This window comes from Ursus arctos, unplaced genomic scaffold (genome assembly GCF_023065955.2).
Source record: "Ursus arctos isolate Adak ecotype North America unplaced genomic scaffold, UrsArc2.0 scaffold_4, whole genome shotgun sequence".
NCBI classification, from domain to species: Eukaryota; Metazoa; Chordata; class Mammalia; order Carnivora; family Ursidae; genus Ursus; species Ursus arctos.
In genome coordinates, this window is record NW_026623056.1 from 13703740 (window position 1) to 13847918 (window position 144179).

Sequence of the window (144179 nt, forward strand, 5' to 3'; positions counted from 1 at the left end):
CAAATAAATAAATAACTAAATAAAATGTTAAAAAAAAAAAAAAAAAGAAAGAAACATCAGGGCCGAAACCATATCTAAATGGCCAATTTGCAGCAAAAACATGATCCCAGAAACCAGTTTTGCAGTATGCGGTCTCACATCAAATCTGCTTTATGTTTAGGTTGACTATCGCAGGTGCCTTATTCCACAATACTTTACCAAGTATTTTTGAGTCATCCATGTGAACACAGGTCAAATTATCTTCCCCTGGCTCCTCCTCGCTGATCCCGTATCTCAAATGTCTCAAAGGAGCCACTTTTCCTATGTCTCCAGCTCTGCTCTGATTTCATTTAATGCCACTTTATTTTCCTTGCTCCTGGGGACAATGGTTTTTTTCACCATTTCTGTTCCCACAGTTCTCTTCTTAACTTTGCCTAGTTCACACTTAGGGCCCTGGATTATTCTCTCCAGAAACCTATAGCTTTATCAACTTTATTATTGTCAAATAATTTCTACCTCCTATAAAGTGATTGCTTTTGAGTAGTCATTTTATGTATTTGCCCTTAACTTTTGTAGCTCCAGAAAGTGAAAGTACAGAAAGCATGTTATCATAGATAAATGAAAAAGTATTATTAGTAATCTAACAAGCTCAATGTTTTCCAAATTATAGGCCACGATCCGTTATAGGTCATAAGCTAAGTTTAGTTGGCAGACCCTAGAACTGTTTTAATTAAACAAAATACAATGAGATAGGATGGGATTTAAAAAAATAGAATGAGGCCATAAAATAAGACTATACATTGTCTCATGAAACTTTGTTTTAGTTATTTATGTGTATTTAGGCTTGGTCACCACGTAAAATGTATTTCTTACTCTGGCTCAAGACACAAAAACTTCCAAAGTCACTCTACTATATCTCATTACCTGTTTGTTGCCTTAAAAAATGCTCTTAGTCCTTTCTATAAGAACATTATTATGTTTTCAATTAGATTGGAAGCTGTTTGAGGGAAAAGACTCATTTCATTTACCTTTTGTACAACAGCTCCACCATTCAACTGACCAACATTACTGAAAGCCTTAACACATACAATGCACTAAGTATCCAATAAACATTAGCCATTTTGACATTTATATAAACTAAAGAAAAATGAAGGCTGTGCTAGCTGAAAATAAATCTATAAATGAAATATCCAATTATAATAGGTCTCCAGTTTGTCTTATTTGTTAAATACCATTAAATTAAATGAAAAAATTCTCTCAATACTATATGCCAGACCAGGCATTTTGCTAGGTGTTTAAGGGAGATACATGATTAATATATGGTCCCTGCTCCAAAAGAGTTCATGATCGATAAGAGATATGTGTTGAGAACTGAATTATAAGTATTAAATATTTGGTGTGTTCCTCTCACAACATTCTACTAAAGTGGGAATCATATTCCCACTTTAAAGAAGTGGAAACATGTTTAGAAATGTTAAGGTATTATTGGGATTTTAAACCCTCTAAATTCAAAACTCATGACTTTCTACCTTATCCACTACATTAGACCTAAAATTTGTATGTGAGTTACTTTGTCAAATCCCAGAATATGGAGAGGTATACAACTGTAACATTCACATTTATTAACTAATCAATACATTTTTTTGAGTGCCTACTATGTGCTCGTGTTCTAGAAAGAAGATAAACATGTGAAAACTTAGGATAGAAATTAACTACCGAATTTAAGGAATCCCACAAGATAGATAAAATCGATTGCCAGAGGGATAGACTTTATGAGAACTGCTATAAAAGTAGAATCGTAGAAAACTGTTACCCAAGGCAAATAATTCCAGTTAGGTCTGGTTACACACAGCATTGCAAAGCATTTCAAAGAAGTCATAGCTCCCATATCACAAAATTGGAATAGCCCTGAGAAACACTGCTTGTATGCCTCCCCCAAACCCATTCACTCTAAAATATGTAAATCTGGACCAAAATTGCTGAGACTGCCAGCATCAAGTAACTATGGTTTACTGTAGTAGTTTTCCATAATTTTATAAAACTCACAGTTTCCTCTGTGGCCAACTTACAATGAAGTCTAAAATGGAGAAGAGATAGAAGCAGAGCTAATGAGGTAGCAACGAATGGTCACACAGAGCAACACCGTTCCCCACCAGTGTTTCATTTTCTCAAAATAATCCTGTATGATAGGTTCTGGCACAGATTTTAGACAAATTGGTGAAGATTGTGAATTTTTTAAAAATTGTTTTTCCTTCAGGGGTATTCGTACAAGTGGCTTTATAAATATGTTCTTAAAATAATGTTGAAATCGAGAAACTATTTTGAAACACAGGATTCCTTGGTAAGACCAAAAATCCTTTGCATTTTATATCAGAATAATAATGTATTGATGATTAGTGATGGTGAAAAGAGTCTAAACTTTTTCATTGTCTTATTCAATATGCTTGAGACTTCCTGAATAACTGAACACTTTACATTCTTGGTTCTCTTGATTCTAAATTGCCAAGCAAGAAAGGCTTAAACTTTTTTTATGTCAACTTTATATATATTCATACCTTTTTTGAAATATACTTAAGCTCCATATACATTGATTCAAGGGATTAGAATCCCGATTATACTTTACCATGTTTCCCATTCTTTAAAGTGGGGATAGAGTTGATGACCTAAGGATAATCTATTTGTAAAACTTAATTACCTGTCAAATGTCAAGTTTGTGAAGGTTTATGGATGTGTCTTTAAGTATTTTCATTAAACTGCTTAACCTTGAATGACGTGGGTTTGAATTGCACTGGTCCACCCATATGCGGGTTTTTTTCAATAAATATAGCATAGCACTATAAATGAAATTTTCTCTTTCTGATGATTTTTTTTTAAAGGTTCTATTTATTTATTTAACAGAGATAGAGACAGCCAGCGAGAGAGGGAACACAAGCAGGGAGAGTGGGAGAGGAAGAAGCAGGCTCCTAGCAGAGGAGCCTGATGTGGGGCTCGATCCCATAACGCCGGGATCACGCCCTGAGCCGAAGGCAGACGCTTAACCGCTGTGCCACCCAGGCGCCCCTCTTTCTGATGATTTTCTAAATAAAATTTTATTTTTTTCTAGCTTACTTTATTGTAAGAATACAGTATGTAATACATTTACAAAATATGTGTTAACTGACTGTCCTAGGTGTACCTAGCACAACATACAACAGAGTAAAAGTCTAAAAAATACTTGAAAGGTGAATGAAAAATCAAAGTTGGAGCTCTTTCTCCTTTTCATAAACTTGTATTTTCATTTTTGAAGATTATTATTTTAAAAAATAATTTTATTAGTAATGCAATCCCCTAAGATTTTGATCGCTTTACTCTTCCTCTAACGCATTAATATTAACATTTTTGCATGGAAAATGGAATCATAATAACAAAATAGTATTAAAATGCCTTCACAACATATTTGCCTAGAAAACTGGTGTCTTTGAATGAGGAGTCATTAGGATGAAATTCAGAGTTATCACACTTGTTGAGTTGCTATGAGTTAATTACACATCGTTCTCTAAAAATGTCATCTTACCAAGGACATCCTTTCCCTAAGAAGATAATACTTAATAGAGAAGAAAAAATGTTTCTATTTTCTAGCCAAAGCAAGATCACAAAAAGAAATAAACCTATAAGCAACTTTCAGAAAACAAAATTGTAATAAAATAACAAGACTGCATTGGTGCTTTAACAATTTTTTTAGGTTCTCAAGCCATTTCTTAAGTGAACTGTATAAATTTTGTTCTTTCTTATGATGAAAGCAAATCTATCTTAGTTTAAAAATACAATATGACCTATGAATAAGAGTATGATAGTTTCTATTTTGATATTAAAGTTTATGTACAATATAATTAGTAAATTGGAGAATTCAAAGGAAATTGGAGATCCAAACGTTATCTCCTTTTTTCCTCTTTTCTCCCACCGTTTACTCCCTGGGGAGGGGAAGGGTAAGTCACATAAAAAAATTTATTCAGCATATATCCATCAAAAGAATATGAGAGTTAAAGAAATTAACACATATATGTATATTTTTACTGTATATATATTTGGCAATTAGCAAATGCTTAACATGTTGTATATATCCCAGAAATGTTTAATCGATGGATGAAAGAAAAACAGTTTTTATAAGAATTAGTTATTCTTAAGATCACATTAGAATTCTCAGAAATTCTACCTTAGTCTCCATACAAATGTGGATTTGCCTATATTATTTATGTTAACTAATACATCTAATAATACTTGGCAGAGGAAAAAAACTTATTTATGGACAAGAACCTAGCTTTATTTAGTGGACTGAATCCAATACAACTTCTACATCCCCTGCTTTTATGGTTTCTTAAAAGCAGTGTGTCATTAGAAGAATTACTGCAACTTTTTTTTTCTTAAATCATTAGCTTATTCACAGGGAGCAGAATGAAAAACTTACAAAAGAAAAACAAACAAACAAAATAGTTAAACCAGGTCGAAAGAGTCATCAAATCTAAGACAATCAAAAAATTTTTTGTCTACCCTCAATTAGAGCAGATGTCTTCTTTCCCATTTTGCCTACCTGAATCTACCTGATTTAATGTTCTTTATATAGAAGTATCTTCCTCTCAACATCACCAAGTATAGATTTAAAGCAAAACAATTTTAATCAAATTTACATGCAGATTATATGGGCTCCAGCCAATTCCTCTTATCATAATTGACCAGAACTGTGGTACTGCCGTGCTTTATAGAGTTTTAGAATAATTTTCTTTGATGCACATTTCTATCATTATAAATGATATGGCCTGTTTAAAAATATATCTTATAAAATTGTTTCCCTCTCCTGTCTTATTAACTCTTGAGAGTACTGTACAGTAAAATTTTGGAAGTTATTTATTTCCATCTTTTTGGTTTTGAAAATTCCTTTATATTGGAAATTGGAGAAAACACTATTAAATTTCAGCTGTGTTTCAAAGTAGTTTTAGTTATCTGAAATATTTATATATTTTAATAGACATATTTATATGTATAAACATATATATATATATATATATATTTTTTTTTAAGTAAGCTCTAGGCCCAGTATGGGGCTTGAATTTATGACCCTGAGATTAAGAGTCACATGCTCTACTGACTGAGCCAGCCAGGCACTCCCCCAAATGTATTTTCAAAGTGTTATGAAGTATGTGTTATCTGCAGTTATGTCTCATAGAAATGGCATAGTCAAAATTAGCCAAAGAAGTCCAAAAGACAAGGAATTGTATAGTAAAATTGGAAATGCCTATCAATTTTATAGTTTGTAAATCATCTTTAAAACATTTTTATATAGATCATCCATTCATAAAAACATATAAAAAGCAGACTGTCTAGAGAATAAAATATCAGAATGAACACCCACAAACCCAGTAGCCTAATAAATAAAACATTACCGGTATTTTAGAAACTCTTTTTGTCAGTCTCAGATTGGGACTCCCACGTGGCTCAGTACGCTAAGTGTCTGATTCTTGGTCTTAGCTTAGGTGTTGACATCAGGGTCATGAATTCAAGCCCCACCTTGGGCTCCGCTCTGGGCATGGAGCCTACTTAAAAAAAAAAATCTTCTTTCTCCTATCTCAAGAGGTTAACCGCTATCCTGATTTCTCTGTTAATCAGTCTCTGAGTTTTCTTTATAGTTTATATCACCTATCCCTAAGCAATTTCCTGTTTATTGTTTAATTTTAAAAACCTCAGGAACAAACCCAAATCTAGATGTATATAGAAAGGGCTATATTGCTACTGTTAACACATACCTTCCAAGGAGAACAGAGTTTGTATGTTATAGTCTTGTTTCAGCTTCCCTGAGAATTTAAATTTAAATGAGCCCCTTTTAAAGAATTCAATGAGCAAGGCCACAAGTGAATAGTCTGGATAGTAATGTGGGTCAACTGGAAAGAAACAGAGACAATGAAAGGAGGACAAACTTACACAGGATCATTACTCAATAATATCATTAATATAGCCAAAATGTAATAAGAATGTATATATTTACCTATGTGTGTATATGTATGTGTGCGTGTATTTCTCTGAAGTATATAAATTACATATATAAAACCTACATACATGCATTAACTGTATACGTGCAATAGACTGAATGGTTATGTTCCTCTAGATTCCTACACTGACATCCTAACCCTCAAGGTAATGGTATTAGGCATTGGGACCTTTGGGAAGTCATTAGCTCCTGAGGGTAGAGCCTTCATGAATGGGATTAGTGCCCTTACAGAGGTCCCAGTGAGATCCTGTGCCCCTTCTACCATGTGAGATGATAGTGAAAAGACAACTATCTATGAGGAAATGGGCCTTCACCAGACACCAAAATTGCCAGCACCATTATCTTGGACTCCCTACCCTCCAGAACTATGAGAAATAACTTTATGTTGTTATAAACCACACAATCTGTGACATTTTGTTATAATAGTCCAAATGAATAAAGACAATTATATATTTATTTATTTGGGAAAATTAGAAAGAGCCTCTGGATATTAAAAATATGATAGTAATATGGGGTGCCTGGGTGGCTCAGTAGGTTGAGTGTCCGACTCTTGATTTCGGCTCAGGTCATGATCTCAGGGTCATGAGATCAAGCCCTGCATCAGGCTCTGTGTTCTCTCTTGCTCTCTCTTGCTCTCTCTCCCTCAAATAAATAAATAAATAAATCTTTTATAAAAATACTGATTCTGACAGTAATAATGATTCTAACAGTCCAATCAGTGCTTCTAGAGTTTAATAATAATAACTGAGCATTCATTCCATGCCAGACGCTGTACTCAGCACCTTTACATATATTGCGTCACTTAATTTTCTCATTAGTCCTTAGAGGTGGCCATTAGCATTCCTCATTTCACAGAAGACAAAACCAAAGCTCAGAGGTGTTAACTAACTTGCCAAAGATCATATAACAAATAAAAACTCAGGTCAGACTTCAAATTCAGTCTTTTTAACTCTAAAGTTCATATACTGAACTGCTACATTATAATATCCTGTACCATTAGCAAGCTGATTAAGGTGGAATGCGCACAACGGTTAGATGGTAAGAATTTCCTCAAAGGATGGTGGAGGAAGTCAGCTTGAGAGTGGCCAAATGGAGCACCTGGCTGGCTCAGTTAGTAGAGTGTGTAGCTATTGACCTCAGGGTTGTGGCTTTGAGCCTCATGTTGGGTGTAGAGATTACTTAAAAATAAAATCTTAAAAAAAAAAAAAAAAAGAATGGACATATGATGTGATAATGTGAGCCAGGAACAGGAATCTGAATTTGAGAACCAAATCTTGTCTATTGACCTTCTGAACATGCTTCCAGTTTTCTTAGTCACCACTGGTGTTACCAGACCTCAAACTTTTCAGTCCTGGATTGTCTGCAGACAAACACAGGATTTTCTCTTTCTTTCTTTCTTTCTTTCTTTCTTTCTTTCTTTCTTTCTTTCTTTCTTTCTTTCTTTCTAGATTTTATTCATTTATTTGACAGACAGAGAGACAGCCAGTGAGAGAGGGAACACAAGCAGGGGGAGTGGGAGAGGAAGAAGCAGGCTCCCAGCAGAGGAGCCTGATGTGGAGCTCGATCCCAGAACGCTGGGATCACACCCTGAGCCGAAGGCAGACGCTTAACCACTGAGCCACCCAGGCGCCCCTCTTTCTCTCTTTTGAAACATTATATATCTCCTCTTAAGTTTTTCTTTTTGTCAAAAATTATACCTAATTTAAAGAATCGGTTGGTGTTCAAGGAATTTAGAAACTTCCCATCTATAATCATTTTCCCTTTCCCAGAGACAACCACTTTTAACTTTTTAGCTTATTATTTTGCTATCTTCTATATCTCTAAATAACATGTGGGCATTATCTACTGACTTCCCACTGTGGAAGAGGAGACCTCAGCTCTCTTCTTTTTACTGCCTCTTCTACACACACTTTCTGTTGTTCTGTTGTTCTTCCTCTTATTTAGTCTTATTGGAATTTATGTTGGATCAATATACTGTATTATATTATATTGTGTTATATTATATTATATTAGATATTATACTTATATAATATATATTCAGAGCTGAGCCATAAGATAAATAAGAATTACTTTTCTAGGATGACTTTATATTTTCCCTAGAGTTTTAGTATTTTTTTTACCTCACTTAATGTTTTAATTACTTATCAACAATTAAATCCCAAACTGTTCACTAGTTGTTTAAACATAATTTCAAGGGGCACCTGGGTGGCTCAATTTGTTAAGTATCTGCCTTGGGCTCAGGTCATCATCAAGGCGTTCTGGGATCGCCCTGCAACAGGCTCCCTGCTCAGCAGGAGGTCTGCTTCTCCTTCTGCCCCTCCCCACTGCTAGTGCTCTCTCACCCTCTCACTCTCAGAAATAAATAAAATCTTTAAAATAAATAAATAAATAAATATCATTTCAAGAAGCTCATTCACAACAACCATTCTAACAGGTTTATCTTGAAAAAGTCTCTCCAATTAATTAATTAATTAATTAACTTACTTTTTATAAACTGAACTGTTTATACTCTTTACTGGATACACAGCTATCATCCTGAGATCTCACTTCACCAGCATCCTTGGGGGTTCACTTCACCCTCTCTTACATTAGAGTCCCTTGTTTATCTCCTCAATTTTGTTATTTTTTTATTTATTTATTTTTTTTATTTTTATTTATTTATTTTTTTTAAGATTTTATTTATTTGACAGAGATAGAGACAGCCAGCGAGAGAGGGAACACAAGCAGGGGGAGTGGGAGAGGAAGAAGCAGGCTTCTGGCGGAGGAGCCTGATGTGGGGCTCGATCCCAGAACGCCGGGATCACGCCCTGAGCCGAAGGCAGGGCTTAACCGCTGTGCCACCCAGGAGCCCCTCTCCTCAATTTTTTTAAAGATAATATTCTTCCTTGCTTCCTCAGAAAGAACATGGGGAAGTAGCATTTTTTATATTTTTCTGTATCTTAAGTATTTTTATTCTACTTCATAGGTGATGATAGTTTGGCTGGCTATGGAGTTCTAAGGAAATCATATTCCTTCAGACATTTAAAATGCACTTCTCAAGTATTTTCTTGTTTCTAATATTACTTTTAAAAAGCCTAAAGCAATCCTAATCTTCTCTCTTTTGTACGGGATCATTCTTATAGTTATGGAAGCTTGTAGTATCTTACTTTTGTCTCGAGTGTTCTGGAATGTCTTGATGTTGTGCTTTAGTGTGAGTCTATTTACATCTATGTTTGGGCAATAGGTAAGGTCTTTCAGTCTGACACTGCATGTCTTCCTTTTGGGGCCACGCTCCAGAATTATTTCACTGATGATTTCTCCCGTTCCTTTTTCTTTTCTTGCTTTTTAAAGGGACTACTATTTAGTCATTACCAGTCATTCTGGTTTTCTTTTCTTTCTATCTTAGTGTTCATTTCTTAATCTTTTTGTTCTATTTCCCTCAACTTTTCTACTGAGTTTATCATTTTTGCAATCATATATATTTTTAAAAGATTTCTGTATTTATTTGAGAGAGAGAGAGAGAGAGAGAAAGCACAAACACACAAGTGGGGTAGGGGGAGGGGATGAGGAAGAGGGAGAGAGAGAGAGAATCCCAGCAGGCTCCATGCTCAGTGTAGAACTCAATGCTGGACTGATCTCAAGACCCTGAGATCATGGAGTGCCTGGGTGGCTCAGTTGGTTAAGCATCTGCCTTTGGCTCAGGTCATGATTCTGGGGTCCTGGGATCAAGTCCCATGTCTGGCTCCCTGCTCAGTGGGGAGTCTGCTTCTCCCTCTTACCTCCCTACCTTGTATTCTCTCTGTCTCTTTCCCTCTCAGATAAATAAAATCTTTAAAAAAAAAAAAAAAGACCCTGAGATCATGACCTGACCAAAACCAAAAGTTAGTCCCTCAACTGTCTGTGCCACCCAGGTACCCCTAGAATCAGTATTTTAATTTAAGCATGAGACTAATTTATGTGAAATCACTATGGGCTCTTTGTGTTTTTTAAAACTGATTCATTATTGGATTATGGAATCAATTCGGTGAATCATTATCAACATTTAAAAACAAAAACAAAGTAGTAATTCATAAACCAGAGTACTTTGCACTAATAGGGTTTATTTAAATGTTTCAGAAACATGGGGTGTTGATGGGAGTGAAGCATGCTATTTGAAGGTAGTGGCGGTTCTCTCCTTTCAGGTAAAAGCACAGTCACAGAAAAATAGGTTAAAGGTGTTACAAATAATTGTGTTTTTTAAAGTTTTTGCTGCAATAGTAAGTTATAATAAAATCTAAAGTCAAGTCCAAAAGCTAACTCCTAGTTTTCAAAACTACCAAAGTCCAAAAAGGTGCTTTTTGGAGTCCATTGCATCCTAATTCATCTTGCATGCCTAAGAATAAAATTCTGACGTCTTATAAATAAATTTAGTTTATACAAGTGTCTTTGATAAAATTTCATATTTTAAAAGAAGCAGGTATATATTTATCATCCAGACCTTGGTTTCCAGATCCAATTCCACGATAAAAGAATCAGGGCTCTCTAGAGAAACGGCTATTTCCATACCAGAGGGTAGAAAAGTATAAAATGAACTTGGAACATACTGTTGTTCAAGAAAGTACATATTGTTTAAATAGTGATGAGCCATGTTAAAAGAACTTGCTAGCCAATTTGAAGAGATTCCTGCTGGCCAAATCTTTGACAAATTGTGAATCAAAAGAAATGTTTAGAAAAATATTGGGCTGAGGTAGGGAAAATACAAAATGAACCTGGGTCATCTTATAGTAACAGAAAACAAGTAAATACACACAAAAAATGAAACAATGGAAGTTTATCAAAAGACATAGAAGCTAACCTAAAGAGCTTCTAATGGCCAAAGCTGGAACAATTTGAACAAAATAAAGTAGTATTGGATTATATCCAAAGTATAAAATAAATAACCATGATTCCATACCTATATAATTAAGTGATTGAACAAATAAATAAATGAGAGTGAAGGAACAAATTTCCCTTACTAAAGGATTTCAAAAAACATAAGTAGATACTCTTTCCTTCTAGAAATGGCGCTTAATCCCATTTCCCCTCTCCATTCCCCACTACTCCTTGCCTTGAGTGTGGTTTGGATTTTTTTTTTAAAAGAGAGTGAGAGAGAGTGCCCATGCTTGCATGCACACACGTGGGGGTGGAGTGGTGGGCAGAGGGAGAGAGAGAATCTTAAGCTGGGCATGGAGCCCCATGTGGGGCTTGATCTCACAACCCTAAGATAATGACCTGAGCTGAAATCAAGAGTTGGACACTTAACCAATTGAGCCACCCAGGCACCGCAGTTTGGATTTGTCGACTTCCAAAGAATACAGTATAGGTAAGGAAAAATTGCAGTGGAAAGATCTGAAAGACACTAGCTTAACAAAGTGATCGAGGTTAATATCATTAATAACAAGTCATATCACCTCTGTGATATGATGTGATGAAGACACTTCACCTCTGTGGTATTCTTTTCCCAAATTCATAACTCCAGTCTAATCATGAGAAAACCATCAGATAACACAAAACTGAGGGACATTGTAAGAAATATCTGACCAGTATGTCCTAAAACCATCAAGGTCTTGAAAAACAAAGACTAAGAAACTGTCACAGACCAGAGGAAACAAGGAGACATGACAACTATATGCAGTCTGGTATCCAGAATTGGATCCTAGAACAGTGAAAGAGTATTAGTGGAAAAACTGTTGAAATTTAAGTAAAGTCTGGAGTTTAGTTAATACCAATATTCCAATGTCAGTCTTTTGGTTTTAACAAATCTATGATGATAACGTAAGATATTAACACTAGGGGGAAATCGATGAGGGATATACGGGAACTCTCTGTACTAACCTTGTCATTTATCTGTAAATTTAAAATTATTCCAGGGACACCTGGCTGTCTCAGTCAGTAGAGCATGCAACTCTTGATCTCAGGGTTGTAAGTTCAAGACCCACATTGGGTGTGGAGCCTACTGTAAAACAAACAAACAAAAAAATCACTCTAAAATAAAATGTTTTTAAAGAGAAGCAAATATAATTTAACAACAAATGTTAACAAAGAACTGAAAGCAAAGAACGCTAGTATAAGGAGGCACATAATGTTTCATGCAAGTTCATGTAAAATATGCATAGAAAGGTGGAGGTGAGCAAGTTTTAAGAAGGTGATCACAGCCCCCAGATGATAAGAATTTGAAATCACCTATTTTCAGTCTTTCATATTTAGAGAGTTTGAGAATTTTCCTAAGGTTACCTGGCCCAGCAAGTCATGTGAAGAGCCATTTTGTGATAGTCTCTGCTCTAAGCTCCACGTTTTGATGAAACCATATTCTTTCTTGCATGAGCTTTCTGGCCTGGTAGAGCCACATCTTTGCTTTCTTTTACCTTTAGTGGGTTCCTGTTGTTCTCAGTATAAAATTTAAACCACTGGGTGCCTGGGTGGCTCAGTCAGTTAAGCATCTGCCTTGGGCTCAGGTCATGATCCTGGGGTCCTAGGATCACCCTGCATCAGGCTCCCTGCTCAGTGGGGAGTCTGCCTCTCCCTCTGCCTCTCCACCAGCTTGTGCTCTCTCTCTCTCTCTCCCTCTCTCTCAATCTCAAATAAATAAATATAATTTAAAAAATTTAAACCCCTTAATTGTTTGCCAAGAATCTCTAGTTAGGTTCATCTCTTGTCATATCTCCCCCATACTCTATGCTCCAGCCATTCTACCCTTTGGGAGCCTTCACGAAATCTTTTTCCTCTGACTAGAATATTGTGCCCTTTACTACTGTCCCCATTCTACATGGCTAAATCAGGAGTCATCTTTCTCACGTTTCTGCATAAAGGCGCTCCTTCAGAGAGGTGAACTGACTGCCCTAAGGTAACCACAATGGAATTGGGCCTGCCAAAGAAAGCAGTTCTCTCACCTTCTGGTCAAATATGCTTGAACATTAAATTACATTATGAATGGAACTCCAAATAAATGTGGGAAAAAAGCAGCATTCTAATCATACTAACAAATCAAATTTTTTTCAGTTGTCCAAGTGCTTATTCTTATCTATTTGCGGATGTAAATTTTACATAGTTATAATCATTATGCAGATTGACTTTCATATTCTGCTTTATTTTTTATTCACGTATTGTTAAGCATTTGCCATATTATTACATAGATTAGGTGGTTATTTTTATTATTCCTAGCTCATACATTCATTCATATTTAGAACTTACAATATTTGGAGTTCTAGGCAAGATAATGTTGTACAGAAGAAGAAATAAATCTTGGCTCTAGAGGAGTTTATATCTAGGTTACATTAGTCAACACTTTGTTTTCTATCTTTAATATTGTTATTATTAAATGCTATAGCCTATATTAATAAGATAATATTATCTTGTGTTCTGTAAGTTATACTATGTACCCTCTTTTTCCAAATAGTCCCATCTATAAATTGCATTTGCTCTTATTTTAGTTTCTCCTCATAAGCTTTCCCCAGAAAATCTCGTCTGCTTTCTGGATCTTTTTTTTTAAAGATTTATTTATTTATTTATTTATTTGAGAGAGAGAGAACAGCAGGAAGGGCAAGGAGAGGAAGAAAGAATCCCAAGCAGACTCCACACTGAGTGCAGAACCCAATGGAGGGACCTGAGTTGAAACCAAGAGTCCGACGCTTAACCAACTGAGCCACCAGGTGCCCGTTTTCCTGATCTTAAATGCTAAATATTCACCATAGACTCCCAAAACTTCATCTCTACCCTATACCTCTACTAAAACTTCACAGAATGTTTTGAAAATATCTCAAAGGTAATATTCCCCAAATAGAACTTCTTATCTGCCCCCACTAATCTTCCTTTATGTTCTAAACTTACAGCGTCATTATGTGCCCAATTGCTCAAATAAAAGCTAACACTTATCCTTGAGTCTCTCATTTCTCATCATATCTCTAGCTATTAGATCCCATTGCCTCATCATTTTAAATATCTCAATTTTATCTCTTTTTCTTCATTCTTATTGCTTTTATTTGGGTTCTACTCATCTCTTATCTAGCTTGCAATAGACTTTTAACTGGTTTCTGTCTTCACTACTGTGATTTTAAAATCGTTCTTCCTCTCTACTGATAAAAATTCTCTTCCTTAAGACCCAAACGCAGTTGGGGTGCTGGGTGGCTCAGTCGTTAAGCATCTGCCTTCGGCTCAGGGTGTGATCCTGGAGTTCTGGGATCGAGCCCCACATCAGGCTCTTCCACTGGGAGCCTGCTTCTTTCTCTCCCACTCCTCCTGCTTGTGTTCCCTCTCTCACTGGCTGTCTCTCTCTCTGTCAAATGAATAAATAAAATCTTAAAAAAAAAAAAAAAGACCCAAACGCAGTTAAGTGATGTCCTTACTTCTGAACTGGTGATGGCTTGTTCATTATCTAACTCCATCCCCACCATTTATTGAACATCTAATTTATACCAGCCATTCTTCTAAGTTCTTTATACATATTATTTCATATAATCCTTACTCAAGGTTGCAGCTAGCAAGTGGCAGAGCCAGCACTTTGACTGTAGTGTTACTCTTGTATTACATTACAACTGCCTTTCAGAAATATAATAATTCTAAACCTCTTAACATGGCTTATAGTATTCATCCCAATTGGGTCCAAATTCCATCCATCCATTTACCAAATATTTACTAAATACCAAGTACAGTTGAGTACAAACAGAAACTTCTGGGGCACCTGGGTGGCTCAGTAGGTTAAGCATTTGCCTTCGGCTCAGGTCATGATCCCAGGGTCTTGGGATCAAGCCCCACTCCAGGTTCTCTGCTCTGCGGGTAGTCTTCTTTTCCCTCTCACTCCCCCTCTGTGCTCCCTCTCTCTCTCAAACAAATAAATAAAAATCTTAAAAAACAAGAACAACAACAACCAGAAACTTCCTTCAAAGTGCTTATAGTTTGGTAGAAAATAATATGAGTGCAATATGTTTCAATTAAGTGGCATAATACAATAAGATAGAAATATTCCCAAATTCTATGTGAACAGACTAAAAAGCTTCAGCTGGACTGAATTTTCCTATTTCATACATTTGGTCATTTTTCATGCTGTTCTGGGGTTTGGAATGTCTCCTTCCTTGACTACATGACAACTACAGTGTCTGCAAGGTGCCACTAAATAGTCTTTTGCTTTGTGGAGGCACACTGACTTCTCAGCACAGAATTGACATTTCTCCTTGGAATATCCATTTTACATGGAGCAAAGTTCTAATACAGTATGTTCTATTGAATTGTACTGCTTATTTATGGAGCTATCCTTTACTCGGCCCTAAACTATAAACAGAGATCCGACTGATTTTTCTTTATTTTTTTAAAAGATTTTATTAATTTGAGAAAGAGAGAGAGAGCATGAGCTGGGAGAGAGGGAGAGGAGAGGGAGAGGGAGATGGAGAGGCAGACTTCCCTGCTGAGCAGGGAGCCCAATGCAGGGCTTGATCCCAGGACCTGGGATCATGCCCTGAGCTGAAGGCAGACACTTAATTGACTGAGGCACCCAAGAGCCCCAGTCTGATTTTTCTGTATATTCCCTTCTATCACACACTTTGGTCATACACTATCAATAAGTGCTTAAAACTAAAAAATGTCACCACTTTACTGTTTACTATGTATTTGGCTTCCCTTTAAGTGTTTTAGATAAATCAGATGAATAAATTGATAAATGAACGAATGAATAAATAAGAGTCTAGAGAGAGGTTGGCTGGTTGAGGCTGTGCTTCACAGATTCTCAGAGTCACTGGTAAGTTCTGCTCTCTTTATACTGTGGTAGGTAGAATTCTAATATAGCTCTCCTGATGCTTGCTCCCTAGGTACCCATGTTTTTGTGTGGGAAGAATATGGAACTTGGTTCCAACCAATAGAATAGGGGAAGGTGAAGAAGTTTTAGTTCCTAATAAATTGATTCCAAGTTACTTAAAAAGGAGATGATCCTGGGTGGCACTGACCTAATCAGGTGAGACTTTAGAAGAGCGTCTAGAAGTCAGAGACCATGATGGTTAGTTTTGTCAGCTTGGCTAGGCTATTGTGCCCAGTTGTTTGGTCAGACACTACTGTAGATGTTGCTGTGAAGGTATTTTGAAGATGTATTAACTTTTACATCAGCAGCGTTTGTTTTGAGTAAAGTAGATTGCTCTCCCTTTTGTGTTTTTTCCAATACCACCCAACAATTCTCTAATTCTCAGCAGACACTAACTGGGTGTTCTACAAATTTAACTCAAATTTGACATTGTCTACCTAGAGATAGCATCAGATCCCACAATTTAAGGGACCAGTCCCATAAGACTTCACCTACTGCAGAGGCCAATAGCCAAGTCCAGGTTGTCCTGTGCTTCTGACTAGGCTACAAATTGGAGTTTTCCATGACCTCTCCCTTGGGTTTAACTAATTTGCTAGAGTAGTTCACAGAAACATTTACTTATGCTTACCGGTTAGTTATAACGAAATTATAAATGATACAGATGAAGTGGTGCATAGTGTGAGGTCAGGAAAGATAGTGAGCATAGGAGTTTCTGTCCCTAGAGAACTAGGCTGCATCACCCTCCCAATGTGTGGACATGTCATCTTATCTCCTGGTTCAAGAGTTTTTACAGAGCTTTAATTTCCAGCCACTCACCCGTTTTCATTACTAGAGGTCAGGAGTGGGGCTGAAAGTTCCAACTCTCTAATCCCTTGGTTTTTCTGGTGACCAGCCCAATCCTGGCCCCACCCTAAAACACCTCATTAGCATAAACTCAAGAGTGTTCAAAAAGCCTCCATATGATTAACAAAAGACACTTCTATCACTTAGGAAATTCCAAGGGTGAGAGAGCCTAAAGGAATTGCCTCTTACAACTGTGAGGGCTGGCAAATCTGAAATCTTCAGAGTACGCCAACAGGGTGGAAGTTCTGCAACAGTTGTTGTAGTCTTGAGTCTAAAGTCCTTATCCCACTCCTTTCAGTGGGTATATATTATTCAATTTTATGGATAAGTTTGCGCTAATTACTGCTCCCTGAAGGGTTAAGTTAGGCTCTGATTTTTATTTTCTTTCCTCTTTTATTTTTTGTTCTTAATTGTGACTGTGAGTTCCTTCCACCAATAAAAAATCCTTATGAACAACCTTGGAAATTTCTTCAGTAGATCTGTAAAATAAAGTCCTACAATTTGAATTGCTGGCTTAAATAGTATGGTTAATGTAAACATTGATACCATTTAAAAATGTCTCCACGGAGGTTGAACCAATTTACACATTTGTGTACCAATATGACACTTTTCCAAATTTTTTCTAACACTTGTTTCATCAAACTTCATATATTTCTATATATTTATTATTTTTATATATCTATATTATTTATAAATCTTTATTTTTCAGAGAGGGAAAAAGGGGTATCTAGATGTATTTCTTTTGTTGAGACACATTTTAGTTGTGTTTTTAATATGTTTATTGACCACTTACATTTAGTATTATGTCAACTGTCCATGTTCTTTATCCATTTTTCTTTAGGATTATTTGTGTTTCCTTGTGATTTGCAAGAGATCTTTGTTTGGTAAAGAATATAGTAACCCCCACCCCCCGGGGGCTATCTTTTGAATTTCTTTATGGTAATTTTTTTCCTTTGAGAAGTTTTAAATGTTCATGTATTCAAATTTACAAGTCTTTCCCCATTGGCTTCTAGGTATTGTGTTTTGGCAGAATCAACGAAACATAATTTGAAAGGTATCCATACTTACCTGTATTATTTTCATGGTTATTTTTACACTTGGTTTTGTTTCAATAGGAATTTATTTTGAAGCAAGTAGTAAAAATTTTAGTAGCCTAAAATCATTGTCGTCACACTAATAAAATTTTCTTTCTCATTTACACATCATTCAAACTAGAAAATGACAGAGCTGAACTTGAAAAGGGCAATCCACGTTCAGAGCCCATGCTCTTAATTCTATTAATTATTCTCCAAGTGGACATATGATCTAGTCCTTTTTGCTTTAAGTTCAACTTCACATTTGGTTAGGGCCTTGGGGAGGAAGGAGATTCAATTTCTGGCTTGCAAAATAAAACGAATACGACTTCTTTATTCTTTCACCTTGATTTTCTGATGGCATAAGAAATAGATTGAGGGACTTACTATGATATGAAGATGACTAAACAGAATAGTTAGGTTTAATGTAGTTTTCTTTAATATTAATTCTTATACTCCATGTTTGATAATATCTAGTTATAAAAAAATATCAAAGATGCCTGTAGAACAAAAGCTGAAACATTTTAAACTATGACTCCTGAGTGTTTCATTAGCTGTTTAAAAAATAGGGTACAATTTGTTTTGGAAACTGTTGGTTGAAATATTAAAAGTTAGTTCACACTTTTTTTAAAGTTTATTATTCCTTTTAGTAATTCTACACCCAACATGGGGCTCACACTCACAACCTCAAGATCAAGAGTTACATGCTCTTCCAACTGAGCCAGCCAGTCATCCATATTTCACACTTTTTAAATCTTTGTTTCTTCAGGAAGGAAACTCATAGTCTCAATTTTGTCAAGTTAAATTTATTTTCTAAGGCAGTACTTTGAGAAGATTTAAAATGATGATAGCATGTTTTCATATCACATTTCATTAATAGGACTCAAACTAAATATAGTGCCACAAAATTGATAAAAATCTTGAATTCTTAGTGTTTCAGTAGCTGTGTATACAGTTTCATTAGGCACATGTTTAATTCCATCTTTAAAGAACACTTCCTTTTTTTCTAAAGATTTATTTAGTTATTTTAGGAGGTAGGGAGGGGCAAAGAGAGAGGCAGTAAGAGAATCTCAAGCAGACTTCCCCTGAGCACCAAGCCCAATGTGGGGGCTTGATCTCATGACCCTGAGATCATGACCCCAGCTGAAATCAAATCAAGAGTCAGACACTTAACCAACAGAGCCACCCAGGCCCCCCAAGAACACTTTCTTATTTAATTTATAATTTTTAAAAATTAGAAATAGTACTATTTATCAAGGCAGAAAACTTAGAAAACAGAAAACAGGGAGAAAACTGATCATTCATAATGCTACTGCCTTAAGATAACCATTGTTAATATTTTGGTAGAAGTCTTTACAATGTATTTTCATGCAATATATGTATATATTTTCTGTACAAAATTGATTCCACATATAGTATTTAACCATCTTCTTTCTTTTTTTTTTTTTTTTTTTAAAGATTTCATTTATTTGACAGAGACAGAGAAAGAGAGAGCGAGGGCATGCACAAGCAGGGGAATGGCAGGCAGAGGGAGAAGCAGGCTCCCCCATAGAGCAAGGAGCCCGGACTTGATCCCAGGACCCTGGGATCATGACCTAAGCCCACGGCAGATGCTTAACCAACTGAGCCACGCAGGCATCACAAACCATCTTCTTTTTATAGGTATATTATAAACATTTTCTCATATCAATAAATATTATTCTAAAACTTCATCTCTAATGACTGCAGAATAGTCCATGGCATAGCGTTTAAAACATGATAATACTTTTTAATGTGAGAATCAAGAGATTTGCTCATTCCAAAAAATCCAAACAGTGCAAAAAATGTAACAATTATAAAATTTATGTCAACCATAAGTCCCCCTTCTGGAACTATACACTATTAATACACACACTATTTTAAATGTGATTATGCATGCTGTTTTGTGCCTTTCTTTTCCTTTACAATTTTTTTTTACTTTTACTGTTTTCTAATTTTATTGAGATATAATTGACATTTTTTCTTTTTAATAACAAACATCTTTTCAAGATGATGAAAATAGATCTACATCAAAATTTTAAACTTTGTGTAATATTCCATTATGAATATAACAGGGTCATTGATGGGGGTTTTAGAAATGGAAAGGGGAGGTTCCAAAGGTGGCTCAGTTGGTTAAGTGTCCAACTTTTGATTTTGGCTCAGGTCATGATCTCTGGGTTGTGAGATCGAGCTGTATGGGTGGGGGGTGGGTGTCTGTGCTCAGCAGGGACCCTGTTGGCTGGAGATCCTCTCTCTCTCCTGCTCCCTCTGCCCCTCCTCCTGCTGGCGTATGCTCTTTATCTCTCTCTCAAATAAATAAATCTTAAAAAAAAAAAAGAAATGGAAAGGGGAAGACTTAAATCCTAGTCTGCTACTTAGAACTTGTGTGATCTTTGATAAATGACTGGTTGCTGTGACTCTCAATTGTTTAATGGAAATCATGAGGTCTACCTAGCAGTAGTAGTAAAGTGTTAGTGGGAACGGGTGGGGATGGGGGCAAACTCAAATGTTTTTAGCATGCAAGTCCTGAAGAGGACCAACTTTAATTCTTCGAAGTTTAGATAATATGGAATGCTTAAGTTTGTGTCCAAATGGATTTTTTGCAGCCCTACCCAAAGTCACTCACATTGGGAAGCAGAAGAAAACAATACACTGAAGGCCAAAACAACAAGACAGAAAGAAGGGAAGGAAGGAAGAAACAAAGAAGATGAGAGAAAGAGAGAAAGAGAGGGAAAGCAAGAGAGAGAGAAAGAAAAACCCATGAAGCAAACTAGACCCTTCATCCATTGCTGATGGAAATGCAAATGGTGCAGCCACTTTGGAAAAGAGTCTAGCAATTTCTCAAAAGATTAAATGGAGTTATTACCATATTGAGACAGGGAAACTGAAGGACTCCATAAAAATCTGTTTTTGCTCCTTTTTCCTGCTTCTTTTCTTGCTAGTACCTTCACCTCCACTCCATTTTACACATGCCTTGTAAATAGTGTCTATCCTCCTTGTAAGGGACAAGGAGTTAATGGTTCTCTAGAATAAATAACATCTAAAGAAGAACCAGGTGAGAATGACCAGGGAAGCTATCCTAATGCACATTCCAGACCACTGGAGCTAGATATCTGAATGCAAGATCCCCTGGTTCCAAGGAATGACACCTGGGCCCTTGTCTTTGTTCTGTTTCCTGGATGCCTGAGAGGACCATACACCAGAACTCCGCCCTCATTAAAAACCCCCAGACCCTGAAAAAAGATGAGGCTCCCTCCTTTCCTTTCTGAGTCTCATGGACACTCACTCTGTTAGTTGCTTTCTCTTTATCTTCAATAAATTCTGCTTTCATCTCTTGCTGGCTCACGTTTGATTTCCATCCTGTGTGAAGCCAAGGACCCTCTTGGCTGGTCCCAGCCTGCTGGCACCAATATGAGCCAACAATTTCAATTTTAGGTATATACCTAAGAGAAATGAAAACATACATCTGTCTATACAATAACTTATACAGGAATCTTCATTGCAGCATTATTCCTAATAGGCAAAAAAAGTGTAAGCAACTCAAATGTCTATCAAAGGGTGAATGAATTAATACAATGATGTTATATATCCATGCAATGGTATATTTGACAATAAAAAGGAATGAGTAGTGATACATGCTACAACATGGATGAATCTTGAAAACACTATGCTAACTGAAAGAACTGTCATAAAAGACCACATACTGTATGATTTATTCACGTATATGGAATGTCTGGACTAAGCAAATCTATAGACAGAAAGTAGGTTAGTGATTGCATAGCGCTTAGGGCTTGGGTGAAATGGGGGGACTGCCCACAGATACAGGAATTCTTTTTGGGCTGATGAAAATGTTCTAAAATTGATTTTGATGGTAATTGCACAACTCTGTGAATGTACTAAAACCCATTGAATTAGACACTTTAAATGGATGAAATGCTTGGTATGTGAATTATATCTCAATAAAGCTGTTGGAATAAAAAGCAAACGAGGGCGTTGTAATTCTGAAGGATCACAATAAGATGGTATATAAAGTGTTGGACAGATTAAGCCCTTAATAAATGGTGGCCATAACTCATTGAAGGAATTTAGTTTGTTTACATTTTCCTCACCATAATCAACATTTTAAAAAGATCATTTTGTATATAGCAAAACAATAAGGAACACTGTTGCAGACTGTTTTCCTTCTGAACCTTTGGAGACGTAGCTGTGCTGATGAGACGTTATGTACACTATTTTTAGGACCCCCTGTCCTCAGAAGGGCTTGGGCCATGGGCATTTCTCTGAGAGTACAGAGTGCCAGCAAAGCATCCTTTTTAAAGCGTTTTTCTGTCAAAATGCTAATAAAACATACGCATAAAAGAGTCCTAGCATTTTTTCCAAGGGCCTTGCTTTGGGAAAAGGTTTGGTATTGTTAAAATAGATACTCGAACTATCTCCGACATAATGCTTGGTAGAAAGCCATACAAGATGACTCTGCTTTGATCCTTTTTGTGGAAGTTTGCAGGCATTGCCAAAGGGGAAAACGTGGTGTCCCGCTCAGTACCAAGTTTCCCTGACTACTTCTAACAATGGGTATTAACGTAAAGTCTCATGCAGGTTGTAAACACGTCCGACTCAAAATTAACTTCAATACTTAGCCTGACTTTTAACCAGTTGAAATGTTAACAGGTGGGGAGAAGGCTCCAGCGAACTGTGTGAGGAGGCGTGGGACTGTGAATTTGAAGAGAAGGCCACCGATTTAAATAAAAAAGAGCGAGGTAAAAGAATTTGGAGGACATAATATGTACATTTTTAGGCTCCCTCCCCCGCCCAAAGGTTGTGCCAGTGGGAAACTGGAGCCCCCCAAACTTGCTCTTCCCTAGATGAGGAAGCTAGTCCACGGTTACCAGCACTTGCAAGAAGTTTACGGGCTGAATGCCCGAGCCCCGCGGAAAGCAGATCCGTGGGGCAGGCGGCATCCGCGCAGGCAGTTCACGCCGGGGCGGCTGGAGGTACCCACCCGCTGGAGCGGGGAAGCTGTGGGCACTGGAGGGCGGGGACGTAGGGGAGGGTCAGCAAAGGTCTGACAATTGTGTCGGGAGGCGAACGGGGCGTTGGCAGCGGCGGGCGGAGCCCAGGACCAGTGATGTAAGGAGCGGAGGGATCCCGCTGGGAGAGTCAGGGTTGCGCTGTGAGACCCCAGGGGTGTGGGGCGGGGGATCCCAGTCCCCGCCCTGTTTTCCCCGCCCCCTCCCCCCGCCTCCTTTACGCCCCTCCCCCCTCCTCCCCTCTGGTTGGAAAGTTTCTAGAATCTCTTCCCAGCGGCCTTTGCGGTTCCAACATGGCGGAGCTGACGGTGGAGGTTCGCGGCTCCAACGGGGCTTTCTACAAGGTACTGACCCTCTTGCCGCTTTGTCGGGTGTTCTGGGAGCTAAGGCAGGTTTGGGGGAGGGCTGGTGGTCCCGGAGAGTGAGGTTTGGGGTCGAAAAGGGGGGCCAGGCCGAAGCCCGGGGCTGCTGGGTTCATCGCTTTTCCCCCCTCCACCCGCGGTTTAACGGTCTCGGGGGCCAGGGCTCCGTTATGTTTTGAAACAACACGTCGGACACCTCTTGCGTTTTCCTACTTATGAACCTTTTTCTTGGATGCTAGTGCGGCCCTTGGCGGGCCGGTGAGGAGAAGCCGAGTCGCTGCTGGGCGGCGGGGAGCTCCCTGGGAGCAGGCCTGAGCGCCGGGAGGTTGGGGAGTCGTGAAAGGAGGTGGTGGGATTGTGTGGTCACAGCCGCTTCCCCCGCCCCTCGGACTGGGCCGAGCGGGAGCGCATCGGCCCGCTGCTCCGACCCCTCCCCACCCCTTTGGGAGGGGGTTGCGTCGCGGAATCTTAAGAATTCACCTTTGTATTAGGGTCTGGGGCTAATAAACTTTAGTGTCTGACTAGGAAGCGGGTGCCGAATTGAGGGTTAGGATCGAAGAGAAAACTAGGAAACCTTGTAATGTGGCGGGTTGAAATATTTTTGCGGCCTGGGAAATTGGGCGGCGCCTTAGCCCCTTTATTACGGAAGAAAAGGCTAGAGTTACAGGCTTTAAAGTAAGATTCAAAAAATGAAATCGATCAGGGAGACTGGTGGGGAGGTGACTGATTTCTTTATGTTAGTTATCCAGTGTTTTTGGAAAGAACTGTTGATTTTTGTTTCTTCCCCACGAGGTTTTTTGTTTGCACCGGGAGATACATTATTATGAGATGGGGACTGGAAAACAGAAGAGGAATTCGAGAGTAGAGGAATTTAGTGGGGGCTTCCAGTGTAGGGGTCGCATAACTGAAAATGAAATCCTTACAGTTCAGTTTTGCCATTATAACGGTCCCTTGTCCCGATTCTTTCTCCAGAAGTATACCACGATGTTACAAGATCAATACAAAATCTCCCCAGCTGTGTCTGTCAGTCAATCTTACTAAGCCGGGATCTCAAATGTTTGAGAGTCCTGGCTATTTTTATGAAGGGCCTCCTCTTAATACAGGAGTATTGTGTGTACGCAGAATATATTCTCTCTGGGTTTCATTTCAGCGTACCTTTTGTTCCAGGGGATTTTGTTTTATTTGGTGGTCGTAATTTCCTCTGGTTAGCGTTGTTTTCCCTTTTGTAGTTTACTGACAAGCTAGGTGAATTTGGTTTAACTGTCACGTGGTAATAGCATGGTGGGGAATCGCAGTTGGCGTCTAAAGAATCTCCCTAAGCTTTTTACAAGTTTAAGTCGCTTTAGGTGGTCAGCATAAAGTAAAAACTGTGACTGCCCAGTGGAAAGGAGTCTTTTTGCTTGACTGATATATTAGAAGTCTAGATTTAACATTTGGTGTCAAACAAAAGATCTCATTGAAATTTGAGTAGATACTTCATTGACTTCTGTTATTGAAACCTAGTGGTTGCCTTCTCTGACCCCAGATACAGTTGTGGCACAGTGCACAAAGAATGGCCTTGCCATACTTAATCCCGTCAAGAGTAGGTAAGGTTCATCATTTTTGCACACTGCCCCCGTGGAAAAGTTTCACGTTGCCACTGTATGGTGATACAATTGTTGTGTAATGGAGGTATTTTTTTTCCCCCCTGGCAAATTGAAAAATAAAATTTTTTTGCCTTTATTTTGTAGCATGTGGTCGATAGAACATTACTTTTTTAGCTAAGTATTTGTGTTAATTGTTATAGAAAATATTTTTATTTTATAAGATTATGTAAGGTTATCAGTTTGAAAGTTTGAAGATTGTTTACAGTGTTGTTTTTTTTTTTTTAAGATTTTATCTATTTTGAGAGCGAGAGAGCATGGGGGGGGGGCAGAGGGAGAGGGAGAAGCAGAGTCCCTGCTGAGCAAGGAGGCTGGCTTGGGGCTCCATCCCAGGATCCTGGGATCTTGACCTAAGCCGAAGGCAGATGCTTAACGGACTGAGCCACCCAGGCGCCTCTGTAGTGTTCGTTTTTCATAGTTTTTTAAAAATCAAATTCACAGTGAATGTCCCCATTGTGGAACTCTGAAGTATTGTTGATCCTTATCCTTACTTTACAGGTCTGCTTGATTTTGCTTAGATTTTGAGTCCATTACTCATTTTTATTTCACAAAGGAAGGTGGTATTTAGGCAAAAGTTGGGAAATATCCTAGCCACAATGTGTGTACTAAAATAATTGCACTTGAACGTTTGGAATTTTATGCCCTACCATAATCCCCCATTGTGGAAACTGGGGTCTTCAGAACTCTGGAATAGAGAGAATGGTGAGGCGGGAGGAGCCTTGGATTTGAAGTTAGTTAATGGTAAACTGAAGTACAGACCTAGAATTCCCATGTGTTTACCCATCCGTGCACTTCTGAGCGTATCTTTTTTATAAAATGAAGGATTTGAGGTGGTTCATATCCCCAGTTTTTTAATCCCACGGAACTGCTCACTTGGAAAAAAATTGGTTTGCTGCACAGTTTATTATTTTTAACTACACGATTTTTTTAGATTACTTTGCATGTGGTAAAATTCACCTTTTCTGGTACATAATTACATGAGTTTTGGTAAATGTTGTGTAACAACTACCAACACGATGGTCTGAGTTCCACTGTTCCCCAAACTTCTCTTATGTGCCTTTGTAGTCACCTTCTCTTTTCACCCCCAGATCCTAGAGGGTTTTCCTGTCCCCATAGTTTTGCCTTTACCAGAATGTCCTATATGTAGATTCATCAGTATGCTAAGTGTTTTGAGTCCGGCTTCTTTCATTTAGCATAGCAGCAATTTAATTTTAAGTAAAATTTTCTAATTTAAACAATAATAGTGGTCAGTGAGGGCATTTTGGAAATAGAAGTTGTCTTCAGATAACAGCTGTTAACATTTTGGTTCTTTCCCTGGTGTTTTTTTCAGTGTGCAGGTGATTCTGGTTTTCCTTTTTCTTCCCTCCCCCCATATGCACACACAGCTGTAAATGCTCATCGCAGTAAATTTCAAAGTCTTGGGTTTAGTAGCCAGTATCATCATGCCTTGAGGCAGTGCTCTGTAGACATTTATTAAAGATTTTCTGGTGGAACTGAAACTTCATCTTACAAATTAATTGGAACCAGTGAAAAGCTAAAAGAAGATGTGACCTAAAATTAGGATCTTTTTTAAAAAAAAAACCACAAAACTATATTTTGCATCTTGCTTTTTTTTGTTTGTTTTTTTAACAACAGTGGATCTGTGGTTTGTTAAGGAGATAAGAACTTGATATGCTTCTCTGCCGCTCTGTAAATCTTTGGGGATTGGGAAGAGTGGGAGATATGTTAAGTACCTAATAGAGGGTATAATTTTATTTAAAAATTTGTTCATAGCTTTTTCTACCTAGAGTGAGGCATCTTAGGCTTTATACAACTGGCCATTGAAGGTGCTTTTATTTAAGATAGAATTTACATTTTATGGTTGTTAGTGTATTTATAGAGTTGTGTAACCATTATCACAACCTCACTGTAGAACATTTCAGTTACCCCCCCCCCAAAAAAAAACCCCTGTGCCCATTTGGAGTCATTAAAATGCTTAACAACTGATGTATATGATACTGAGCTTTGTAATAGCATTGTACCTTGCATAGCCGTAGGCAAAATATAATTTAAATAGAAGTTGAAAGTAAGTCCCTCAATTTCTGGCTGATGTAAAGGAAAGTTTCCATGGTGTTCCAAGGAAATGTGTAATCTCTAAGATGGCTGAATGAAATTTCAGGCCTTCTGTAGAAGACAGAATTACTTTTAGAGCTCTGCAATTTCTGGTTTGATTACAAACCAGAGTGCTATGATATTTCCGAAATTTGCTGTTACTTTACCTTAATATTAAAATGAAATTTGAGAGTAATTACATTTGCAGTAGGTTTATTAGCATTAATGATGACCTATAGAGTTTCAGTAGAGGAGTTTCTTGAGAGAGTACGGACTTCTCAAAGTTAGTATTGAATATTTCCTTGCAGATTAGTAATTGAGGAAAAGATAGATGGTGGCTGTCTTAATATTAGGGACACTGAAATTAAAAAAAACATTTCCAGATATTTTAAAGATAATTCTCAGTTGTACATTTTCTTATTGAAATTTTTTTAGCGAAAGATTTGACTTAATACTGTACATATGGGGAGTCCACACAGATGGAAATTCCAAAGATCCCCCTAATCATACAGGTTTTAAAATGTGTTTTTATAAAAACATAAAAATTAAGATTTAACATAATTTTTTTTTTAAGATTTTATTTATTTATTCAACAGAGATAGAGACAGCCAGCGAGAGAGGGAACACAAGCAGGGGGAGTGGGAGAGGAAGAAGCAGGCTCATAGCGGAGGAGCCTGATGTGGGGCTTGATCCCAGAACACCGGGATCACGCCCTGAGCCGAAGGCAGACGCTTAACTGCTGTGCCACCCAGATGCCCCAAGATTTAACATTATTTTTAATAATTAAATTTACATTTCTGTAAAGTTTTGTTTTTGTGTTACAAGAGCAATATGTAAGTATGAAAAATCTGAGAACAGAAAAGCAGAAAAAGAAAAATTTTTATCTACTTAGAGATACATTGTCAAGGCCTTAGCTTTAGGTACATACAGAAACATACTTTTCCCCATATTTTCACGAGCCTGTATGTTTCTTGTAACATCAGATATTTGTGTGCATTTTGTAAGGTAATAGTTTACTGTGTCTGCCATTTACTAGATAGTCTTTGAAGCTTATACTAGTGTTTTCTGATTTTGTTCCTTCAAAAACTCCATGAGATTTGTGTTTTTATTCCCATTTTATGCACTAGGAAACTGACAATTACAAGTAACTTGTCCATAAATACACTGTAGCTGAAATGAGATTTAACTCTAGGGCTTCTCACTTCCAATGCCTAATTTAGTATAGGTTCTTCAAAGGAAATATTAGAGTAGTGGGCTTTTACTTAAGTATTTTAGTTAGAAAGACAAGGCAGGCCCCCTGGGTTGCTCAGTCCGATAAGTACCTGCGGCTCAGGTCATGATCTCAGGGTCCTGGGATCCAGCCCCTAGTTGGGCTTCCTTCTCAATGGGGAGCCTGCTTCTGTCTCTCTGTCCCTCCCTGCTGCTTGTGCTCTATCTCAAATAAATTAATAAAATCTTAAAAAAAAAAAAACAAAAAACAACAAAAAACCCAGACAAGGCAAACACTTGATAATTCAAGAAGCAAGTTCTCTACCACAATGGTAAGGATGTAGCAAACTAGTTTTTTTTTTTTTTAAGTTTTATTTATTTTTAGTAATCTCTGCACCCAATATGGGGCTCAAACTCATTACCCTGAGGTCAGGAGTTGCATGTTCTTCTGGGGCGCCTGGGTGGCTCAGTCATTAAACGTTTGCCTTTGGCTCAGGGCGTGATCCCGGCGTTCTGGGATTGAACCCCACATCAGGCTCCTTGCTGGGAGCCTGCTTCTTCCTCTCCCACTACCCCTGCTTGTGTTCCCTCTCTCGCTGGCTGTCTATCTCTGTCAAATAAATAAAGTCTTCAAAAAAAAAAAAAAAAAGAGTTGCATGTTCTTCTGACTGAGCCAGCCAGGTACCCCAAGCTAGCTTGCCTTTTTTTTTTTTTTTTTTTGGAAGATTTTATTTATTTTTTGAGAGAGAGCTTGTGAGAGAGCACGAGCGGGGAGAGGGAGAAGCAGGATCCCCATCCCAGGACCGTGGGATCATGACTTGAACCAAAGGCATACACTTAACTGACTGAGCCACCCAGGTGTCCTGCCTTTTTAAAATTTTTTTTTTAAATAGTGGGAAGATCGATAGGCATTCCATGAGTGATCCTAATTCTTGTACGAGGTGGTCTTAAGACCCCTTTTTCCCCCTTTCATCTGCAGTATAAGGCAGTTGGATTGCTTTTAACAGTTTATCAAGTGGTGGTCTATGCTAGGTTCTGTTCATTAAGGTCCTATCTAGTTCTAAGAAAGCTATTATTTATTGAACACTGAGGCTGTCTATCAGACTGTGCAGGTGCTTTGTATGAATTTATCTCATTTAGTCTTCTGAATCACAGTGAAGGGGAGATAATGTTAACAGCAACTGAGGAAACTGAGGCCAAGTGAATCTAGATTCATAAAATTAATAGGCTGATTCAGGGTTCAGATTGGTTTTTCAGACTTCAGTAAGGTATAAAAATATTTACAAAAATGAAAAAACAAAATGCAATATTCTAAAAAACTGAAAACTTACTACTGAAACTAATTTCTTCAAGTTTGCTGTGCTACATACAGTACACAAGGCAAGAAATTAAGAAAACTTATTTAGAAACATTTAGCATCAGAAGTGTTAAAATCTAACTGTATATAGGAGCCCTTCAAAAAGTTACAACCTGCATTTTTATTTTTGTTTTTTTGAAGATTTACTTATTTTAGAGAGGGCGTGAGCTATGCGGGAGTGGGAAGGGCAGAGGGAGAGAGAATCTCAAGTGGACTCCCTGCTGAGCAGAACTAGGGGCTAGATCCCAGGACCCTGAGAACGGGACCTGAGCTGAAGCCAAGAGTCAGATGCATAATGACTGCACCACCCAGGTGCCCCGACAACCTGGATTTTTAAAGTATTTTCTCTAAAAAGAATCTTATCAGCTATACAAAAATCTGAGCAGTTTTATACTGAAGCTAATACTGAGCTGTACTTGAATTCACCTTCTTAAAACAGTTGTCTAAGTACACATGCACATTCCTCACATTATTACAGAATACCATTCTTCATCTTCCTTATCATCCTTCTCCTCCTCCTCCTTTGAGCCTGTTGGCCTGACAGGGCCCTTTTTTCCTCCTTCAAAGTGATTTTTTTTTTAAAGTTCAAATATATGGCTTATCAAGTTATTAATTACATACTATTACTAACAAGGTGTTAATACAGTGGGAATCAGGAGAACTAATTGGGAAGATTCCTGGAGAAATGATTTGGTATGTGTCTTGATAAAAATCTGTTCTTTCTAATATGGCAGCCACTAGGAATGGGTGAAATGTGCTAGTGTGAATTGAGATGTGCTTTAATTGTAAAATCTATACCGGATTTCAAAGAATTAGTATGAAAAAAAGAATGTAATACATCGTAATTTTAAAATGGGATTACCTGTTAAAATATTTTGGATATGTTGGATTAAATAAAATTATTATTGAAGTTAATTTACCTGTTTGTTTTTTTTAATTTAAATACGGCTGCTAGAAATCTTAAAACTAGGTGTATGCTTCACATTATAATTTATGCTAGACAGTTTTTTAAATATACTATTCTCAGTTGCTAGTTTCATATTGCTCGTTGTATAAAGTATTTTGGGAAATATTTGAAATGCTTTATGCATATGCAGTTGACCCTTTAACATAGGTTTGAACTACATGCATCCACTTAACATGTATAAATGTATTTTTGTCATTTTTTAACATTTTTTCCAGCTGTATATAATATAAAATACGTGTTGGTAGGTTGTTTATGTAATTGGTAATGCTTCCGATCAACAGTAGGCTATTAGTTTTAAGTTTGGGGGAGGTCACATGTTATATGTGGATTTTCAGTTGTGTTGGGGTGAGTACCTCTATCTCCTGTGTTGTTCAAGTGTCAACTGTACATGAAACTTTTTCAGATTTTCTTACCGTGAGGCACCTCTGGGTAATCTTGCCATGTAGTATAGAGTATTAAAGGTTTTGGAATATTATTTGGCAGATATTTATTAATAGTAAGTGACTTTGATCATTCTGTTAAATTTTTTAATATTGAGTCCTCATAAATACCTTGAGCAAAACAAAATGAATACAAAAGATTGCTTTGTTGATTTGAATGTATATATTTATACATACAAAGATGCTGAAAAAAAGTGAAAAAAAAAAATAAAAGATGCTGAAAGCAGTTGCAAAATTGAGCCAGCATTAAATCTCAGTTAAATATCTGTTATTTTAATTTGTTTCCTTCACTTTAGCCTCAGCATTTCTTGCTTAGCTTTTTTGGGAGAATGAGTAGAGGTCTCCTCCAGTAATAACTGATGAAGTTTGTGGTTATTTTTGGGAGATGAACATGGCATGCATTCCCTGTTGATTTCTTCAGGGTCAGGACTCGCAGGCTTTCTGTATCTCTGCATTTCTTTCAGTGGCTAATTAATCATAGTAAAACTTTTCTACTAAAAATTTTCTTTCCATTTTGTAACTTTCTGCTTTTGTAGTTTTTCAGATTGCAGGATATTCTCAAGTCTTAAATTTTCCGGTGGCTTTTTAATGTGTGTTTGGTACATAGTAGGGCTTCTGTACGTGTTTGTTGAAGTGAACAGATGATCTCTTATTCTTGGCTTCAGGACACTCTGATTTGTTTTTAATTTTAAGGTAATATAATGGCATACATGCAAAATTAACTTCATTTCTGATTCTGATTCACTCAGTTGTAAATTTTTTAACTGTTACATGTTGATCCTGGTTCAGTTCTGATGTCACAGAACCTAATGGATACATAGAACTATGGGGAGCTTCAACTCTTTCCAACTGGAAAGTCATAATAGTTTCAGGTGGCTGTGGTAATTACATTTCAAGGAGAACTGTTGGATATGTGAAATTAACAAGCCAAGAACATTGACAGACAAGTGTTAGTAGGTATTTATGCCTTCTAATGAAATCTTTATATCTTCATTGTCATTTTTAAAAACTCAGAATAGTTAAATGTTCAGTACTAATGAATGCTGAAAAGGTTTACTTGGAATAATTTTTTTTCCGTGTTAGAACTTACTTCATAATGCAGTAACTTTTCTAACATAATGTAATCAATGAATTTGTGGACTTTTTTTGTAGAACATGTGTCCATTGATTTGAAATGACTTCCGCTTATAGATTTAGTTATGTAGGTCTTCAAAAAAAGTACTGCTTGAAGTTAAGAAATTTGATTGCAGTGTTAGTCTTAAATACTTGTGCTTGTTACTGGAATCAAATTACAATTCAAATCATTTAGGTGTTGTAGGCATCAAACCAGTTTATTAGGATCTAGCTTTGTGATCCCTAGGGATGGAAAATATATGTGCTGTATGGAAGAAGTGCTGGTTGACAAAGTGCTTTAGAATATATCTCAGTCCTTTAAAGAATATATATGCATACATATGTATAATTTTACATGTAGGCATTAAGTATTCACGAACTTGCTTTGTTGTAAATCCCCCCCCCTTTTTTTCTTGCTCCCCTTTGCCACATAATCTCCTCTCATTCCCGCTCCATTTCAGGTAGTGTTTATACCCAGGTATATTTCATACTAGATTTTTGTCTACACTCAATAGAATGGTACATAGATACATATACATATGCACATGTAGGTTTTTTTCAGTATTGCTCTATAAAAATAGGATCCTCTGTATTTTGGCTGTTTTCCCTTGGAGTGTAATTTATTTTTAAATGGTTACATAATATTTCATGGCAAGAATTATGATATCCAGCCATTCCCCAGTTCATAGACACTCACACTTTGTTTTCAGTTTTTTGCACGCCACATACCTGTTTCCATTGGAGAGGTTTCAAAGAATGGGAAGCTTGGTGGAAGGGAACTTTTCTTTTTTTTAGCTCTAATAAATGTTAACATTACTTTCCAAAAGGCTTAACCCTTCCTATTTTCTCTGTTAGTAAATATAAAAGCTTTTCTGAACATCCTTGCCAGAAAGTGGGTTCTATAATCTTTAATTTTGGCCAGTCGTCTGGGTGTAAATGGTTATCTCAGTGGAACTTCTATTTGCAGATTCCCTCTTGTGAATTTTAATGTTTGTTGGGCATTTGGATTTGCTTTTCCATAAATTGTTGTTTGTCTGTTTTCCTATTGGATGTCTTTTGTCACTTTTTGAAATCTCTTATTGTGAGAGTGCCCCTTTCTCATTTAATACCTGTTGACTTTTTGGTATCTCTGGTTATAGAGAAGTTTTATTTTTTACATACTGAACTAATTTTTCCTTATCAGGGCTCCAGGGTTTCCAGTCCTGGTTAAACACAGCCTGTGTCATTTTATATATAGAACTTCTTAAATTTTCTTGTGTTTTTATTCATTTATTTTATCTTCACTACACCAGGAGTTATTTTTGAGTATTCATAGGCAAATGTGCTAGTGCTGTGTATTTTTAAAAAATCATCTGTTTTGGGGTTTTTTGTTTGTTTTTGCATGTGGGGGAATTAGGAGGAGGATGCCCAGCATCCAGGAGAGCTCAGTCTCATTCAGGGTTGCTAGAACCTCTTGAGAATTGCTCCAGAAAGTCTCTGGAGTGCTCCGGGAAGAATGTAAAGACTCCTTGAAGGAGAACATTGTGACTTGCTTTGTGGCAAAAATACAGTTGGGAGTCTTATTACCCTTATCTTACTGCCCTCAGCCCTCTTGTTTTACCTACTGCGGAGTAAAGTAAGTAGTGGATCTGAGACCCAATCTTAACAGTAAAACCATTGTGCTGTAGTGAGATTTTTTTTTTCCTTCCCTTATGAGTTCTTTTTATATCTGTTACCTGAATACACAGTCCTGAAACAAAATGTTTAATTGTAAATTATTTACATTTCTTGATATAAAAACGCCAGGAGGAAGATTTCTCATCGTATTTTTTTTTTAAAGATTTTATTTATTTGACAGCCAGCGAGAGAGGGAACACAAGCAGAGGGGGAGTGGGAGAGGAAGAAGCAGGCTCCCTGCTGGGATTCCAGGACCCTGGGATCACACCCTGAGCCGAAGACGCTTAACGACTGAGCCACCCAGGCGCCCCTCTCATGGTATTTTTGGGGAGAGGAGTAGCTTTAAGTACTTTGGGCACTTGAGTGCCTGGGAATACCTTAGTTTAAGAAGCTTCGATTCTTTGCAAATTGAGACGTGTAAAATTACTTAGGCAATGATGATCACCTGTGCTAGGAGCCTCTAAGTCAGTTTCTCACATAATAGATTGTCTCATCCAGATTATAATACAGAAGCACTATCTTCTTAGTTCTTGTAAGGGTAGTGTATAGCTAGTACCATTCTAGATGAACGGGAGAGAAGTTCAGTACCCATGGTGAATGCCTTAGTGATTGGGCTGTATTCTCTTAGAACCTTGGTTAAAAAATACTGTGTGCTGTATTCAATTTTATTTTATTTTTACTCTTGTAAAATGGATCATAGCATGTAGAGTGTAAAGCAGCACAAGAGATGATTCTGACTGTTGACATGTTGATTTGAGGTATGAAAGTGAGCCAACAGCGGAGGTGTCTGTACAGTTTAAATTAGGGTTTAGAGTCTAAGGAATAGGTTACTTTTTTTTTTTTTTAAGATTTTATTTATTTATTCGACAGAGATAGAGACAGCCAGCGAGAGAGGGAACACAAGCAGGGGAAGTGGGAGAGGAAGAAGCAGGCTCATAGCGGAAGAGCCTGATGTGGGGCTCGATCCCATAACGCTAGGATCACGCCCTGAGCCGAAGGCAGATGCTTAACCGCTGTGCCACCCAGGCGCCCCAATACGTTACTTTTCTATACACAGATTTGGGAAGTTAGCGGAAGACCCGTATAATTTCATCTAAAATGAGTTGGTTCTGAGAGACACTAAGAAGTGTTGTCAGTTAATCTGTGAGTAGTAGTTCATACTTACTGAAAGATACCCTTATCTTTAAGATCTTTTGAGCGATCTCTACACTCAACGTGGGCTCAAATATACAACCCCGAGATTGAGTCACATGCTCCACCAACTGAGCCAGCCAGGCTCATCTGAAAGATGTCTTTAAATGCTTGCATGCATAAAATGGAAGATAAAAACAAAATAAATTGGTTAAAACATCTTCACAAGCAGGTGATGGTGTTTCTTCTTAAAATATCTTCCTCAGTGTCATGGAGAGCATTGATGTTGCAAGTATACTTTAAAAGAGCTCTCCTCTATTATCTCCAGGGTTTTCTTGAAGGAATTTTCATCCACTCTGCAAGTTTTGGTGCTGTCTTGATTTTATCAGAAGGTGTCAACAGAACAACCTTCTGGTAAGAAATCTTAATCTTTCCTAAAATTGGCCTTCATTGGTTTGCTGAATGAAAAATGTCAAGAGGTTGCAGTCAAGTGCTACAGAAAATTGCAAGCAAACCAGGTTTGAACATGCTCAGACGGTGACATTTATATCCTGATTGCCATGAGGTTATCTGCTAGTCTCTAAGATTTGCCATCAATTGGTAGGATGTATTCTGATTTCAGAGATAATAAATTGTTAGATATAGTATCTAACAAATTGGCCTGGGAAGATAGACTGGGGCCAAACGATGACATCAGTAAATAAACGGATAATTGATCAAAGGATAACAAATGATAATCAAATCTGCAGTGGCAGTTCTTGGGGGGGGGTGCATGGAAGGATCTGAGGTGAATTTTGCACAAACTATGCTATTAACTTTTCCTTTCTCTTGGGTTGTGTTTTCATAATCATCTTTATCCACAGCAGTAACTGATGCAGCTGGGGAAAATGGAGAGTTAGCCCATTAGAGGAAACACAGAATCTAACAAACTGAGCCTGGTGTCTTTAACATATAATTTATTCTAATCGACGTATTTTTAGAAATACAGTATTTTATCACAAGTTTGCTTCAGTAATTAAGTCCTCAACTGTGATGTTTTAACACATTGGAAAAGGCATTAAAAATGTTATTTGACTGTTGTGGCCAAATAGAAAAATAAAATTTTAAAATTTCAGCAAAGTGGTCCTGAGAAAGACTTTAGAAAGAAAAGCTTTGATAGAAGTATTAAAGGTAGAGTGAATCTTGAATTATATAAGAATATTTTGAAGGAGGCAGTGATGTGAGTGTGAGAACTTTTTACCTTATGCTTAGGAGAATAAATGTGAACTAGAGATTTTTGATATTCCTTTGCTTTTTACCACTTGAGACTGGAGTCTCAAAAAACTTACCCTCCATTTAGGAAGATTGTATGGTTTCTTGCTAGCAGTTTTTGGCTCAGTCTGTTGGCAGTCAGTAAAGTCTTCTAACAAGAATTTTGAGGTTTGGGCGCTTGGGTGGCTCAGTCGATTAAGCGTCTGCCTTTGGCTCAGGTCATGATCCCAGGGTCCTGGGATCGAGTGCTGCATAGGGCTCCCTGCTCCACAGGGAATCTGCTTCCCCCCTCCTACTCTTCCCACCTGCTCGTGATCTCCCTCCCTCCCTCTCTCTGTCAAATAAATAAAATCTTAAAAAAAAAAAAAAAAGAATTTTGAGGTTTAAGAGTTACAACTTTAGGTTATAAATCTTAGGTTTTTGGATCTGGGTTTCCACTCTAAAACCTTACTTCAAATTGAGGATTCAAGTTGTCTGGTTTCTGGGTAGTTTGCTGAGTGTTAAGGTTTTTGAGTTTGTTTTCCCTTGGATAAGGAATGTAAATTTTGTGATGTAATGAGTTGCAATTACAGGCGGTTATGAATGGGTTTTTGAGAAATTTAAAAAAATGGCTGAATTTGAAAGGATAGTTACTTTGTAGTCAAAGGAATTTTTCTGAACTAGGATGTGTTCTTAGTGATTTGGTGGGAATGTTCTCTTAAGGGATTTGTGCGTCTTTTTAGATTTGTAAATCACAGTTGAAGCAAGCCTTTTGATAAATTGGTTTTAAACACTAAAATTTTGTTTTATTTCAAGCCTCTTTTGGGCAAGATAGCTTGCCTTTCCAGTTGTGAAGTATATATTGAGTCCCCCCCCCCCCCGGAACTTTGCCTTAAATAGGCTTTTTAGGAAAGGTGTTTTATTTCTTCAAATTAGTATTGCTACTAAACCTTTTGGAATTTAAAAATACAAATCAGGAAAAGCATTTTATCATGTGATTGAAGATGAGTTACTGAAAAGAGCTCCAGAGATGAGTGTTTAAATTTAGCATTTATAGCCTCCTAGGGAGTGAATTTTGGGGCTATGTAGCTATATGTGGTTTTAGCTTCCCTTTCACTAAAATGAGGGATCTGTAAGGTTTATAAATGAATTTTTTTTTTTTTTTTAGGTAAGCTTTAAGCCCAGTGTGGGGCTTGAACTCACAGTTCTGAGGTCTAAGAGTGAGTCCCATGCTCTACTGACTGAACCAACCATGTGCCCCAATAGAAATTTTATCTTCAGAATTAGGTAACTTTCCCACAGACAGAGACCCTGCTTTTTGTATTGATTTTTGACTATATTTATAATGTTGGTCTTCCAATTCCTGAAATAATTCATACCATGTTTCTTTCTGCTTAACCAGTAGGATTCCCCCCCCCCATGACTGCCCTCATCAAGCTGAAAATCTGTTTTTCAGCTGTAGTATTCTCTGTCATCAAAAATTTATCTTTAAGTTAGGTAGGTAATTCTTTGCACTTTGTTCTTTCTGCAAGCAATTTAAGCTCCCACCTCAAAATTGCTAACCTTAAATGTGAATGTTAAAAAAAATGAGGTTGCTTTTTATATTCTGATAATGGAAGGATATGCAAAAAAGTGGGAGGAGAAAAGCAAAGTTCAGAACAAATAGCAGTAAACATAAGACTTTAAAAATGATTTATATAATTGAAACTACAACTTATTTTTTCTGTAACTATGCATTTACATAGTTCATACTCATTGTTACTTTCGCTTATTAGCTTGTTCACCTGTTAGCTCACCTGAGACAATGGGGATTTAACTCTGCTGTTTCATCTCCCTTTCCTTTCTTTATGTTATGATTATTAACTTTTAGCTTTTAAGTAGTATAAACTTGTCAAACATTTTGTGGCTTTTTTTTTTTTTTTAAGATTTATTTATTTTAAAGAGCATGTGTGCACACTCTTGGGGGGGGGCAGAGGGAGAGAGAGATCCTCCAGCAGACTCCCTGCTGAGTGCGTGGAGCCTGATATGGGGCTGGATCTCACAACCCTGAGATCCTGACCTGCGTGGAAATCAAGAGTGAGATGCATAACTGACTGAGCCACCCAGGCGCCCTGTAGCTTTTGTGTTTTGTGTTTTTGGTTAGAAAGGTCTGCTTTAGTCTGAAGTTTTAAGTAACTTACGGTTTCTCTTGGAATCTTTATTGATTTAAAAAACTTTGAATCTTTCATCCATTGATTATATTTTTGGTGAAAATGCCTATTTTCATTTTATTTCAATAATTATTCAGATGTCCCAATACTGTTTAAAAACCATTCTTCCCCCTATTTGTAATTTCCTAAATGACTTAGACCTATTTTTGGAATCTGTTTTGTTCTCTTAAAATGTGTGTGTGTGTCTTGATTGTCGTAGCTTTAAAATAAGCTTTAATATTTGGTAGGGATAGTGTTTTCATTATTCTGTACTCCCACTTAAAGGTTTCGTTTTTGAGTGTTTTAACTTATTTTAAAAATAGACTTTGGTGTAATTTTATTTAAGATGAACCTCTTTTCCCCAAACAGAATCATACACTCCTAGTTATTTTAGTGGAGTCCTATTTAGGGGCATGTTAAATTTTTACAATATCAAGATGATTTAGGGATGTGATATGATTTAATTTTCTTGAATATTCTATATTCATTAGTCCAGTTTCAGATTTCCGCACATAGGTCCTGTACATATTTGTTGTACTTGTTGAGGGCATTCCTAAGATTTTAATTTTTCATTGCTGCTGCCATTAGATTATTTTTTGTCTGTTTTATTTTCAGCTGCTTATTGTTTTATCTAGAGAGCAAGCTGATTATTAATTTGCCACCTTATTCCATTATTGAATTTAAAAAATTTTAGGCTGTATTGCTTTTGAAAATTTCAGTTCTTCAAATAGTACTTCTACAGCTTAGGGATTTTTGCTGTTCTCTTCATCCCCTCCCTTATCTCCATTTTACACATAGTTTGTGGCATTCCTGGGTTTTTACTGTGTAATGTTCTATTTGTTGCTTTCTTGGGGACAACATACTAAAGACATTTTGACCACATTTTTGATGGTTATACTGCCTTGTTGCTTATTGATGATGATACTTTATAGTTAAGAATTTCGCATATAAAGGGACCATTTTATAATGATGTTTTGGAATTTTCATGTTTGAATATATGTGGGAAGAGGAAAAAAATGTAACAGGTTTTGTTCTGAGAAATACAGGTCCTGGGCCAGATGAATGCTGAATAGGAAGAGAGACAAAATCCCCAAAGGTTGGATTAGAACACAAGGAGGTACAGAAGTTGTGGAGACATAAAGTCATAAGGCCCTGCTATTGTCTTGTGCAGACAGACATGACCATTGTTACTTACTCTCCCCTGACTCAGATTTTGGTAATGACCTAACCCTGCCATTTTGGGGCTTGAGTGTATAGGGACCTAGCAGCATCATTGTGGTGGCTTCCAAGCATACAGAAATACCGTGAGAAGTGATGTCTGAGTCTTGCATCCAAAGGACACAATTTCTTAGAGATCTGGCCATTAGAAGCACCTTATTCCTAGAATCTGGGGTTTGGGGATTAGAACGTTTGCTAATTAACAGTTCATCCTTTATTTAACCTATGCTTGAAGGATGTTAGTAATTCAAGTAGGTGTCTGGAGTTGTGTTTTTTCTTAAAGTTTGTAGATGATGTGCTCCCAAACAAAGCTGATGGTGATGGTGGAAGTAGAGTGGGGATGAGTTGGAAAGCATTGAATAAACGTTGATTTTTAGGTAGAAAATAGATTTTTATTATAATGAAGGATAGAATTTCCCAGTAGCTTGCAACTCTGACCTGAAGGAACTCATTTTGTGAAGTATACAGAAATGGCAAAGATTTCTTAGCGAAACATTCTAGATAGACTCTGAAAGTTGTTTGTGAAGGACTAGAAAACTTCAGTGAAAGTCGAAAAGGACTAACCTCTAATGATAAGGTATGTTTTACTTCATATTCATGAACTTGGAAACTCTGTTTCTGAAATATTCCTTATAAATGCTAAGCGTATTAATAGAGATAGATTTGTTGGTAACATAACTCTGAAAGTACTGACCAGAATGCTTGCAGAAAGTGATGTGTGGCTGAACCTACTAGAAATAGAGAAACTGGACAGGTTGTCATTATTATACCATGGTCAGATAATCAGAACTGGAATGACAGCTCTTAATTTTTAGCTTTCGGAAAGAAAGGAATAACTAATGTCTCTGGAATTGCATGGCCGGAGCTGCTATAACACTCGTGAAAGGAATGTATCCTGAGTGTAGCCTCAGATGAGGACGTTTGTATTGAAATGTCCCATAGCACACAAATCAGATAATAGACACTTGAAGCTGATGTGAGATCAGGGCCAAATACAAAGTCATGCAAATGAGTAGCAAATGTGAGAGGAGTGCAGTGACTTTAGAATTATCAGTTAACTACGCTTTGTGATTGGTGAATCTGTATTATTAAGGAAAATGATTTTATATTTAGCCACATCTGTTATCCTCTCCTTTCCAAGAGTTTCTGTCTTCGGATTTTTCTGGGGTGATAGTAGTGATTTGCTTACTTTTCAGTTTTTCCACTGCCAGTTTGTTTCAGTTTTTGGTTTGCTGTTTGCTTAGAATACTATCTGACATATAGTAAGTATTTCAATATTAGTAATTGTTTTTAAAATTACTGATACTTCTGTTTTGTAAATTTCCAAAATTTTGTTGCAAAGTTTTTCTTTTCTCTTTATTGTTTTTATTGTTGATTTATGCCTTAAAGCTCCTTCAGTATTACTAAATGGACTTTTGGGGAGGAAGATGAGGTAAACCGGAAATGTTCATCCCTGCCTTGTTTTAACCAAGTACTGCAAGTGTGTTGTTTATTTAGCTAGTTTTTAAGGGGATATTATGGAGTCTAGTGTGATAAAGATGTTTTGGAAAGTTATTTACTGAGTATGCTCAGAGTGTGTGTAAGCATTTGTTAAGATTGAGAATTTTGCAGTTCTTCCTGACAGTAATATAAAGTGTCACTTAATGTCATTTGTAATCATACAAATGCCAAGTGGACTGCACTCCCAAGTTATGCAGTGGCAGAGCAAGTATTTGAACACCCTACACCCATGTCCTTTGGTCTTTCTTGAATGTCAGCTCCTACCGTTTCAGCTGTATCAGTCAAATGAAGATAGATTAAAAATACTAGTTTCAAAATTAATTTTAAGACAAGAAAATGACCATCGATGTTTATTGTGAATTTTTTTTTAAAGATTATATTTATTTATTTGATAGCGAGAGACAGCCAGTGAGAAAGGGAACACAAGCAGGGGGAGTGGGAAAGGAAGAAGCAGGCTCCCAGAGGAGAAGCCTGATGTGGGGCTCGATCCCAGTCCCAGAATGCTGGGATCGCACCCTGAGCCCAAGGCAGACGCTTAACGACTGCGCCACCCAGGCTCCCCTATTGTGAATCTTTATATTCATTCCAAAATGGTTTTGAGGCAGTGTACTTACTGTAGTTTAATTTTTTTGTTTTTAAGTGAAGGAAGAAGAGAAGTTGGTAGGAAAAATTAAATTAATGGAAGATTAGTATTCAAAATGTAGTTATGCTTTTTACTAATGGTGGAGTATAATATTTATGATATTTGTAGTTTCACCAAGTACTATGATGAACCTTAAATCTCTCAATTTTCATAATTCCATGAGGATGCTGTACTGAACCATTAGGTTAAAATTATGCCCAAGAATGTGTAAATGCTAGAGCTTGGGATATGAACCCTGGCAGCCTGATTCTAAGAGCCTGAATTCCTAGTCATAGTAGTAAAGACGGCCTTGCTCTGTTTGAGTATCGGCTAATACCTCTGATGTTTTAGGGATGTACATTCATTTTTTTCCTAATTCCGGGGTAGATGACACTATGTAGAAAGAGATTCAAAGAGGCTAAGTAACTTCTGAGGTTGTATAGCTCATAAATGGTGGAGATGGAAATCAAACCCACATCTGCCTAATTCCAAGCTTTGTGTTCTTTTAGGTGTTCCATATTTGTATATGTAATACAGGCTTTTGCAGTTAATGTAATTTTTTTTAAGTGTTCTCTCCGCCCAAAGTGGGGCTTGAACTCACAACCCTGGGATCAAAAGTTGCAGGCTCTACTGACCAAGCCAGCGAGGTGCCCCTAATGGAATGTTTAATTGGATATTGACATGGTTTTGATAATATTTTTGTTTTTTGCAGGGATTTATCAAAGATGTTCATGAAGACTCCCTCACAGTTGTTTTTGAGAACAAGTAAGTCATTTTTTATCAATAGATATCGGTTGATATTAAAGATTGGTTGTGCTAAATTCGTGTTTTTTTTCTGGGTGTTCCTATTGCCAGTGGAAAATGATTTTGCTTTTGGGTGGGGGGGGGTCTTTGGTTGTTTGAGCATCTTATGAGTTCAAGTAGTTCTAGTTTTGATAACTTTGTTCACCTCTTTTTCTGCCCACAATATACTTAAGTATATTTTTTCGTGACCTTTTTTTTTTTTTGCCAAAACGTATGTGAACATGAATTAGTTAAGTATTTTTTTTTTTGCAAAAATAGATGGCAAAAATGGGATTATACTATGCCTAATTATTAAAATCCCAGAATCCTGAAACGGTGTTGTAGAAGGCCTTCCAAATGGCTACTGGTGTGTATTGGGCCGCCTTTAATTTAAACTTGATATTAATAAGGAATAATATCAGTTTTATAGTTGTTGTAGGGTGTACATCTTGTTTATAAAATGTGAAAGACAGGTGCACCTGGGTGGCTCATTCCGTTAAATGGCTGCCTTTGGCTGGGGTCATGATCCTGGGGTCCTGGGTTTTAGCCCGAGTTGGGATCCCCACTCAGCAGGGATCCTCCTCCTCCCTCTGCCCCTCCCCCTGCTCTCTCTCTCTCTCTCTCAAATAAAATCTTTAAAAAAAAAACGTGAAAGATAGTATGTTGGGCTTAGTTCGGAAGAGTTATAAAGGAGCACTGTATAATTGAAAGTCGGAAAAGAAGTTTTCAACTTTCACTTTTAAGCTGCTTCTGGAACGGCCTGAAGAGATCTGCCCAGCAGCTGTTTCATGTAGAAGCATGTGTTGGGATGATTCCTGTCTGAGCAGCTGCCATTTAGACAGTAATGGTGAAAAGAAAGCACTCAGAAATCTTACTTGTCTCCTGATGTTTTGCCCAGCATCTGCAGTTAGAAGCTGTAGGAATTTATTTGCTATTTGATTTGTTAGTGTACCTCCCAGGCATATGAATGACCTATTGGAACTTAGAATAGGGAAGAATTCTTAATTTTATCAACCCAGTTTATACAGTATGACACAAAAAATGTTATTTAAGTAAAAGCTAAGTTTGTTTTAATTTGGTCATATTTGCTGTAAAGATAAAAGTCAGCTTTTCCCAAGTTTTAATATTAATGTGTGTTGTATTCATTGCAGAAAATGTAAATCCTGTGTAAGAAAATTAAATCTTATAATCCAGCTATGCAAAATAACTGAGTAATTTTCTGCCTTTCTGTGAGCATGAACACAAAAAATTATGCAGTTAGTTTATAAGCTCTGAGATTATTTCTTTGATAGGTCATATAGTTGTAAAATTGTTTGAAATAAGTTGGTTGCACTACTGTTTATTGACAGTGTGTAAATGGGACATTATTTCAGGTCTAAATTATTACTATGAACTTAGCCTATTTCATTTTTAGAAAAATGTATGTACTGTTCCCTTAGGATGAGTAATTTCGATGGCAATACATACATAATTAGTATTAATTATGCTAATTTATAAACTATTAAGAGTCATGTGAAATCTGTTTTACCTCAACAGACTAATTACTTGAAAAAATATAATATGAATGAAACTTGCTTTTCATTAGGGGAAGCTAAATGATTAACTCAAAGTATACACCACTAAGCATAGACTGTATAGCTTCCATATTAGGGGCTTTTAGAATAATTTATTTCAAAATTGTTAATTTATTTTCTGATCTTTCAGCTGGCAGCCAGAACGCCAGGTTCCATTTAATGAAGTTAGATTACCACCACCACCTGACATAAAAAAAGAAATTAGTGAAGGTGATGAAGTAGAGGTATGTATTTTAAGTTTATTTTTTTGTATGACTTTTTTTGTTTTAAATAAATATTCTTTTAGGAAAATCTGTTTAGCTGATAGAGAATAAATCTAATTCCTTTTCTCTAGTCTTTTTGTTAATTGGTGGTATAATATATATAGCAGGGCTTGAGTTTTGGAATCAGAACTGGGATTCATGTCTTAGCTTCACCATTTTTAGCTTTGTGGCCTTGTGTCAAGTTTCTTTACCATGAAAAGGAAGATAATTTTGAAGTTAAGAATGGTAGTATATTTGAATTGGTTTGTATAGAATCTGGCACAGAGAGTTGTGTGGTGTTGGTTGCTGTTTTCTCTTTTGCCAATTACTTTAAAATTTTTCTTGTATTTTTTTTCTTAGTATTTTTGTAATATATTAATAGTTGTCCTTTATTATGGTGATCATTAATATAGTTGATACGTAAAAATGTGAAATATTGTAATTAGCTTACAGCGTTATTGAATAGTTTAGAAATGTCCAGAAAATTTTAAAAGTACAGGGAAAAAAATGACAAGGAATTACACAAGAGGAAAAAAAAACCACTATTCACCGTTTTTGTCATTTCCAGGCTCTCCCTCCCCTATTTTTAAAAATAAAAGTGGGATCATATGGTGCTTTTTTTCACACTTAGTAGAGTTTGGATGTCTATTTTCAATATGTTAGTGGTGTTAAATATACCTGATGTTATGTGAAATGGAACATGGAAATAATTGTCAAATAGAGGTGTTGTGAGTCTGTTGGAGATAGAAAATTCGATTTGTGATTTTCAAGAAATTGATGTAATTCCATCAAGGTGCTCTAATATGCTAAATATATTTTTCTAGTTTATGTAGGGTGAGGTTGGGGAACTGGAGGTATAGGAGAACCTATACGGATGAAATATCTGTTTAAATGTTTTTATAAGCACTTACCAGTACATACTCTGTGCCAGTTGGTGTTCTGAGTACTTGGCACATGAACTCAGTTATCTGCCTCCTTTATTTTTTTGTAATTTTTAATGATAAATTTTGCGTTCCCATTAATTGTAGATGTTATATGCTAGGAAACCAAAGAATGGTGGCTCTTTTAATTTCTGGCAGCCTAAACTCCTTTCCATTCTGAAATTTGGCCTAGATTTTAATTACTTGCTCTAAGTTCACTGGGCACCCTTTTGGTTTTGCTAAATCAAAGCATGTTATAACTTAATTGTGTCAGAGCACCATGAGACCATTCCCTAATGGTATAGCCTTCACTTTACTCACTTTTTTCTTTTATAGTTCACTTCCACCAAAAGTGGGAACTAAGAACTTTTTTCTAAGGATATCTGTAACTAGTCTAGGTGTGGTGTGTATTTGTGTCCTTCAGGGAAATGTCATAGATGGTATGGGAAGACACAGGGAAACAAAGTGGCAAAGTGTTTGCTGTAAATTAAGGAGTGTGAAATAGAGTACTGGTGGGTACTATGAACTGTACCTGTGATGCCGCTGATTAGTACTGTACTTGTTCACTTGGGACTTTAGACTCCAGTGAAAATGTTTTTCTCAATGTTAAATCCTTTTCTAATCAGCATCTTTTTTGTAGGGATGGGTAAAAGAGCTTGATTTGTTTTCATTTTTCAAAATTTATTTCTGTTTTAGAAGTTTTTTCTTCTGGAATTCTCATGATGGGTCAGGTCAAGCAAAGAATGACTTCGTTTTGGAAATGTAGAATTAGAAATGTGTGGTGGTCAATTTTGAGACTAGTGTTTTTCATACTTTTTAAATTGTCCAGATAATGATAGTGTAAAGTCTCAGATTAAAGGACAAACTTGGTGTGCTCATGGTGTTGTTACATTGTGCTTTCCCCTGTCTCAGACTAAGAAGTTCCTGGACCATCTTTTTGCCCTCTCCCCTAGCTGTGTACAAAATATTTGGTGTAAGAGATGGAATGATTTGAAAATTGATGATTGCAGAGTGTTATCTTTCACATTGTGTTTTATGGTTCAGTCTTGGTGAAATTTACTGCTTAAATTGTGAGAATCATTATCTGATATTAAGGTGTCATTTTTCCCCACTTTTGGAAGATTGGAAATTCACATTTAAGTTTCAAATTGAACTTGCTACCCACGGATTTACTGGCTTTTTTTGGGTCCTTTTTTCTTCTTTTGGCCACCGTTAGGAATCTGTATGACCTGGAATGTTTAGGAATTATGGTTGTTAAATTTTGAACCAAATAAATTTTTGAAAACTCCTTACCGTTTTTTAAAATTTAAAAATTTTTTAAAATGTTAATTCTACTGTAGTTAACACAGTGTTTGATTAGTTTCAAGTATACAATATAGTGATTGAATAGGTTCATACATATTCCTCAGTGCATTATCAAGGTAAGTGTACTCAAAAATCCCCATCACCTATTTTATTTCACCCATTGCCCCCCCCCCCCCCAGTCAACCCCCACTTCCCGTCTGGTAACCATCTGTTCTCTGTAGTTAAGTTTGTACTTTGGTTTGTCTCTCTTTTTTCCCCTTTGTTTTATTTCTTAAATTCCACATGAGTGAAGTCATGGCATTTGCCTTTCTCGGACCAGCTTATTTTGCTTAACATTGTTCTCTCTAGCTCCATCCATGTCATTGCAAATGGCAAGATTTCATTCTTTTTTATGGCTGAATAATAATCCTTTGTGTGTGTGTGTGTGTGTGTGTGTGTGTGTATTCATTTATTAATGCACACTTGGGCTGCTTCCATAGTTTGGCTACTGTAAATAATCCTGCAGTAAACTAGGGGTGCATATATCCCTTCGAATTAGTGTTTTTGTATTCTTTGGGTAAATACCCAGTGGTGTGATTACTGGGTTTTAAGGTAGTTCTCTTTTTAATCTCCTCCCCCTTTAAATTCAAATAAAGTTCATTGTAAAAGATGAAATGATACAGAATTATATAAAATAAAAAGTGAACTTTCCCTCTTAGTGTAGGTATGCTTGTCTGTACACTCTAGCTTAAATCTCATTTCACCAGAGTTGTGGGGTTTTTTTGGATCTTTAAAGAATATTTTTTTTAAGTTACATAAATTGGGAATAGGTTACATATTTGTGATTTCTGTATTCAGTCTGTTGGGATATAATAGACATTTTCATGCTGCACATACAGATTTACCTGATTCTTTCTAACTACCCCATAATATTTTTTAGTACAGATGTATCATAATTAGAAATTAAAATTATTGGCAGATATTTTTTGCTATTGCCAAAAAATAAAACCCAGAGTTAATGTTCTTATGTAAACCATATTCTGGTAGTATGGAATCTAAGTGTTTCACTTGCTTAAATTGGAGGCATGTATATTTAAAATTTTGATGGTACCTAAATGTACCAATTTTGTCCTCCAAAAATGCATTTTGATTTACTACTTCATACTTCTAACACATGAAGGCGTTTGTTTTCTCATAGATTGGCTGGGTTATTAAGCTGTAAAGTTTTATAAACCTGACAAAAGGAAGCTGATGTCTTCGGAGTGTTTATTTCCTTGATCACTAGTGATATGGAGTATCTTTTAAATTAGTTTATTGGCTGTTAGCCCTTTGTTCTGTGAATTTTCTGAGTTTTTTTGGTCTATGTAGATTTTGATGGAGGAAATCTTTGTATTTTATGGATAATTTTTTATCTGTTGTGCTTTCTCCTAGGCAATTAAAAAGTGTATTTAATGGCTTTTCCCATGAAGTTTAATTTATTCCAATCTGTTAGTTTTTTTTGGTGTGCTCTTCAAGATACTTTTTTCAGTATTTCTACAGGTGTGATCTTTTTTGTTTTAAGGAGTGTAGTTTTTTTTGTTGCTTTTTAAATTTTTTTAATTTAAATTTTTTTTAAAAAAGATTTTATTTATTTATTCGACAGATAGAGACAGTCAGCGAGAGAGGGAACACAAGCATGGGGAGCGGGAGAGGAAGAAGCAGGCTCATAGCAGAGGAGCCCGATGTGGGACTCAATCCCATAACGCCGGGATCACGCCCTGAGCCGAAGGCAGATGCCTAACCGCTGTGCCACCCAGGCGCCCCTGTTGTTGCTTTTTTTTAAAGATTTATTTTTGAGAGAGAGAGTGGTGTGCATGTTGGTGAGGGGCAGAGGGAGAGTGGGACAGAGAGAATCCCAAACCGGCTCCCTGCTGAGCGTGGAGCCCGTTGTGGGGTTTCATTCCATGACAATGAGATGAGGACCTGAGTTGAAATCAAGAGCCAGACACTCAGCCACCTGAGTCGCCCAGGCACCCCTGAGTATTATGACTTGATACTTTAATGTAGAGTAATTCATTGCACAGTATGTTTTAGTATATTAATTAAGTCATCAGCCGCTGTTTCTGCCAGTCACATGCTATATAGCAGTAATAACAGCTGATGCTTGTATGGTACTAACATATATAATCTATAACTGGCTTTTTTAAAGATTTTATTTATTTGAGAGAGTATATGTGTGCAGGAGCCAGGAGGTGGTGTGGGTTGGGCGGGTAGGATCAGAGGAAAAGGGGCAAACAGACTTTCTACTTAGCAGAGAGCCAGACCCAAGGCTCGATCATAGGACCCATGGAACATGACCTGAGCCAAAGGCTCAATCATAGGACCCATGGAACATGCATGACCTGAGCCAAAGCCAACATGCTTAACCGACTGAGCCACCCAGGCATCCCCTAACTGGCTTTTTAAGCGGATTATCTCAGTTTGACCTAACAGTCTCTTCAGGGCCTCTTCTACAACTCTGTGACTTTATTAAGCTTTTCAAGGTCGTGTAGCCTGAAGGTTGGGAAGCTGAGAACCAGTTCTAGTTTTTGTCTTGAATGTGACTCTCTAATATATTATGCTGTATTCATAGGGTGTTGTCAGTTTTGTGCCAGACTGACAACTCTTGTTCTTTTGCACCTCTAGGAACTCTGCCTCTTTTAAGAAGGGAAAGGTGACTTTGATTTGGGCATCAGTAATGGATATAGAACAAAAAAGATACAGGAGAGAGCTTTTTATTGAGCTCTTCAGTCATTTATTTAAAGATCAGTCATGACAGTTTCATTCTTGTAGGTCAGGAATGGTTGAATATTGACAATTTCATATGGTTTATCCTAAAATTTTACTACTATAAAAATGTTTGGCTTCTTGAGGTTCATCTTCCCAGTTTACGAGGCTTACATGGAATTAAGAACATGAATTAATGTCGTGGTCTAATGTCCTCAAGAAAATAATACATGACTTATCAGAGAAAGATGGGTTTTGAAAGGTTTAAAATTCAAAGCCTTATTTTTAAACCCTCTTAGTGGCTTTTTTTTTTCCTTAGTGGCTTTTTTGACTTTTTAAAAAAGTGGTATATGTTTTAAAATCTTTAACATTTAATGGAATTAAATTTTTTCAGTAAGTATTTGCTTGCTTGGTTGATTTTGCTAACTTTAGATTGCTAAGAAAATGCTTACCTTCTGAAATTGGAAGTAATGGGAAAATGATTTCTTTAGATTTTCTTAAGCCGGATATATAATATAGTATTCTGGGATATTGGAAGTTCAATAGAAAATATTTTTTCCCCCAGTGATTTCACATGTGAAGTGTTTTGTCTTTTATTATAGATAACTGCTTTGTTCAGCAAGTTAGTACATGGGGTCACACACAAACGTTCCATAGAAAGCCTGACATAGTAGCCAGTATATAATTTTAAAAGGTTTTCTAGGTTTTCCTCTTGGGTTTAATATATTAAAAAACTTTTTTTTTTTTTTTAATTGTGATGCTTTCTGGTTGAGATAAGAATTGGCAAATTTCTGTTCTTGTGGTGTAATAAACCTTTTTTTTATCTTTTATGGTGGATTGTCAGACATATGTTTTATGTCTATATATTGTTATTATAATGTTGGGATAAATGCCTTGAGAGAAATAAGTGTGGTAATAATTTGAGATATGAGACTCCGTTCCCTGAAAATTTAAGAAAAACTTTTTTTATTTATCGAGAGGGGGAGAGTGGGAGAGGGAGAATGCTTGCGAGCACATGTGAATTGGGGGGCAGGGCATAGGCTGGAGGGAGAGAGACTCTCAAGCAGACTCCATGCTGAGCGTGGAGCCCAGTGCAGGGCTCAGTCTTATCATGATCTTGAGATCATGCATGACCTGAGCTGAAATCAAGAGTCAGATGCTTAGGGGCGCCTGGGGGGCTCCGTCAGTAAGTGTCTGCCTTCTGCTCAGGTCATGATCCCAGGGTCCTGGGATTGAGCCCTGCATTGGGCTCCCTGCTTAGCGGGGAACCTGTTTCTCCCTCTGCCTGCTGCTCCCCTTGCTTGTGTTCCTGCATGCTCTCTCTATCAAATAAATAAATTAAATCTTAAAAAAAAAAAAAAGTTGGATGCTTAACCAACTGAGCCACCCGGGCGCCCACCCTTACCTTAAAATTTTTAAAATTCAGTATTTTTTTATACAAAAGTTGCAAGATACATGTAATTTCCATTCTACCTTTAAAATAAAGATTTTATTTGACAGCACAAGCAGGCAGAGTGGCAGGCAGAAGGAGAGGGGGAAGCAGGCTCCCCGCTGAGCAGAGAGCTTGATGCGGGGCTTGATCCCAGAATCCTGGGATCATGACCTGAGCTGAAGGCTGATGCTTACCGACTGGGCCACCCAGGCTTCCCTCCATTCTACCTTTAAAAAATGTCTCCATTTGATTCTTGGAACAAGTCTGAAAATTTTACATTATCTGTAATTAGTCTTTCTTATAATGCCAAGTTTATTGTTAGTTCTTTGGGAAATTTGCATATGTTAAAGAAGAGGTAAACATTCTTGTTTATTATATGGGAAATGGCTATTTTCTAGACTGAAGAAACCCATTTGTTAAAAGTATCAGCAGCATACTTGAATGAGAAAATACTATTGTATAGGTAGATAAATCACATCAGTGTGTTTAGATGTTAAACTTGCTTTCCTAATGTACATTTTCCATTTCTTCATAATAAGTTATGATTGTAACAAGATGAAATAGTGAATGTAGAGGAATAGTACTTATAAAACTGGCTGTTATGATTAAGTATTCAGTTTAATGGTTAACGTTATTTAGAAATTTTCTTTATAGTTAATTTGGTGAAAACTGGTAAAAAAAAAAGAAATTATTTCTGGTGTTCATATTTGGTTGTGACTTTGAAAAGCATAGTTAAACATTATTAACTTGATTGAAAGGTTGATAACATTAGGATCCAGACTGGAATTCCATTTAAGTAATAGTTTGGTTGTGTGTTAGAATGTAGAGGCCATTTTGTTGTATGGTTTGACTTGGAGTTATTTGGCAGAAAGAGCTCTGAGATAGAATTCTGGAATTTGATTTTTCATGTTCCATCCTCCACTCCATGAAATGAGACTTCTTCAGACTGAGTACTGTTGTGCTTTTAGGTCTCTCACGGGTAGTTTTTTCGTCTTTTTATTTAAAGCTCTTCTTTGGATTTGTAGAACTTTAGAATGTTAAAATAATGAGGGCTATTGCTTTAGAGTGTGATTTGCTCCTTGGGAATACTTTGGAAATTTAAAGTCTGAATAAAGGGAATTTTTGTGAGGTGCCCTGCTCCAGCGATGTAGTCATAAATACAGTAATCAACACAGTATACTAGGGCACAATTTTAATGCTGTGTCATTAAAGTGATTTTTTATGGTGTGAGATAAACTGTTCATTTTGGAAAGAATGTGATTTGACCGACTGCACTCAAGTGGAGCCAAATTCAGAGTGTTTGATTCAAGCTCAGGAACTTGGATTTAGTTGGCTTTATGAGAATGACTTTGTCTTTCAGCGGTACAGTTTTTAATGAAGCTTACAGAGGTAGGTGTGAGTATAAAATGGAATCGAGCATTTTAATATTCAGTGAGAGGATAAAGCCTCAAGGCAGTCCAGAATGGTTTATTCTCTTTTTTTGGTGGTAAGCCCACATAGGAAGCCACATTCCTAGAAGATTGTGTTTTGGTGAAAGTAGAATTAGAGCAAAGGGATTTAGATAATTTAAAGACGCACCCCCCCCCCCCCCCAGGAAACTTTTAGGCACCTATTCACTAGATCACCAAGAGATACTCCAGTCTGTTTAGCTGAACTGCCTTTCTGAGATAGTACTTGGGATGGGCCCTTTCCCTCCTGTTCTTCGTGTTTTCTTTTAATCTGCGTCATACTCAGGGAAAATGGTCATCAGCACTTACCATTTGGACCCAGTGGGCCATTTAAAAAAAATTTAAGTCTGTTTACATATAATTTCACAGAAGTTAAGAATAAAAGGATGCTGAAGGTCAATGTTAAGTATCCTAACGAGCATTTAAACATAGCAAATATAGGGATGCCTCGCTGGCATAGTTGGTTAAACATCTGACTTAGTTTTTGCTTAGCTTGTGGTCTCGTGGTGGGATAGAGCCTGTGCTCAGAGCAGAGTCTACTTGAGTTTCTCCTCCCTCTACCCACCCCCCCACATGTGTTTTCTCTCTCCCTCTCTCTCTGGAATAAATATATCTTAAAAAAAAAAAAGCATAGCAAATACAACTTTTTATTCCATATTTTCCTGGTTTTGATAATACATATACCCAAAATGAGTACAGGTCTCTAAACACTACTGCTCATCAGCTATCATGCATGAATGCAGAATAAATTCATCTTACAAATACTGATCTCAAATTTAAAACACATCTAGTAAGTTCTAGTTTATCATTTCATTCTGGTTCATCTTGTATTTGGATTATCAGAAATACAGTACTTCAAGAATATTTTGGAACTCTTAATGGCTTTTAATTTTATTGAACAGAGTGTAGTCATCTTTGTGCTATCCAGTTGCATTGACTAATCCACTGAATTTTTTGCATGTTTTCATCATGTTTCTTTCTAGTCATCTTTGCATACACAGCTGCCTTTGGCATTTGTCCATTTAGGAGCTGTATGGGGGTACTTTTTGGTGTACAGTCATAAAAGATGAAAGAATATGGTCATGTGACCTTTTAGAAAAACAGAATGGTCCCAAGTCTTGTTGCAGGATTTTGTATGATGAAGTCCCAGTTTGAATGATTAACTGGGTAAGGATACTAATTTCCCATTTCTCCTTAGAAGTATATTATTTGGGAATATTCATCATCTGAAGACTTCATGGTGGGAGATTCTGCTTATAATTTCACATTCATCATTAGAATCTAGAGTGCTGTTGTCTATCTCTGCATCAGTCCTGATTCCTCTAATAATTGTGAAAGCCCTTCCTCTGTAAATTTTGTCTTTGCGGTTATGGGTGGAAAATTAAAAATTCTCAATTCTTAACTGTTCAGTGAAAACCAAAAGCAGACTGCAAGAATGATGTCTCCAGTCTTTTTACACTTTCTTGAAAGACTATGCAGTAAATAAACTACAGGATGATGCAATAGTAATGCTTTATTTCACTGTTGTGTTCTTCCAGGTGATACCATCATTCTTCTCTCTTTTTTTTTTTTAGCCTTTTTTTAAAGCACAGTTGAGAATAATTGATGAATGATGATGAAATAGTAAAGTGTTTCAAGATACAGAAAAAAAACAAGATCACTAGATTTCCCCTTAGATTTATAAGAGGTTCCACTGGATACATAAAATAATTGCAAGATAGAATGAATTTTGTTTTATTCTAAAAAAAGGTAAAATTTATTGTTATTTTGGAGACTGTAAAAAGGATAAAAGTAATGAAATAGATTTGCTCATAAAGAAATACAGAGCTAAAATTGAGTCCACCGGAGCCTGACTGGTATGTAGGTCGTCTTTTTTTCTGATCATGGTGCACAGTGAAGTTGGTTATGATTTTGGCTTATTCAGTTACATTTCCAGTATTCCCCCACTTCCAAGATTACTCTCAGATCGCCTCAGTGAGGCTTCAGGCTTTCTAAAACTATTTGCTTATTATCAATAGTTGTTTGCATTTAACCCAAAGATAGGTGTTAACATATATTGGTAGATTTCTCTGTCGTCCTCTGCAGAGACATCCTCAGTTCATATAATAAAGATTTTTATGGGGTTCTTCTTGGTTGTCTCTTCCCAGAGCCCCTCCCCAATTTTCCACATATTGAAAATATATCAAGATGCTGTACCATAAGAAGTAACTAACCCCAAAGGAAACTTTCCTAATGTGTTACAAAATACCTGACAATTACAAATACAGAGCATATAAAAAAAATTTTTTTTACGGAAGAGGTTTGTAAGATTCTTATGTACCATACTAAATGGGTATAATTTAAATTTTTATTGTTCAGCTGAAAATTTCAGTGCATTTGATTTAGGTTCTTCAGGAAGGAATCTAAATATCATATCCTCGAAGGTTTTAAATTTGGGTTTCTTTTTGAAAACTGTTCTTGATTTCAACATCTTAAAAATATTGTTAACGAGATTTAAAATATGTCTTTAGTAATTTCTAGCTTATCCTTGTGTCTGTTACTTGAATCATGAGAATGCTGCGCTTAAAAATGAACAGTATTGACAGAAACTGTGAAAGAACTCAGTTTTATACTATGTTAAACTGCCTTGTAAAAAGCATTCTTTAAAATAATATTTATGTTTGGAAAACCTCATGAATTTGGAATTAGATTTCCAAAGAGCCAAATTGCCCAAAAAGGGTTCAGTTTTGTTTTTCAACAGTAAAATTTAAGCATGCACGACTCTGTTATTGAATTATTGTTAGCCCATCATTTTTAGTGCAGTGACATTTTTGATTCTAGAGTTTAATGGGATTCGGCATTCATAGTATGTCATTATTTATAATGTTGAAATCTTTTAGGATGAATGGATAAGGGCCTTTTTTTCTCTTCTCAGGTATATTCAAGAGCAAATGACCAAGAACCATGTGGATGGTGGTTGGCTAAAGTTCGAATGATGAAAGGAGAAGTAAGTGATGTTTACACTTGCCTTGTGACTAGTTTCCAAGGAAATACCTCAACTTTTGGCTTTTGTAAATGTTACTTCAATTCTTAGTTTTGTTTCTAACTGCCTAATTTGGAAATAGTTGATCATACATTTAAAAAATTCACTAGACCATTTATTTTTGTTTTCTGAATTTGCAAACCTCAAAGCTTCTCTTCAGGGATGCACTTCAAGCATGTGAGGACCACCAAGGTTCATGCTTGTAAGAGCCTATAATCTAGTTTAGGCAAATCAGATTGATATAACTAAGCTGTGCTTAGTATTTGTGCCACAAAGGGGAGGGTCTACTGGTTAAGCTGAGCAAGGCAATTAGAACTTCATTTAAAGCTCATTAATTTTGTTCAGATGGGATTTTTAAAGTATTTTGATGTCTTTTAGTTTTATGTCATTGAATATGCTGCTTGTGATGCCACTTACAATGAAATAGTCACATTTGAACGACTTCGGCCTGTCAATCAAAATAAAACTGTCAAAAAAAATACCTTCTTTAAATGCACAGTGGATGTTCCTGAGGATTTGAGAGAGGCGTGAGTAATTTTGTTTACTATTGAATTGCTTTGTGAATTAAGAGGATTTTTTAGTGCTACAAAAATCTTTTTTCCCAAACACCCAATCAAAAACTTCTGATAGAAAATCTTTTTAGTAAACAAAAGTTTTAATGGATAGTGTCAAAATGAAATACTTAGTTTGCATTATAATTGCCTTCTGAATTTAATCTATTATTTAGGTTTTAAATATGAATTAATTTCTCCCTAGGTGTGCTAATGAAAATGCACATAAAGATTTTAAGAAAGCAGTAGGAGCATGCAGAATTTTTTACCATCCAGAAACCACACAGCTAATGATACTGGTAAGATAACCACACATTTTAGGGTAGCCAATGGATATTTCACAGATTTTATAATTAAATATTTGAAAAGATAAAAGCTAACTTGGTATGCTGTGAATTTCTTAATACCTATGGAAGAAAAATTTTTTTACAGCTGTAAAATGTAAATTTCTATCTTTTGTGGAGTAAGGAGGAAAAAAAAACTTAATATGGCATTCATAACAACATGAAATTCTGAAGTTGTAGGATCCTGGATCCTCCCCTGCCCCCACCCCCAATCATAATTTGAATAGCAGAACTAAATAATATGGTAATTCAGAAAGGGGAGTGGGGATTACCTGTGGGAGGGGTAATTATGGGTGGGGAGAGAAGTGTAGGAGATGAGGATCAAGGAAGGCTTTATGTGGAAGGTTCCTGTTTGTATTTTCTTGAAAAATAAGATTTTTTGAGTGACTAACTTGTTTGTTTATAGTCTGCCAGCGAAGCAACTGTGAAGAGAGTAAATATTTTAAGTGACATGCATTTGCGAAGTATTCGTACAAAGTTGATGCTTATGTCCAGAAATGAAGAGGCCACTAAGCATTTAGAAGTAAGTGAGTTTATCAGAAGGTTTTTTGTGTGTCTCATTTAGTTTCATAAGTATATTATTCAAATTTCCTTGCTTAAACTACTTGAGTATTAGGTAAGGCAACTTGGGACCTGTTTTGTGGCTAATACCAGGAGTTATTGTGCCCTTTGAACTTATTTTTGTCTGTCACTTTCCCCAGACAGCCTTCGTTTGCTAAATGCCTGTTGAGTTTTTTGTTAGGACTTAGTAACAGGTGCCGAAGAACTTAGAAACTCATTAGGAGTATCCAGTAAAACTGTATTGCTAGTTTTTCTTTACTCTGTCCTTAACCTTTTTTACTACCCTGTCAGCTGTCATTCATGACACACTTCCATTAGTTAATTAGTTCACTATAATCTTACATAAGAGGAGAGGAAGACACATAGCATGTAGGTTTTTAAAAAGAGCCTGTTGTTGCTTTTCTATCCCATTCTAAGATACTCCTCTGTTTTCTCCTATTCTTCATTGCCACACTATTAGAGGAGACACCCCCCCCCCCCCATGCACCACATTCAGATCTTAAGAGAAATTGAGGTATGTTTATCTTTAGGACAAATTTGCAAGTACCGTTACTAATTTAAAAAGTTCCAAACAAGGGATATATCATAAGTGAGTTTTAAGAAACGAATCATCATTCAGATGATTCGTCATTCAGATGATGGAGAACTCCTTGTATCAGTAATTCCAGAAAATTGTTTTAGAATTAACTGTTTTCTGTGATCATGATTAAATAGACCTTATCATACTGTTTTTTTCTCCTTCTATTATATGATCCCAAATGAGTATCCTTTATTTTTTCTTAATTCTTTTTGTTTTTTTTTAAATTATGGTAAAATACAACATAAAATTTACCGCTTAATCATTTTTAAGTGTGCATTCCGTAGTGTTGTCTGTTCATGTTGTTAATCAGCCAATTTCCAGAACTTTTCATTTTGCAAAACTGAAAGTATATCCATAAGACAGCAACTTCCCAAAACCCCCACCCTCTCCCCACTTCAGGCAATCACCATTCTTCTTTTTGTTTCTATAAATTTGACTACGCTAGAAACATGGGTATATGAAAAACTTTTTGTTTTCGATCTTTTGTAATATAAATTCTAATTTATCTCTTTTACTAGTGCACAAAACAACTTGCAGCAGCTTTTCATGAGGAATTTGTTGTGAGAGAAGATTTGATGGGCCTGGCAATAGGAACACATGGTAGTAACATACAGCAAGCTAGGAAGGTTCCTGGAGTTACAGCTATTGAGCTAGATGAAGATACTGGAACATTTAGAATCTATGGAGAGGTAAGTTGTCTGTCCCTCATCTTAGTAACTTTATTTAAAAAAGTTTTTTTGCAGTAACTTTATTATAACTATTGTTCGATCATGTATTATTTGGAATTTCAATTTCCCAGTAAAATAGTTTTAATCAGTCAGCCCCAGTAACCATTACATGTATGCAGGTCGATTGAAGATAATATTGGGGCAATAAAAGATTGAGTATTTAATGTGTACTGTTCTCAGAAGTTTAACCAACTGCTTTGGATTGTAACTCAGTTTTATGTGCATTACAAATAATTTGCTTTTTTTTGAGTGCTTACTGTGTCAGGCACTGGTAGTTGTAAATAGCATATAATTGAGGAGCTTTTGAAGAGCTTGAATTTGGATAATATTTTGTCACTGGTTAATTGTGACATTTGTGTGGACTGGAAAATAACATCTGAAAAATAATTCAGACTTTTCATCAAGACCATGCCTCACATGAGAATAAATGGATGAGGTTTTTGGGGTGATTATTTCAAGTCTTGACTATTTTTTTTTTTTTTAAAGATATTTATTAGAAGGGCTCCTGGGTGGCTCCTGGGATCAAGTCCCGCCTTGGGCTCTCTGCTTGGCAGGGTCTGCTTCTCCTTCTCACTCTCTCCCTGTGCTCTCCCTCTCTCTTTCTATCAAATAAATAAAAACAACTTTATTTATTTAATTTTTAAAGATTTTATATATTTACTTGACAGCCAGCCAGCGAGAGAGGGAACACAAGCAGAGGGAGTGGGAGAGGAAGAAGCAGGCTCCCAGTGGAGCAGGGAGCCTGATTCGAGGCTCGATCCCAGGACCCTGGGATCACGCCCTGAGCCAAAGGCAGAAGCCTCACGACTCAGCCACCCAGGCGCCCCAATAAAAACAACTTTAAATAAAACTATTTATTAGTGTGTGTGTGTGAGTTAAAGAGCACAAGTGAAGGGGAGAGGGGCAGATGGAGAGGGGCAAGCAGACTCCCTACTGAGCAGGGAGCCCAGTCTGTCGTAGGACCCTGGGATCATGACCTGAGCTGAAGGCCAACACTTAACTGACTGAGCCACCCGGGCGCCCAGTTTTGACTTTTCATATGTAATTCTTCCCATGAAAAGCTGGGTCATATAGTGAATCTGACTAGAAGCCTGATTTTCTTTTCTTTTTTTTTTTTTTTAATTTTATTTCTGAAACCTTTAGAAGTGGGCAGTATACAGTAGTTAAGACAAAAGGCTTTAGTGCCACACTGCCTGGATTGAAAACGTCTCTGCCACTTGGAGTGAGCTTTGGAGAAAGTTACTTAACTTCCCTGCATAATTTTCCTCATTTTAAAATGAAAATAGTAGTGCTTACGTTATAGTCTGTGAGTATTAAATACACTGAAAAATTTTCCGTGTTCTATGGTGAGCACACAATACACTTCATCTGTTGTTATAAAAGAACAAACAGTAAAAGTGGTAGGTAACTTCCTGAGAACTAGATTCCCGGTAGAGAGGCTCCCTTCCCCCGTCTTTCAGTCTTTTAAAATTATAACCATTAGAAGTTAGGAATTTTAATGATCTTATTGATAGGTACTTCAAAAAAAAAAATGCATCTCCACAAAAACAGCTTTTAAAATAATTTTATGTTGAGAATGAAAATACAATTGCGGACAGTGTAGACAATATGAATAATTTGTATTTAACATTCAACTAGAGAAATTTAACATGGGACTATGAACTAAATATTTAGGATTGGGTTAAAATTTGGCTAACGTAAGTAAGCTAAATTCTTGGTATTTTCTCAACTTAGGGTCCCCCCCTTCCTTTAGACATGTTCTAGTAGTATGTTTTTTCCCTAGCCTTTTAATAATTCTTTTTTTTTTTTTAAGTACTTCATGAATTACTTGACTTGAAATGTCACTTTAGTGGACTGAGCAGAATCTTGTACTAGAGAATAATAATTCAGGATTTCTCATTTCTTGTGTGTGTGTGTGTGTGCGTGGCTTGTGTTTTTGGACTGGAGTTTTCTTCAGGGTTATATTTTACTTTTATTTTCTCCTTCTGTAGAGTGCCGATGCTGTAAAAAAGGCTAGAGGTTTCTTGGAATTTGTGGAGGATTTTATTCAGGTTCCTAGGAATCTTGTTGGTAGGTATTTCTACTAAATGTTAAATAAGTTAAATGTTATTAATTATACAGCAATTTAATTGAAATTTAATCTTGTCCAATACCATATCTTATTTATAGTTACGTGGAGCATTTGATAGCCATACTTGTTTTCATTTTTTAGTAATGTAGTATGTGACTTGTATCTGATTATTATTGTAGTAAAAAGTGAAGATATTTCCTTCTGTACAGGGTGACTCACTAATAAGACCCATGATTTTTATAACAGTTTGTCATTAACGTTTTTTAAAAGTCATTTCACCCCTTGGGCTTGCTCTTCTTATTCCCTTAATGTCTTTTTGTCACTCGTATGTCCATCAGAATTGTCATAGTATTTTTTGAGAAGGTGTTTTGTGATATTTTTTTCTTTAGTGCAGAAGAAAAAGTAAGAGTGGACTAACAATAGGGTAATAAACTTCTACACAGTAGGCCCTGAATAAATAATAATTGGTTGTTGCAAAGGCATAGAATAAGGTAGGAAGTCAAGGGCAGGAGAGAAGGATGGTGATGATGATAGGAGGGGAGGTTTCACTATTAAGTTTCTGACACCACTAACGGAAATTAACCCATAGGCTATAAGTTAAGTGACAGAATTTTGAGTTTGAAGCTGTAGTTAAAGGAGCTTTATAGCTTGGGTTGAATTGTTTAATAGCTTTGTTATTAATATTCTCTATGTTGGTGTAATCTGTCCTTTTATATGCTGTTTGAGACAAATGGAAAAATTTTGGTCATGTAGTAAGTAAATAGTGATTATCCTAAACCTTTAATGTAAAAGTAAGCATTAACATAAAGCAGAGACATTTCAGAGGAGGGGCTTGAGTTTTTGTCCACTGCTGTGTCTCATGAGTTTCTTGACATTTTGAAACAGCACGTCTTGGGCTCCCATTTATATATAATTAGGCCTGTTTTGCCTTTTGGAAATGATTTTTTGCTATAGGTGTTCTATTTGTCAAATCCTGTTTAAAAAAAAAAAATCATAGAAAAAACCCCAAAATTTCCACTTTAAAAAGATGTTTGTTTTGACCAGTAACAAGTTAGTATACTCTGGGACAATAATATACAGTACAAGAACTTGGACAGTTTCTTGGTTTTCAGCTGTTAGTTTGCCTCTTAACTTTGCCCAAGCATTTGGATAGGTATGACATACTGCCAGATAAGTAAGCTCCATTTTATTGTTTCTTGCTCACTATAGATTGAACTGCTGGAGAGATGTTAAAATTGAGTATAAGCTTGAAGAATTTTTGTATAATTCTAACAAACATTAAGATACAGAGTATTATCAAATGTCATTGTCAAATGAAGTCACCTTTGACAAGCTGTTTTTGAAAATGAATCTGTTATTTTCTTTAAATCACAGTTATTGACACCTGTTGTACTAACATTGTGGTTGCTGCTTTACAGAACGTAATTTAACTTAGGTTTCTTCACTTGTAAAACTGATTTGGAGATAAGAGTGTGAAAGGAAATTGGGGTTCTTTCCAACCCAACAATTCTATAGAAGATGGCCTTGGTCTTACAGAGTTTGTGGTAGTGTTAATTTTGAGTAAAAATTCCTGATATTTTAGAAATAAGGAAGTTGGATATGTTTGTAGTTCTCTGGTTCTTCTTTTTATTCATTTATCTGTGCATTGATGTGAGTACTTGTCGTGTCTCTTTTTTCCTATACTCTGTTTTGGTTTGCTTTGGTGATTGGGTTATTTGGGACTCTTCGGAAAATATACATTAGCAGCAACTATTATATGTTGGTGAAATACTCAGAGGTAGTGTAATGATTTCTTGGTTGTTGTATATAATAATACTACATTTCCCTCCAAAATGTTTTATGGGTGAAGCAGTCTTTTGAAAAATAGTACACTCTTAGTCCAAGTGAAAAAGAAAAAAGTGGACAGAGGAGTAAAAGGGAATGAGGACTACTTGGTGGGTAAGTTCAAGAGAATTCTCTTACACATTCAGGTTCTAAGAGTTGTAGACCCTGACCATTCCCATGCCTCCTAAGTCAAAAGAAAAATATTATGTGAACATTGATTTAAAAATGAATTGAAATTTTTTACCTCCTGGAAGCTTTCCTTAATCACTTCTTTACTCTGTCCCTTCAGCATTTATGCTCAGTGCTCAATTTATACTACAGGTCTGCTTCAGTTTGTCAATATGCTTTGGAATTTAATGGAAATGATCAGTTAAAATATTGACGGTCTCTGGTGGGACTAAATAAAACTTTCAGGTAGGTCCCTGCCACAGACCCCAGAAGGGTGATGGATGTACACTCACCACTGGTATAGTTCATAGAAGGAAGGGGCCAAGATTCTGGGGGAGGGATTATGATAATATCAGTCTGATTTTTGTTTTTTCGAAAAGACATTTGCTTATTTTTAGCAGGGTCAAGGATGGAGTTGCTGCTTGAGCTTCACTGTGTTAACAATGAAGGTTGCTTTTATATACTGCTGCTAGGGCTGCTCAGAGAAGACCTACATCATGTGAATTCCCTGGCCTCTATTTTTTTTTTTTTTTTTTTACCTGTTCAATTGTGCTGCTTTTAAACAGGGTTATTAATAGGGAAGGAGGTTTGAGAATAGGAATAGAAAATCCTGTAATGGTGTCTTTGCTGTATTGACCCATTTACTCTTGCTGTTGTTCCCTTATTTATTCTTTAATGGAAACTGTTTTGTCAAGCATGTGATAGGAATAACATCCATTTTAACCCCTTTCAACCGAAATTAATTTATTCTGGAAATAGGTTGCTGACTTAGTTAAAAAAAGAATGAGGAATCTGGACTTAATAACCCTTATAAGGGATATGTTTGTCTCATACAGGGAAGGTTACCTGAGTATTTACTTCTGTTACCAGGTAACACCATCTAGTACTGCTTTGCTATTCTATGCGTTTGCTATCTTTGTAAGAAAAAGTTCCTAAGGGGAAGAGAATTTCCTACCCCCCTTTTAGTTTCTCTTTTAGTTATTGGATACTCAATAACTGTTGTTTGACACACTTAAATGTTAAGTGTGGAGAAAGTAAATAATTTGGATTTTATGTCAATATATCGTATTTCATATCTAGGAAGACAGCATACCATATATGTACTATATGTATTTGTATAGCTGTGAAGTACTTAAAAACTTGGTAAAAATGTTAAATGCAAACATTTTATTTCATTGAAGAGAGAGTATTCATTTTAAAAGTATCTTCAAGTTATAAGTGTGTTTTGGACAAATAGCAACTTGAATATGAAAGCAAGATTGAATTTGTTAACTTAAGAAAACAAATTGGTATGATTAGTGCCAAAATAAGCGTTTCTTTTGCCTTTATTTATATGTCCAAAGTTTTGGAATGGGTTGTATTGGTATTTTAAAAATACAGAAACCATGCAGAGCACCTTAAGAAATGTTTTGGACTTGGAAAATGACCTACCTGTGAGCAGCATTGTCAATCCTAGGTAATATGGCCTTAGGCATTCTGAAGAGAAGGAAGTTTAAGAACAAGGATAAAATTCCTCCATAGTCTTCAGGGTGAATATATTGAGAGTGAAAAGATGGAACTTTGCTTGGTTTTTTAATTTGATAACAAGTCAAATTATTTGGGCTGGTGTTGGAAGGATAGCAGTATTGGTTTTAACTTAATGTTTTATTTTTTTCTCTTATTAAAGGAAAAGTAATTGGAAAAAATGGCAAAGTTATTCAGGAAATAGTGGACAAATCTGGTGTGGTTCGGGTGAGAATTGAAGGAGACAATGAAAATAAACTACCTAGAGAAGATGTAAGTATTTAAAATGTAATTTAATTAGCCCTTTTTCTTTCGTTCATTCGTTCGTTCGTTCTTTTTTTAAAAAAACCGTGTTCTGTTCCTGGCTGACTTATATTGTTTTCTATTTTGGAAATCATTTTGGTGAGTTGTATCTAATGAACTACTTACAGTCTGAGGCAGTGGATTTTTTTTTCTTTTTTTAAAAAGTTTTTTTCCTTACACTATTGCTTTCCATGCTTAAGAAAACAGTCATCTTTCAATTGTGGGCCTTGGGATCTTGGTTAGTTTTTCATCACTTAGTTAAAAGCCAATTTTTGGTAAAAATGGTTTCAGTTTGAGAATTTGTTAAGTTCTTTTTTGTACTCAACAAAACAGCTTATTATAAAGGAATTCTTAGTAAATAACCGTGTACTTAATCTTTTTTAGAATCTGAAAACACCGATCATTTCTTATTTGAAGTCTTTAACCTTTTATATTGCTATTAATTATGACATGAACTTTCTGAAATTTCTTTCTCCATCCCTTCTCACATGTTCATGTTTAGTCTACAATGCAGTTCTTTACTCCTCATACATAACTTTAAGGATCTCTTACTTTGGTGGCTGCAGTGGCTTAAACTTTGTGTGCCTGCATTCGAATGAATTTAAGGCAAGGATTTTCTCCCAAATTATCTCTCTGGAAACAGCTTCAGTTCTGCACAATAGATTATTGCTTGGAGAGCTCTTTAGCCTCTTGGAAAGAATGTGTCTTCTTTAAAAGAACAAAAGAAAACTGTAGTGAGATTAGCTCAGATAACCTCACATCAAGTATTGGATGTTATAAAGATGCCTGTTAAAGAGCCTCTTCCTTTATTCCTTTTAATTAGAATGTAGAGGCAAAAAACCAAAAAGCACATGACTTAGTATTACAGAAATGAGTATTTGTGGCTGAGATTGCTTTCATCCTGCATTGCTTCCAGAATTGCTATAAATCTCAAATAACCTTTACTTTTAAGCAACTCTCCCTCCCATTGCCTTTGAGAGGAGGATTAAAATGGAGATGTCATTAAAATTCAACTTTCCCCCTTTATACCCCCTAATTTTAATGTATAAAAGAATGTTGATCCATTTGGTATACAACCACTCCATAAAATTGGTCTGGATATCAGGATGTTTATTGGTCAGGACCATTATCTGAGTCAACTATAAATTTCTTAGCTTGATACAAGTAACTGCTCTTCTCTTGGCTTGATTTATCCCTAATTGCTTTCCAGTATTTAACATCTTGTTGCAAAGCTTATTCTTCTAAGTCTTTCTTCATAAATAAGAACTTTACTGTACTTTACTATTTGTAGTTTTAGTTATTGTTACCCCCATTTCTGTGCCAGGGTTAAGAAATTTAAATGCTTATGGAAACCCAAGCAGATACTAAATGATGAAGCAGGTTGGAATATACAAGACAGGGACATGAGGGTACATGGTCTCTTTCTATTAAAGAAGCAGATGCTGCTTAGCTTTAATCTGGTTGCTATATCTTTTGATATTCGGAGAAGCTGGAAACCTGTAATAATATACAAAATTAAAAAATTTTCAGAACATTGAATGTTAAAACAAATTTGAAGGTTGGTATTTGCTTATTTGGGGCCACCATTTCATAATTTAAGCTGTCTAAATCCCCTGACAGACTCTTTATAACTTGTTTACTGGTCTTTGGTGACCCACCGTTAGCCTGAGATGACCTTTCCCACCTGTGTATCATAGGAATTACTGTCTATGTAGTTGCGTATTTAATGATTTTCTCTCAGCGGTATATTTTTTGTTATCTCACCAAGCCACATTATGAACTCTGAAATCAAGAAATAAAGTCTGATTTCCCATAGTCTGTGTTTTTCTCTAGGCAATGAAGTGTACAGTTAGATGCTTGCTCAGTATTTTCACTCCGTTTTTAAGATTGGATTTGAATTTTTCACTGTAAAAAAAAAAAATACTTATGTAAAAGAATAGCACAGAAGGGTATTGTGTGAACAGTAAATGTCCTGTCTGTATCTCTCCTCTCTCCATTGTGTCTAATAGATTTTAGACTGTTGTTGGTTGCCTTTTCATGTCTTTGTTTTGCTACTGAAAAGTGTTGTAGCAAATATCCCTTAACCACTGGAGAGTAAATTCCTGGAAGTAGGTTTTTTAGATCAAAGGGTAAAAGGCATTTAAATTTTTTAGATCTTAGTTTTCCTACACAGTCTTTCTACCAGTGTCGGAAATGGGTCTGTTTTCCACATACTTGCCAATACAGAGTTCTATCAAACTTTTAATTAGTGCCATTCCAGAAGGTGTATATGCTATCTCTCCATATGCTTAAAAGACATTTTAATTTTTCTGTTAAGCAGCTTGTCTTCTGTATATTTTTTGCCTTTATTACTAAGTAGTTAGAACTTTTGCATTTTAAGGAAGCTAGTCTTTTGTCTTTTTATATTTGTAGCAAATACTCTTTCCTTATTTCCCCCAATATAAATTTTGTATGTTGGTATTTTTTTTTTTTTTTTTTTTTTTAGACTTTTGCTTTATGACTTAAGACTTTTTCATTCTGTGTCCTGCTTGGCAAGATCTTTCCTACATGTAGATCATTTAAAGATCCCATTTATATTTCATTCTCCAGGTTTTTAAAAAGTGTGTAAATTTTTCACTCCAGTGGGAATTTTTTTGGGGGGTGGGTGTAAGGTATGAGAAAGCAGTGATCCGTCTTTATTTTTCCCAAGTGCTAGTTGGTAGTATCAGTGCAATCTACTAAATATAAGAAATCAGTTATTAGCATTTTTTAAAAATCTAGAAATTTCACTGAAATGACTCATAGAAATGAATTTGTATATTCAGTATTAATCATTTACTCTTAAGATTTTTTATTATGGCTGTATAGTAGCCATTAAAATATTTTGTAAAACATGTGTCTTTAAGGTTGTGTTCTTACCTGTCCTTTTCTTTGGAGGTAACTATTGGTGATAGCATCTCAAATTCAGGGTCAGGGCATTGTATATCTCTATATTCCTTGCAGATCATCTGTCTGGAATGACTTTCCCTTTACCTACTTGGTAAAATTCTAATTGTTTTTAACATTTACTTTAATATTCTTAGGGGTTCCCCTAAGTTTCCACATCAGGGGTGGCATACTAAGTTTCCACATCTGGGGTGCCATAATCCACATTCTACTTAATATTCCTGTGTTTTTCATTGATACCACTAATGCTTTGCAGTAGGATTATTGCAGGAATGTTTAGTATCTTTTCTGAAACTGTGATTGCCTGTAGAATACGGACTTTGTTTTACTTATCCTTTTTCATTAGTGTAGATTCGGGCATGTAACAAGTGGTTGTTACTTGGAATTAGGTAACTGGATATACAATTGGCTGGCTCATTTGCTAATTGTATGACTTTGGGCAAATTGCTTTCTCAGCTGAAATTGGAGTATTTTTTTAATTGGAGTATTTCTTAAAGTTACTTTTTAAGGAATATTAAATAAGATACAGGTGTAGAATAATATACTTCTAGAAATACGGGATGTGCTTAAAATACTTTAGATCTTTTTTCACCCCTCTTCCATCTTTTATTCACTTTGTATTCTTTGTTATCTGCCCATGAATTCCTGAGGTTAGGGGCAAGACTTCTTACTTCCTAAGCTTAAGTTATAGCCTTTTTTTTCGTGCCCTCTTAAGCCTATCTGTTTATTTATTCTTTTTTTTTTTTTTTAATAAAGATTTTATTTGTTTGACAGAGAGACAGCCAGCGAGAGAGGGAACACAAGCAGGGGGATGTGGAAGAGGAAGAAAAAGGCTCTCAGTGGAGCAGGGAGCCTGATGCGGGGCTCGATCCCCGGACCCTGGGATCATGCCCTGAGCCGAAGGCAGACCCTTAACGACTGAGCCACCCAGGTGCCCCAAGCCTGTCTGTTTAAAGAGCTGTTAGGAACTCATCTGTAGAATCAAGAAAATGAGAGACACTGAAACTGACTGGGGGAGTTTATTTATGCTTTACTAATTTTTCCTTAGCCAGTAAGAAGCTAGAAGTGTATTTCTTTGTAAATTCAGCAAAGTTAATCCTTTGATTTGCTTTAATATTGGTGACTAAATATTTGCCCATATCAGTAATTCCTTTATTTTACATTGCGTAAATGTTTGTACTCTGTACGTGACACTTCTGTTAATGGTCAGGAAGTACTGAGTCCAGTGCACAACATTGACAGTTCTGTTATGTGAGCACTTATTAAGGATAACCTACCCAATGTGCTTTACCTTTTTAAAGCTATCACTACCAATGTGATCTGTCTGGTCTATAAATTTATACCAGTTTGAAGGAAAATTTCTTTAAAAGGTGGTTTATATTTGGAGAAAGACTGAATTAGAAATTAGAAAATCTGGGGCACCTGGTGGCTCAGTTGTTAGGCGTCTGCCTTCAGCTCAGGTTATGATCCTGGCGTTCTAGGATCGAGCCCTGCATTGGGCTCCCTGCCCAGCGGAAAGCCTGCTTGTCCCTCTCCCACTCCCCTGCTTGTGTTCCCTTTCTCGCTGCCTCTCTCTCTCTCAAAGAAAATAAATAAAATCTTTAAAGAAAAAAAAAATCTGATATAAAAGTAATTTAAATTTTTAGCATACTTAAACTGTAGGGCAAATACAATGAGTTTTTGAAAACCTCAGTATTTAAATTTTGAATTTTAGTAGATGTAAATCGCTGTGTTTTAGAAAAGTTTTCCAAATTATATATTGGTATGTGAAATTTAGGTTAGAACTTTGTTAAAATATGAACTACTGAGGATGCTGTGTTTTCTTACAGGGTATGGTTCCATTTGTATTTGTTGGCACTAAAGAAAGCATCGGAAATGTGCAAGTTCTTTTAGAGTATCATATTGCTTATCTAAAGGTTTGTATACTGTTCACATTCATATTGTTGCTTCATATGTTAAACTTCAAATTACATCAATTTTATATTCATATTAAATTTCAAATCATTAAATATTTTTGTTGATTCAGCTTCAGATTTACCCTGTTTTCCTACATGAGAAGTTAGGAGTAAAAGGTCTGTTGCCGTAATAAAATGATTGGCCTTATGCACATTGTTTCTCTTTTTCTTTGAACTTTTTATATTCTTTCCGTACTGTTTAAGAAATGGTCACACTTGTGTTCCTGTAATTTGACTGTCACCACCTTATGTATATATATATGTGCTATACTGAAACCATTGTGTTTTTACCTTGATGTTTTAAATGCAAATAGGGCAGGGAGTAAGATGGGCTTTCTTGGTAATTGTGGTATTTGAATCAGAGGCGATACCCCATAGACATCGTTTGATAATTCTTAACCATTGTTTTTCAGATAAACTATTTGAGTTGATAAATAAAGAGCAAAGATTTTAAAAAAGAAATGGGCCATAAATTATTAAAAGTTGCAATTGTCATTTTCTACTTCATCTTTTATTACTAAGTTTCTCTTCTAATACCCTCAACAGCTCTGTCTCTAGTAGGTTTTCCTTTTAGTCACTCATATCATTGCTGTTATGTTAATATGTTGAAAGCACACATGATGATGTCATTCTTTTAAAACTCATGTTTATAAATCTCAATTCAGTCTGGCATTTAAAAGCCCATGCTTTATCTTCCAGTACTCTACTACTGTTAGCCAGGAGCTTTGTCTGGTCACCTTACCTTCACATTCTGTAATGACCTTGGTTTCTGAATGCCTAAGTCTCCTAGTTCATCTAGGCTACAACTCAGGTGTCACCGTTTTGATGGAAAAGTAGGTTAATAGTCCCTCTAATACATGGCACCTGTATCTCACTTACTAGTTTTAATTCCTTGAGGGCTGAATCTGGTAATGTGTAATTATTTGCTATTTAACAAACAGATCGTTCGTTCGTTCATTCATTCATTCATTCTTAGTGCCAGGAACTAAAACTGTGACTATTGCTCTAGCATAAGAAACATTTATTTTGCCTTGTAAGCACCAACAGATAGTTTATTTTAATGCTTGTCTGTTAAACATACCCTTGAAGGTGGAGAGTCCTTGTCTTTTTCTATTTTGTATGCTTGTAGCACTAAGCATACTTGGTGCTCACTAAGGTATTGAGTAAATGTTCAGTGAATTGAGTGAGCAAATGATACTGTGAATTGTATTTACTAGGTACGCAGTTGTATTTTACCAAATAATTGGCCAAGATCACAGCTTTCATTGATAGGGTGTATAGCTTTAACTGTAGGCTTTAAGAAGGTAAAAATGGTACAACATAGAATATTTACCCTTTTTTGTTTGGCTTATAGGAAGTAGAACAGCTAAGAATGGAACGCCTACAGATTGATGAACAGCTTCGACAGATTGGTATGGGTTTCAGACCTTCTTCCACCAGAGGGCCTGAAAAAGAAAAAGGATATGCCACTGATGAAAGTACCGTCTCTTCTGTACAAGGTTCTAGGTCTTATAGTGGAAGAGGCAGAGGTCGTCGGGGCCCTAATTACACCTCCGGTTATGGTAAAAAAACAATTTTTTTTGTTAGTCATTTTAGTTTAGGCACTTCAAAACTTTTTGCTTAATATTATTCAGTTCATTGCTCTGTCCTGGCTTTGGGGGCAGGAGATAATTTTGAGCTATGTCTATGGTAGCAAAGGCATACTTTACATTAATGACAGTAAAAGGTATATGATGCTCCAGCAGCTATGTAATGAGATCAAACATGGTTTTGTTGAGTTGGCAGTTCATGATCATGTTTATTCTAAATGTTTAGAATAAAGGTAGGTGGCATTTGTATGTACATATTTGTAAACAAAAGTGTTGTATACATATCAAAACGTAGTAATGGTGATTATACTGCTAGGAAACATCTTTTGCCTACTCTCTAGGAAAGATAAAAATGAAAAATAATGCCAATCAGTGTGCCAAGGTTGTGTATAGTACATCTGTACTAGCTTTATAAAATATACTTTATTGGCTCACTTGGCAGTTTTGAATATAAATATTTCACATCTGGAATTATTTTATGAAATAACATTTCACTAAAATGAGGGCTTTAAAAAGCTAGAACCAAATTAACATTTTATAAATGATCATCATTTATTTAATCATGTATTTCAGTGTGAGGATGGGGCCCTAACCCATGTAGGAAGGGGCCAGTGGATGGTGGTGGTCAACAATTTTCTAATCCTAAATTTTCACTTATTCTTCTTCAGCTTTGGAGTTGTTCCATTTTTCTCCATTTGGACTTGGATCTTAGCAGTGACCTGATTTTTGTCTTCCCTCGTTCGCTTCCCTTTCCTTCTCTTTTCTCCATTCCTCTATGCTCACCCTAACTAACTGCTTTAGAAAAATAATTCATAAGCCTTTTCCAAAATAGAAGGCATTTAGGGAGAATGGATAAACATAAAAGTTTACAGTGTGCAGATTTCATGTTTGAAGGATCATCTAATGATGCCAGAATTATGTTAAATTTATCCTTTCGTTTGTTGTAGAGCTGTGAAAGGTTAATTATCCCTTCCCTTTCATATTTTTCCACGTTCTCATTTCTTGATAGTTTTTATTTAAAGTTAACTATTGGAACTTGAAAAGCAAAATTCTAGTAAAGTGAGTGTTTAGCATATGAAGGGCAGAAAATTGTGAAGTACTGTATTTCCTGAAAATACATTTAATACGAAGGACAATTAACCAGTAATTAAAGAGAAATTATATTGAATGATTCTAGAGGCACAGATTACTAGTACAGATAATCAGATTTGGCTTTTTGGATGATAGGATGATGAATTAGTTGAAGACTTTTATAAGTCTCTGTAGGAAGTCAACTAACTGATGAGGCCAGTCTTTTGCAAAATGCCTTTGTTGACAGATAAAATTTTTGTGAGTTAGTAAGTTTTTATGAGTGTTAGAGGAATATCCTCTGGATTGAAGAAAAGTTATGCAAGTTGTTCAGTAGATGGCACTCTTACCTCTGAAACTTTGCAGACTGGTAGTAGCATTGCATTTCTTGAAATAGCTATTGAATTTAAGTGGGCTTGAGAGAAAAAACATTTGAATTTGGTTATAGATACTCTCTTACCTACTTAATATCAGGATATTTAGGTGATAATATATAAGTTGTATAAGAAACATTTGCTCATAATGTCTCTGAAGTTGGTATGATCCTTAGAATGGATGATGTTTTAAAGCTAATGGGCAACATTTTCTTTAATGGCACACAAAATATGTCTTAAAATAAATGGGTGGCATGTTGGAATTGACAAAATATGGTACTTTAGCTATTAAGTTTAGCATACATGAACATTGGAAAGGATGTGAAGTATCTTCAGGAGTGATTTTAGAAGTGTTAGGGGAAAATCTGATTTATAACTCTGTTAAAAACAGGTTTTATTTGTTGGAGTCATTAAAAATCAGATTAGTTTCATGAATCATTTTTAGAGCTATTTAAAAAGTTTATTTGGATTCATGAACTTAATATTTTACAAAATTAAAAGAGTGATGTGCAGTGATTTCAGTGGTGTGCATTCATATGATTAGTAGTGTTAGTTTCCTTTTGATGCTTTAACGAATCTCAAACTTAAAGGCTTAACACAGATTTATTATCTTATAGTTTCCTAGGTCATAAGTCAAACATGAGTCTCAGTGGGCTAAGTTTTTTTTTTTTTTTTTTTTAAAGATTTTATTTATTTGAGAGAGAAAGTGAAAAGAGCACGAGAGGGGGAAGGGTCAGAGGGAGAAGCAGACTCCCTGCTGAGCAGGGAGCCTGATGCGGGGATTCGATCCTGGGACTCCGGGATCATGACTTGAGTTGAAGGCAGTCGCTTAACCAGCAGAGCCACCTAGGCACCTTCAGTGCGCTAAAATTGTCAGCAGGGCTGTGTGTCCTTTCTTGATGCTGTAACATTCCCAGCTTCTAGAGACGATCTTCATCCCTTTTGCATATGACTCCCTCTTTCAGTCTTCTAAAGCCAGTAGCTGCAGAGTTCTGCTATCTCTTTGGTTCTCTGCAGCTGAGATTCATATGATGAGTTTCGCCTCACCTGGATAATCCATGATAATCTCCCCACTTCAATATCCTTAACCTATCACATCTGCAAAGTCCCTTTTGCCATCCCAGAAACATTTAAGCTTTATTTAATATGACTAAAGCCCGAGCACTAGCCAGTTCATTAGCCCTTTTTCTTTTTGGCTTTAATATCTCTTATCTACTGAAATCTATGTTTTAGATCACCCCCTTTAAGTATTTAGAATACAAGATTAAGGTTCAAGTTTAGGAAGAATTTCCTTGCTTGTGATACTGAGTTAAATACTATGATGTATTTCTGGAGAAAATTCAATAGGGACTTAAGTAAAAATTTTTAAAATGAGATATTCACTTACCTTCAGATTTTGGTATTGTCTTCAGGCAGTGTATAGGCTTGTCAGTAAATTCAGAAATTCTTACACATTCCAAAAGATATTTGACTGATGAAATGATAAATTGCCATTATTCTAACAAACCATGACATCAGTTAGTATATTTTTTTGTTATTTGGAGAAATAAATGTTTAGGAGATTGATTCTCTTTTGTGGGATTCTCAGTCCTAATAAACACTTTTAAGTGTGAATACTAAAAACTTGGCTATAGTTTTTTCTAAAGGATAGTTCCAACGTTTTAATCCATTTTTATATAATTGAGTGGTTACATCAATATTTAAGGTCGTGGGAAAAAAAGGAAGAATTATCTGTAAAGGAGAAAGGAAGTTGTTAGGCTCCTTCATTTACCTTAATACATCTACTTTTGTACATCTGAAGAGTTCTTATGTTTTACTTTCATCATCAAATGACTGGAGTTAAAATGTAGGGAACTTGTAGTCTATAGAATCACTTTTATTTGGGAGATAAGCAAAGGAACTTCAAAATCATGCAACAGATTCATTTATCAAGAGAGAATTGTTATGCATATTGTTAGGTGTCTGGGGGCATTTAGAGGTAGAAGAAAGAGCTCTACCATTTAAATATATCATAGACCAAGTGGGATGTAAACCCAAAGGAGAAAAAATGGAAAAGAACACATGCCAACATTGCCTGATAGACTCATATTGCTTTTAAGGAAATAAAAGGAGAAGTGAGGTCTGTTTAAAAGTTAAGTTGGTCTGGAACTAGAAATTGAACTGGGCTCTGAAGGAGATATATTTGGACATACGATAAAAAGGAGCGGTGGAAGTGGCATCCCAGAATTAAAGAATAGAAGTGGGAGTGAGTATTGTAGTGATTGAGTCCTCTAAATCTGGCACTTCGTGATATGGTAATGATACTGCAAGTATTTTATAGAATATTTGCAGTGTTTAAATTTTTAAAAGGTCAGTATTAAAATAGGTCATTGAAACCTTAGAAATGGTCTGTCAACCTTTAGAATCTCAATGAATTTTTCTCGTCAGGTTAAAGTTGTCTTCTCAGCATTCTTAAAATTTGTTCTGTAATTTTACATAGTGTATTCTAATTTAAGCCACTATTGCTCGTAAAACATAATTATTTTAGGTACAGCTACTAAAAATGCACTCCCAATTTATAAGAGACGATCAGTTATAAGAAAAAGTGCGATTTCAGAGATGTTAAAAGTGTGAAAAAATGTGCTTCCTAGAATCAATGAAATGGTAGAGTACACTATACTAATTAAACTACTCGTTTTTCTAAATATTAAATTTGCTTTTAAGTATTGGATTGCAGTTATTTTTACTATACTTATTTGTTTTTAAAACAAAAATGGGCAATTTTTTATTTCCCTGTATTAACTGTTTTGCATATTGTATATGTAATGTCTTGTGTGTTTTCTGTAATATTTTATTGGCTCTATTTCTGCACATTCAAACCAATTTCTAATTTCCCACTAGTAGATCCTGTATTACTAGTCTAATATTAACGTGATTAATAAATTTCCGACTCATTTAATTTTTATGTAACTTTCTTTGAATCAGCCAATTAGGGTTATTAACGTAATGATTTGTAGGAAGTAATTTTGAAAGATTTCACTCCTTTTTTCCCTTTTTAAAAAAAATAGGAATCTAACTGGCTTATGTTCTCTTTCCCAAGGTACAAACTCTGAGCTGTCTAACCCCTCTGAAACAGAATCTGAGCGTAAAGATGAGCTGAGTGATTGGTCATTGGCAGGAGAAGATGATCGGGAGAGCCGACATCAGCGTGACAGCAGGAGACGCCCAGGAGGAAGAGGGAGAAGTGTTTCAGGGGGTCGAGGTCGTGGTGGACCACGTGGTGGCAAATCCTCCATCAGTTCTGGTAGTCTTTTATATACTATGTCAGAATCCTTACTTTGTGAACAGTATAACTTTATACAAGTTAATTCATTTCCCAAGGCCACCCATTCTGGGAAGTGTCTTCTCACTGAGGAAAATAGTGGAGTATATGGCAAGATAAGGAGAAGCCCTATAGGGTGTTTCTCAGTGAAGGTTTAGCTAGAATATTCAGGTCAGAGAAATTTTGGTTGGCCGATTCTCTGTTTTGATGGTCCAAGATTTCTCTCTCTGGTTTTTTGGGGGCTTATGTAATTAGAATGTTTTTTTCCTTACAATATTTGGGTTATATATTTGTTTGCCAGACAGACCCAGAAAATTCTGATGCACAGAGAGATCTAAGTTACTTTACATACTTAATATTGAAAATTAACTGAGAAGAATTTTTGCTGCACTGTGTACTATTTTGGGAATGGAAAAATTGTGAAATCAAATTTTTTTTTTTTACTGTTTGAGGAATTGAGTTGTAAAGAAGGCTGTTTAGAAGACTGAGAACTGAGGTGCATAAGCAACTTTTTACTCATGTCTTTTTATAGGAGTTCCGAGAATGTTTTTGCTTAGCATAATGGACTAGGGGGGAGGATTGTCAGCAGTATGTGGACTAGATTATATCAGAGATATATAACCTTTACATATTTTTATTGTATACCACTTTAAGAAAGCCACTCTTAATGTTATACGCCCTATGAAAGTTTACATAGTATTTTAAATGTCATAGAACATACCTATATATAATTAAATGTATAGCAGACTTGTTTACAAACTACAAAAAGCTGGAACAAATTACACAATTTTAGGGGCTTTTAAAAAGGTACTCAAGTTCCAGTGATATTCTTTGAGCCCTAAGTTTAGTTTTATAGGCGTTTAGGGAAATAGTTTTTATATTTTACTACATTACATTGCTATTACCAAGGTTTATAAAATTGTAGTATGCTGAATTGCGCAATAAATGTACTTTACCTAGTGCTTATGATTAATGGATAAACTTAGTGTCTTTTGCAAAGATGCTAGCTTGCTAGCTGTTACCAAAGGAAACTTAGAAAGGAAAAATCGTGATTAGGTGAATTTCTTCTATAATTTGGTTGGTGGAGGCAGTAAATGCACATAGGTAAGATGGGTATTTTTTTTCTTATGAATTATATCTTAAAACTTTCCCTTTCCCACCCTCACCCCACCTTACCCCTCCTTTACTCTTTGTTTCTGGAGATGGGAGTACTAGTTAACATTCATTTCTGTATTTTCCTATAACCAGTTAGAATTTGAACCTTTATTTTAGTTTGCTTTTTTTTGTGTAGACTTGTTTTGATTGCTTCAGTTCAGTAACATTTCTGCTATGCTGTGGAGTGCAGGTTTTGAGAGTTATTTGGTAATAGTCCATTAACATTAGCACAAAGCAGCAGCCAGCACCTTGAACTCCATAAAGGGGACAAAACTGAATATTTCTCTTCATTTTCATTTCTCTAGCCTCTGGGCGGATTAGCTCAGAATGTGAATATCAAAAATAGCATGTAAAAATATATTATTTTCTAATACATTTTCAAAACAAGTCCAAGAAATGGTAGGTAGCTGAGGGTATTTGCTCATTTTCTGCTTTAATTTTTCATTGCCATTTAAAGTTTTTCATGTTTGTTATTTTCCAGGGAAAATAGTGAAACAGAAAACATTTGAATACAGGGTATGGGGGAGAATTGAAGTTTCTTTATCATTAATAGATATAGATCAAAACATTACTAATAACTGCAGCTCTCTTAAACAAATATTTCTTGCCTCTGACATGCATATAGTGCTCAAAGATCCAGACAGCAATCCATACAGCTTACTTGATAATACAGAATCTGATCAGACTGCAGACACTGATGCCAGCGAATCTCATCACAGTACTAACCGTCGTAGGCGGTCTCGTAGACGAAGGACTGATGAAGATGCTGTTCTCATGGATGGGATGACTGAATCTGATACAGCTTCAGTTAATGAAAATGGGCTAGGTATGTAAGCACTTAGGGAAAAGATATATTATTGTATAATAATGTATGACGCTTTTTTCAAAAAAAAAAAAAAAAAAAAAAACAAACCCCCAAACGTAATGCAATTCGCATATTGAATTTTTCTTGGTGTTTACTTCAAACAAGATAGATAGCTTTGTGTCTGTCTGAAGTGTCTAGTTCTCAGATTTGTATAGCTAAATTATTTGAAACCAGAAAGGTTTATTAAAGTGCCCTTTGATGCCATTAAATCAGTACGAATATTCCAGCTGCAAGGTACTTAATACTCTTATTGTTCCTAAACCAAAATTGGGCTTTCAGCTTGCCTCTTTAAAATTTATTATAAATGACACTAGTGAAGGTATGTATATTGAGTAGGCGTTAACTTCCAAAGGGCTAAAGTGTTGTTAACTTTGCTTAAAAAAACTAAATTGTATTGGAAAGGAAGACTTTATTCCTGAATGATGGTAATTAAGTTGTTGAGTTTGTTCAGTTGAGAGTTTAAAACCCTCTTAATTTCCAAATGATAATTCCATTTTTAATCTATTTGAAATGCTTAAAACTACAAAATTATTTTCCTGTCTCAGTAATGTATGTTGTTTTATCTTCCTTGTTGAATTAAAAAGTTCTCTTTCCACATTCTTAAATCTTTGAAGGAAAGAAGTTTTTTTGTTCTGCCTTTTGTTTTTCTCGGAATAGTTCATGGTAAACTTTGCAATTACAGATGATAGTGAAAAAAAACCCCAGCGACGCAATCGTAGCCGCAGGCGTCGTTTCAGGGGTCAGGCAGAAGATAGACAGCCAGGTAACTTGAGTGGACCTGTTGACAACACCAGGTCACAAGCATGAAAAAATGTCATGTGTCTGCTTTCTAAATATATTATACTTACATGTACACATGTGTGCATATACATTCAAGATGTGCATTGCATAAATTGTTTACTCAACTAATACGACTACTACTCTTAAGAAAATGCATTCTTCCTTCACTCCGTAAATGTTTACCTAATCGAACTAATGTTGTGTCTTAATTTTTTTTTTTTTACATGGAAATACTGTTGAGAAGACCATTATTTTGTCCACTTGGCAGATTTTTCATACTTGAGTTTGGGCCTGCCATCCCAGGGACTTTGTTGTAGATTGTGATTGAGGTTGATTGGCAAAACCAGGCAAACTTTTGCATGGTGCCACTTACTATATCTGAATTCAGCACCTCATTTTTGTGGGAATTCTAATACCCACAGTTAAAAAAAAAAAAAAAGTATAAATGAGAAAAATACTTGAAAGTGTCTTTTTTCTAATAAGAGGAATGCATGTTATGTTTTGTTTGTTTATTGTAGTGTGATGCCTTTTCCCTTACACCTACTAACTATTCAGATTAATAGTACTTATTTATTAGTTTTAGAATGTTTATTTTAAGTAGTCATAATTTTTAGTAACTTCAAAGAAACTTGTTTGCTGTGTCTATATTATTTTGAACATAATTCCATATCCTGTATACAGAGTCACGTGTATATTCACAATGAAGAAATTGTGTGCACCAAAAATAAACCCCTTTTAAACTAATCAATTTCTGCATTCTTTCCAAAGCAAATTCTTGGATGTGTTTTCCCCAAATAAAGAATGTAAATTCAAGTATCTCTAATATTTTAAGTTTAGTGGTTGTAGAGACATTTGGGAAAACTGGTTAAAGGTGTTAGTTCCCATTCTTGAAGAAAAGTTCATGTTTTAAAGATAGTTGTAAATTTAAAAGGAATTAAATATTGTCAAAAATAGAAAGTTTCCAGAAAGTGTTTCTTACTGTTTTCCCTTCTCTTCCCTCTCTCTGTAGTGTTAGAAATGTTCTTTAGACCAAGAGGTCATATTTACATTGTTTGAAGTTGGCATGGCAATGAATACAATTTCTACCGCTCTTTATAAATAAGAAAATTCAAACTATTGTTGTGGGCTTACCATAGGGTAAATAACATAGTTTGTTAACTAGGTGGATGGTGCTTTATTACCAAGTCAATGGACATAAAAAACAATAGTGGTGTTAAAGAAGAGGCCGAGAGATTTCTGTATGATATTAAGTGAAACTTGAGTAATTTGGGGTGTCCAGTAATTTGATGATTTGTTCCATACTTGCATTTATTCCTGTTTTACCGTTCTTTGGAATTGCTGCTTTTCCTGTTTAGAAATCCTTGTCTTCCGTAGCCTGTCTTCCCTGTTCTTCCCCTAGAATCTTTTAAAAGCCCCCTAAGATAACATCGATGGAACAGACACATCATTTTCTCCTTACCCCTGCCAGTACTTGTAGAAAAGTAGCATCATCTAAAAATATCAACATTCCCTTATATACACAATCATTTCAGTTCTCATTTGCTCAAAATTTGTTGTCTTTAGTGTAAATTAAGCAGTGAATATTGCTTATTATACTTAGAAAGTGACTATACAGTGTGTCCAGTTGATTTACTTGGGCCCCTTAGGAGGAAATTCTACAGTCCAAATTATGCTGCACAGATCGCTGTATTTTTCTTCTAGATATTATATTTATTAATCTTTAATGGCCTTTTAAGTGGCTAGTATTATAAGGACTGGCTCTGAATAGGCTTTGAGTCACCTAAGGTGGTTTTTGGTTGTACTTCCCTTTATGGGGGAGGGGCACTGGTAAGTTTTTACCTTTCCAGCTAAGTGCCTCTTAATTTAGTTGATACCCTTATCAAAGTTTATTATTCTGTGAGTGTACATAGTGGATAAAGGGTTCTAAGTTGTCACATATTCAGATTTAGCCATATGTTTGTGCAGCATGGTTTCCAAGTAGCAGAGTTCTTCCAGGTGTCACTGAGGTCTGAACTGTGGAAACAGAATGAATTCATTAAGGTGCTCCCCAAACTAGAATCATTTCTAGAATGGTTTTGCCACCATGTATGTAGACTATATAATAATGAAATGGATTTGACAGTATTCTTCTCTTCAGTTTTGAAAACGATTACTAAATGTATTTATAAATGAAGGGTGGATTTAAATGATTTTTTAAAAGCTCCAAAATGAATACCCCAAGTTTCTTAGAATTTGGAAACAAGGCAGTTTTAGATAGGAAACATCTTTATTTAGTGCTGTTTCTTAGAAATGATATGTATTCTGAATTAAGTGGTTTCTTTGAGATTTAAGATTCATTTAGTAGTTTCAGAAAATTCTTGGCTCTTACAGAAGTACTATGTTAATTCGTGGACACAAAAGATAAATTGTAAATACTGTCCAGCTTCTTTATCAAAATGACTTATTTTCATATCATTTGAACCTGATGGACCATTTCTCCCCTAGTGACTTTTAATAAATAATTTAAAATTTACTTGAGTTTTCATTCTTTATATTAACTTGCTCTCATCCCGTAAATTAAAATACACTATATTTCATATAATCAGAGATTTTCCTCCCCAGTTTCTGGTAGAAAATGATTCTTTGAAAGAGAGCGATTATTTGGTATTTCTTCAAATCAATAAATTCTCCGTCGTAAGTCCTAAAGAGAAAGGATTGAGGTGTAAATTGAGGCCAGAGTACCTGTAGAACAGAGATGTTGCACTTGGGTCGGCAGAAGGGTGTTAGGTTGCTTTAGTCTTATTCTTATGTCACTATTGCCATCCACTTCCTTGCAAACACACATGCACTTCAATCAGTCCCTTAAAAGATTGTCAAAGCGGGGAAGAGGTGGTTACTGGATTAGTGGTGGCCCTTTTCCCACCGTATCATTGTCCACATTTTTAGGGTGGTGTTCTGCCATCTTTAGTTGGCTTGTAGTTTTTTATTTTAGACCAGTCAGAATGGTTTGTGAAAAAGGAACCATAAAATACCACACTTGGATATCTTATTTGCGCTTAAAAAGAGAAAAAAAGAACGACAAAAACAAATATTTGAGTAAATCTTCTATATCTGATGAAATTTTCATATTGAAGTATATATAGCACACCGTGATTTGCACCAAATATGCCCCGTTTTTTCCCCAGAGAGTTGCAAACACTGGGCTTAGAATCCTGCATTTCCTATTCTTAGTTGTGGATTTCTGTATCAAACTTTATCCCACAACTATAGTCAGTCAGAAGCAGTGGCTGGATTCCTGTGAAAGCAGACTTAAATCTAGGCTTCCTTGGATCTCCAGCTTGGAATTTGTATTGTCCGCACTAAATCACAGGCACATTTTTCGAGTTTTGTTTTTGGTTGGAGGTGGTACCCAGCTTAAAATTTTGAAATTGGGTTACCCACCATCAGTTTATTTTAAAAGTAAAATTACTCTTTATCCATAATTAAACTTTAGAAATATTTTTTTCAACACCTGTAATTTTTTTCTCATCTTCAACAGTCACAGTTGCAGATTATATTTCTAGAGCTGAGTCTCAGAGCAGACAAAGAAACCTCCCAAGGGAAACTTTGGCTAAAAACAAGAAAGAAATGGTAAGGAGAATTTAACCTGTAGGTTTTGTTGTTTTTGTTTTTTGGGTTTTTTTTTTTTTTTTTTTTTTTTTTTTTTGGTTTTGTTTTGTTTTGTTTTTTTTGTTTTTTGTTTTTTTCTGTTTTGGTATGGTTTAGCTTTATTTTTACTTCTTAACTTACTGTATGATCGATCACTTGTTTCCCCAACTAGACAAATAATATTTTAAAGACTACTCTTGATTTTGTTCTTGGCACCAGGTAATTGAAGATATGCATGCTTGAGCCTGGAATACTTTTCATTTAGAATTCCAAATAGCATTTGTAAAATTCAGTCTGCCCAAAGATATTGGGCATGGAGATTGTTGGCTTAATTTGGGGAGCAGTAGGCTATATACCTCTTCTCAGTGATGGATGTAGACCTTTAAGTTTCAATTCTTTAAATGCTTTAAGGGATTTGAAATGTAAATGAGTTTCAAAAAAAAAGGTGAGTAAATTAGGTGTTTATTTGCTTAGGGTGTTAACTTTGTATCTTTTACATGGTGATCTTTCCAGTGGTTAAAATTAGGTTCAAGTTTTCAGATTCTAATGTGATATAGCACTGCTAGGTACTAGAGATAGATTTGAAAGACCAATAGAGGTGGAGTACATTGGTATATGCTTTGAAAACTTAAGAACATTTTAATTCTTTGATCCAATGTGGTTATAAAACTAAAATGATTTATTAGCTAATTAATGTTTATATAGCTGTTTTCCTCCTCAGCTGTAGATTTCATTTATAAAGAAGTTGAAAAAGTTGTCTCCCTTTGGCAGGCAAAAGATGTGATTGAAGAGCATGGTCCTTCAGAAAAGGCAATAAATGGCCCAACTAGTGCTTCTGGCGATGAAATTTCTAAGCTACAGCGTACTCCAGGAGAAGAAAAGATTAATACCTTAAAAGAAGAAAACACTCAAGAAGCAGCAGTCCTGAATGGTGTTTCATAAACTGAAGAAGTTCCTAGTTTACAGTTCTTTTACATTTTACAATAGTGCTTGTACAAGCTTGCCAAAGATAGAATATGGATCGCCAGTCTTTACATCGCACTTTCAGTTCCTCCATTTGGAATTCAGAAAGGGGAGGGATCCTGAAGAAACCATATGTTAAACATACTTTGACACCTACTGTGTTATAAAATATATCATCAGATGTGCCTTGAGAATAGTATATGTAACATTAAAAAAAGTTGCTGGCTATAGGAAATGTTATTTTGTTTTCAAAATATGGCAGAGATGGGGGGAGGTGGGTGGGGTGGGATCCCTAACGTAATATTCTTTATGAAAAGCATTAGCTGCTTTTGTTACATTTTTAATAATATGCAACCACTTCTTCACCTGAGGAAAACTAGAATGAAATGCAGTCTAAAATATTTTGCACTGAATTGTAATTTCTCCATTAGTTTAGTCTGGAAACTGGTCTGTTTTAATGTGTTTTTTAAATGCTGTATGTAGAGGAAAATCTGCAGACCACTGGAATACATTTTGTTAAACTCTCATCTGCAGGGACACTGGGTGATATTGGCAGTGACTGTTCTACATTGAGGCTTTGTTTGGTTTATTTATTAAAGTGTACAGTATTTAAAAATCAAACATAGCTTTAGTTAAAACACTAAGCTGAATTAGTCATGTCCATTTCAGACATAACCTGAACTACTGAAAAGATCAATTTCCAGGAGGTTTATTCTGTATAAAAGTACATGTAGTCTTCAGTAGAATCTCTTTCCTTTTTTCTTTTTTCTTTTTTTTTCTTTTCTTTTCTTTTTTTTTTTGATTTTGGTTGTTTGATGTGCAATATGTTTTTGTATGCAGGTAGTAAATAAACTTTGATCTTCCATTTGCTGATTTTTAACTTTCTACTTTTTATACCAATTGTAGCAAAGTAGTTGGAGCTAGTAATAGGCCTAGAATAGTTAACTTGATTGCTTTTTAAAAAGCATTTATATTTGCTCATAAATAGTATTAAAATATTAATTGGTTAATCATTTTGTAATGAATCCTCTGAAACCTTAGCACTTAAAATTTAGTCTGTTAGACTAGATTGGCTTAGGGAATTGATCATACATTTGATACTAGTAAAGTCTTTATATCAAAGGCAACTTTTGGAAGGCAATGGGGTAAAATCCAGAATTTTGCTTTGGCCTTTGAGAATTATTTTTATAAAGAAGTATGGTGAGCAATTTTTAAATAAGAAATAGACCATTAACTTGGTTTTTGATTCTCAAGGAAATAATTTTGAAGGTTGTCATTAATGATTGTATTTTTTTGTATGTACTTTAGCCACATGGCTTAATTTTAGGAAGATAAAGATTTCGCATTAAGTGTTCAAAGTAACAGTGATAAAATAATTATGCAGATATATGTGAGGTCATATCAAATGTGGATTTACTGGAGGTTCCCTGCCTCCCCCCAATAGAAGCACATAGACCACTGAACAAGAAAGACAGCCCTTTGTCATTTGGTGTTTGAAAAGTGTTTTTTATGTGCATAAAACTGTTAAGTGATTTTAGTTAATTTATAATGACTGAAAGACAATTCAAGGTACTGCTAAAAATGTAATATTTGTCAGGTGTCCATATAACCCCAGACCTCAAATTTATTACCACTGAAGTTAAGATGTGATGGTATTAAATGCTTTTTCCTAAAACCCTAGTAACAGAATTTATAAGTAAGATGTGGTATGAAGAGGGCAATCCTTGTATTTTAAGTATCAAATAATTTCATACCCAGATTTTTAAAAACTTAACCCACAAACATCTTTTTTAACCATCAAAGGTTAGAAAGATGTAAAATTGTTGGCATTTTTTTCTTTGCTCTCTTCAGTAACAGGGTTACAGATTAATTACAAGGTATGAGAATTTTCATTAATTCCCAAATTGGTAAATACGGTATAAATAAAAAATGATTTTTCGTTTTCTTTCATGTAGAATAGATTCACTAAGATCCTTCTTCCATAAAGATTGTTTCATTGAGAAAGTAACATAAAACCATCTTAATAGTGCAAGCATATGAATAACCATATTCTTGGAAATAAATATCAAGGTTTCATTATTTACAAGTGACTAAACCTAATGCCTTGTGTATTGTAGAACCATAAGGCTTTTTTTTTTTTTCCTTGAGAGAGAGAGAGAAGGGGGGGAGGGTGGAGCAGAGAGAGAATGGAAGAGAATCTTAAGCAGGCTTCACACAGCACAGAGCCTAATGGTTTGATCTCATAATCTTCAGCTGAAATTGAGTCAGATGCTTAACTGAGCACCCAGACACCCCCATAATAGACTTGTTGGGGTAAATACAATATACTCTGATTTAGAAGTTAAAAGGCCCACTCCCCAAAGGTAGTAACCATGTTGATTCAGGTAGCCTTCCAAATTGTTTTGAGAGGGGTGCATCTTTTTTGGCTACTACCACACCAGTTAGATAAGATGTTGCTGTGGGAAAACTTAATGGTAAGTTAGGACATGCTGAAAGACACTCAAGCAAAAAAAAAGAAAGAAAAAAGAAAGAAAGGTCTTGTGCAGCCTTCACATTGTTTCAGTGTACTTATGTGAAATCACACAAGGAAGCTTATTAAGATTACATGGGGGCAAAAATAATCTTTTCCTGAAATCTTGGGAAGCTTAGTATTTATTTTTATAGATTTTATTTTTAAGTAGTGTCTGTACCCAATGTATAGACTCACTCTCAACTCTGAGATCGAGTCACATGTTCTGACTGAGCCAGCCAGGCACCCCTGGCATCACCTTTTTAAAGCCTTCAGTGGCCCTAAAACTTTTGCGGAATGGTGTAAATGGGTCTTTATTGATAGCTCAGTCACTATTGGTATAATTATAGTAGGGCTACACCAATTTTTAAGTAGTTGTTTATTTTAATGTAGAATTGAGAAGCAGCACATGAAACTGGTGAGTTCATGAAAACCTAACAGGCATTCTTAGAACCAGGCAGAGGGAGGTCACTTAAATGATTTTGCCAAAAAAAAAAAAAAAAAAAAAAAAATGCGGGTATATGTAGTCAAGTAAAGTAACCTAAGGACAGATAACACTAAGCTAGTGAGGAAGAGGTAGTTGGTATTTTTTTCCAGGTCTCCATGTCAGCCATTCTTTTGTAGCTGGGATCCATCACCTTCATGCTAAGTCACAGGTGTTTTTTGTAGGTATTGTTTTCTGTGAGTCGAATGTGTAACTTGATAAAGGTCTCTGCAGAGTTGGCATATAAACTGAATGTTGCAGTTAGACTGGGAAATTGTACCATTTGTCTTCACACAGATTGCACTTTTTTGAGGTTGAAACCAGTCTAGTTTTCTCATAGGCTGTGCCTACAGTAAGCTTAGTCTTGGAAATGGAAAATCAGCTATACTGCAGTAAGTCCTGTGTTGGGTGGTGGTTATTGGAATGAGGGTAAAGGAAACTTTACACTTGGATTTCCTTCTAGAAAGCCTCAAGGAACTTTATTTGAACCGGATCTGTGTGTTTGACAAAATTCCAAAAGGCTGAAAGATGTTTGGTGAGAATCCTCACTCAGTTTCCTACCTTTTCTGTTATGGTTTGGATCCCCAATATCTTTTATGAGGATATCTGGTATAGTGAATTTGATGACTTTTTAAAAATTTTTCTTTATTAGAAGTGTTCTTGATAGTAGTTACCACCTTTGATAACATTTGGGTTTTATTTCAGGATCTGCAATAAAGCAACAATCACAGTCTGTAATAGTTAAACTTTGGCAAGTGGTATTAATTTGAAGTTGCACTCAACTGTTGACTGAAAATAGGTCAGTTACGTTGAGTCATATGAAATTGCCAATAGTTGACCATTTCTGACCCACAAAAGTGGCAGTTTCCTATGGCTCAACCTAAGTACATTTTTAAGTATGATCATTTACTCTAGAATCCAAGCAAGAGCCTAATCATCCAGAAAATCCCTTATGATTTTTCTCCATGAGGGATGTAAATAAGGAAATATATTAATTTTGTAAGAAGGGTTTATTATCAGATTCCTTTAGATTCAGAATCATCTGTACCTTCTATATTACTACTTCAAGTACTCAAATAAGATATAGGCTATAATGCAGGCTATAGTCTTCATAAGAGGATTTCTATCAGTCCATTTGGCTTGCTGCTTTCTTCCTTTGATAATTTGAAAATTATAGGTATAGGTGTACAGAATTGGGAGTTTCAGTGTACCTAACCCAGACATTTCCAGCTATGCTGTATGCAATCTAAAGACAGAAAAAAAGGGCAAGATTATTTTTCACTGACAGTCTTAAAGTCCCACTAGTGAATAGTTGCTGTTTTTTTTTTTAAGATTTTATTTATTTGACAGACAGCCACCGAGAGAGGGAACACAAGCAGGGGGAGTGGGAGAGGAAGAAGCGGATTCCCAGCAGAGGAGCCTGATGTGGGGCTCCATCCCAGAATGTCGGGATCATGCCCTGAGCCAAAGGCAGATGCCTAACGACTGAGCCACCCAGGCACCCCTAGTGAATAGCTTCTTAAATTTGTGTTTCAGTGACTGGTATGTTTTTCTTGGGGTGAAATTACAGGGATATTTTGTACCTCTTTTACTTGGACTGTCAAAAGCAGCTACTGATTTTTTTATTTGGGGGTTGGGGACTATTACAAAAAATTTCCCATCGTTTTTGTAGATAAACCAATTTGTCATGTTGCCTGGAGCTTACGTCTCAGCCTGGTTGAGTTTCATTTTTCTGGTTGTAAAGAAGAATGTAAACACGTTTGAAATTCCATGAATTTTAACTGTACTAAAGTAACAGCAAGTGCTAACATATTCCAGATTATACCTTCACACTAGACCGTGGACCTTGTCATTGGGTCAGGAATAATTGGTAACATTGGGTAGAAGCTCGCTCGCTCTTTTTTTTTTTTTTTAAAGATTTATTTATCTGAGGGGGGGGTGAGACGGAGAGAATCTTTAACCAGACTCCCTGCTGAGCATGGGGTTTGACCCACAACCCATGAGATCATGACTTGAGCTGAAGCCAAGAGTCGGATGCCTAACTGAGCCACCCAGGGGCCCCTGGATAGAAGCTCTTCCTATATCCTGTTGCTAAGGCAAGAGTTAGCTGTAAGGAGGCACACTACCCAGAACAGTTCCAAAATCACAAAGTAGAGCTTAGGTCATTTAAGTTTCCTAGTACTCAAGGTTAAAATGATCTGCTTCAATGCTGTAAAATCATTAAGAAGCTATATAGCATTAACCTTTTAAGTTAAAGGATATTAACCAACTGAGCTCCTTTTGACTTTGATAGTAAAATTACTTTAGTCCAATGAAATTTTTCAACCTGCCGTTTTCGGGTTGTAAAGAAGAATGTAAACATTATGTTTGAAATTCTGTTAATTGTAACTGTACTAAAGTAACAGCAAGTGCTAACATATTCCAGTTTATACCTTAACACTGGACTGTGGACCAATTCAGGATTCTTTTAATAACCAAAACCCACTCTAGCATTTTAAATAGTGTTTTTGTACTTTACCTCAAATTTTAATTTTTTTCTATCCTATTGTTCACGTTGAAACAATTCTGTATTCTAGCCAGAAGTGTGGAAACTTAAAACTTGACTTGTCAACTCTTTATGAAGCATTCTGCCTGAGTGAATTTTTTAAAGAATTATTTCTGATGCAAGGTTTTAAGGTAGGGCATACATTTTCAATATGCTGAATATAGCTTTTTAGTGTGGCACAGTTCAACATGCTTAGGGTTTTACTTGTGTTAAGATGTTAGTTAACTAATATTTTCCGATTAGTGGTTTTCTAGCTGCCTTTCACCCTTTTTGCTTTTGTTATAAATTAAGGTCAGCAGAGAAAACCTTATAATCAAGCTTCTAGAATTAGAATATATGAGTATTCCACCTGTTTTCATGCAAGTTCTCAATTGTTTCTTCAGTGGTTTGGGTGTTCTGGGATACTGATTTGTATCACTAGACTTTTTTTTTTTTTTTTTAATGCTTCCATAGGTATTCCCATCATTTGGAAAATACTTGAAGGCAAGCGAATTTTCCTAAAATTCTAAGAGTGGGAAAAGATTTAACTTCTAGGACCACTCATTATAGCCCACTTTTATCACCAGCAAAGCAGTTTTCACAAAGCAGCATAGGTCTCATAGTAATGTCAACCCAGAGGCAGTGAAGTCAGAATGGAAGGGACAAAGTAGGGGAACTAAATCTGTGGTATGCCAGATGTAACATTAAGGCTGTGCATAGGAATTCCCCATAACCTACCTATTCAGGACTAATAGAGAACCATGTTACAAATGAACACAGGAAATTGGAGAAGATCCCCCAGGGCTTGCTTACAGTTTCATTAGCTGTGTAACCTCTGAAGTAATTTGCTTTTTTTGTTTCCCTACCCATAAAATGTGGAGGAACCCTCACTTTTTTTTTCTTTTTTAAACAGATGGGGAGGCGTTAACCATGTAGGTAGTGTACTCAGAGTACACTGGCACAAAGTAAGTGCCTGGCTATTACTGCCCAAGTTTGACTCGAAACCTGCACCTCCTATCTCAGTGTTCATGCATACCTTCCTCCCCCTTGAAGAAGAAAGAAGTCTGAGTACCTGCTGATAAAAAGGCCCCACACTAAAGGTGTAATGACAACTCTCACTCAAATTTCATTACCACCAAGGAAAACATCCCTGGTTATCAAATTTGTGACAGGTATCAGTGCAGGTTAACATCATGGACTTTAAGTTTGAGAAAGATTAGCCTGCTCACCCAGAATACTGTTTTGGGCATTACTTAACTTCACTGTTGTTTCTGTACTTGTAAAACATACTTAAATACTTAGCACAATGCTAGTACACTGTGAGTAGTCAAGAAATGGTAACATTACACATCAAGTATTTTGTTAAACATTAAAAGATGGAAGGCGCTCATACACTTGTTACCAGTTACCCACTATGATCTGGAGCCCTCACACAGGTGACTTTTTCCCAAGAAAAATGGTAGGTCTGGTTCATAATCTACAATGAAATGTGGATTCTTCTACTTAAACGGTAAGCCTAGAGGAAATAAAACTGATTACTATGAAAGAAAAACGTGCTCTGTTGTGCTCCTTAGTGTCATTTTAAAGCATTTTTCATTGTCTTAATAGTCACCTTAAAACAGGTGTGCCATTTGCATTAAACACTTGAAAGTATACCCACTACACAAAGTTTTCTCTTTTAGGGTCAGTGCTTGATTGTCTCTGGGCATATTAGCTCATATTTCCTATTTGTCCTTCAAAAATTTGCTTTTAAGTTTTAATTGATAATATCTCTTAAGGAAACTTTTGGTTAGTCCAAAAGACTGAAACAAAATGTTAGTAAAAATAGTTGATCCTCATTATTAGCAGATTCCTTGTTTGCAAATTCACCTACTTGCTAAAATTTATTTGTAACCCCAAAATCAATACTCAAGGTACTTCCTGCTCGTTCATGGACATGCAGAGTGGTGAAAAATTTAAATCACCCAGTGCCCAAAGTGATGCTTGCCTTGTTTCAGTTACCATACTGTAAACGTCCCTTCTGTGGTCCAGTTAATGCTAAGTTTTTCACATTTTTGTGCTTCTTGGTGATTTTCCTGTTTAAGATGACCCTCAAGCCTAGTGAAATGCTGCCTAATGCTCCTGAACACAAGAAGGCTGTGCTGTAACGACAGGAGTTAGTGTTGGCTGCAAACTTAACGTTAATGAATCAACAGCATAAGGTGTCTTTAAATAGAAACACACATAAAACAAGGTTATATATTGACTGGTTGATAAAAACATGACCCAGAGGTTCAGAGGAACCTTTATTTCCCCTATGAACACATGATTCCGTATTTGCGAATTTCAGTGTTCTCAGTAACTTCATAGCACATTACTACTTTGAATAACAAGTGTACCTTCATACCCCTTTTCCCCAGAAATAACTAAAGAGATTTATCCTACGTAAAACCCACGGCTGCCTTAAGCTGCTGCTTTCTCCTATTCTAAATCATAACAAGTAGACTTGATCAGATTTTAAGGAAATGGTGGAAAAATAAAAAGCAGATATAATCCAAATCTGAAGTGTCGGTAAACACATACCAACACCAAACAGGATCACCACCACTATTTGGATCTTAATTGACCTTGAAAGTCTTGTGTTCTCCATTAATAAGAACTTTTAGGATGATGTAAAGTTTAAATGATAGGTAGTATAATTTATCATCTTAGAGCTAATGATAATATTCCTGCTGGTGGCCACAGACTTCTACTTCAGGTGTTTTTACAGATCCTTGGGTTAAGATCCTTCTATATTTCATGTTCGACTACTAGCCATTTACCCATACATGTCATTTAAATATGAGTTCATAAATTCTCCAATAGTCCATGCTGAGTATTTTCCATAAATGAGAGCATTTCAGTTTTTAGTTTTGCTAACTGTGTTTTAAGCTTGGTCATAACAAATGCAAAAACTTATTACATAAAAACCCAGTAATTTATAAACTTTTCAGTTTCTTTCATTGGCTAGTTCAATACAGTGTAAATACTTCTTGATTAAAAACAAGACCTCTACTGTAAATCTTACACTGTCAACAGTTTCTAATGTATGAAATCTAAATTCTGTCAATTATATATATGTGTGTATATAGTTAGATGTTATTTCTTAGGTCAAAGTTGTGGCTAAACTCACTTTTAAAATTTAAGGTTCCAAGCAGTGGGGCTGGTTTTCTCAACTCTGAGCAGCCTTTCTCCCAGTAAGATGACTTCCTCCTATAACAACTTGTGCAAATTCCATCGTAATACCACATTGTATTTTAATTACCGATTTTTCAGTATCCCATTAGATTGTGGCCTATTTCTATTCAAGTGGTATCTACCTATAATTACTGATGCTAAATCTCAAAATATTCTATAATCTGATTAAAATCCTCACATTCAAAGAAGAAACTTCTACCAAAGCTTTGGTTTAGTTTGTGCTAAATCATTTTTAAAATTTGTAACTTTGAGGCATTTTATTATAAAAAGCTAGCACTTGTATACATAAACCAACAAGAACTTAAAATTCATCACACATTTACTTCATTTTTTAGCTTGACCTTCTAGTAAATCTTTAGCTTCATTGATTTTGGCTGCTATATAAGGAGATCCTCCTATAGGAAGAAAGAAAAAAGGAATAGTTATAATATGGCTTCTCAATTTGGGCTTGATGAAAACCTATTCTCTTGTTTCAGGGATCCCTATTGCTTATCTGAGAGGTGGAATTAGCAAAAACGGTATTTTGACTTTTTAAAATAACTTTGACACAGCAACCAGATAACCAAATGTAACATATTTGACCAAAGGGAAATAAAGTAATTCATATTAAGATTTCCACAAAAACAGCACCTTTAAAAACTTAAACTGGAGATTTGCCTATCGTTTTCCCCTTAGTTGTGGGTGCTGAATGCCATTCTCTGCGGTTCCTAAATGAACTTGTTTTTGCTGGTGGTGGTGGGGGGGGAACCTTAAACTGATAGAAATAGGATTAAAAAACCCCCCACATATGTGACCTTGAAATAGTATAAGTTACTATTTATGATGATTACAAGTCATAAATGAACATGAATTTATTGTACTATGTTACTTTGAAAACATGTGCTCAGAGGTTTCTGAGCTTTGTTGGAAAGACCCCACTATGATTTGTACTCTTTTTCTGTCCTCACAGTTTTTCTCTTTTCCTGTTATTTATTGTGCCTTCATGATAATTACCTAGGGGTGCTTTCCTCCTACGCTGGAGCACTGATTCTCAAAATGTAGTTCTCAGAGCTGCAAGCATCAACATCCCAATAAGAAAATACACCTTTATAAGCTCCATACTACGCTTAATGAATCAGAAGCCTTCCAATAATAGAAGCTAAATTTTGTAGAGGAGGCTACTGCAGTCAGATACCAAACAATCACAGACCTGTTTAAACTCAAAACATTCTTAATGAAGGGCCTATCCTGTTTTGAGCAGTGGAATGTGGATTTTGGGGTCTATATTTTGGTATTCCTCATAATTATTTGCTTTCAACACAGCCAACTCTGTTTAGAAATGTATCAGAAACAAATCTTACAGGTTTCTAACTAGGTAACCTCTAGTTCAAAGGTCTAAATGGATAGAAAAATTAAAATTTTTAATTTCCTTAACTGAAACTTAGCATTTCTTTTCATAATATAGACCCCTCCCCCACCAAAAACAGCAGTATTGATAGTATTTCGATTAGAAGTCACATTTTATCACTATTGCAGATCTGAAAATGGTAATGCTTATCACTTTCAAATTACAGTAGTTACTAGATAAGCTTATTCTATAAATTTTTCACTCAGGATTTATTCTTTGAAGATACTGGAAAATGGATGGATCCAGCCTGGGCAACAGTGCTCACACAAACATTTAGGCATCTCCCTTGAAACAGCCAAGAATTAAATATGAAATTATTCCACTAATAACAATTAGTCACTGAAAAATATGTACAAGAAGAATTTAATGACTACTTACCCTTGTCTGGGTGATTTAAAAGCATAATTCGTCGATGAGCATCTCTTATTTTTCCTTTATTGGCAGTAGGGCTAATTTAAAAAGAAAAAGGTAGTTTACTTCTAGATCACATCAAAAAATTGTAATAAAGCCCAATTAAAGATCTCGTGAAATGGGTCCAGTCAACACAACAATATGGAAAGTGGTTTAGGAACCTCTAACATACAAGGATGATGAATCTTCTGAATCAGAACTAAATAGCTCCTTAGGAAAACAGATTTTTTTTTTTTTTTAAGATTTTAATTTGTTTGAGAGCAAGAGAGAGCACAAGTGGGAGTGAGGGGGAGGAGCAGAGGAAGGAGGAGAAGCAGACTCCCCGCCCAGCCGGGAGCCTGACATGGGGCTTGATCCCAGGACCTAAGCCTCAGTCAGATGCTTAACCGACTGAGCTACCCAGGTGCCCCAGATCAGTCATTCTAAAAAAGTTAGTTGAGGCACACCCGGGTGGCTCAGTAGGTTAAGCATCTGACTCTTGATTTTGGTTCAGGTCACGATCTTGGGGTCCTAGGACAGAGCCTCACATTGGGCTCTGAGCTAAGCATGGTGTCTGCTTCTCCCTCTCCCTCTGCTCCTCCCCCCCAACCCATGCACGTGCTCTGTCTCAAATATTAAAAAATTAGTTGAACTTTATAATCATTATAAAAGTCCATTTATTGAAAGGGAAAGCATGTTTAAGTATCTAGAAATGAAGGGAGAATATCACTACAAAAAATGTTACAGAGAACAACACTGAGCACTTCAATTGTTGGTTTAAAAGCCTATCTTTCAATGAATTAAAAAGTGCTTATGTGCTAGTGTGCCTTCTCACTGGACTTTTGCAGAGTGTTTAGATCTTAGAATGTATGTAACACTACTATATCTCTTAATAAAAGGTCTTTTTACATTTGTTCATAGCTCTAGAGTTGTAGAAAAATTTAGAAATTATTTACCTTACACCTAGTATTAATGCTGCTTCTCGTTTTGTCATTTTGGGTTCAAACCCACCTCTATAATAGCCACCACTGAAGGCCTGAAAGAGGAAATGCATTCATAAAAATAGATTAAAATAAACTGAAAATTGCTAAAAAAATGTTGAAAATTTTCCTAACAGAAAAGTTAAGACATTTCAGAGAACCTTAACTGCAACACTTACGACATTTTAGCTTTATGAGTAGCAACAAATATTTTAATGATCATTAAACATCCATTTTTCCCCCCCAGAAAAACTATCTTAAAAATATAAAAGAACAGTGCCTCAAAGCCAGTTCTTCTGGGAATAAAGGAAAGATTATTCCAAGTTAGTTGTGTTACAGATAAAAATTTGATCTAAGAGGTGCCTGGGTGGCTCAGTTGGTTAAGCATCTGCCTTCAGCTCAGGTCATGATCCCCGAGGCCCAGTACGGAGCCCTGCATCAGGCTCCCCGCTCAGAAGAGTCTGCTTCTCCCTCTGACCCTCCACCCCATCTTGTGTGCTCCCTCTCTCAAAGTATTTAAAGTATAATTTAAAAAAATTTGATCTAAGAATATGATTATATGTTAGAAAAACAGTGCTTTAAGAAAAAGATTTGGAGATCTTTTCAGGTTCAAGGGCATTTTGAGGGTAAAGGTAACTACTAAAACAAGACTTTAAGATATGTATTCAGAAAATCAGGCTTCCAGGTCCCCTGAACTTGTAAATCGGAGATCATATTGGTAAAATTTACCATCATCCTTTTGTGTCACATTCAATCACAACAATAAAAATAAGTACTGAACAAGCTGTCACAGCCAAACATCACATCCACTCATACTCTATAGCCTAATTAACTCCAGTGCTACCCAAGAATCTTACTAGGGCAATGCCAGGGCCACACAGTTAAGAATGGATCACTTCAGATCCCTAGATCTGTGTTTGTCATGCAGAGCAGATAAGGGAAGGCAAGAATTTGGACAAATGATGCTGAAGTTAATAGTATCTAAACAATAAAGTGCTATTAACTTTCATGATACTAGAATTGTGTTAATAATACGATTGTGTTAATACCCCAATTCTGTCATACAAAGCATTTGATTTTTTAGGGTAACAACATTACAAAGCTCAGAACTTCTAAACCCTCTTTGTGGGAAGAAAGACAAGGGGCCCAAAGCAAGCTCTTAGAACTTCACAGATGTTTGGAAATTAACCCTCTTCAAGTGTGACTCTAAGCTTCATACACAGGCAGCATAGAAATTAGCAAAAATGTTTAGCAAGTCTTACAGATTTTGGTAGACTCTGAAAAACTTGTTTTACTTGAGGCTCCATGTGTTTCATGGCTTGCAAAACATAACGGCCTAAAAATAAAAGCAACAGAATAATTAAAAAATCTCCAACCTCCCCTACTTCACTTCCACTCCCAAACCATAAACAAACCTGCAAATCCTGCAGCAGCAATGGTCAGTCCAACTGCTACCACTGTACTGGCCTGGTAAAGGGAAGCAGAGTAAAAAATTTACTTCTCGAATTCTCAACCTTCCCTATTGTACCCATTGTCCCATCCCAAACTCATTGCAAGTTTTACTTTCAAAGGAGAAGCAACTTTAGGAAGAAAATAGTCTGCCCATGATCCTTTAAAAGGACTTCAACTTTTATCTCCAATTCACTGTAAAAAGGTATGGGATTTTTACTGTGAAAGATAAGAGTGAGGGGATTTGCTTAATTTACAACAGTCAAAAAGATGATTACCCTCCCTTTGAAAACCTCTTTCACCTCCAGGCAAATAAAGCCACATTACTGTTCAATCAAGAACAATGAAAGTTTCTGCTAGAGAAAGAACTATTTAAAGTCTATAGAATTTTGACAACACGTTTCAACCGTAAACGTGGGCTTAACTAGAAGACTAGCTTTTCACAGCACCTTCGGCACTGTGGCGTCTCACGGTCACTCTACAGAGGCCCAAATATATTCAGGAATCGAGAAAAGATGTGTCGGCAAAAGCCAAGGGGGAGGATACAGCAAAGTAAAGAAGGTACTGTGAGGCTTTACCAGGGGAAGAGCAGGTATAATCAAATGCGTTTCCACTAATCACTGAGCCTCGGGGACGACGAACCAGGGACTGAAGACCCTGCAGAATGGCCATACGAGAACGTATGAGGATTGAGCCAACAGCTTTGTGTCCTGGAGAGTGTGGCTCTCTGGGGCCTACATCTCCAGCCCAGAGTCGCAATGGGGAGACAACCTCGGCTCCCCTCCTCCGAGGTCGCCACTTGAGATTGCGGTCTGGGCCCGAGATCGCTAAGGAGACCAGAAGGCCGCACTCACCATGGCTCTGGCTTGGCTCCCCGGCCTCCACCGAGAGCGCGGTTCATACCAGCCCAAAGGCCGCAGCCACCAGTTCCCACTCCTCTCTACCAAACAGCGGCACGGCCACCACCGGCAGACACAAACGGCCCAGATACAGGCGCCCAAGGAAATACGGCGATAGCGGCCGCAAATAGGTCGGAAAACTGTCGTAAAAGGGGGACGCAGTGGGCCAGAGGGGAAAGGTCGCTCAAGCAGTGGGCAGGTGCACAACACGACTTCAGATTGGTTGGTGGGTGGGCGGATCTTCTCCTTGCTTGGGCTCAGAGCTGGGGCTTCTGTGTTTTGCCCTTCGCTACCGGGCAGAAGGTATTTGGAAATTCCCATGGGGAAAGGTACTGGTGCAGAAGGTCGAGAACAAAACTGTGTAGCCTTTCTCAGAACGCGCTCCCCCTGCCCCCCCCTTTTCAGCACGTGCATTCGCCTTTTGTTTTACCAGTCAAGAGTAATGAATATCCTTAGAAATGCCATAACAGTTTCACGGTGAAGCCAAATAAATATGTAGCAAGACAGGATGGCAAACGAGAATATGTCCCAGAAAACCAAAACAACAATTGTGTTTCAGGGGTGCTCGGTAGCATTCTCTTACTTAAAAGAATTTATTTATTTTTAAAAAGATGTTATTTATTTATTTGTCAGAGAGAGAGCAAGAGAGCGCATGCACAAGCAGGGGAAGCTGCAGGCAGAGGGAGAAGCAGGCTCCCCACTGAGCAAGGAGCCCCATGCGGGACTTGATTCCAGGACGCTGGTATCATAAACTGAACCAAAGGCAGCTGCTTAACTGACTGAGCCACCCAGGTATCCCTACTTCAGAATTTTAATTTGTGACTTGACCTTGTGAAAATATTTGGGGTTTTGTTTTGTGGAATGGAATAATCACTTCAAAGTCAGTTAATATTCTGATCATGGGACCCCCAAATCCCCACAACTGAAATATGCTACTTAAAATTTCTCTTCCTCTCCTCAAAAACTAGGGTTTGGTTTTGCCATTACAGGGCATCAGCTTCATATATCCCTCCATAAATGCTTGAGAAGAGGAAGGTAATGGAGACATTAATGGAAGTTTTACAATGTTTGGATGATCAAGTAAGTTTGGAGTTACTTTCCCCCTTAAAACTTATAAAGTATTAGAAATCGGTTTACATTGCAATGAAATTCTGGTTTGATGAGCTGGTTGCATATTAGACAAGTATGCAGATTTGTTGGCCTTGTTTTCCCCATCTGTAAAAAGATTCTGTGTTTGGATCTTTAAGAATTCTTCTAGTCCTGAGATTTTTGTAATGTAATATATTGTCAACCAAAATTTCTTACATGTTATGTAAGGAATTTTTTATTATTTGCATATTGCATATGTACAAACTAGAGCAAATAGCTTGCTTGAGGAACAGGTTAACATAGAGAGGCCCAGTCTCAGGAAAACAAGGATGGGTAATGTAGGGAGATATGAAGTGGACAAGGCTCTGTTTCTGGAGGCATGTCAAAGTCGATGTACAACCTCATTCTGTCACTAGCTGTATGACTTTGGATAAGTTATTTCTGACTCTGAGTTTTCTCATTTGTAAAACAAGGAGAACGATGACTACCTCACCAAATTTTTGTGAGGATAGAGAATTATGTACATGGTATGCTCTGCATGTAATTAGCGCTCAGTGTGTTGGCAATTATTATTATGAGGCATGTTGAAGTACAAATTGGTGTGCAGAGGCCCTCCCAATTCTCATGATACCTCACTCATGGATGTGAGTCTGGTAATCTTTTCCCTTCCCATTAAGGACATGGAAAGCAGCTCTAAAAGTAATCTTTTGAAATTTCCATCAACTGGTGAATGGATAATGATTCCTTGCTTCTTCTAGCTTCTGATGACTGTCAGCATTCCTTGACTTGTGACTGCATCACTTCAGTTTTCAAGGAAGGTCAGTATCTTGAAATCACTCTCTACTCTGTCTTCACATTGGATTTCTTTGTGTGTAGAATCTCTGCTTCCTCCCTTTTAAAGGATGCATATAATTGCATTTAGGGTCCAATCCTATAGTCCAGGATAATCTCCCCATCTCAAAATCCTTAACTTAATCATAGGTACAAAGACTTTGCTATATAAGGTACCATTTACAGGTTCCTGATTTTAGGGCCTGATATCTTTGGGGGCCATTATTTAGTCTATTAGAGTAAGAAAAGACAAAAGAGAGGACTTGTAGGGACAAGAGAACGGGAAAGGACTCTGCTCAATTTCTTCTCCCAAGTTTGCCCGTCAGGTAAGTCACTTATTGGGGAAGAATAAGTGAGTGAGAGAAGTGTTCTTGATTGTACCTTTCAAATACTTTTTAACTGTGACTCTTAGTAAGATATACATTTTACATTGTGATCCACAGAACAAATACATACTTGGACACATAGATACAGAAACACACACATATGCACACACAGATACACATTGAATTTAATGTGTATTTATTTATTTATTATTACTTTCTATGACTAGCACATTTTTTAAGTGCTTGAAAGGCAAACATAGTTTAGAGCATATAGCAGAGAAAGTGGTAAAGGTTCTACCATAGAGAAGCTACTACACCAGAGGTTTATAGTAATAGGTACAAACTTTTCAGACCTCTTAAATAGGAATATGAAAAAATCTTTGAAAGGAAAAAATCCTATATAATTTAGGGGCTAGATCAGCAGCCTCATCAGGTTAGGAAGACTTGACATTGCTGAGTCACTTTCTATATTGATGCTATATTGCCTTCTTCATCTTTCCTTCTCAGTAATCAGTTTATATTCTGGGACAGCTCAGTGGAGTAGCTCATTAATATGTACCCATAGAGCTCTGAATCTAAAGTGCTATGTTCTGTTACTAACAGGAATCCAAGTATCAGTGAGATCATTCTTAGGTGGGTAAAGCCATGAATTCCCACGTCCACTTACCCTGAAATAAAACGACACTCTCAAATTAGTTTAAAATGTTAATTCACAATCAAAAGTGATTGTTAGAGATGATCTCTCAGAGTGATGTAACCTGTCATTACTTCTAGATCTATATTAAAAAAGCAAATGAGGAGCGCCTGGGTGGTTCAGTCTGTTAAGTGCCTGTCTTCGGCTCAGGTCATGATCCTGGAGTTCTGGGATCCAGGGATCCAGCCCTGTGTCAGGCTCCCTGATCAGCGGGGAGTCTGCTTCTCTCCTTCTGCCACTTCCCCTGCTTGTACTTGCTCTCTCTCTCTCTGTCAAATAAAAAAAAAAATCTTAAAAAAAAATAAAAACAGCAAATGACTGGACTAGAACCTGAAAGAAAATGATATAGGACATGAAAAACTATGGCAATAGTTAGAATACCAGTAAAGCTGCAAACGTCTTCAGAGAAAAGCCTCCTTACGGACCATTTTGTTAAAACACACTCCTCTGCTCCATTCAGAGCTGAGGAGTTTGCTGAAACCAGAGGTGATTCAGGAAACTGGGTAGTCTCCTGCTTTCTGCCAGTCTAAAGCAAACTGCTCTGTCTGTCTGCATGTCTTACATCGTGAGCCCTCAAATAACTGCTCTGCAAAGTTAACAATGTCAGAATTCTAATTTGCATTTCTTGTTCTAAGATATTGTTGGCAGAATTGTTTGTGCTTTTCAGGAATATGAAATGAATGTTTAATTCAGCATAGGAAAAAACGGAACAAATGTTCAACAATAGAATAGTTACGTAATTTGTTTCTTCCTCTGTAAAGTCGACATAATATAGTACTTCATTGCATTGTTTTAAGAATTAAGTTAGATAATATATGTAAAGCATATAGTATATAAATAACTGCTCAGAGAGCATATTATTTTTACTTCAGCTTATCTCCTCAACCCTGCATTCTCTAATTTAACCCTTTCCAGCTCAGGTCAAAGTTCTCTAACCTGGCCCCACAATTCCAGAGAGTCTCATTAGTCTTTCAGTTTTTTTTTTTAAACCATGCATAGTTTTATTTGCTAATACATTTATGCTTCTAACTCTTTCTCTGTTATGCGTTAGACTCAGAAGGTCTAACATGGACGGCACTGGAGGAGATAATGCTAAGTGAAATAAGTCAAGCAGAGAAAGACAATTATATTGTTTCTCTCATCTATGGAACATAAGAACTAGGAAGATTGGTAGGAGAAGAAAGGGATAAAGAAAGGGGGGGTAATCAGAAGGGGGAATGAAGCATGAGAGACTATGGACTCTGAGAAACAAACTGAGGGCTTCAGAAGGGAGGGGATTGGGGGAATGGGATAGGCTGGTGATGGATATTAAGGAGGGCACGTATTGCATGGTGCACTGGGTGTTATACGCAAGTAATGAATCATCGAACTTTACATCAAAAACCAGGGATGTACTGTATGGTGACTAACATAATATAATAAAAAATATTTAAAAAAAAAAGGTCTAGAAGCTATTGAAATAAAGTCAATGTTTCAGTTGATAAAAATTAGTTTCCATTTTACTATCTTACCGTCAGCACTTTTACAATGTAGTTATTTTCTTTTAACACTGAGACTTGAGTATTTATATATATTCTTTATATAGCATTTCTTAATTTCTATTCACTGAGAATATAGGGCATGCTAGTCTTTCAGTTTTTAGGCTCCAATGAGATGAGGTTATTCTGTCAGCCATAGATACCAAGGAAATGTATTCCTCTGTGTCTTATTTCTCACAAAGATGAGTTCTGCTGCATTGTTTTGTAGGTGTTCGGTATGTCTCTCTGATGGCCCTAAATCCATCTTCAGCCACAAATTACCAACTCTCAAGAATTAGGGCTGCTTGGCCTACACCCCTGGTTTGTCCCTTTCTCTTTTGATGGCTACTTTGTTCAGTTTTCATTCACTTCCTCTCCCTTGGGATTGTGCTTTTCTTTTTTGTCCTTTCAGAGAATACTTAACATCAGAGTTTATTTTTCAAGGATTAAAAAAGCCAATTTTTCTCACAGATTGATAAATGATAATTTATCTTACCAATGACTAAACATTTAGATAACCAAGAGCCAAATTTCTTAAAACATGATATATTACAGATGCTTTCTTGCAGTTTTGAGATACAGCTTCTCAGATTCCATATTCAATCCAGTGGGTTCCAAACGGATCTAAAATGGTTCAGTTAATCGGAAATAGATGTTGGGTGCTACAGTCAGTTCTAAGATAACCAAATTGGAGAAAAATTATTAAAACTCTATGACTGGATCTGGTCTTAGACTTTTAGGTAAGTTCACTTTAAAATAATAGGATTGTTGCAGGTGGCAAGGAAACAGAACTTTGATAAGTTATATGTCAGAAATCTTGGATGGATTTGGGAAAAAAGCTGACTTAAAGGCCTGTGCATGGGCTTCATCTTATTCTCTTGCACATGCTGACTGGGTGAGAGGGTAAGGCCAACTTTCTGATGCCAATGAACAACCTCTTCCTCTTTTCTGTCTGGACTTGGATCGGTTCTGTGACCTTCTCTCTTGCCACAATATCTGCTTTCCTTGGGCCCTGGAAGCCATTGCCCTGCTCGTTTTGGAGTGTGTTCAACCGAGAATCAAGTTTCCTCTTTTTGAACATTAATCATTCATCTAAGGAAGCTTTTGGTGTATTCCTCTGTCTTTGTCATCAGCTCCCATTGCACTTGAGCAAGCTTTTCCTACCACGTCTTCCTTTAATTCCTTTCAAAGTTTCTTGATCTTTAGCTCTTCAAACATTGTATTCACAGAAACTGTCTGAAGGGTTTCTAGGTCTTTCCCACAGCCAGACTTGCTGGTCATTAGTTGATGAACTGTTTCTTCCATTTTGCTTATCCTTTTTACTGTCTCTCTCTCTCTTCTCAGATAAGCTAATTTACACCTCTTCCAGCATTCTTTGTTAAGTTTTTGTTGCTTGGAATTTTTCTCATGGAGTTGTATGATTTGTTCTTGTGGCCATCACAAGGAATGGTTAGAAAAGACCAAGGTTCCAGAAAGATCATTAGGTATTTCTCCAAATACTACGTGCTCTATCCGGTGGAGCTTGAGTGGAATCACAACCAGCTACTGGTTCATTCTGCTACTGCTGCGTCTCTCATTGGTAAACCTCTAGGGCCTCCTTCACTGAATTCAGGTTAATTGCCACAATTTTTACTTTTTTGGATAGTGTATCATATTCCTTTTTGAGGAATTTTCTTTTCTTCAACTAAGGCCTCCTCAATGTCCAGCCTTTTCTCCCAGAGTTGAAGGGCCAGTTCAAAAAGACCCATGTCATGCAAGGCAAGAAACAACAATTGTTGGAGAGGATGTGGAGACAGGGGATCCCTCCTACATTGTTGGTGGGAATGCAAGTTGGTACAGCCACTCTGGAAAACAGTGTGGAGGTCCCTTAAAAAGTTAAAAATTGAGCTACCCTATGATCCAGCCATTGCACTACTGGGTATTTACCCCAAAGATACAGACGTAGTGAAGAGAAGGGCCATATGCACCCCAATGTTCATAGCAGCAATGTCCACAATAGCTAAATCGTGGAAGGAGCCGAGATGCCCTTCAACAGATGACTGGATTAAGAAGCTGTGGTCCATATATACAATGGAATATTACTCAGCTATCAGAAAGAACGAGTTCTCAACATTTGCTACAACATGGACAGCACTGGAGGAGATAATGCTAAGTGAAATAAGTCAAGCAGAGAAAGACAACTATCATATGATTTCTCTCATCTATGGAACATAAGAACTAGGATGATCAGTAGGGGAAGAAAGGGATAAAGAAAGGGGGGGTAATCAGAAGGGGGAATGAAACATGAGAGACTATGGACTATGAGAAACAAACTGAGGACTTCAGAGGGGAGGGGGGTGGGGGAATGGGATAGACCGGTGATGGGTAGTAAGGAGGGCACGTATTGCATGGTGCACTGGGTGTTATACACAACTAATGAATCATCGAGCCTTACATCGGAAACCGGGGATGTACTGTATGGTGACTAATATAATATAATAAAAAATCATAAAAAAAAAAAAAAAAAAAGACCCATGTCATGGGGTGCCTGGGTGGCACAGTGGTTGGGCGTCTGCCTTCAGCTCAGGACGTGATCCCGGCATTATGGGATCGAGCCTCACATCAGGCTCCTCTGCTATGAGCCTGCTTCTTCCTCTCCCACTCCCCCTGCTTGTGTTCCCTCTCTCGCTGGTTGTCTCTATCTCTATCAAATAAATAAATAAAACCTTTAAAAAAAAAAGACCCATGTCACAATCTGTTGGGCAAATATAATCATCAAAAACCTCATCATGAGATTCATATTCATCTTCATCACTCTCCCAGCAGATTCTTCTTCACTTGATTCATCACTATCCTCAACTTTATCAGCATCTCCTTCAAACTCCTTTTTCTTCATCCACTTAATACTTTTTCAGACCTTCATGAGGAAATTAGCAAATTTATTGTTTTCTCCAATGGCAGCTTGGAAGCCCATATAGAGTGCCTTTTCTTGGTTCTGGAGCTTGGCAATTTCATTCTTTTTCTCTTCCATCTCTTTAAGAGTCTCATTTATTTTCCGTTGCATGTCTGGTTCTTCTCTGTCTAGTGAATTAACATGCTCTTGAAGTACGTTCTCCTATTTTTCAAAATTCTCAAGGAGAAGTGTTTCTTGAAATAATGTGACATGGTGCAGGTCAGATCATTTCATTTAAGTATCTAGTTTTAGTTTCTAATGTCTTGGGAGATAGCATCAAAAGCAACAGTTCTTTGACCCTGTTGGACAAATACTGTTGGCACATACAAGTGTTTAACCTCATCTCTTTTCGTAATCTCCAGCTTCACATCGGTTGGATCTGCTTTTTTAAATTCCATTAACTCTGGAGTACCTAGTCTGAGTGTCCTTTGATGATCTAGGTGATGAATCTCTTGTCGCCAGATCACTGTCCTTTCCAGAAGAGAGTCTGAGGAATCCTCCATCCGAGCCTGCAAGACCCTGCCTTTTCATCTGCTGTTGCTTAAAACTAGGAGAGTTTCTTCATCATACTGAAGTCTCTTTTCTGGCAATTCTCCTCGGTATATCTGGGGGATTTGGGGAATAGGGATATGCCTGGATATGTGAAGAATCAACTGAATGCTCTTCAGTCCTTGTACCAGGCACTGTGTTTCCTTGATGGCAGCCACTGTGAGGTCTTGAAGAGAGAGGATGCAACTGTTCATGTGCATTTTCTTTGAATGGGCCATGGGGTCTAGGTGTCCCAGTTTCTCTTTCTTCTTGGTAGCATTTATTCTCACATGCTGAGGTATCTTATAGTCTAAGGCTGTCTCAGATTGAAGTCTCCCATATACAACTGGGTCTCTTTGATGGCTTCAGCATCTTTGGGATCTTCATAGTCACCATCAGGTTTACTCTTGTACAGTTCCTTCCATTCTTTTTTTTTTTTTTCCACTGCTGAATTTTAAGTTGGGCCCCTTTCAGCTTTTAATATGTTTCTTCCTTTTCTCAATTTGATTTTCCACCATAATTTCTCTTAGGGTTTTAAATTTCTCTTAGAAATTTAGGAAATTTCTTCCCTTTTTCTATAATTGATTCTTCTTCTTCCTACCTGTATCTTTCTTGCTATCCTTTCTTCCAGCTTCCTCTTTTTCAGTCCTCTCCAAATTGCTTGTTCTTCTCTCTGATTGACTTGCTCATTTGGACTTGGAGTACTTAGAGGGCTTCACAACCTTATAGGAGGGTATCTTGTGATCACTTTGGATGGCATGAACCACAACAGTATCACTTTCCAATGAATCATGAAATTTATTCTGTAGCTTCATGAGGCCTAGTTGATATTTCTCTTCTTCCCAAGCTAATTCCTTTTCTACTTGTTGAATTTTATAAGCTGTTTTTCTGCCAGCCAGAGCATGACTTTTGGAATCTAGATCAATATCTGTTCATTTAAACTGCATATGCTTTGGTAATTCTTCATTTCTAGAAGCTTCCAAAATTTATTTCATAAAGTTTTGACTTGTTCTCTCTTCCCAGCCTTTATTCTTCCACTTCTTTCATTAATTTATCACGTTCTCTTTTTCTTCTGGCATTGTCAATACTGTAGGCTTTGGGATCTTCCATATCTTCTGGAATTGGCTCTGCTTCAGTTACCATCTTGGGAGACAGCACTTTGACTTTGATGGCTTTGTTTAGCTCAAATTCAGAAAAAGTGTTGAAAACAAAATATTAATACCTGTTCCAGTAGTCACCAAGAAATGGTCATCAAAGCTAGGATAGATGCCTTTAATCCATCCATAATTATTGGCATGCATATTGAAGTGCCAGTAGTCTACCATATTCATCAATGAAGGATTACTCTGGCTTAGGATACTAAGACTGGAATTTCTCCATTTTGCATTCCGCAAAAGATCAGTCTTGGTTAATGCTGAAAGTGATAGTTTGGATGGGATTATCCTCTGTATCTTCAAGAGGAAAGTCAGAAGGTTCATCCTTCTTTTCTGTGATATCACTGCTTTTGTCATATGGGGGAACTCACAGTGATACAGAAAGCCAGAATCATAGCCACTGAAAGAAACCCAGAACTTCTTTGGCTCAGAATAAAATCCACAGAGGACATGACGGGGAACCGATGGAATAAAGATTTCCGGTAATGGCTCCTCTACCTCCTCTTCACCCTGGAATTCCTTTTCTCCATCTTCTCCCATCTCTGCTGCTAGCCTCTTCCTCCTGCCTTCTCCTTTGACTCCTTTTGTTTCTTTCTCTTTTCTATTTCTATTAATCTCAGAATCTTAGATTTGACACTTGAGAAATGGCAACATTTTATGCACATGTCTTTGATTTTATAGGAGACTACATCATGATCTTACTCTTCCTCCTTTGTTTTTTTTTTTTTCCTTAAAGATTTTATTTATTTATTTGTGAGAGAGAGCAAGCCTGAGCAAGTGAGAGAGAGCATGAGCAGGGGGAAGGGGGAGGGGAAGGGAGAAGCAGACTCCCCACTGAGCAGGGAGTGGGACACAGGACTTGATCCCAACGGGACTCGATCCCAGGACCCCGGGATCATGACCTGAGCTAAAGGCAGACGCTTAACTGACTGAGCCACCCAGGCGCCCCCCTTTTGCTCCTTTATAGTTGGAAATGGAGTTTCAAGAACATAGCCATTCTCACAGATAATCAGTAATGTACTTTCAGGGTGGGAGATTGAAGACTATGTTAACTGGCAAACAGGTCCATATTATATAATATAGTCGATTGGCTTATAATCCTTTTCTACCTCAAAGAAGAAGATAGTTTGGTCTTTACTCCCTGTGGTTAGAATTTCTCCATCATGTTCCTAAGCTAAAACAGTAACACAAACAGTATGGGATTTGAAAACCTGTTTCAAATGACTATTTGCATTTGAAATTTTCTTCTGTCCTGCAAAATTATAAGCCCTTTTGGATCATAAAGCTCAAGAATTTGAACAACTCCATATTTGAATCCTACAATAATCTGTGTTCCAGTGTACCTACCAGTCCGGGGTCCCTAAGCAAGGGCAGTACCTCCTAGTTTGAATTTCATTTGAACCAAAGGAGTTTTGCTAGCAGAATCATAGATTAGAACAGAGCATTTCAAGGTAGTAGTAGCCACGAGTTACATGAGGGGAGAGATAGCCAAGGCTTCAGTAGCTCTGGAATAGAAGGAGAAGAGGCATTCTGGGTCTTGGGTCATATTTGAAGTTTGAATTTTATGTGTATTTAAATTGAATTTAATTGAAATGAATGTTTTTGAGACAATACTTGTCCTTACTTCATGAGACATATGCTGGTCATTCCTATTTCTTAAAAAAAATCCTGGGAAACCCACTAAAATTCACAGACCATTAATTAGTCATGATTGGAAGTATGGAAAGCATCATGCCATAAGATTCCACACTTGGAAATATGATGCCAGGCAAATCAGAGTTGTTTTTTTTCCCTAAAAATTATGTGCCAGACATTGTGCTGTATTCTTTATGTAGATTATTTCACTTTATTCCATGACAGTAATCCTTATTTCTTGTTTTGCAGATGAAGATATTTTGCTGGATGTATTTATTTTTCCCTCCAGATCCCTTCTCTGTCATTTTCCGTTCTGCTCTATATCCCAGAGGAACACACAAGGTTAGGAGCCCCTCTCTTCTTCTGGCTTGGGATTCAGTTATGTCCATGATCAGAAGATCAGAAGGTAGGAGGACAGTGAGTTAATGATGTTCATTTCTCCATCTTCATTCCTGGTGGTTGCCACAGGCCGATTGAGTTTGTCCATTGAAGAATACAGTTTCTGTTGCATGTGTGTTCAGGTAATTATTCCCACTCCTTGCTCCTTCAGGTCTAAGAATAGTAATGACTTCTTTGGCCCCAGCGGCCTTACCATACTCAGGACACTTGACCATCATTCGTGAATTTATCTCAATCTTGTGTGCCTTTGTAAATAGTCCCTTTATTAAATTCTCCTCAGTTATTCTATTTGGGTATAGTTTACATCTGTTTCTAGCATGGATGGTGACTATTGTAGGAAGGTACTGCAATAATTCAACTAGGAGTTGATGGTAACAGTGGAAATGGAAAGGAGGGCTGGATTCCTGCTTATGTGTTGAAAGAACCAACAGAATTTGCAGATGGACGAAATCAACTAGGAGTTGATGGTAACAGTGGAAATGGAAAGAAGGGCTGCACTCCTGCTTATGTGTTGAAGAAAGAACCAATAGAATTTACTGATGGACGAAATGTAGTGTGTGAGAAAAAGAGAAGATTCAAAAGTGACTCCAAAGCTGTAGGCTTGAGCAGCTGGAAGGATGGAGTTGCCACTTACTGGGACTGGAAGGACTTCAGGAAGAACAAGCTGGGGAACTTTCGTCATGTTAAATTTGAACTTAACTAGGTATCCAAAGAGCGTTTTCACATAAGCATTTGGATGTACAAGTCTGATGTCAAGAGAGAGGTCTGGGAGTCATCAGCCCAGAGATAGTCTTCAAGGCCATGGAACAGATGAAATCAACCACTGTCTGAGTGGAGAGAGAAAGAAAAGGAATAAGGGCTGTCTTGTGGACTCTTCCATATTTGGAATTCAGGGAGATAAGGAAGAACCAGAAAATTAGACTGAAAAGGGGTGACCAGAAACGAGGTGAGTGTGGTGTCCTGGAAGCCAAATGAAGAAAGTGTTCAGTGGAGAAACTGTGTAAAATGTTGGCTGATAGTCAAATAAAAGAACAACTGAGAATTGACTACTAGAGGTCACTGGTGACATTTATGTGAAGAGTTTCTGTTCTGTGATGGGGACAGAAGTTTGATTGGAGTGTATTTAAGAGAGGATGGGAATAGAAAGAGTAGAGATATGGATTATAAGACATCTCTTCCAAGGAATTTTGCTGAGAAAGGAATTTGAGAAATAGAACAGTACCCAGAGGGAGAAGCAATGTAAGGAGAAGGTTTTTTTTGTTTTTGTTTTAAGATGGAAGAAATAAAAGCCTATTATCTGCTCTAGGAATGACTTTAAAGAGGGGGGGATTTGACAAAATTCATTGAATCACATAATTTAATCATATAGTTAATATTAATACTTTAATTCAATAATTTTAATAATATTAATTAGGTAATATAATATTAATAAATTATATAATTTAAGAAAGAGAAGAAAGTGTAGAGACCTTTTCTCCCCAACAGCTTTGCTTTATTAATCAGAACACAGAGCTTCAGAGTGGTTGACCGACGACTTCTAAAGCCCTGGCAGAGTCCAGTACCTCTCACCCTTATTGTCCACTTTCCAGATGTATATAATGTTAGGATCATAAGATGAGAGATGAGGGGGTCCCAGAATTGCCTTTCCCTGTATTTCTTGACCATTGTTTTTCGGAATTATCTCAGATCTGGATTAATGGAGTTGAAGTTCCTGACTAGCAGCCATTTAGTCTAGGGAGTCTTTTCTGGGCAGGTGCTCACACATGCTGTATGTAAAACTAAATGGCACTCAGTAAATATTTTCTTCCTTTCCTTCTTCATTCCACCTCTGATTATCCTATTCCTTCTCTCCTTTCCTCCAATGGTCCTGCTATGACCTGATAATCTACCATTGGGAATTCATCCTGTTGTCTCCTGTTTGGGTATGAATATTCTTGGTAGATGATCACACTGAACTGTGGTCAAACAGCTCCTCTGTGAAGTGTTTTAAGAGATCCTTTTGGGGTTATAACTAGTAAAGGAATACTTTAATGGGGTACAGAAGGGAAGGAAGAAAGAAGAGACTTCGAGCAAGAGGGACCAAGGACAGGCCCAGGTAGGAATCATATGAAGACCTAGGGCAACAGGGAAGTGGAGGGAATTCTGCGAAGCCAGAAGGAAGGGCCCAAGGTCCAGCCACTCCACTCCAGTCAGCCTCATCTGCACCCAGTCAGCTGAGCCCACCCTGCCCCGTGGCTATTATAAAATAATTTATAACTATTTCTCCTGTGATTTTTCTCCCTCCTTTTCTCAAGTTATTTCATTTTTTCCTCACTGCATTTGTTTTTTGTTTTTTTGTTTTTTTTTTTAACTGAACATAATAAAAGAAAGAAAAGTGTGTTTATTTACAGGAAAGTCCTGAGAAGCAGGAGCAGACGCGGCTGCAGGGAGGTGGTGTGGCAGTGAGGTCGGGCGCCCCAGGGGACGGTCATGATGTGCTGGCTGTAGGGAGCACAGGGGCCAGCCCGTGGGGGTGGTTTCTTGTTCTGGCAGCTTCGGCTGAGGCCCCATGCCGGGTGTCAAGCGAAGACTGAGGAACTCCACCAGGCGTGGGTCCTTGTGGAGCTTTTCCTCCAGGGCCCGGTACTTGAGCGGGGCCAGCTCCTTGTGGCGGTTAAGCTGCTCCAGGATGTGGATTTCAGAGAACTGAAATATGCTTGACCCAAGTGACAGGACTGCATTTGTGGATAAAGGCTCCACTCTCAGTCTCTGAGGAAGGAAAATTGAGGCACTCAGGATTTCAGGGGACTTGGAAATTGGGGTAGCCGCCGCGCCTTTTTGCAAATGGAGATTTTCCAGTCAATCCTCCATTTCATTCCATCTTTGCATGTCTTTTTCTGTTGCATTTCTCCGTTCTTTTTCCCCCTTCCCTAGCCAGGGTTCCACTTGTATGTAGCAGCTTTACGCATTGAATAAATCGAGTCCTCCCTGCTGAGCTGTCAGCAAATGGAACTGACCAACAGAACAGCCTGTGTAAGTGCATCTTGTGCTCGGGCCAGACAGACAAGCACAATTATTTGATTGCAGGAGATTGCCTCTAAATGAGGGTGAAATAGTGGGTCTGAGACTTGTTGGTGAATATTATTAATAATATAGTGTCATGCATTAATAACATAGTGTCATGTGAAACAAAGCTACGCTCAAGGGTCTGTCTGAAGTCCCATTTTAAATCACATTTTCAGGGAGGTAGATGATGGAGGAGAGGAGATGTAATAAAGCAAGGTGTCTTTAGGCTTCTGTTTGGGAGTTTCAATTTGACCTAGGCTGAAGTTAGGAGAGTACATGTTGCCGTCTTATTTGGTGGCAAGAATGAAGCATAGGATTTGTTTCTGGCTAATTGTCATAAAAATCTCATTACTATAGTGCTCTATTGTGAAAAATCAGCTTTACTCTTATCATTAGAGTCCTCGAAGAGAGGCCATTCCAAAAACTCCATGATATATGGAGTGTGATGTCCTTGGTTACTGCATAGTCAACTTCCTCAGCCCACCCACCACAGACAGTCATTCCAGACTCTTCCACTTCTCCCTTCATAAACCTCATTGTCCTGCCAAATAGGATGCATCACCGTCATTCTCCAGATGTGCCTTGAAGTTCGCTGCCCCTGGGCTTTTACTCAAGTCATTCTCTCTATTCCAAGTGCCCTTTCCCAGTCTCATCTCTGTCCATCAGTTAAAGGCCCAGATCAAATGTACCTTCTGTGAAGCTGTCTTTGTTTGTTCTTCTTTGTTCATTGTGAACAGGTGTCTGCAAACGTTGTGTAAAGGAACAGATAGTAAAATTAGGCTTCGTGGGCCACATATAGTCTAGGTAGGTCTTCCACCTCTACTCTGAAGCTGGACCACCCTTAATAAGGCCACTGTGCATCATAAATACAACTGGTATTTAGACATAGAATATTGTTTTCATTTATTAGATATTGTATTCATTGAGCACTTATGTGCAAAGCTCTGAGAAAATATCAATGAACAAGATAGACGGCAACCTCAGCCCTGTGGTGCTTTTGCAGTCTCAGCTGGGAAGCGTGATCTCAATATGAGCTGCCTTCCTGACATATCTCAACTGCACTTTTCTGTTTTTCAGATCACGACTTAATATTTGCTACTTGGTTGGTTTACCAGGGTGGAAGAAATAATACAAATTATAATACTGGAAGCTGGCATTTAGTATATAGTTTAGGCAGTAATAGATATCCTCTTTAATATGTACAACCATAGGGACATTAAGGAATTTATCCGTAAGGAATCTTTCCATAAGGAATTTAATGAAGCAGTTAACCGTGTTCAGTTATTTTGTTGTCAATCTGGATGGGCTGGTGATCACAGCTGTCACTTAACCAGATTACAGGAGATAAATCAGTCTACTATAGGCAGTATCTCGATCACCCACTAAAGTAAGCAACATCAGTTAGCATAGGCACATAGTGCTTAGTAAGTGGTGGTTTAAAAAGATAACTTAGGCAGTAAGTGAAGGACTAGAGATTTGATTTGAGGTCTGTTTGAGTCCTAAGCCTGATATTTCCGGTGTAATCAAAGTAATGTTGGCTCATGTTGTTTCATTCTGAGCACAGATTTGCATTGATAGGTGCAACGGTAAAGCAAAACATACAAATAAGAAACAAAAATAAGTGCACATACAATTTGTTGAAAGAAATTAAGATATTTATGGCAATCTCTAAAGAAAATATTTAAAGAGGGACTAAGTTCTTAATAGAAGAATTTCCTAAGTCTTTTTTCGGTAGTATCTCTTCCTTACTGTCTGCCTTCCACAAAATCCATTGCCAGACAAAGCTCTTAGCTATCCCAGTTCCCCCCAGTGCTGTTTGCTCGGCTCTTTTTCATCTTGCCACCATTCCTCAATCTGTTTTATTCCCTTTTCCAGTTACTGTGTGCCCGTTCAAGGTTTTCCTATTCCTTTATATTCTCTGCCTCCCCACAGTCCTCACTGTGGTAAGTCAAATTATAAGATGGTTCCCAAGATTCCCAGGCGCTGGTGTTCACCTACTCTATGATTTTATCCCCATGGGTGTGGGCTGGACCTGTTAACACAGTGGGCTCATCACCCTGTGATTAGATTAGGTAATATGGCAAAGGTGATTAGATAGTCATTCCTGTGGTTATATTACTTTTTGTAAGAAAATGTCCTAGCAGACCAGAGTGAGATTCTCATGCTTGCTTTGAAGAAGTAAGCTGTTGTGTTTCAAAAGGCCTATGGTTAGGACCTAAAGGTGGCTTATGGGAGCTGAGAACAACCCGTAGGAGCTGACAGCCAGTGAGAAAATGGGGCTTTAGTTCTACACCTGCAGGAACTGAATTCTGCCAACAACTTCACTGAGTTGGGAAGAGGCCCCCAAGCCCCAGATGAGACTGCAGCCCAGGCTGATACCTTGGTTTCAGCATTGTGAGACCCTGAGCAAAGAATTTAGCTACAGTGTTCTTTTCTTATCTTCTTTTGGATTAGTCAAGTGCTTTGTTTTTTTTTCAATTCCATTTCTGGGGCTCCTGGGTGGCTCGGTTGGTTAAGTGTCTGCCTTTGGCTCAGGTCATGGTCTCAGGGTCTTGAAATTGAGCTCCGCATCTAGCTCCCTGCTCAGTGGGGAGTCTGCTTCTTCCTGTTTCTCTCCCTCTGCCTTCTTCCCCCCCCCCATGCTTGCTCTCTCTCAAATAAATAAATAGATAGATAAAAAGTCTTTAAAACATTTCATTTCTGCTCCTCCATTACTTGTTGGTTACATACTCTTTTACAATTCTTGTGGTGGCTACCCTTGATAGTACAGCATCAGTCTTCAACTTATTAGAATCTAATGTACGTTAATACTTATGCCATTTCTTTTCCCCTTCCTGCCTTTTGTATTGTGGTCATGTATTTTAATTATACATGTATTTTAAATATCGAAAACTTTATTTTTATTTTATACCATTAATATTCACTAAGATTTACCCATATAGTTATCATCTGTATTGTTCTTTATTTTTTTGTTTTTCTTTTCTTCATTTCCATGCGTCTTCCTGTGATCATATTCCTTCCACCTGAAGAAATACTTTTAGTATTTCTTTATTGCAGCCCTGTTGGTGACCTACAGTTTTTGTTTGCTTGGAAATATCTTTATTTTGTTTTATTTATTTAAGGATATATTCACTATGTATGTAATTGTAGATTAATACCTCATTTCTTTTATCACTTTAAATAGACCATTTCATTGTCTCCAGCTCCATTGTATTCTGGTGAGAAGATAGGTTTCAGTATAGTTTTGTACTTGTATCATTTTTGGAGGGATGTGCTTTTAAGTTTTTATCTTTTTTCCAGCAATTTAAATATAATATGCCTAGATATGGGTATTTTTAAAATTTGCATTTCTCGGGGACAGTTTTTCTTCATGAACCTATGGATTTTTGTTTTCAGTTTGAAAAATTCTCTACCATATTTCTTTAGGTATTATTTTTACCCTGTTTAATGTTTTCTCTTATTCTGAAAACTTAGTTAGATGCATGTAAAAACTTGCTGTATCTGCTTTCTTTTACTCTATGAATTTGTTATCTATGACTATCACCCCAAAATTTATAGTTTAAAGCAACAAATATTAGTTATTACACAGTTCCTTTAGATCAGGAATTGTGGAGCAACTGTCATTTTGGCCCAGGCTCTCTCATGAGGTTCCAGTTGAGATGTTGGCTAGAGCTGGAGTCATCTAAAGGTTTATGTGACCAAAGGGAACTCTTTTAAGATGGCTTACTCATATGGCTCTTGAAAGGAGGTCTCATTTCCTTACCACATGGATGGTATATTTCATAAGGCTGCTTGAGTGTCTTATAATATGACATCTGGCTATCCTGACATTAAGTGAAACAGGAAAGAGAATGCAAGGAAGAGACTGTAATGCCTTCTGTGACCTAATTTTGGAAGTCCTACACTGTTACTTCCACCTTATTCCATTTGTTAGAAGTGAATTATTAAGTCCAGTCCACAATCAAGAGGATAGGAATTAAGCTCTACCTTTTGAGAGGACAAATGCCAAATAATTTTTAAATATATCTTAAAACCACCACACTCTGTAAGAAGGACACTTGTTGTAATGAGCACTGGGTGTTATATGGAAGTGATAAATCACTGAATTCTACCCCTGAAACTAATACTACGTTACATGTTAACTAACTTGAATTTAAATAAATTTAAATAAAATCTTGAAAGAAAAAAAAACCCTACCCTACCGTACACTCTGAATTCTGTTTTGTCCATTCTTTTCTATTTCTGTGCTTTATTCTTAAAGGATTTTTTCTGATCTATCTTTCAGTTTACAGATTCTCTCATTAGCTGAGTTTAATATGCTGTTAAACATATCAGTTGAGTTCTTAATTTTGGTTCTTTTTCAATTCTAGAATTTCTATTTGTCTTTTTATAAACTTTCTGGTCACTGGGTATAGTTTCTATCTCATCGACAAAATTTTTAATCTTTTCAGTGAAAAAAAAGCATGGCTATTTTAAGTTCATAGCTGATCAGTTCAAATCTGGAGGTGTTTGTTGTTTATACTTTTTCTTGTTTGTGTTGTCTTGAATTCTCATGTTTGCTTATACTTGATTTTCTGCTGGATATTTCATTTGAAAAATTATTTGTAGAAATTAGTTGGAACTTGAGAGATGTTAATTTCTTCCATAGGAGATTTTTTCCTCTTCTTCCAAGAGTCTACAAACTCCTACCTTTGGGATTACTTTAATCCAACTTATATTTTCTGAACCACTCAGATGACTTGAAGCTGGGGTTTCATTCTGGTTCTCCCAGATCACAGAGTACAGCTCTTTGGGAGTCCTAATATAAAGATGGATGGTTTGCTGGGGCTCCTGTCATTGGGAAGCCTGGAATCAATTTTGTCATCCTTCGGGCTAAAAAGTGTTCTTCAGTATCTTACTCACCTCACCCCAGATTGACAAAAGCCATCAAGGCAAAAGAGGCAATGTTAGGCTAACCTCCCTGAATCTCTGACTTCTCCAATATCTCAGATAAGTTATTCTTAAATTTTGTTAGCTCTCCTGACCCATCCAGGTCAATGTTTTATGTATGTTATCTATTCTTTCCAATTTTCCTTTGTAGGTAGGATGATCTGAATCACTTTGGCCACCATCACTGAAATCCAAAGTATCTCTGTTCTTTATAGCAATATAAGAAACTAGCAAGATCTGATTATAAACAAATAAAGGCTCTTAATAAAAAATATGAAGAAATTACAAGTTTTTTCCTTCATTGCAAAAATATTGCTCATCTTCTGGAAATGGACATAGAAAATCTTGCATACCTTGCGTGAAAGCACAAATGATAGTTATCCCATTTACTTCCAATGAGGAGGAACAGAGTTGAATGGTAGTGAGGGATCTCTGGCATCATGTATACAATTTTCCTTGGGAGCTCTTATAACATAGACTATAAATGGAACGGACAAGCTTATGTGGCATATTGAACTTAGTTGATAGGAGGGAGGAAAGAGATAGAGAGGGAGAGAGGAGGGTAGAGAGAGAAAGAGAGAGAACAAACTAGTTTGCAGTGATATTACTGCAAGCCTAAACAGATTAATATGTAGGCCCGTGGGATAAACTGTCATGGAGTTTAATTGCATAAGGATTGTGGTTGGATGTGACTGGAAATGGGGAGATGGAGAGCGGTGGTACTTTGGATTTGAGGCTGAGCCCTGCGGAGAGGGGAACTTCAGGCCGAAGCTGAAGTTGTTGCTTTAATGATGGGCTTATTGAAATGAGGGCATCAGCAAAGCTGTTCTAATTCCCAGTGACAACTGAGACACAGAATGGCCATGAGAGGGTTTGGCACTGGGAACTCTGTGGGAATCAAGTGCCATTTAAGTAGTTTGGTGCTGTGACAATGAGACATCTAATGAAAGTTCAATAGGCAACTGGAATTATGTTATGGAGTGTGAGTTAGAATTTAGTATGGAAAAATCAAATTTGGCAGTCATTAGCCTAGAGGTGAGATCAGTACTCTCAGAAACAAGGATATTGTTAAAAATAGTGATGCTATATAAACTGTAAAAAATTTTTATTTTAAAGACACAGTTCATTTATGCTTGCATTTCTTTATTCTTGACATATCCCTGAGTTGAGATGATTAGATCATTCAAAGTTGAAGGGTTTTGTAAAAGGAACATAAAGAACAGTGAAACAGTGATGCCATTGAAAGGAGTCTGTCAGTTAGCAGAGTAGGATTAGCTTGTAGATGAGGGCTTAGCGAGGGTTAAAGAAATGCACAGAAAAATGGAATTCAGAACAGAATCATTTATTCTCTATAAACTGGAATGTAGTTTATAATAAATTAACTGCCATAATTAGAAAGATGTAAGGGCTCAGTCTCAGATACCAGAAAGCATTCAGACAGAATTAAGGATAAATTTGGAGTTGAATGATATCTGTGAACTTCTCTTTTTTCCTCAGGTCACCTTTCAGACAGTTGAGAATTCACTACCTGGGGCACTAGGAAGTCTGTTTCCCTCTTTTTCTCCTGTCTTCTTCCCATTCTAGCCCTCCCTTTACCAGGCTCCTGGCTTGTCCTGGATGTTCACATTCTCCACACTGCAGACCTATAGAACAAACAAACCTTTCCTGGTACAGTTAATTTATTATTATGGTAAATTTCTCCTTTCCACTTGTTGTGAGCATGGGGTGGGATGAGAGAGATAAAGGGGAGAGAGAATCCTGTCCTACCCTTCTGGTGAAGATCAGGTGGGACAAAGGTAGGAAGGGGACAGAGTTTCCAGTCCTGTCTTATATGTGAATGGTGAAAATATATACTCTTTGCATGGAAATGCAGTAGTCAAGAAATGGTCATGTATTAGAGAAGGCTTTTAAATGTTTCAAATGCTGTTTTAAGATGATCAGAGTGGAGTCACTGAAGGGAAAGGTGTAGAGATATGCAGAGTCATACTTCCTTTTTAATGTAGGCATTTACAACTATAAATTTCCCTCTAAGTCATGCTTTGACTCAATTCCATGTTTTTATAAGTGGTATTTTTGTTTTTATTAATCTCACAGTATTTTCTCATTTCCTTTCTGATTTCTTTTGACCCATTGGTTGTTTGGGAGTATGTTATTTAATTTCCCTAATTTCCTTCTGTTATTGGTTTCTAGTTTCCTTCCATTGTTGTCAGAGAATATACTTTGTATGATTTCAGTTCCTTAAATTAATGAGAAGTGTTCTATGGACTAACATGTGGTCTGTTTTAGAGAATATTCCATGTGTACTTGAGTGGAATATGTGTTTTTCTGTTACAGAATGGAGTATTCTATAGATGCCTGTTCGTTCTGGTTGGTCTATAGAGTTGTTTAAGGCTTCTGTTTCCTTACTGATTTTCTGTCTAGCTGTTCTGTCCATTATTGAGAATGAGGGTATTGGAATTTCCAACTGTTGCTGTTGAATTATCCGTTTCTTTATTTAATTCTGTCAGTTTTGCATTTTGGGGCTCTCTTGTTAGATGCTTATGGATTTACAAATGTTATATCCTCTCGGTTGACATTTTTTATTATTATAAAATGTCATTCTCTGTCTCTAATAATAATTTTTGTCTTAAATTCTGTTTTGTTTGATATTAATATTATTACTCCAGCTCTTTTCATTCCTTTTGCATGGTATATCTTTTTCCATTCTCTTTCAACCTATTTGTGTCTTTGAATCTGAAATGTGTCTATTGTATAAAGCATATAACTGGATCATGTTTCTTTGTTTGTTTTGACAATTTCTGCCTTCTAATTGGAGATTTTAATCTCTTTACATTTAATATAATTACTTTTTTTTTTTTTAAAGATTTTATTTATTTATTTGACAGAGATAGAGACAGCCAGCGAGAGAGGGAACACAAGCAGGGGGAGTGGGAGAGGAAGAAGCAGGCTCATAGCGGAGGAGCCTGCTGTGGGGCTCGATCCCATAACGCCGGGATCACGCCCTGAGCCGAAGGCAGACGCTTAACTGCTGTGCCATCCAGGCGCCCCCACATTTAATATAATTACTAATAAGGTAGGAATTACATGTGCCATTTTGCTGTTTTTAATATATCTTATGTCTTTCTTTTGATCCTCCAATCCTCCATTATTCCTTTTTTGTGTGTTAAATAGAGATTTCTAGTACAGAAAATATCAGTTGTCAGTTCTTTTACTATGTATCTTAAAGTCATTTTCTTCAGTGGTTGATTTGGGGATTACCATTAACATTTTAATGTTAGTCTGTAAAACAATTCTCATTAATTTAAGGAATTGAAATCATACAAAGTATATTCTCTGATGACAATAGAATGAAACTAGAAATCAATAACAGAAGGAAATTAGGGAAATTATACAACATGCTCCAAAATAACCAACGGGTCAAAAGAAATCAGAAAGGAAATTAGAAAATACTGTGAGATTAATAAAAACAAAAATACCACTTATAAAATTTAAATAACTTAATAATTGTTATTTGATGATTTTGTAGAAGATTAACAAGTAAAGTTTCTTTGGGCCTGGTTTCTTTTTCCTTCTCTTTCTTTCATTCATTGGTGAAAACTGGAAATGTAGATCTTTGCCACTTCAATTTATTCTATTCAGTAGCTTACTTCTTTTTTAGTCACTTTTGTTAATTTTTTCTTTTATAACAATCAAACATGTCATCTAAATTTTTTAATAGTTTAGAGTTGAGTATAACAGCAGTCTTTAGAGGACTTTTATCTCTGAGGATATATAACAATGTTCCTAAGGGTCTGTAGGCCATGATTTTTTTATGAGAATTCAAGAAGAGCATAGCTTTTATCCACTCCAAATCTTATCATGGTGTATTGTTCCAAAGTGTCAAAGTGTATCAAAGAAGAGACAAGTTTAAAATATTTGGTTCAGCAAAGTCTACTTCAATCAGGGCATATTTTTAAAATTGTTTTCTTTGTTTCTCTGAATTCTTGCTTTTTCATCCAGAGGCAATTTTTCTCTTTCGTGCTGTAGATTTCTTGCAAATATCTGATGATTTTTACCTGCCTATACTTGGTTGGAAATGAAGGAAAATGGAGATTGACTGGGAGCTCAGTGTGAGGGGACCATACAATGTGTTAGAGGACCCTGAATACCTGGAATAAGAAAACATCATTATGTGGTACTGGCACTCACAAAATACTAGCAGACTGAATTTAACAGCATATTAAAAGGATTATACCCCATGGTCATGAAGGATTTATCCCTGAGATGCAAGGATGGTTCAACATACATACATTAATAAGTGTGATACATGTTAAAGGAATGAAGGATAAGAGTCATATGAATATCTCAATAGATGTAGACATAACATTTGATATAATTCAACATCCTTTCATGGTAAAAACTCAAACTGGGCATAGAGGAAATATACCTCAACGTAATAAACAGTTCATGTATGACATGGCCCACAGCATCACCCACACTAATAGCACTGGTTTTCCCCAATGGGTCATTCAGTTTTTTTAGAACAATTTTGGTGATGGAATGGTGGCACTGGTAGTAGAATATAGTCCATCAAAGAATCTCATGAGTCTCCTTATTTTTAGTTGTTATTTTTTACTGTTGAATTTAGGAATTCTTGGTATATGTTGGATAAAAGTCTTATTTCAAATATATGTTTTGCTGATATTTTCTTTAAGTCTTGGGCTTGTCTTGGGGTGCCTGGGTGGCTCAAATTGTTAAGAGTCTGCCTTTGGCTCAGGTTGTGATCCCAGGGTCCTGGGATTGAGCCCCGCATTGGGCTACCTGCTCAGTGGGGGCCTGCTTCTCCCTCTACTGTTCCCCCTGCTTGTGTGCTCTCTCTTCCTGTCAAATAAATAAATAAATCTTTAAAAAAATAAAAAGTCTTGGGCTTGTCTTTTCACTCTTTTAACAGCGTCCTTCACAGAGCAGAAGATTTAAATTTCAACGACATCCAACTTACTGATTTTTTCTTTCATGGATTTTGCTTTGGGTTTTGTATCTAAAAAATCAGTCAAACCCATGGTCACCTACCTTTTTTCCTATATTATATTCTCCTATATTATATTTTATATATCACTTTGTGTTTTACATTTAGGTCTATGAGCTGTTTTGAGTTAATTTTTTTTGAAAGGTGGAAAGTCTGTGTCTAGTTTTCTTTTTTCTTTTCTTTTGCATGTACAATTTTTTTTTGATGTACGGTTATTCTCCCACCATTCCTCAAAAGGATATTCTTTCTTCATTGAATTGCCTTTGCTTTTTTGTTAAAATCAGTTAACTATATAAGTGTGGATATATTTCTGGGCTCTCTAATCTGTTCCATTGATCTACTTGTCTATTCTTTCACCAATAGTGCACTGTCTTAATTACTATAACTTTATTGTGAGTCTTGAAGTTAGGTAGTGTCAGTCCTTTGACTTTGCTCTTCTCTCTCTATTATTCATTATTGTATAAGGCTATTCTTGGTCTTTTGTGTTTCCTTATGAACTTTCAAATCAGTTTGTCAATATCCACGAAATAATTTTCTGTTATTTTGATTATGATTGCATTGGATTTATAGATCAAATTTGGAAGAATTGACAGCTTATCAATATTGAATTTTCCTATTCATGAGCATGAAATATCTACCCAGATATTTCATTTTTTAACTCAATGGTTTCTATTTGTTTCTTTTATATAGTTTTTATTTCTCTACTGACATTTATCATATTTTCATTTGTTACAAACATATTTTCCTTTGTGTCCTTAAGCATAGTTTTATAGCTGCTTTAAAATCATTGTCTGCTAATGTCCGGATCATCCTGAGGCCATACTTTCCTGTCCTTTCTTTTGAGTATAAATCATGTTTTTTTCTGTTTGTTCTTTTTTTTTCATATGTTAAGTGATTATGGATTGCATCCTGGACATTTTGAAAAATACTGGAGACTGGAGACTCTGGATTCCATTATACTTAAAAAAAATTTGTTTAAGGTAATTTTTAATTAAAGACTTTTTTTTTTTTTTTTTTTTACCTTTTGACCCCATTCACCCATTTCTTTCACCCTCTACTTTTTGCCTCTGGCAACCACTAATCTGGTTTTTGTATCTATGATCTTGTTTTTTTTTTTCTTTTTTAAAGATTGCAAATAAAGGTGAGATCATACATTCTTTGTTTTTCCATCTGTCTGACTTATTTCACTTAGCATAAAACCCTCAAGTCTTGAGGTCCACCCATGTTGTCGCAAATGACAAGATTTCATTCCTTGTTATATCTGAAGAATATTCCATGTATATATATACCATAATTTCATTACCCATTCATCTATCATTGGACACTTAGATTGTTTCCATATCTTTCCTGTTGTAAAGGGTGCTACAGTGAGTATGGGGATGCATAAATCTTTTCAAGTTAGTGTTTTCATTGTCTTCCTGTAAATACCCAGAAGTGAAATTGCTGAATCATACTGATAATTCTATTTTTAATTTTATGAGAGACCTCCATACTTTTTTCCGTGGTTGCTGCACCAATTTTCATTCCCACCAAAAGTGCACAAGGGTTCCTTTTTTTCCGACCCAAACTTTTTCTTGTCTTTTTGATATTATCCATTCTAGTAGCCTCACTAGGTGTGAGGTGATATCTCACTCTGGTGAGATTTTTCATTTTCCTGGAGATTTTTCATTTTCCTGAAAATTTTAAAAAAATATTGTATTTATTTATTTGACTGAGAGAGAGAGAGAGAGAGCGCAATCACAAACAGGGGGAGCAGCAGAGGGAGAGGGAAAAGTAGGCTCCCCACCAAGCAGGGTGCCTGATGTGGGGCTCAATCCCAAGACCCTGGGATCATGACCTGAGCCAAAGGCAGACGCTTAACCAACTGAGGTACCCAGGTGCCCCTCATTTTCCTGAAGATTAATGATGTTGAGCATCTTTTCATGTATTTGTTGGCCATTTGTATGTCTTCGGAAAAAGGTCTATTCAGATCTCTCAATTTTTAAATAAGATTATTTGTGTTTTTGCTATTGGATTGTATGACTTCTTTATATATTTTGGATATTAACCCTTTACCAGATCTATGATCTGCAAATGTCTTTTCCCATTCAGTAGATTAACTTTTTATCTTGTTGATTGTTTCCTATGTTGTGCAGAAGCTTTTTAGTTTCATATAGTCCTACTTGATATTTTTGCTTTTGTTTTTATTTTTAGTGTCAGATTCAAAAAATCATTGTCAAAACTTATGTTAAGGAGCTTACCGCCTATGTTTTCTTCTAGAACTTTTATGGTTTCAGGTATTACATTCATATCTTTAATCCATTTGAGTTAATTTTTATATATGGTATAAGAAAGCCCAGTTTCATTCTTTTGCATGTGCATGTCTAGTTTTCCCAGCACTGTGTATTGAAGAGACTGTCTTTCTTGTAAATATATGTAAGCATTTATTTCTGGGCTCACTATTCTTTTCCATTGATTAATTTGTGTGTTTTTATGCCAATACTATACTGTTTTTAATTATCATAGCTTTGTAATAGAGTTCGAAATCAGGGAATGTGATGTCTTCAGTTTTGTTCTTTTTTTCTCAAGATTGCTTTGGGAATTTGGGGTGTTTTGCGATTCCAGACAAATTTTAAGATTGTTTTTCTATTTCTGTGAAAAATACCATTGGAATTTTGATAAGGATTGCATTGAATCTGTAGAATGCTTTGGGTAGTATGGGTATTTTGACAATATTAATTTTTCCAATCCATGATCACAGAATATTTTTACATTTTTTTGTATCTACTTTAATTTCTTACCTTAATGTCTTGTAGTTTTCAGTATATAAGTCTTTCACCTCCCTGGTTAAATTTATTTCTAGGTATTTTATTCTTTTTAATGCAATTATAGGTGGATTATTTTCTTAGTTTCTCTTTCTGATAGTTTGTTATTAGGGTATAGAGATGCAGCAGATTTTTGTATAATGATTTTGTATCCTCCAACATTAGTTCTAATAAATGAATTATTAAATTCATAAAACATAAAATCCAACATTTTAACCATTTTAAAAGTGTACAGTTTACTAGCATTTAGTATATTCACAATATTGTGTTACTGTCACCACTATCTAGTCCCAGAACATTTTCATCTTCTAAAAGGAGACCTGTGCCAGTTGATTACTCACTTCTCATTCTCTCCTCGCCCACCCCCTGGAAATCACTAATCTGCATTCTTTCTTATGGATTTGCCTACTCTGTATATTTCATGTAAATATACATGTGTCTGGCTCCTTTCACTTAGCAGTATGTTTTTAAGGTTAATGCGTGTTGTTGTATGTTTTGAGTATTTCATTCCTTTTTATGGCTGTATAATATTCCGTCATATAGATATACTACAGATTTTTTATCCATTCACCAGTTGATGGACATTTGGGTTGTTTCTACCTTTTAGCTATTGTGAATAGTGCTGCTAGAAACATTCATATATAAGTTTTTATTTGAACACCTGTTTTTAATTCTTTTGTATATATACCTGTGATTGGAATTCTCTGCTTGAATTTTTGAGGAAACACTAAACTGTTTTCCAAAGAAACTGCACAGTTTTATATTCCTACCACCCCTTGGGCATGAGAAAGCTCCAAAGTGTGTGGGGATAGGGAGGGAGTAGAGAAGCTCCCGAGCTGATCCCTCAGTGGGCTTCCAGATAGGTCAAAAACACAACCACTGTTGTTTAAGAACAGGGTTCATATTGCTCACTCTTGTCACTAGCAAGCTGCATCAGGAATCTGGGCCACCATCTTCATGGTTGCCACCTGATCTGGAGGTGGATGGTGGGGAATTTTAAGTGCATAAGATAAATGCCACAGTCCTCTCTTACCAAAATTCAGTAGTTTCTTTCTTTTTTTTTTTTTTTTTTTTAAAGATTTTATTTATTTATTCGACAGGATAGAGATAGCCAGTGAGAGAGGGAACACAAGCAGGGGGAGTGGGAGAGGAAGAAGCAGGCTCATAGCAGAGGAGCCTGACGTGGGGCTCGATCCCGTAACGCCGGGATCACGCCCTGAGCCGAAGGCAGACGCTTAACCGCTGTGCCACCCAGGCGCCCCAGTAGTTTCTTTCTTTATTAAGTGTTCTCTTGGATGTTTTAAGTCTTTGATTTGATTCCAGAGTTCTGAAAAAGTTGATTCTGACTTTTTTTTGGTAAGCTTGTTGATTGCTTTAATGGGGGGATGAAGGTTTGGAGTTCTCTACTCTGCCATTTTTGGTAATGTCACTTGTTATTTTTTTGAAGATACTGATTTCTTTTGTCAGTTTGGCTGAGCTCAAATGGAAAATTTGGTTTTTCCCTTAAGAGAGCAGTAGCTGAAGTTTCATTTTATTTCCTTTAGACTTATCTAGGCTGATTGTAGTTTGCCCTGTGCAAACATGGTTCAAGAGTTAGCCAGAGATTTGAGCACAGATTATACACAGAACTTGGGACACTCTTTTCTGGCTCTCTTCTTCCTGGGGTGTCCTTTTTTCCCCCCCAGATGTGGTTACCTTGGAGTGTTTCCTTAACATGTCAAGCTTGTAAGACTGTGTTTCTATCTAGTTTTTAGTGTCCCAAATGTCATGTACTTGGTCCTTGGTTCTGAGCTTTTAAATAATTTAAGAGGACTATTTACGGTGAAGCTTCAGGCACCATGTAATAGGGGAAGTTATATTAGGGATTTGGTATCTGTATCAGTCTTCTAGATCTGCCATAACAAAATACCCCAGAATGGGCGACTTAACCAACAGAAATTTATTTCTTACTATTCTGAAACCTAAAAGTCTAACACCAGTGTGTGAGCAGGTTTGGTTGATGCCTTTCTTGTTTGGTTGCAGATGGCCACCTTTTTGGTGTATCCTCACATGGCTTTTTCTCTGTACATGCATAGAAGACCCCTGATACTTCTCCCTCTTTTTATAATGACACCTGTTTTACTGGATCAGGGCCTCACTTGTATAACCTCATTTATCCTTAATCACCTCTTTAAAGGTCCTATCTCCAAATGTAGCCACAGTGGCGGTTAGGGCTACAACATATAAATTTGGAGGGACACATTTCAGTCCATAGCAGCATCTTCTTAGTCTCATAACATAACTGAGATAAAGGAGAGCTGTGTTTGTTCCTCTGAGGCAAGCATATAAAATTTAAAAATAAAAAAGTGAAAAATTCAAAATCAGTTTTCCAAAGAAAATATCTGAATTGTGGTGTCACTGGCCACTCCTAGATGGCTGGGCAACAATTGAATACCAGAACATTCCTTTATTTTCCTGCTAGTGAAAACAAAAGCTTCTCTTATAGGAGGAATTATCTGAGTATTTCCAACTAATTACTAGTCCTATTTATTAACTTATTATGTTTTTAATTTTAATTCCAGTATAGTTAACATACAGTGTTATATTAATTTCAGGTGTACAGCATAGTGTATCATGTTGGTTGATTTGCAAATATTGAACCACTCTTGCGTCCTGGGAATAAATCCCACTTGATGTGGTGAATGATTTTTTTTAATGTATTGTTGAATTGAGTTTGCTAGTATTTTGTTGAGGATTTTTGCATCTGTGTTCATTAGAGATATTGGTTTGTAATTCTCTTTTTTTTGGTGTCTTTATCAGGTTTTGGTATCAGGATCATGCTGGCCTCATAAAATGAATTTGAAAGTTTTACTTCCTCTTCTATTTTTTGGAATAGTTTGAGAAGATAGGTATTACTCTTCTTTTTTTTCTTTCATTTTTTAAAATTTAAATTAAATTAACATATAGTGTTACATATAATAATACACATTACATATATATTACATATATAATAATTATATATTACACATATAGTACATATATAATATACACATGTATAATATATACATATATAATAATTGCATATATAGTAATACACATAACATATAATAATACACATTATTAGTTTCAGGAGTAGAGTTCAGTGATTCCTCAGTCTTACGTAATACCCAGTGCTCATTACATCACATGCCCTCCTTAATGCCCATCACCAGTTACCCCATCCCACCACCCCCCTCCCCTCTAGCAACCCTCCGTTTGTTTCCTATGATTAAGAGTCTCTTATGGTTTGTCTCCCTCTCTGATTTGGTCTTTGATAGGGATTCCATTGAATGTATAGATTGCTCTAGGTAGCATAGACATTTTAATAATATTTGTTTTTCCAATCCATGAGCATTGAATGTTATTCTGTTTCTTTGTGTCTTCCTCAATTTCTTTCACGAGTGTTCTATAGTTTTCTGAGTACAGTTCCTTTGCCTCTTTGGTTAGGTTTATTCCTAGGTATCTTACGAGTTTTGGTGCAATGGTAAATGGGATCAACTCCTTAATTTCTCTTTCTTGTGTCTCATTGTTAAGTGTATAGAAGTGCAACTGATTTCTGTGCATTGATTTTATATCCTGCCATTTTGCTGAATTCCTGTATGAATTCTAGCAATTTTGAGGTGGAGTCTTTTGGGGTTTCCACACAGAGTATCATGTCACCTGTGAAGAGTGACAGTTTGACTTCTTTGTCTATTCGGATGCCTTTTATTTCTTTTTGTTGTCCAATTGCTGAGGCTAGGACTTCTAATACTATGTTGAACAGCAGTGGTGAGAGTGAACATCCCTGTCATGTTCCTGACCTTAGGGGAAAAGTTCTCAGTTCTTCCCCATTGAGAATGGTATTCACTCTGGGCTTTTCGCATATGGCTTTTATGATGTTGGAGTATGTTCCCTCTATCCCTACACTGTGAAGATTTTTAGTCAAGAGCGGATGCTGTACTTTGTCAAATGCTTTTTCTGCATCTATTGAGAGGATCATATGGTTCTTGTCTTTTCTTGTACTAATGTAGTGTATCACATTGATTGATTTGCGAATGTTGAACCACCCTTTGCAGCTCAGGAATAAATCCCACTTTGTTGTGGTGAATAATCCTTTTAATGTACTGTTGGGTCCTATTGGCTAGTATCTTGGTGAGACTTTTTGCATCCGTGTTCATCAGGGATATTGGTCTGTAATTCTCCTTTCTGGTAGGGTCTTTATCTGATTTTGGGATCAAGGTAATGTTGGCCTCATAGAAAGAGTTTGGAAGTTTTCCTTCCATTTCTATTTTTGAAACAGCTTCAGAAGAATAGGTATTAATTCTTCTTTAAATGTTTGGTAGAATTCCCCTAGGAAGCCATCTGGCCTTGGGCTCTTGTTTTTTGGAAGATGTTTGATTGCTGCTTCAATTTCCTTGCTGGTTATGGGTCTGTTCAGGTTTTCTATTTCTTTCTGGTTCAGTTTTGGTAGTTTATACATCTCTAGGAATTCATCTATTTCTTCCAGATTGTCTAATTTGTTGGCATATAGTTGCTCATAATATGTTCTTATAATTGTTTGTGTTTCTTTAATGTTGGTTATGATCTCTCCTCTTTCATTCATGATTTTATTTATTTGTGTCCTTTCTCTTTTCTTTTTCATAAATCTGGCCAGGGGTTTATCGATCTTATTAATTCTTTCAAAGAACCAGCTCCAAGTTTCATTGATCTAGTCTACTGTTCTTTTGGTTTCTATTTCATTGATTTCTGTTCTAATCTTTATTAAATTATTAATTCTTTATTAATTCTCTTAGGACCACCTTTGCTGCATCCCAAAGGTTTCGAATAGTTGTGTTTTCATTTTCATTTGTTTCCATGAATTTTTAAAATTCTTCTTTAATTTCCTGGTTGACCCATTCATTCTTTAGTAGGATGCTGTTTAACCTCCATGTATTTGAGTTCTTTCCAAATTTCCTCTTGTGATTGAGTTCCGGTTTCAGAGCATTGTCATCTGAAAAATATGCAGGTGCCCCAGGTGGAACTGCACTGCCCTTGGGGGTGGGGGTGGTGTAGGCTAAATAAGTGGGTCTAAAGCATGAGAATGAAACGGCAGCCTCCCAGTCTCCAGCCCCAGAGCCGAAAGCTTGCATCCCCTCCCCCTCCTCAATGTGCCCTCAGGGAAAAGTAGTCCTTTCACTCCTGTCTCCCTGGTCTCCATCTGCACTCTGTACTCACTCAGCCTGTGATGGAGCGTTTCTATCTTAAGCATGTAACCCCGCTTCAAGTCTCCAAACCCTGCAGATTCCTGCAGCCTATACCCTTGCCACTCCTCCTGGGGGAGGGAGTGGGGTCTCAATGTGGTTCTACCACTTGCTCGGCCCCTGCTTGGAGAGCAGTTCGTGGTTTATAGCAACACCAAACTGAAAGCCCACTCCTGGGCTTGCTGACTGCAACTGCTTCCCTGCTCTGATCCCTAGGAACTTTGCCGCACTCAGGCACCCCCATTCTTTCTGTGACCCCAGGTATCCTGAGACCACACTATCCCACCTAGGATTCTGCCCCGCTTCACCACGTGAGCATCTTTCAGGCAGGGACATCCCTCACCAGAGCAGACTTCTAAAAGTTCTGATTTTGCACTCGGCTGCTGTATCACTTTCTGGTAGCCAGTTTATGGAGGCTCCCTCCCCCGACAGTTTATTTTCCAATATATCGTCTTGGATTCACTTCTCTGCACCTCCTACCTTGCAGAAAGTGGTCACTTATCTATTTGTAGAATTGCAGCATTTCTTTTCTTAGATCTCTGGTTAAGTTCACAGGTGTTTAGAATGATTTGATAGCTATCCAGCTGAATTCCTGGGACCAGACAAAACTAAGGTCTCCTACTCCTCTGCCATCTTGGATTACTGCCATCTGGTATTACTCTTCTTTAAATGTTTGGTAGTTGGGGCACATGGGTGGCTCAGTCGTTAAGTGTCTGCCTTCAGCTCAGGTCATGATCCCAGGGTGCTGGGATTGAGCCCTGCATCGGGCTCCCTGCTCAGTGGGAAACCTGCTTCTCCCTCTCCCACTCTCCCTGCTTGTGTTCCCTTTCTCTCTCTCTCTGTCAAATAAAGAAATACAATCTTTAAAAGAAATAAATGTTTGGTAGAATTTGCTTGTGAAGCCAGCCATGTGGTCCTGGACTTTTGTTTTTTGAGGGTTTTTTGATTACTGATTCAGTTTTATTTCTGGTAATCAGTCCGCTTAAATTTTCCATTTCTTTCTGCTTCAGTTTTGGTGGGTTATATGTTTATGGGAAATTATCCATTTCTTCCAGGTTGTCCAATTTGTTGGCATATAATTTTTCATAATATTCTCTTACAATCTTTTGTATTTCTGTGATGTTGGTTGTTATTACTCCTCTTTCAATTCTGATTTTATTTGAGTCCTCTCTCTCTTTCTCTCTCTCTCTTTGTGAGTATTGCTAGAGGTTTACAAATTTTGTTGATCTTTCCAAAGAACCAGCTCCTGGTTTCATTGATCTGTTCTGTTGTTTTTCTTTTCTTTTGTTTTTGTTTTTATTTTTTTTTAGTCTCTACATTATTTATTTCTGTTCTAATCTTTATTATTTCCTTCCTTCTCCTGGGTTTTGGGTTTGTTTGTTCTTCTTTTTCTAGCTCCTTTAGGTCTAAAGGCAGGTTGTTTATTTGAAAATTTTCTTGCTTGTTGAGATAGGCCTGTATTGCTATAAACATTCCTCTTAGAACCACTTTTGCTGCATCCCAAAGATTTTGGACTGTTTTGTTTCATTTTCATTTGCTTCCATTAATTTAATTTTTGATTTCTTCTTTGATTTCTTGGTTGACCCATTCTTGTTTAGTAGCATGTTATTTAGCCTCTAAGTATTTATGCTCTTTCCAGATTGTTTCTTGTGGTTGACTTCTAGTTTCACAGCTTTGTGGTTGGAAAGCATGCATGGTAAGACTTTGGTCTTTTTGAATTTGTTGAGACTTGTTTTGTGGTAATATGTGATTTATTCTGGAGAGTGTTGCATGTACACTTGAAAAGAATGTGTATTCTGCTGTTTTAGGATGGAATTTTCTAAATATATCTGTTAAATCCATCTGGTCCAGTGTGTCATCCAAAGCCCCTGTTACCTTGTTGATTTTCTGTTTGGATGATCTGTCCATTGATGTAAGTGCAGTGTTAAAGTCCCTACTATTACTAAGTACTATTGATTAGTTCCTTTATGTTCCTTATGTTCCTTTATGTTTGTTATTAACTGTTTTATGTATTTGGATGCTCCCATGTTTGGTGCATAAATATTTACAATTGTTATATATTCTTATTAGATATTTCCCTTTATTATTAGTGGTAGTATTTGTAAAATATTTTAAAGTACATCCAGCATGGGGCTGGAACCCACAACCCTGAAATCAAGAGTTGCATGCTCCAACAACTGAGCCAGCCAAGTGCCCTGTCCCATTTGTTATTATATAGTGTCCTTTTTTGTCTCCTGTTACAATCTTTGTTTTAATATACCAATATAAGTATTGCTATGCTGGCTTTCTTTTGACATCCATTTGCATGATAAGAAAGTCTCCATCCCCTCAGTTTTAATCTGCAGGTGTCTTTAGTTCTGAAATGAATCCCTTTCAGCACTTTGAATATATCATTTCACTCCTTTCTGGCCTGTAAAGTTTCTGCTGAAAAATCTGTGGATAGCCTTATGGGAGTTTTCCTTGTATGGACACAATTTCCTTGACAAATGGACACAATGGTCTTCTTTTTCTTTTCTCTTGCTGTTTTAAAATATTTTTCTTTGTCACTTTTTTTTAAAACCATTTTAATTACTATGTGTCTTGGTGTGGACCTCCTTGGGTTGATTTTTTTGTGGTAATCATTGTGCCTCCTGGATCTGAATATCTGTTTCCTTCCCCAAGTTAGGGAAGTTTGCAGCTATTATTGCTTCAAATAAATTTTCTGCCCCCTTTGCTCTCTCTTCTTCTGGAATCCCTATAATGTGAATACTGTTATGCTTGGTGGAGTCACGGAGTTCCCTAAGTCTGTTCTCATTTTGCAAATTTTTTTCCCTCATTTGTTAAGCTTGATTACTTTCCATTACTCTGTCTTCCAGGTCATTAATTAGTTCTTCTGCTTCATCTGGCCTACTATTTATTCTATCTAGTGTATTTTAAAATTCATTTATTGTGTTCCTCATCTTTGGTAACTTTTTTATTTCTTTGTTAATGGTCTCATTGATGTCATCCACTCTTTTCTCAAGTCCAGTGAGTATATTTATGACCATTACTTTAAATTCTCTATTAGGCATATTACTCAATCCATTTTGCCTAGGTCTCTTGCTGTGGTTTTGTCCTATTCTTTCATGTGGGACATATTCCTGTGTCTCTTCATTTTGTCTAACTCTCTGTGTCTATTTCTGTTAGGAAAGTCAGTTACATCTCCTGCTCTTGAAGGCAATGGCTTTATGAAGAAGAGGCCCTGTAGTGTCCTGCAGTGCAGTGTCTCCTGTTCCCTAGGACCTGGCACCTCAGGTGCCTGCCTCCTATATGTGTGCTGCGTGTGTCTTACTGTTGTATCCTGGCTGCTTTTTCCTTCAATCCAGGTGTCTGCAAGGCTCTCTTTGCCTTTTATAGCCATGGTTGGTCCCCAGCTATGTGGGGCATATTTTAACAAATTCTGGTCTACTTATGAAATGAGCAGCTTCCTCTGTAACCAATGCCCCGGGTTGGGAGACGCCATGTTGGTGGGGTTTGTGGCAGTCTTCTGGGCAAGGGGACCTGCAGCACCAGGATTGAGGCAAGCATGACTGAAATGGGCAGATCCACTGAAGCATGTGGGGGCAGGGTTGATATAAGCAAGTTAGGGAGAGAGTCTTGGTGTGGTGCTGGTCCCTGCAGATGGTTGCATGTTTATGTTGTGGGGTAGGGAAGGGAAATTGCACCGGCCATCTTCTTTGTTCCTGGAAAGGTCTCCCTGGGATCTCTGCATCTTGGTCCATGCTCCGAAATGAGTTTATACCTCCCTCCCATGTGCCCCAGGCATTTTTTCAAACTGGGGCTTCTATGCTGTAACTCTGCTATGTCTTTATGGGTGTGAACTCAGCTTCCTAATGCTGTCTGGGCTCTCCCAGTGTTGAGCCCACTGATTTTTAAAATTCCAGGCTTTAAGTTCTGCTGTTTTTTTTTTTTTTTTTAAGATTTTATTTATTTGACAGAGAGAGAGAGAGAGCAAGCACAAACAGGGGAAGTGGGAGAGGGGGAAGCAAGCTTCCTGCTGAGCAGGAAACCTGATACGGGGCATGATCCCAGGATCCAGGGATCATGACCTGAGCTGAAGGCAACTGCTTAACTGAATGAGCCACCCAGGTGCCCCTAAATTCTGCTGGTTTTAAGAGCTCATGAAATTTTGCCCCTCTTGCTTTTAAAGCCAAATGCTATGGGGATTTGTCTTCTCCATGTGGGCTCCCTGGTATGATAGTTTATTTCTCACCCTTCTCTGCTTCCTCTTGACCCTGGATGACCACAGTCCATTTTGCTCCTAAACCACATCTCCACCCTTCCTATCTTCTTAGATGTACCCTCTTCTCTACCTTTAATTGTGGACTTTTTCCCTGCCAGTCTTCAGGTTGTTTTGTGGGTTATTTACAGTGACGTGAGTGTTATTTAGTTGTATTCATGGACCAAAGCAAACTTAGTGTACTATTCTGCCATCTTCCCAGCCTCCCATGAGTCCTCTTTAAAAGCAAAGGAGAAATAACAAAAGTTAAAGTTCACAGATACTTTTTCCTCTCTCCCTAAGTAGAACAAATAAAAGTTCTGTTAGCAATGCAGAATCCAGAATGCTTAGGAGTTATTTTATAAAGAGAATTTAAATTGTTCTATAAATACCAGTTTTCTTTTAGTTGGTGCTTCTGGATGCACATAGTGCCTCAGTTGGAGAATGTTCTTTGAACACAAATATTTCAGACAGTGGTTTGAGCAGTGTCATGTTGTGGCTGGTATATGTAGTTATATAAATATTTTCAGAATGGGAGTATACTCTTGACTTACCAGTCCATGGTCACTAAATTCATAGCAAAATGCTATCTGAACTGTCCATTGGTCCTGTTTTATTTATTTATTTATTTATTTATTTATTTATTTATTTATTTATTTAATGATTTTTTATTATATTATGTTAGTCACCATACAGTACATCCCCGGTTTCGGATGTAAGGCTCGATGATTCATTAGTTGTGTATAACACTCAGTGCACCATGCAATACGTGCCCTCCTTACTACCCATCACCGGTCTATCCCATTCCCCCACCCCCCTCCCCTCTGAAGTCCTCAGTTTGTTTCTCATAGTCCATAGTCTCTCATGTTTCATTCCCCCTTCTGATTACCCCCCTTTCTTTATCCCTTTCTTCCCCTACCGATCATCTTAGTTCTTATGTTCCATAGATGAGAGAAATCATATGATAGTTGTCTTTCTCTGCTTGACTTATTTCACTTAGCATTATCTCCTCCAGTGCCGTCCATGTTGTAGCAAATGTTGAGAACTCGTTCTTTCTGATAGCTGAGTAATATTCCATTGTATATATGGACCACAACTTCTTAATCCAGTCATCTGTTGAAGGGCATCTCGGCTCCTTCCACGATTTAGCTATTGTGGACATTGCTGCTATGAACATTGGGGTGCATATGGCCCTTCTCTTCACTACGTCTGTATCTTTGGGGTAAACACCCAGTAGTGCAATGGCTGGATCATAGGGTAGCTCAATTTTTAACTTTTTAAGGGACCTCCACACTGTTTTCCAGAGTGGCTGTACCAACTTGCATTCCCACCAACAATGTAGGAGGGATCCCCTTTCTCCACATCCTCTCCAACAATTGTTGTTTCTTGCCTTGTCTATTTTTGCCATTCTAACTGGCATAAGGTGGTATCTCAGTGTGGTTTTGATTTGAATTTCCTTGATGGCTAATGATTTTGAACATTTTTTTCATGTGTCTGTTAGCCATTTGTATGTCTTCATTGGAAAAGTGTCTGTTCATATCATCTGCCCATTTTTTGATTTGTTTATTTGTTTCTCGTGTATTGAGTTTGAGAAGTTCTTTGTAGATCTTGGATACCAGTCTTTTATCTGTAGTGTCATTTGCAAATATCTTCTCCCATTCCGTGGGCTGCCTCTTAGTTTTTCTGACTGTTTCCTTGGCTGTGCAGAAACTTTTAATCTTGATGAAGTCCCATAAATTCATTTTATCTTTTGTTTCTCTTGCCTTTGGGGATGTGTCATGAAAAAGGTTGCTTTGGCCGATGTCGTAGAGGTTGTTGCCTATGTTCTCCTCTAGAATTTTGATGGATTCCTGTCTCACATCGAGGTCTTTCATCCATTTGGAGTTTATTTTTGTGTATGGTGTGAGATAGTGGTCAAGTTTCATTCTCTTGCATGTAGCTGTCCAATTTTCCCAGCACCATTTATTGAAGAGACTGTCTTTTTTCCACCGGATGTTTTTTCCTGCTTTATCAAAGATTAGTTGCCCAAAGAGCCGAGGGTCCATTTCTGGGCTCTCTATTCTGTTCCATTGGTCTATGTGTCTGTTTTTGTGCCAGTACCATGCTGTCTTTGTGATCACAGCTTTGTAGTACAGCTCGAAATCCGGCATTGTGATGCCCCCAGCTTTGTTTTTCCTTTTCAACAGTTCCTTGGCGATTCGGGGCCTTTTCTGGTTCCATACAAATTTAAGGACTATTTGTTCCAGTTCTTTGAAAAATGTCATCGGTATTTTGATCGGGATAGCACTGAAAGTGTAGATTGCTCTGGGTAGCATGGACATTTTAACTATGTTAATTCTTCCGATCCATGAGCATGGAATATCTTTCCATCTTTTTATGTCTTCCTCAATGTCTTTCAAGAGTGATTTATAGTTTCTAGAATATAGGTCCTTTACGTCTCTGGTTAAGTTAATTCCAAGGTAACGTATGGTTTTTGGTGCTATTGTAAATGGGATGGATTCCCTAATTTCTCTTTCTTCGGTCTCATTATTCGTGTACAGAAATGCAACTGATTTCTGAGCATTTATTTTGTATCCTGCCACGTTACTGAATTGCTCTATAACTTCTAATAGTTTGGGAGTGGCTTCTTTCGGGTTTTCCATATAGAGTATCATGTCATCTGCAAAGAGAGACATTTTGACTTCTTCTTTGCCAATTTGAATACCTTTGATCCCTTTTTGTCGTCTGATTGCTGTTGCAAGGACTTCTAGTACTATGTTGAATAATAGTGGCGAGAGTGGGCATCCTTGTCGAGTTCCTGATCTTAAGGGAAAGGCTTCCAGCTTTTCCCCATTGAGAATAATATTTGCAGTAGGCTTTTCATAGATGGCTTTTATGAGATTGAGAAATGTACCTTCTATTCCTACACTCTGAAGGGTTTTAATCAGGAAAGGATGCTGTATTTTGTCAAATGCTTTTTCGGCATCGATTGAGAGGATCATATGGTTCCTGAGTCTTTTCTTGTTGATATGATGTATCACGCTGATTGATTTGCGAATATTGAACCACGCTTGCATCCCAGGTATGAATCCCACTTGATCGTGATGGATAATCCTTTTAATGTACTGTTGGATTCTATTAGCAAGTATCTTGTTGAGGATTTTGGCGTCCATATTCATTAGGGAAATCGGTCTGTAATTCTCCTTTTTGAGGGGGTCTTTGCCTGGTTTGGGGATCAAGGTAATATTGGCCTCATAGAATGAGTTTGGTAGCTTTCCTTCTGTTTCTATTTTTTGAAATAGTTTTAGGAGAATAGGTATTATTTCTTCTTTGAATGTTTGGTAGAATTCCCCAGGAAAACCGTCCGGGCCTGGAGTTTTGTTATTTGGAAGGTTGTTTATCAATGACTCAATTTCTTCATAATTAATTGGCCTGTTTAAGAAATCAATTTCTTCCGGTTTCAATCTTAGTAGTTTATAGGTTTCCAGGAAGGATTCCATCTCTTCCAGATTGCTTAGTTTATTGGCATATAGCTGTTGATAAAAATTTCTAATAATCCTTCCAATTTCAATGGTGCTTGTCGTGACGTCTCCTTTTTCATTCATAATTTTAATAATCTGGGTCCTTTCTCTTTTCTTTTGGATAAGTCTTGCCAGTGGTCTGTCAATTTTATTGATTCTCTCAAAGAACCAGCTTCTAGTCCTGTTGATCTGCTCTACTGTACTTCTGGTTTCTGCTTGATTGATTTCAGCTTTAATTTTGGTCAGCTGCTTCCTCGTGCGTGGATTAGGCCTGTCCCTCTGTTGCTGTTCCAGCTTCTTGAGGTGAGAATATAAAAACTGCATTTTAGATTTTTCTATTCTTTTGAGTGAGGCTTGGATGGCTATGTATTTCCCCCTTAGGACTGCCTTTGCAGTATCCCATAGGTTTTGGACTGTTGTATTTTCATTCTCATTGGTCTCCATAAATTGTTTAATTTGATTTTTGATTTCCTGGTTTATCGAGTCATTCCTGAGCAGGATGGTTCTTAGTCTCCAAGTGTTTGAGTTTCTTCCAAAATTTTCCTTGTGGTTGAGTTCCAATTTCAGAGCGTTGTGATCTGAGAATATGCAGGGGATAATTTCAATCTTTTGTTATCAGTTGAGACCTGTTTTGTGTCCCAGAACATGGTCTATTCTTGAGAATGTTCCATGGGCATTAGAATAGAATGAGCATTCTTTGGTTCTGGGGTGTAGTGTTCTATATATATCTATGAGGTCCAACTCGTCGAGTATGGCATTCAAAGCCTTTGATTCTTTGCTTAGTTTTTGCCAGGGTGTTCTGTCTATTTCTGATAGTGGAGTGTTGAGGTCCCCCACTATTAATGTATTTTTATTTATATGTCTCTTTATTCTGGTTAAGAGTTGGCTTGTGTATCTTGCTGCTCCCCTGTTGGGGGCATATATATTTATAATTGTCATATCCACTTGTTGAATACTTCCCTTAAGAATAATATAGTGCCCTTCTGTGTCTCTAACTATAGTCTGTAGTTTAAAATCCACTTTATCTGCTATGAGAATTGCTACCCCAGCTTTCTTTTGAGGTCCATTTGCGTGGAAGATGGTACTCCATCCCCTTACTCTCAGTCTGAATGCATCTTTGGGTTCGAAATGAGTCTCTTGTAGACAGCAAATGGATGGGTCATTTCTTTTTATCCAATCTGCAACCCTGTGGCGTTTTATGGGATGGTTCAAACCATTTACATTAAGACTGATTACTGAGAGATATGATTTTAATAATGCCATGTTGCCAGTAAAGTCTTTGTTTGTATTGGCTGTGACTTTCTGTTCTGTATCACTCTTGGGGCCTTTTACTTTTATAGAACCCCCCCGTAATATCTCCTGTAGGGCTGGTTTCGTGGTTACAAAATTGGTTAGTGACTGGAGATTCTGAAATGTCTTCATTTCTCCATCAATTCTGAATGACAGCCTTGCTGGATAAAGGATCCTTGGCTGCATGTTTTTCTCTGAAAGAGCTTTAAATATGCTCCCCCAACCCTTTCTCTCATTCCAGGTCTGTGTAGACAGGTCTGACGTAATTCTGATGCTTTTGCCTTGGTACGTGAGAAATTTCTTTGCCCTGGCCACTTTCAATACTGTATCCTTGCATCTAATATTTGCGAAATGCACTATGACTTGACATGGCGTAGGTTTGTCGTGGTTGAGCTTGGGAGGGGTCCTCTCTGCCTCTTGGACACGAATGTTTGTTTCCCTCGCTAGATTAGGGAAGTTTTCAGCTACAATTTGTTCAAATATCTCTTCTAGACCTCTGTTTTTCTCCACCCCCTCGGGGATGCCGATGATTCTAACATTGGATCGTTTCATTGAGTCAGTAATCTCCCGTAACCTACATTCGTGGGCGTGGATTTTTTTAAGACCATCTTCTATTTTCATCTTTTCCTCTATTAACCCATCCTCCAATTCACTAACCCGTTCCTCTGCTTCTGCGACCCTGGCCGTCAGAGCCTCTAGTTTTGCCTGCATTTGGCTCATAGAATTTTTAATTTCTGTCAGATTTGCTCTCATTTCTGTCCTTAGGGATTCTATATTCTCAGTAACCTTTTCGTTAATACTTTTTTCAATTCTAGTCATCATTTTGACCATCGTTACTCTGAATTCCATATCTGATAATTTGGTTACATCCATATCCATTATTTCTGTGGCAGAGGCCACAGACTTACTGTCTTTTCTTTGCTGAGGGGGGCTTCTCCTTCTTGTCATTCTGATGAGGAGAGGTTGCGGGGTTTCCAGAGCCCAAATTATTGACTGGGTCCCAGGCCGTGCCCCTTGTTTTATAGGGATCTTAGGGATGTGGGCTTCTTCTTTAAAGATTTTATTTAGTTATTTATTTATGTGGCAGCCAACCAGCGAGAGAGGGAACAGAAGCAGGGGAGTGGGAGAGGAAGAAGCAGGCTCCCAGCGGAGGAGCCCGATGAGGGACTCCTTTCCGGAACGCCGGGATCACTCCCTAAGCCAAAGACAGGCGCTCGATGACTGCGCCACCCAGGCGCCCGGGTTGTGGGCTTCTTGATTTTTCAGCCTGCCTTCTGTGTTCTGGGGGAGGGGCCTGCCGCGCTGATACTCAGGCAACCCTGTTTGGGTAGAGTCTCTGTGTCTCCTGCGAGGGGGGATGGGGATGGGCACTCCCTGAGCCGGTATTTCCAGGCTTTTGTTCTCTGGCGGCTTTCCCTGGCGGTTTGCTGTGCCTCTTCTGAGAGTCAGAGCAGCAGCGGCCGAATTTCAGCCTCTGTCACAGAACAGAGGGATTGCGGCCCGTTCTCCACTGATGTTCTGGCCACTTTAACTCTGTTACTGTTGGTGCTGCTCAACCCTGCAGCGTCCCGGGATGTGCGCCCCACACCCGGCGTCCCAGCCCTCACTTCCAGGGCCGGCGCGTCTCTGTCCTTTGTGTTTCTAATGCCGCCAGCCGCCAGCCGCCCCGCGCGCGCGCTCCCGGATCTCCCGGTCTCAGTCTGGATCCAGTGAGCGCACCGGGTTCCGGTGTTCCTCGAGATGCCTGGTGGCGCGCGCACCCAGCTCACGGTCTCAGTCTGCTGTTTTGTGGGTGCCGACCACGAGCCCGCCTGCTCCCCGTGCAAGTGGCTGCCGCTTCCCGGTGCCCGAACGCGGCGGCTCCCTCCCCCTTCCATTTATCTTCCGATATCTGTGCACGGTTTCATGGCTCCCCGCTTCGTACCTCAATACTCAGCGCTGGAGATGTTCATTTGTAGAGATCCAGATGCGTCTTCCTGCGTCTCACCTGGTTCTGTGGTTGTTTAGGCTGGTCTGGTACCTATCCAGCTCGACTCGAAGGACCGGCTGAAAACGGTGTCTCCTACTCCTCCGCCATCTTAACTCCTCCTCCCATTGGTCCTGTTTCTAAGAAACTAGCTTCCATATGATGGTAACCAGGAACTCACCCTTAATACCAAATTCTAGGCATGCTTTGAAGATTTGAGAGTACCCCTACGGGGGCCTTGTTGGTTCACTTTTGTGCCAAGTCATGGAGGTCATATTTCTTTAGCCAAATATTGGGACACGTGATTCTGATAATGGGATACAAAAAATTGATATTGAGACCATTTGAGCAAATCTAGGTTATATGATATAGTATGTAGTATCTCAGAAGGACAGGCCTAAAATGCCTGGCAAAGAAAACCAGGATGTCTACTGACTGAATTGTTGCTAAAGAGAAACCCCTGTGGGAATGGGTTGATACTGGATTTTCTGTAAGTCTTCAGAACAACTTCAGCAAAAAGACCAGAGGCTTCTGGCTCAATTAGGACCTTGATGAAATGGAAATGATTATAATATCCATGGGATGTCCACAGCTTCCACTTTCTGGAACTCATGACCAGTATGGACTTTGTTTTTCATCCTGTTTGCTAAAGCCTTTTAAGAAACTAAATGAATCTTTCTTTTGATTATGTTTCTAACTGAATTACCATCTGCTATTTGGAAATCATAATTAGTTTTGAAATTTACATTTAAATATAAATTGTGCACTATCACACTGATTGGTCTGAGTCTAGGATAAGGAGAAGAGAATTATTCTTATAGTTTGGTCTTATTATTCACTCCAATGCTTCATCTATTACATGGAATCCCAAATGTATCTTAAAAACCCTGATTGGTGTATAGAGGCTTCACATGGTTATTATTCTTTCCTCAGCTTCTCATATTTTCAGCATCTCTCATTCATTTAAGACGCAGTTTTAATTTCCATGGCCACTGTGGCTTTTCTGTGCTCTCTTAAAGGAAAACTGCCAAGGTTGATAGGTTCAAATTTGACTTTTCTTTCTAAGTGCATTTATACATTGCCAGGATCTTCCTGCTTTTTTACATGCTTTTGATTTTAATGGTTGATGCACTGCCAGTTGACTCAAGGACCAAGCAATTACAATAATGTCAGCCCTGAAATCTGATTGTATAAATCCAGAACAGTATGCTGCTTTTCTTTGTACTTAAAGAATGTAACAAGAACAGGGCCCAGGAATCATTTTAAGAACAATAGGCTGTTGAGTTAAAGCATCATTATCATTAAGAGGCATTTTTACAATGCTTGGCATTTTTCAGTAGATGCAATGATTAGATCTAGATTCCTGCCCCAGTACTACCATGACTTATTAGGTGACCTTGGGCAAGTCACTCTAATGCCTCTGAGATTCCTCATGGGTAAAATGAGGGGTTGAACTGGATATTTTACCAGGTTATTTTAGATTCTTAAATTTATGATTAATAAAATTATTCTGCTGAATACTTTTTTTTTAAAGGTTTTATTTATTCATTTGACAGAGATAGAGACAGCCAGCGAGATAGGGAACACAAGCAGGGGCAGTGGGAGAGGAAGAAGCAGGCTCATAGCAGAGGAGCCTGATGTGGGGCTCGATCCGGTAACGCCGGGATCACGCCCTGAGCCGAAGGCAGACGCCCAACCGCTGTGCCACCCAGGCGCCCCTGCTGAATACTTTTTAAGTTAATCCCACTTTTATGAATAAAAATGGAACCACAGTGGTATTAGAACTCAGGGTTATATAATAAGGCTTTTATGAAATTGATGTGAATTCCTAATTTTTGATCCAAACTTACCCTGCTTTATTGGTTTAAAACTTGAGTAATATAAAGACAACTTTTAGAGGAAATAATATTTTAGAATTATGATGTTGACATAAATTATTTATTGTAAAATATGTAAATTTTTAAGAACATAAAATTAGGCATAAATTTGTTACGCTTGTAGCTTCTATGGAATTGAAGGGAATCAATACATTAAGCATAAACAGTCCTAAAAATTTAATTGGATAAATTGGATGATTTTTTTTTTGCTGAAACCAAATCATCTGTTGAAAGTTGTGTTTGATCCTGTCTGTTATGGGGTAGGTTTCTTTGAATTTGGCATATCTAATTCATAGTGCCATGTCATGACTCAACTGTTTAACCAATTTCTTTTATTTATTTGCACAGCAAACTGGGATATTATTTGGCCTCAACTAAGTACAAACATATAATTCACTTACTTAATCTACCTTTCCCTTTTTCTCTTTAGCTTTTAACAATAGAAGCATTACAGCTTAGTGCCATGTGAATGTGACACAAACATGGGCACTGAAGTCATGTAGCAGGAATTATGAGTTGATTTGTTCATTAGTAATTCACATGCCAGATACTACTACTATGTTTTAGGCCCTGTTTTAGGCACTGGGGATATAGTAGTGAATAAAAAAGAAAAAGGCTCTGCCCTCAGAGAGCTTATATTCTATTAGGAGTCATCAAGATAGATTTGGAATATTAATTTTATTTTATGTTATTTTTATTATTGTTTTTTTAAATAATTTGTATTTTGTTATATTAGTCACCATACAGTACATCCCCAGTGTTTGATGCAGTGTTCCATGATTCATTATTTGCATATAACACCCAGTGCACCATGCAATATGTGCCCTCCTTAATACCCATCACTGGCATATCCCAATCCCCCACTCCCCCTCCCCTCTGAAGCCCTCAGTTTGTTTCCCAGAGTCCACAGTAGCTCATGGTTCATTCCCCCTTCTGTTTACCCACCCTTCATTCTTCCCTGCCTTCTCCTACTGATCTTCCTATTTCCTATGTTCCATAAATGAGTGAAACCATATGATAATTGTCTTTCTCTGCTTGACTTATTTCATTTAGCATTATCTCCTCCAGTCCTATCCATGTTGCTGCAAATGTTGTATAATCGTCCTTTCTGATGGCTGAGTAATATTCCATTGGACCACATCTTCTTAATCCAGTCATCTGTTGAAGGGCATCTCGACTCCTTCCACAATTTAGCTGCTGTGAACATTGGGGTGCATATCGCCCTTCTCTTCACTACGTCTGTATCTTTGGGGTAAATAGTAGTGCAATTGCTGGATCATAGGGTAGCTCTATTTTTAACTTTTTAAGGGACCTCCACACTGTTTTCCAAAGTGGCTGTACCAACTTGCATGGTAGTGGCACAAAAACAGACACATAGACCAATGGAACAGAATAGAGAACCCAGAAATGGACCCTTGGCTCTTTGGGCAACTAATCTTTGACAAAGCAGGAAAAAACATCCAGTGAAAAAAGGACAGTCTCTTCAGTAAACGGTGCTGGGAAAATTGGACAGCTATATGCAAAAGAATGAAACTTGACCGCTCTCTCACACCATACACAAAGATAAACTCCAAATGGATGAAAGACCTCGCTGTGAGACAGGAATCCATCAAAATCATAGAGGAGAACATAGGCTGCAACCTCTTTGATACCAGCTACAGCAACTTTTTTCATGACACATCTCCAAAGGCAAGAGAAACAAAAGAAAAAATGAACTTGTGGGACTTCATCAAGATAAAAAGCTTCTGCACAGCCAAGGAAACAGTCAAAAAAACTAAGAGGCAGCCCACGGAATGGGAGAAGTTATTTGCAAATAACACTACAGATAAAAGATTAGTATCCAAGATCTACAAAGAACTTCTCAAACTCAATACACGGGAAACAAATAATCAAATAAAAAAATGGGCAGAAGATATGAACAGACACTTTTCCAATGAAGACATACAAATGGCTATACGATTTTTATTTTCAAGTAGTGTTTACACGCACCGTGGGGTTCAAACTCACAAGGGTCACATGCTTTACTGAGCCAGCCAGGCATTCCAAGGCTAAATTGTTTTTAAAATGTATTAAGACTCATACTTCTGGGGTGCCTGGGTGGCTCAGTCAGTTAAGCATCTGACTCTTGATATTGGCTCAGATCATGATCTCAGGGTCATGAGATCGAGCCCGGCATCAGCTCTGCACTGGGCGTGGAGCCTGCTTGGCATTTTCCCTCTCCTTCTTCCTCTGCCCCTCCCTACCCCTGCACCCCTGCTCAGGTTTATCTCTCTCTCTCAAAAAAAAAAAAAAAAAAAAAAAAAAAAAGAAGAAGACTTCCGTGTCTTCCCATAAGAATGAACTGCTACAGGGGACACCTGGGTGGCTCAGTTGGTTAAGCATCCGATTCTCTATTTGGGCTTGGTTGGATCTGTGATCTCAGGGTTGTGGGATTGAATCCCAGGTGAGGCTCTGGCACTCAGTGCAGCGTCTTCTTGGGATTCTCTCTCCCCCTCTCCTTTTATCCCTCCCCCTGTTCATGCTCTTTCTCTCTCTCTCCAATAAATAAAGCTTTTTAAAAAAATGAACTGCTATAGGGATTGCCTTTCCATCATAAATAACTAGAAAATTAAAGAAAATATATGGAACGACTCTTTTCAGATACTGGACAACAGATGGTCCTTTGAACAGATAGGGCTAGAAACCCTAAGAGAAGATAAACAGATGAGGTAAGGTTTATGATTATACCAGTTTCTTCTTGGAGGTAGTTTCCAGGTTACAATAAGGAGGGACATCTAAAGCTAAGCCTGGTAATCTTATTGCATCGAAATGACAGATCTGTTTAAGAAAGTCTCAGCAGCTAGAATTTGTGGGAAGAGTGTTAGAGAAGAGGAACTTCACTAAGAGAGTTCCACAGGTCTGCAGAGATGTCTCCTAAAGTCTTTGGCTGTGTATTAATCTGTATATGCATGAGAGGAAACTCATTGAGGCCAGGGAAAGAAGAATCAGAAAGCAATAGGCCAAACAATATCTGTTCACAAAAGGCTGAAAATAGTTGTTGTTCTTACCAGTTTGCATGGAGAGGACTTTCAATACACATGGCATTGGATTGAGTTCTCAGGAGTGTCATGCCTTAGTATTGACACTAAATGAGTCCTAGAATAAAGATTTCTTTGAATCATCCATAACGGGATGCCAAGCTGCTGATATAAGG

General features: G+C 37.0%; 2 protein-coding genes and 1 pseudogene across 9 annotated transcripts; 1 reads left to right on the forward strand and 2 right to left on the reverse strand.

The window, feature by feature from the left end:
- Positions 1 to 22620: 22620 nt before the first annotated feature.
- Positions 22621 to 83018, forward strand: FXR1 (FMR1 autosomal homolog 1). Of its 8 annotated transcripts, XM_026498100.4 has the most exons (18): positions 22756 to 23084; positions 42181 to 42233; positions 43956 to 44049; positions 54811 to 54882; positions 55297 to 55445; positions 55675 to 55768; positions 56220 to 56336; positions 57473 to 57643; positions 59674 to 59752; positions 63412 to 63521; positions 68306 to 68392; positions 69786 to 69843; positions 69931 to 69993; positions 74542 to 74745; positions 76544 to 76744; positions 77466 to 77546; positions 81081 to 81172; positions 81962 to 83018. In XM_026498100.4, the coding sequence occupies exons 1-18, from the start codon at positions 23034 to 23036 to the stop codon at positions 82130 to 82132; spliced, it is 1947 nt and encodes a 648-aa protein (XP_026353885.1). In that variant the 5' UTR covers positions 22756 to 23033; the 3' UTR covers positions 82133 to 83018. The 8 variants fall into 8 exon arrangements, with proteins under 8 accessions (XP_044239835.1, XP_026353885.1, XP_048070901.1 ...); XM_044383900.3 differs by having other exon boundaries at positions 22621 to 23084; positions 69786 to 69993; XM_026498081.4 differs by lacking the exon at positions 77466 to 77546 and having other exon boundaries at positions 22868 to 23084.
- Positions 83019 to 89942: 6924 nt separating this feature from the next.
- Positions 89943 to 96131, reverse strand: DNAJC19 (DnaJ heat shock protein family (Hsp40) member C19). Its single transcript, XM_026498060.4, has 6 exons — positions 95947 to 96131; positions 95059 to 95110; positions 94906 to 94979; positions 93620 to 93699; positions 92652 to 92722; positions 89943 to 91281 (listed from the first exon to the last, which is right to left on the reverse strand). The coding sequence occupies exons 1-6, from the start codon at positions 95947 to 95949 to the stop codon at positions 91211 to 91213; spliced, it is 351 nt and encodes a 116-aa protein (XP_026353845.1). The 5' UTR covers positions 95950 to 96131; the 3' UTR covers positions 89943 to 91210.
- Positions 96132 to 104840: 8709 nt separating this feature from the next.
- Positions 104841 to 106698, reverse strand: LOC113244508 (cilia- and flagella-associated protein 44-like; annotated as a pseudogene).
- Positions 106699 to 144179: the final 37481 nt, after the last annotated feature.

Coding starts and splice junctions, on each gene's coding strand:
- FXR1 (XM_044383900.3), top strand. CDS start 23,034: ATGGCGGAGCTGACGGTGGAGGTTCGCGGCTCCAACGGGGCTTTCTAC. Junction 23,085..42,180: donor CCAACGGGGCTTTCTACAAG/GTACTGACCCTC, acceptor TGTTTTTTGCAG/GGATTTATCAAAGATGTTCA. Junction 56,337..57,472: donor AGGCCACTAAGCATTTAGAA/GTAAGTGAGTTT, acceptor CTCTTTTACTAG/TGCACAAAACAACTTGCAGC.
- DNAJC19 (XM_026498060.4), bottom strand. Junction 93,700..94,905: donor TTCAGAGTCTACCAAAATCT/GTAAGACTTGCT, acceptor TTCCTCTTTCAG/GCCTTCAGTGGTGGCTATTA. Junction 91,282..92,651: donor TTTAAATCACCCAGACAAGG/GTAAGTAGTCAT, acceptor TTCTTCCTATAG/GAGGATCTCCTTATATAGCA.